The sequence below is a fragment of the Peromyscus leucopus genome, chromosome 20 (assembly GCF_004664715.2).
Source record: "Peromyscus leucopus breed LL Stock chromosome 20, UCI_PerLeu_2.1, whole genome shotgun sequence".
Classification (NCBI taxonomy): Eukaryota; Metazoa; Chordata; class Mammalia; order Rodentia; family Cricetidae; genus Peromyscus; species Peromyscus leucopus.
Window position 1 is genome coordinate 9983460 of NC_051080.1, and position 144179 is coordinate 10127638.

A 144179-nucleotide genomic window follows, 5' to 3' on the forward strand; every position below is an offset into this window, starting at 1 on the left:
CATAGACTCATGAAGGAAAAAATTATAAATCCTCAGACCTCCTAAAAAGTTGTATTTTGGTGACAAGAATACAACATACAATAATAATTAATAATTAACCTTAGGATTTTGCATGATGACAAACGCAATGGGAAAAATACCAGCAGAGAAAGGGGGAAGGAATCTGAGGCTCCTTAAGGAGAATATAACTAAGATGGGTGTGACTAGGGAAGAGTCAAAGAGAAAGATGTGAACTTGTGCCTTTCAGATGGAAGAGGGCTCCAGGAAGAGGGAGCACGTTAAAGATCCCAGTGTTTAAAGTAAGAGTAAGGAGGTTGGTGAGGCTGGAGCAGCAACTGAGATGAAGAGAAAACAGGAGATGTGGACAGAGAGGGATGAGAAGACTACTTGTGACAGACCCTTTGGTCACAAGGGATAGGATTTTTACTTGGCATGAACTAGGAAGGAACTGGGATTGATCTATCCTTACAAGGTCACCCTGCCTGAATGTCTTGAAAAGCAATTGAGGGAGGGAAATCCTGACAACATACTGCTTGAGTGCCTACCACACACCAGGGGCTATGTTGGTAATAGCCTACAAAGGACCGAACAGCTGATCACGCAGAGAAACAGAACTGACTCTGTAGAGTAGTATGTCATTCGACAGCAGACAGTCCCTTAGTTATCCTCAGGTTTTAAATCTTTGTCTCAAATCCTCTCTGCTTTGGGCTAAGGGATCTAACTCTTTCATACTTTCCAATCAGGTGCTTTGGTAGTCCTCACTATGCAGCTAAGAAAGGAAGTCATAACATATGCCCAAATCAATGAAATGAGTACAGTCCACCCCAAAGGAGAAGAATCAAGGACAAGCCTGTTACTCAAACCAGACAATGACGTCCCAACTTGACTAGATCTTTTGTCTTGGAAACACTCTCTTGTGGTGGATTGGGATCTATGGTTGCCACCGTAGGTTCACAGAGACTGAAAAGGAAACACAACAGCTTGCTGTTTGCATATAAACCTTTCTTTTTATAAATCAATTTAAAAATATTTTTCCTTTAGTTTTCAACATACGAGCAAGCTTTGAAAAATCCTTTCTTACGCTCAGATGGTGCTCGTTGCCAGATGGCATCGTGTTGAACAGAAGTAAAAACAACAAAAGACACAAAGTACTTCAAGAAATATCTCATTACAGGGATGGAAATGGGCATTGTAATAGTGGCCAGTGCTCAAAGGGACAAGAACGAGCAGAAGAATTCAAAAGGGTCAAATGAAACATCTAGAATTCAAGAAAATGGAAACTGCTGTCCAAATCATGAAGGGTTCTGACTGACAGTCATAGAGGCCCCAAAGCAGACTTTATGTCTATTCTAACTTTTGAAAATACACTTACATCAGTGAGATTGTAGACTTAAAAAACAACTGTTATGTTGAGAGTCTTGCTTGATTTCATCTTATAGGTTAAGCTATAATAATGTGTTACTTAACTCTTCATTCAATATCCCAACATCTCAGCAGCATAAGTGAGCATATCCCTGATATATTTTAGCCTTATCAACAACCATTCTAAAATTGCAAAGTAAAATTTAAATGCAAGATGCTATATTCACCTCCCATGTGTTGTTAATGAAAGAAATTTTGACAAATTATCAGAACGTATTTTATTTAAGAATAATTTGCATATGACAGGGCTCTTCCTGGTGAGCAGGTGGCCTTTATGCACAGGAAACGGAAGTGGGGGTCAGATGCAGCTTAATTGGTTACACTTTTGTATCTGCATAATTTGGGCGTGGGTTGACTAGTTGGCCGCTTGTGGGTGGCTAAAACTCTGTTGCTGTGACTGGCTGTTAAAACATGAACTCCTACACGAGGATTCAGTTTGTTTAGTCTGCAGTCCATTTTACAGGGACTCAAGGTTCTGAGACAGTTTCAGGATGTTTAGTTTAACCCATGACGCAGGATTCAGAGGTAATATTAATCACAAGCCATTTATTATGAATCTTCCAAACGGCAGATGTTTCACACGGGCTTCCTAATGACCACAACAGTCCTTTGAAATTCACATCACCAGTTTTCACTCAAGAATTAGCATTAGGAACCAGCGAGGCAAGTGAATGGCTGAATGTCAAAAAGCTGGAACTACATGATTTGAAGATATTTCCCTCTGTTAAACAGTTAAGCACTACATGTCACTTCATTGATTCTGTATAGAAACCCTTTAATGATGGGAATAGTCAATTTTTTTTTTTTTCTAAATGATCTCTGACTTTCCACTTGGGAACACTTCTAAAGTTTCAATGGGCACATTCTGACTTACCATTTGTTCTGAGAATGCCACATAAATTAATATGTAGGGACCAGTGAGCATGTGATGAGTACTACGCATTGGCTAACAAGATCATCATTGTAATAGTGCGGATCAACCTGAGATGGCCCCTGTCCCTATAGGGCCCAGTTTCCAGGGCAGAATTGATATTTGAGTGACGGTTGTGTTTCAGATACTATAGTAACCATTTGTGTTTATTACAGCAATTAATTCTCATAACTGAATCAGGGAAAAATTGACTCTCTGTCATTTGAAGATGAGGAAATCGAAGATTCTGTTGCTAACATTCAAGGAGTTAGTTGTAATGAAATCAGGGTCTAAACTAGAGCTCTGTTTACTTCAGCCCACCAGTCTCCAAATCATCTACTTTTCCCAGCCCAGTCTGGACTCGTGAGTAAATGGTATTCACCAGGGCCAAGTGCGGTCTTCAAGGGGGCTCTTTGGAGGCGAGGCTTCCCAGCAAGAGCATGCTAGGGAGGCAGTAGCAAGCGAGGTGGGGAAGGGAGGCCATCTCCCAATAGATCCCTCTATTGTGAGGAGGGATCAATCCTGAGAAGATGCTTAGCCAGATAGTTCTAGATAGCACTTTCCTTAGCAAGCAACTGTTCTGGCCGCAGAAAGGCATTCAGTCAGAAAAGCAAGAACTGTTTGAGAACACAGTCTGTCGAATGACAGGAAGCTCTAGCCTTCTCTGGGTAAACACGACTTAGAATTTTTTTTTCATTTTTCTTTATTAAGAAATTTTCTACTCACTCCACATACCATCCACAGATCCCCCTTCCTCCCTCCTCCCACCCCCCAGCCCTCTTTCGCAAGCCACCCTGCATTCCCACATCCCCCAAATCAAGGTCTCCCATGGGGAGTCAACAGAGCCCAGCATACTGAGCCTAGGCAGGTCCAAGCCCCTTCCCACTGCACCAAGGCTGTGCAAGACGTCACACCACAGGCACCGGGTTCTAGAAGCCTGCTCATAGACCAGGGACAGATCCCGATCCCCCTGCCTGGGTGCCCCAAACAGTTCAAGCCAAACAACTGTCTTCTGTATCCAGAGGGCCTTGTCCAGTCCCATGGGGGCTCCACAGCCACCAGTCCACAGTTCATGGGCCTCCAATAGTGTAGCCAGTCATCTCTGCACATCCTCCCATCATGATCTCGACATCCCTCTCCTGCAGAATTTCTTCTCTTTCTCATCAATTGGATTCCCAGAGCTCAGCCTGGTGCCTGGCCATGGATCTCTGCATCTGCTGCCATCAGTCACTGGACAAAAGCTCTATGATGACAGCTAGGTTATTTGCTAGACCAGTCACCAGAGTAGACCAGACCAAGCACCCTCTGGACCACTGCCAGCAGACCAAGGCGGGGTCATCCTTGTGGATTCCTGAGAGCCTTCCCAGCACCCTGCCTCTTACCACAAGGAAACATGCTCAACTATGTTCATATCAGCATTATTTGTAATAGCTAGAATCTGGAAACAACCTAGATGCCCCTCAACTGAAGAATGGATAAAGAAAATATAGCACATATACACAATGGAGTACTACTCAGCAGTTAAAAAAAAAACAATGATATCATGAAATTTGCAGGCAAATGGATGGAACTAGAAAATATCATCTTGAGTGAGGTAACCCAGACTCAGAAGGACAAATATAGTATGTACTCACTCATAAGTAGATACTAGATGTGAGGGAAGGGATGGCCAGACCTCAACCCACAACCCCAGAGAGGCTAGCTAACCGGGAAAGACCCTAGGAGGGACACATGGATGACCCTGTGAAGGAGAAGTGGATGAGATCTACATGAGTGGACTGGGTGTGGGGGGTGGTGGAGGGGAGGAGTCGGGGATGAGAACATAGAGAAATGGGAGGGTGGGAGGGTCAAGCTGGAACAGGGACAGAGTGGGAGGGCAGGGAGGAAGACACCATGATAGATGAGGACATCATGGGAATAGATAGAATTTTTATTTGTAAGCTTTGACAAGGAGCTTAACCCCGTAGGCAATGCAGCCTCGGATGAAGGAAGAACTTCTCTATGAGAGGCAGGAAAGTTACTTTGTCCTGTCATTTGTTGATCAAAAGGCAAATTGTGCTCACTGGTAGAACCAGCCTTCTTCAAGTGCCCTGGGTTAGCACTGAAGCCACCTCAGTAGGCTTCTCCTGGGGATAGGCATCCTCAGAGGAAGGTATTCCTTAAGTGAGATGAAACGGATGCATGTATTAGAAACTTCTGAAAGATGCAGGCAGCCTTCATTTCCTCTCACAATGGGAGGCTTGGGGCCCCAAGGACTAGGCTGTAGCCACAACAAAACAAAGTCCCTCTGTGTGGGTTTTTTAAATAAACTGATTTGTACATACGAATAGCATCCCAGGGAAGAGAGTGTAGAACAGCCAAGTTGAAAAAAGGAAACAAACAGTACTTGAATTCTTTCTCAGAGCTGTTGTCTGGAGAACCCATTCATTTATTCCTATTCAGCACACTGAACAGATCACGCCACCCCTGCTCAGGGTTTTGTTGGGATCCTAATGGTGTTGCATAGATGAAACAGATAGAATATGGACGGGCTGTGATCTGGACTGCTGCAAGCAAGCATGACTGAAAGCCTACAGGCTTTCTAAATCTAAATGCAGAACATGGGCATTCCGCCATCTTGCCTATGTGATTGGCAACAGAACTGATACTTCAGAGGCTGGAAATGTGAGGTCAGCCATGCTGCCTGCCTGTTCAGAGAGCTGTCAATTCTTTTGGGGGAGGCTGCAGGGGTGCCATTTGTGTAGTTTATCTTACTAGTGGGAGGTCTTTCTTGCTGTCTGCCTACTTGACTGATTTCACAATGAACATAAAAAGGAGATAATCAAATGCTGTAAGCCATGTCTACCTGCAACCAAATGTAGGAGGAACATTAGATTTTATCTAAATATCATTAACAACAACAACAAAAGTACTAAAATCAGTAGACAGCAGAAAATTTGCAAGTTAAATCAGATTTGGTCTTGCAAATATTCAGATTCTATAAATGTCTTTAAATAAAATATCAGTAGCCCCAGGAACTTGTAGGGAATACATCAAGGAGTACCTTATGATATTCTTATGTTCCAATTAAAGAACATGAAAGGATACAACGAACATGCTGAAATGATACATTTGAATGGACTAAGGCTTCAAACACAAGAGTATCTTATTGAAGGATTTTAACCTCGGTCTATTGCTCAATGTGTCTGTCACTGTTCTCCACACTGTGACTCAATGCCAGATGGAAGCAAGCTGAGGGGAAGGGTTTGCTTGGCTCCTGGTTTCGTGGCTGCAGCCTCATGGGAAGGAAGGCTTGCTGGCCAGCATGCAACTCAAGACACCAGGTTCTGATGGTCTGGCCAATCACAGAGGGTGGGAAGCTGAACTGGGGCGTAGCCTGAAAGGCAAGCTTCCAGAACTTTACTTCTACCATCTAGGACTTGTCTTTTAAAGGTTCTGGAACCTCCTGGAGCAGTGCTCTCAGCCCGGCTCAGGTGTTCAAACACACGGGACTGTGGGATACATTCACTTTCGAACCGTGTCATGTGGCACCCTGTCTGGAGCATCTCAGCAGTATTTTGCATTGGCTTGGCTGCCCCCTAACACTTCTAACACAGGACCGCGAACGGAGAAGTGGCTTTTCAGGCATTTGGAAGCAATGCCTTTCTATTTTGGATCAGTTGAAACTAACCAACTCTCAACTGGTCTGCACAGGTATCCAGCAGGAGACCTCTGGACGTCAGAAGGCTGAAAACACTCTCAGGCCTCTCTACCACCACCACTTCCGAAACACGCTGCTGCAGTGATTTAATGGTGTTTGTGCCCCCCCACACTACTTTTCTTTTGCTCACCTCCAATCACCTTTCCCCATAGCTCAGATTGCCCTGTTTTCTTCACCCCATGAATAACCCTAAACCCTACCCTCCTAGGAATGGGGTTGAGGTTCTGAGGCTCCACTCATTACTGGTGCTTCATGTGTAAACTCTTGGTGTCAAGGTCATTTTAGAGACTGGCGTTCTGTGAGGTAGGAAAAGCAAACAATGTTTTCCCTGCAGGGTTTGCTTCCTCCAAAGCCTCCGGTTTCTGTGCACTGTTGATGCCCTACAAAGCTTAAGTGATGTCCACCCATGGCTACTATGCTATTCACTTAGTAAGAGGCTCTCTCAGTGTCCACTCATCTGACAGATCATGGTGGATGCGTGAGTAGGTGGCATTTAGCTAATCTTCTATGTAGTTGGTTTTTTACTCCCTGGGGGCTCTCCACCCAGCTAAATACATACATGGAGACCTCTCTGAATCCTCCAACCAAAAAAGTCAAGATCCTGTTTCTGCCCCGCCTTATCACGTCCTATCTCCTGTCTGTACAGACCACCAGACCTCTATGGTTAACTGGTGGCTAGCTCTACCCTCTCATCTCCAGGCAAGCTTTATTTGTCAGAACACAAACAGAATCTCACACAACAGAGGTGGGAAAGCCACTTCTATCCTTTCACTAGACGGATGGGATGCACCTCTCAAACTGTCTTTTAAACATTTGTGCTTATGCCTGTAGATTGCTGCTGTTGTCAGCCTCGAATCATAACCACTGGTCATGCTGTTAAGTGTTCCTGTGGCACAGTGGCCTACTCTCAGCCGTAGATAGACATCTATAGTCACCCCCTTCCAAGACTCAGGGATCATGGAAGAAGAGGAACTGGAAAGAATGTAAGAACTACAGAAGGGATGGAGTGCTGTGTGGCAAGTTCCTTTGAGATTGAAACATTCCATGCTTCAGGTAAACTTCTTAAGACAGAATGTAAAAAACTCAAAATAGCTCCAGGAAGTCCCTAAAACTGACCAGATTCACTAAGTCCTTCTCTCCCTAGATTATATAATAAAGATGGGCAAGTCAAGTCCAAATAAGCCAAATTACAAAGATCAAGTCAAGACAAGCTGCCTGGAAGGAACAGAAAACTGCTAAGCATCCTGGAAAGAACACTTTGTGGTGCTTTGAATAAGAATGGCCTCCGTGGGTTCATTTATTTGAGTGTTTGGCTCCCTGTTTGGTGGACTGTTTAGGAAGGATTAGGAGTTGGGGACTTATTGGATGACTGGAAGAGGTATGTCATTGGGATTGGCTGTGAGGTATCAAAAGCCCATACTAGGCCCAGCAGTCTCTCAGTCTCATTCTCTCTCTCTCTCTCTCTCTCTCTCTCTCTCTCTCTCTCTCTCTCTCTCCCTCTCTCCCTCTCCCTCTCTCCCTCTCTCCCTCTCTCCCTCTCTCCCTCTCTCCCTCTCTCCTGCCTACAGATCATGGTGTAAAGCTCTCAGGTACTACCCCAGCACCATGCCTGTCTGATCTTTGCCACGATGATCATGATCATGGACTAATCCTCTAAACAGTAAGCAAACCCCAATTGCATGCTTTCTTTTATTTTTTTTTAAAGATTTATTTATTATATATACAGTGTTCTGCCTGCCTGCATGCCTGTCTGCCAGAAGAGGGCACCAGATCTCATTATAGATGGTTGTGAGCCACCATGTGGTTGCTGGGAATTGAACTCAGGACCTCTGGAAGAGCAGTCAGTGCTCTTAACCTCTGAGCCATCTCTCCAGCCCCGCATGCTTTCTTTTCTAAGGGTTGCCTTGCTCATGTTGTCTCTTCACAGCAATAGAACAGTAACCAAGACAACATTCTCACCTAGTTGAGCTGCCTGTAGGCTGTGCATTGTGCTCTAGGATCCCAGCTGTTGGGAGCTGTTAACAATTCTGGCTATATTTGAGCCATTTCTGCTTCTGTAGGCAACCTCAATAAAACTCGTTGGCTCCCCAAGTTGGACTTCGTTGGTATCCACACTTTGGTCTGCTGTAGGTTCCCTATCTGTGATGAGTAGACGTGTATGTGCTGTGTCTCCCCAGGAAAAGTCTTGTCACACAATACCTGACCATCAGTGCTACATTGTCCCTTCTCAGTCTTATCAGAGCACGGGGTCACTCACAAAGCCCTGCCTTTTGCACAGTCCTTAGTGCCAGTGGGAATTATTCTCTCCATTGTTCTGTTTATTTCACTGCCTTCCCCATGTGAGTATCATCCTACAGAGGGAGAGACCCTTTTTTTTTCTGTTTGATGTTTAAAGGCCCACTACAATATCTCCACATGATAATTGCATAAAATATGTCTCAAATGAATATTTTGAGAGGGATGAAAACATCCTTTCATTCAACAAATATCCCAGTTGTGCCTGGAATGGTGATTGGTAAAGTAGGGATGAATTTAGAAAAAGACATTATATGAATTTCTCCTAACTCAATGAAGGTGGAAGCCTTGGTATTCTTGGGCTTCCCCTGTCTTCATTTCTAATTCTTTCCTTCCAGGGACATTACTCACAGGAAGACTGCCCGGCCAACAGGTTTGGAACTGACAATGTGAACTTAGGCAAGTTGTTATACCCTACAGATGTTGCTTTTTCACCTGAACACAGGAAATGTTTTTAAAGATTTTTATTGGTTATTGTGAAAACTGACTATGTCAAAGACTGTGTCCAGTGAATAATCTGCTCACCAGATTATTGGCTTCCAATAATGGAAGCTTTATTACAGCTATCTCATGAGATGATCTGATGTTGGTCATATCACAAGCCAATTTTCTTTGAATAGTGTGTTCATAAGACCCATTTTCAATAAAGAACTTCATTGGCACTTAGTGAGCATTCCAAAATATGACCTGTGTTATATCATTAGAGGTCTACTTCCTTTCCTTAAGGGTAAAGCAAAATATTCATGACGCCATTTCCTGTGGCTTCCTGATGAGGCAGTCAGGTCTGTCCATGGGCCTGGAGGCAGAAGTCTGTCAATAATGCCTGAGTAATAGGTGCAGTTATGCGTCAGCAGTGCTGTGTGTCAGCTCACAGCCATGGAGGAGGTCCAGGAGCTGGCCAGGAAGGCAGCCACCAGCAGACCTGAAGAGGAGCAATGTAGAACATCCTTCCCCTCGTCCTAGCCTTAGCATTCTCAGGGGAGCCTTTTCTACTAGTCTTAACTGAGAATTCTCTCCCCTCCTTACACTTTCGTAGTTCTCGCTCCCCATATTAAAGGAACTGCAGTATTGATGTCCCTAGAACTGACTTTATAAAAACCTTACATTTCCATTGGCTTTTGTGTTCTTCTGGGAGGAAATTTGAACTACACCCATTTTACTTGAAAAATAACCTTGTAGAGCCGGAAAGGGTATCTCTAAGGCCAACGGACTCACCGAAAACATGAGCTCAAGGCAGTGACAATTTAGTACATTATCATGGAATAATTTAGTATCTGGCAGGAGTAGTTTAATTTATCGCTTGACAGCATTTCCTTATTTCAAACAAGCTCAGATAATGAATTTGATACTGTGATAAGGGACCCAAAGAAGTGTCCATTTGTCAGCTTCATTTCCTGTAGGTTTAAACTAGTCAATTTACTTAATTCTTTGGTTAACATTCCTAACAAAGCAACTATCAGGCATGTGTGGTCACTGGGTCTGAGACACACAACACTTAAACACACAGGTGTGCCTGTGCCTCTGTGTGTGTGTGTGTGTGTGTGTGTGTGTGTGTGTGTGTGTGTGTGTGTATGAGTGTGATGTTTCTGTAATTACTACTTTCCATCTTTCAAACAGAAAACTGCAGTAATTATTCATCTGCCCTTTCATTTCTTGCAGGGTGGGAGCCACTGTCTTTGAGGAGTTAGAGCGGAGTCTATGGTTCTACTTTGTCTGAAAAGGCTTGATGCTGATTCTCTCCAGATTCATTAACACGTGTACCAATTGGAGAATTTGCTTTAAAATGCACCCAGGTCTTTGTGGTTGAATATAATTAGAGTCTAGAGTGGACCCTGGAGCCAGCCCCCATCTGCAAGACTCCTGCCCACCAGGGGAGCCTCAAGCTGTGGCTCTGTCAGAAACATTCTGACAGGCTTCCTAGCCTGTGGGTTTGGGGTCCGTGAAGGTGCGGTGGAGGAAGCCAACTTCATAGTACCCCATTGTCCACAGAAATTGTCTTTTAAAATGCTGTCAGCTATCATGGCTACTAACCACATATTGCTGTTAAATTCTGAGTTAATTAAAATTGAATTAAATTAAAATTTGCGTTTGCCAACCACATGGAGAGACTTTTCATGTGCTCCTAACCCCATGTCTGTGAATAGCATAGACACAGAACATTCCCACTAGCATGGGAAGTTCTACTAGATAGTTTTAGTCTGTAATCAAAGATACCCATTTTCCTACCGATTTCTAGCTTAATTCTACCAATGTGCACACACTTGTTTGTGGCATTACTAACAATATCATCTTCTACTCATGCTTCTCATGAGTAAGTAATGTGATAGGTAAGCATGGATCCAAGGGATAAGACTGCGGAATTGTTGAGTCAATGACTAGTCTCTCTACTCCTCACCTACTTAGCAACTCACACTCCCTCTCCTATGATGTGCCCATGCTTATGAATCAACAAGGCCTATGATTAAGTCGTGAGACCTATGAAGGCAATCGGTGCACCTCTCCCTTTATCAACTGCAGCCTCAGCGTATGTCACCACGCCTGGTTATTGGATAATAAACTGTTAAGTGAATTCATAAATTTTAACATTGTATGCATCATCCCCAGATGAAAATGCAAACTCCCTGCAGCTCACGCCAAGACACAATTTAATAATGCAAATGAGGAACCCGAAAGGTGCCTGCGAGATGTTCCAACACTCCTGAGAGGTGCTCCAGCACTCCTTCCTGCCCATCCTGTGCTCACTAGAAGCCTGGGGTGCTTGGACCCACAGGTCATAGAGACTCCTGTCATGCTGACAATTTCCCAAGGTCTTAGCAGTTGTGCCTTCCCTCCCTTTGATCAAAGCTTGGCGTAAGTTGTTAACTACAAGGCAAAAACAGTTAAGAGTTGAGCTCTGTGATTTGGCACTCAGGCAGCTGTTCTCCAGGGAAACAAAGTACTAGCTCAGAGTCAGCCTCATAATTCATGCTAGAAATCTCTTCAAGACTAAAAGTCTGGCCTTTTACCAACCATCTGGCTCATTCAGCCGCCTCTTCTGTTATCAGAATTCTGAATGCACAACTCTGCCAACAATTAAGTGTTGAGACCATTTCTAGAGGTTCTTAGACATGAGTTAGGACTGTGGGACCAGTTCCAGGGAGGCATTTGAAATGAATGAGACTTTGGGATGGACGTTTGCAGTCAGCCTTTGCAAACTTTAGAGATGAGGAGGATGAGAAATTTTCTTTTAGCTTAGAGCCAACTAATTAAAAGGCCTATTCTAAGATGTCCAAAACAAACATAGGAAAAGAAGAGATATTAGGTGTTTTTGAGCATGATTCCAAACAACACAGATCATGTTGGGGAAGCATCCTTAGGCATCTGGGGATGGATATTAGTAAAAATGGCAACTGTGTCAAAAACGTGAGTGTCAGGTCAACCTTTGCTGGAAATTAATAAACAGGAGGAAGTGAAAGGTTGCTCATTATTTTTAATGACCTCCCTTCCCAGAAGAGTGCCTGCATCTCCCTGCCTTTGCACTCTGCCTTCTTCCAGGTCATTACAGCAAACTAAACTCCGGAGAATGATGGCTTTGTCTGAAAAGGTTCATGCCAGGGCTTGAAATCTCCGGCTAACGGGTTGTTAATCACTGTCCTGGTGCCAAGGCGGCGATGCAAAGATGTGGACACCGTCCACAGAGCATTCACTAGACCCGGCTGCCCTGGGCTTCCTTCTCAGCATGACCACAGTGACCACAGCATCATGGCTGTCCATCCTCCAAATGCCTCATTGTTCCTGGTGGGTGATGTAAGTTTCATCCATTCATAATAGTTCCTCTTACTTTGGTAAACCAGAGCCATTGTAGTGTGTGGTTATAAGTAGCCTGCAGCCTTGAAAATTTTCCTCTGTGTGTGTGTAATATATATTTATATAAATTTTAATATATATATATAAATAAGTTAATTTCTATATAATTAAATATATAAATTTATATGTATAAATATATGCTATATATTGCATATATGAAAAATATATAGTTTTCTATTTTTATTATATTTCCTATTTCTATTATATTATATACATAATATATATACATGTATATATATTATATACATAAATATAATATAATATAATAAATAATGTATATAATAGAAATATACATAGTTTCTAGGCTTTCTAGTTTTATTAGTTCAGTATACACTATTGGTATTACAAGTTATGTTCCTCATTTAGTGCAGGCAGCTTTCTGTGCTATAAGGCCTTAAATCTCGGGGTTAAATTTAGCAGGCATGGAATAAACTCATTAGTAGTCAAACAAAAAAGTCATAACCTATCCTTTATTTTACCATGTTGTTAACAGAAAATAAGTCCTCAGTTTAGGCATGGAAATGTTTTATAAATCAGTACAGCAAGCTTATAAATATGAAAAAAAAAGTGTGCACACGAGCACCCCCCCCCCACACACACACACATTCACACTGGGCATTTCAGCTACAAATTCCATATTGGGTATACCTACTGTCATGTTTTCTTCCCAAAAAAGGGCTAAACTGCTTGTGCTTAAGGAAGCCCTTTGAACTTTTCTGTTCACAAGTCCATGTGTTTTGAAAAGGCGATAAGAACTTGGGAGAAGGGCCTGGAATGGGTAACTGACACCCACACTTAAGTTGAAGTTAAGTGGGGTGGAGTTGAAGGAGAAAATGGCATTTCTTTTTCATTTCCTTTTTTTCCCCCTGAAGTGAATGGAACTGAGTCTTTGGACATGCTTCAGGCAAAACCATCAGAGGCACACCTATTTATAAACTCAATAAACACTCTGTCCGGTGTATGTGTGTTTCCATATGAGCATATGTGTTTTTTAAACAAAACAAATGGTTCTTTTTGCCAGAAGTACTGGAGCAGCATACCCTTGGGGGGGGGGGAAGCACTGGTGGAAATACAGTATATGTTTATTCATTAGCTGTCAGGCACTTCTGGGCTCAGTACCCACACACACAGGCTGTTTAGCGTGGAGTTTAATAACATTTATGGAGAACCGTGCTGGGGACTATCTTGGTAGAGAAATATCTGTCTTGACAAAACATACTGTTTTGCTTGTCTTTATTCAAGAGAAGAAAATAGGATTGCCCTTGCCTTATCTAAACACTGCCACATGGTTGATAAAAAAAAAATGCAGTTTACTGTCATGCTAGAAGGGGAAGAATGGAGCTGGAAGCCAGTTTGAAAGAAAAATGAGCATATTTCAGTTTTCCCCAAAGCCCAATCGATTTGGTTAGAGCTATTTTATTTTTATTCCTTTCACAATAATTTAGCTTTGCCTCTAGACAGCCATCTAGAGTTGTTTGATCTCTTTAGTTGGAAGAGGCAAACTTAGTAAGTTGCTGAGCAGAAAACTAGTTAGGAAAGAAAGGGATTGGTGGATTGCAGAAAAATTACAAGAGGAACCATGAAAATAAGGCAAATGTTCTGTTCTATCACCAGCTGAAAGCCACCTCTCAGGCCACTCAGCCTCTCTAATTGATGTGTTATTAAGGCTCCTTGGGCAGGTCATCAAATACAACACATATGGTTCTCAGTGTCAAGAGGAGGATGTATGTATGCAGGGTGTCCTTGATTATCTATATAGAAACGAATGCATATTGATTGCGTTTCACTATCCTGACAAGTACCTGACTAGCAGTTCCCTTCTGCAATCTATTCCCACACAAATCAAAGTGTGCTGACCTACCCACAAGAGGGTGAAGCTCTTACTGGATTAGCCGAAGAAGGGTGAGTAGGGTCAAGTCACAGAGAAATGTATATTTGTAAAATGATCTATGTCTGATTGTGTTATCTGCCTCCTTCACTCTGATTATGTTAGATGTTCTGGTGTGCACGACTGGGACATATTGCTTGTAATAAACCCTAATTTAGACTAAAAATAGGCTTTAAGCATCTCTGCCTCTTTCGTCATTTTGCTTGTCAAGACCGTTGAGTTATAAAGTGCAAGTGCACATGGGAAAATTCCTAAAAATAGCCAATATTATTAAGAGCCTCAGGGAGTATTATGCTATAATTTGCTTTCTAGATGCAATTTTAAAATCGCTTTACAAGAATCATTGCTCGATTATCATAAAATTCCTATGGAATTGCATACTCTGTGTTCATCAGTGTGAGCTCACTTTGGCCCCCATGCTATTACGATGAGTACCACAGTCTGTAAGGAAAGTCAGACAAGGCAGACAAACAAAAGATGTGGGTAACCAGGAAACTCAGGGCGATGCACTGAAAGACGACGAAGCATCTCATCTGAGGGAAAGGAGCTGGGAGCATTGTTCTTCACCTGAAGCCTCACTTTATGATACTGTGGCGATGTTACTACGTCCCTTGCCAAAACATGAAGTCCCAGGTTTGACCAGGAAGGAGTAAATGGAGATTTCAGATTGGTCATTTTCTTCCAGGAACAATATATATATAAAAAAAATTTTGGCTGCTTGCTCTGGCCAAGAAATGTTGAATTATAGTTCTTTATTGTATGATATATGTCTTTCCCGTAAAAATAAGTCTTTAGGGAAATATACCAATGTTCTTTCCCACCCTTACATGCTGTCAGATTATTTTATTATTTAATTTTATGTTTTGCAATTTGAATTTGCTTGAAATTATCCACGGAGATGGGCTAGCTCATAAAAGCAAAACTCGTATCTTAGTAAACAGGCGCTCATTGGTCCTCCCCAACCGCCATTCTCAGTAAGCAAAACAACAGAAGTTGCTTTAATTTCACCCGATTAAGTGTCAGGTCTGGACAGTATCTTGATGAGAGTTCTCGAGGAAAACAAAAACAAAACAAAAGAAAACAAAGGAAAAATACCTTAATCCAGAAAGCAATGATGCTAAATCAGACCTTTCCAGTAAACAGTAGCTTCTGGAAGATATTCCACCTACTATATGAATGAAACAGAGCTGGACTCTGGTCCATTTTTAGTCGTTATTAAGTCTGCATCTGCCAAAGACTTTGAATTTGTGACTCATTCCATTGGTTCCCCAAATTCAATAATCAGAGCATTCTCTGTTTTTCCGCTTACTGGCCCTTTGCAGTTTGTTTCCCGCTTCTGTGATGCTTCTGTTTGTACTTTTATGCTCTACAGAAGCCTCTTAGTAGGCTGTAATTATGCTCTGAATTATCCCACCAATAATGATGAGAAATAGATTGGCAAGCTACCTTTCTACTAAAAGCTGATAATTAACAACAAAGTGGAGCATTAATTGAAATTATGTCTGGAAATCTCATCATAGCCAATCAATTCTAAAACAATGCATGTAGTTGCCCCTATTTGTCTACCACTGTAACCCCAGCACCTAGGACCAGTCAATAGTCCTAGCGGAATGAATGGAAACATTGGCGATAGCTCCTGAGCCAATCCACTTAAAATGCTGTTTCATGCCTCGGCACTACATTGGTAAGTGCCCTTTCCTGCAAAAAACACACGGGTACTAGCTGATGACCTGCTTTTGGAGAGAAAAGATACAACAGGTAAGTAATAAAACAATCACTAGAAAATTAATATTAAAAAAAGCTAAGGATGGTGTTATGTTTGGAATGTACATAAATACACACACATACAAACACGAACATGCAAACACACACATGGGGGATAATTTATGAAATGATATTATTAAGGAACAGAGCTTTGAAGAGCAGATCTGAGTTTATGCAGTGAGAAGGGTTAGGACAGGATAAGCCTGACATTCAATGGATCAGTCTATGCTCAAACTCTACTTCCATCTAGTAAATCTGGATACGCAGTACAGGTGAAGCTAACCAATCTGGGTAAAGGGGAGGTGATAATAGCTTCCACCACACAGGAGGATGGTGAGAATCACTCTTATACACAATAGCAAGGGGGAGGTCCTTCTGGTAGTGAGTGATCCAGTTCTTATGCAGCTAGGCAGGGCTTCCGTGAACTCTTACCCAGATAGCAACAGCAGCAGCAGCAACAGCAGCAGCAGCAGCCCATCTCAGAAGGAAATGAACACCAGATGGCCTGTGTGCACGAGACCTTAGACTCTGCAAACAGCTCCAGCCACCTATGGAGGAGCTCATTGTGTCCTGCGTAGGTGACTCTGATCCTCAGAAGTTACTTCTGTCCCATGATGGAACTCAAACCATGGTTCGTGGCTGTAGTGCTAGGATTCGTCAGTGAACAGCACTTGACAAGAGCATTGGGCATTGGTGAGGTGTCGGGGGGAGCTGAGCAAAAGTATTCTTAGATTTAGAAAGCTGTGCTGTCCTTCTCCAAATCCCTCTCATAAATACCCTCCACTTCGAGCCTTAAGGAGACATCTTTGATTGAATGTGAAGGATTTATGGTACAACCGCCTCATCTGAGATTACAGAAACATCAACACAGAGTGTAATTGCCTTTTCTCTTTAAACTTTTGGGGAAGGCAACCAAAGCCACAGCACAGTATTCTCCATGCCTCTCTTGGAACATGGCAAGCATGCTGGTCTTTGTGAGTGCATTCTTTCTGACCCGATCCAGAATGATCTGCACCGAGTTGGTCTTTCATACCAAGCACAAAGACCTGCCTACATTTTGTTCCTTTCAATGGCTTCCCGAGGGAGACAGTTAGGGCCACAGAAATGAGGCATAAATTCTCTTTAGACCATCTGGCACAGTTTGTGCATTTCTGTATTGACAATAACATGAGACATCAACAGATAATGACACCAGACATGTTTGCGTTGCTTTTATTTCAGTTATTTTAAAAGTGAAAGTCAGCATGTTACTATTTATCAACTTATATCAAAGAAATTGGTATCCCCATACAGGGCAAATATTTCAGGTATTTTGAAAAGGAAAAGGAAACTCATTCTAACCCCTAGGTCTGTTTGAATTCAGTGTACCTACCCACTGAGAGTCCACCTACTTAATAAAAGAAGTTCTTTTTGCATTGCGATTTCTTGCAGTAAAGCCCCTTTCTCTTAATAAAATATATGGTGCATTTTCAAAAAGGGAAGACAATTATTTTACCTTCTATCCTTAGACATGGCCCTGTTTGTTTCTTGTCACTAAATAGAACATTTGACAACTCGGTTGTTGTACTCGAAATCAGTCGAGAGAGGGCACTCATGTTCTTCATGTGGAATTCAGAACGTGTTTTTTTTCCAACTGTTAAAGGATTGACTAGAGAAAAATAATTTTTTTTAAAAATGGGCTGAAAAAAATGTAAAATTAATATAAGACGTCGATACAAACATCGCTTTTACAAATAAGTCAAACATAAAAGAATTTTTGGAAGATTACCATATCAATGGCTTTAAAGGGATTTTGACAAGCGAATGTAAATGAGAGCAGACGTAAAAATCCTTCCCTACTAAGCCTGACTTAATTTAACCTGAAATAAGTAATCATTAAAATAATACAGCTTAAGAATGAGGAGAAAAGCTTTCTTAAATTCCAAATTTCACAGAAGCTGGGCTTTTGATGTGAAAAGAATGCTCTCCTCTGATCTATAACATGGGATCAAAATTACTCAATTTAAAGTAGAAAACAATGGGATGGGTTCTCCTCCGCTCCAAGAAGGGTTTTTATCATTCTAAAACACGGCCCAGTGGCCCCTGATGGTCCACTTGTGAGTAACCGAAGCTGGAGTCCCTAAGAATCTCATGCTTACTTCTGCCGTGTCCTTCGCTCCCAGGGCCACTGGATTGCACGAGTCTGTCACTCTCTTGCAGAGGATCCTAGAGCTTTGCAGTCAAATGGACACACTTACTTCTGCATTTTTTTTCCCCAGCAACCATTTGTTAAAAACAAAATCCCACTGAAAGATGCAGAATGGTCTCCTTGTGGACCTCAGAGGGGGTGGAGTCTGGAGATGGCACTTATCTAAGACCAAGATGTCAACCACACAGCCAGAAATAACCAGAGGTTTCACAACAAAGGGAGAAACCAGACCTTTCCCCATTTCTAAAGAGAGGGAATTGTTCGTTCTAATTTCCCACAAGTATTTAGTTCAGAGATATGGGATGTAGCATAACTTTGTACACTTTAAATTCCTCAAAACTTCACTTCTCACAATGTGGAGCATGCAAATCCCAGGGTATCATGTGCTGAGTGGAAGCCAGCCCAGCTGATCTGTTCTTATTGAGGACTTGGCTAAACAGATAGATTTGTGAGTTGGAGCCTGTTACTTATTGATTTTTACATGGTTCTCATGAGTTGTGATTACAGTTGTTACTCCAGACACCTTATCAATGGGAAATGAGGATTCAGGATAGAATGAAACGAGTCTTATGATTGATAACACAAAGGGACAGGCAATGTGTCATTTGGGCACATTACAAGTGGCAGCTGGAGCAAGTGGAGGAAGTGGAAGTGGAGAGACAGCTCCACATTTATGGTGAGCACTGAGTCCACCAATCACGCGGTCGAGGAAAAGGAAGCCTTCAGAGATAAGAAAGCAGGAGCCCGCTGGCACACTGTAGCATGCACCCTGACTCTATTTGTCTTAGAGCCCGTTACACTGTTGAAAATTAAAAACTCCAGAGAACTCGGATGGGTTGTATCAATCTAAGTTCATTATACTAAAAGTTAAAATTGAACAGTAAAATATTACCGAGCTTATTTTAAAATGACAATCAACATTTTCTTTTAAAAATATTTGTCTCCCAATTTCTCCTAAGAATGGAATTGCTTCCAGCTTTTGAAAAAAATCTGTTTTAAGGTACAGCATATCTGATTCTTGACTCAATCTTTTGTGATTTCTTCTTTTGAAACATGAACAAATTATAGACTCTCTTTCATGTTTATAGACACATACATACAATTAGAAAAGGGGGTGGATATTGTAATAACTATTGAGTTTAAAGTGAATAAAAATAAGCAATAGACCTTCCCGTTTCTGCTTTCAGCATCATGCCCAAGGAAAAACTTGTGGTGGTGAAGGATGAAAAAATTAAGAACAGGTTTTGAATTTTGCCCTTGACTCTGTTCCCACCCTAGAGAAGATGAAATCATGGACACTGCCAATTTCCAGCAATTCCTCCAGGAGAGACTCAACATGAATGGAAGAGCTGGGACCTTGGTGGGGGTAGGGAAGACTGTAGCCTTTAAAAGGTGGAAGAGAAGACCGAAGAGATCGCTCAGCCATGTAAGGTTAGGCTCACAACCAAAACTAAAAGGAGGAGGAGTGAGATCAGTTTAGCTTCCAGGGTCTTTTCTCAGGAGCATTTGAAATATCTCCAAATAATATGTGAAGAAGAATCCACATCATTGGTTATGTGCAGTTGCTAACAGCCAAGAGAGTTATGAATCACATGACTCTGATTAACCAGAGTCAAAGAGAGGAGGAAGGTAAGGATTCCAATGCATCGATCTGAAATGTTTTATATGACTTTATAAATGAAATTCAGGGGAAAATAGTAATAGTTTCTTAAAGATTACTTGTAATACAAAATCTAAAACTATATTTGTGAATATTTTAATTATTAAATTAATTAATTAATTGATTAATGTTTTATTTTTCAAGACAGGGTTTCTCTGTTTAACAGTCCTGGCAGCTCCAGAACTTACTTTGTAGACCAGGTTGGCCTTGAACTCACTGTCGTGAATATTTTATAGTCAGTTACACTGACCATTATCATTGTTTAGATGTGGAACCCCCCCCCCCCCCACACACACACCAGATTCACGTGCTTCAGTACTCAATCCTTAGTTGGTAATACCTTTTCTGGAGGCTGTGGGATGTTTAGAGATTAGGGTCTCAGTGAAGGAAGTGGGTCGCTGGAGGTGGGCTGCTGTGGGATGTTCCTTCTGTATGCTGTGAATCTGTGTGGTTACCTCCTGGTTCTGGTTCTGACCCAGCATCCGTTTCCTTGTCTCCTGAGGTGTGAGACATCTCAGACACATGCTCCCAGTGTCTTGAACTCTGCAGTGTCTTCCCCACGGGGATGGACTGCACTCTCTCATGTAGTGATGTATTGTGTACCCTAATAAACTTGCCTGGTGACCGGAGGACAGAGCCAGCCACTAGGTTAGACACAGAGGCCAGAAATTTCAAAGCATTAAGAGCTGTGGCATGATTATCGACCATCACCCTAATCCAGGTCTACACTGGAAACCAGCAGCGGGGCGAAAAAAGATACAGAAAGTGTGTAATTCGTTGAAGAAAAGAGCTTGAGAAATTCAAAATTGCTTCTCATGCTATAATTCCTAAAAAGATACATCATGGTCTGCACTGGAACAACAGGATGAAGGTTTGTTAAAGGAAAAAACCAACTCCGTGAAGGGTCCAACTTGTAATTCATCTGAAAGGAGGGACCCTAAATTGAGAATGCCACTGAAGGGGTTCCCTGGTCAAGGAGACCAGCCATTTAGAGAAATTCTTCCTCAGTAAGAACTGTGGCTCAAGGGGACCAGGGCTCCATCTCAGCTAGCAGCAGAAATGAGAAGTACTGTCAGGTGGCTTTAATACACTTTTCCAGGTATTAAAGAAGCAACAACAAAGCACTCACGAGTGTCTTGAACCATGGAGAGCTTGATGAAGACGTGGGCGAGAGTCCCTGTAAAGAGGCACTGAGAGAGGCCATTGCATGAGGCCGTGGTGACACCCAAGTTGAACAGTGACTACAGGATGATGAGATGCCAGAACCATGGGATTTTCAGCTAAGAAAGCTGCAGGCGTGGGTTGGAGTCAATTCAAGAGAGAGGCTGTGTGTGTGTGTTGAAATCGGCAGAGCTAGAGGGCTCTGTTACTCAAGCGCTTTGGAATCCAGATGGTTTCATTATGAGACCCAGATACCAGACACCGAGCTATAGGATTTGGTGTCTTCCTTGCTGGGCTTTGGTCTTCCTGTGGTATGATCTTTCCTTGCTGTGTTGCCATTCTCTCCTCTTGGAATGGGAGTGTTTACTCTGTGCCATTGTGTACTGGAACTGTGTGACTTGTTTGTTTTACGGTCAACTCAAGGGTGGCCTTGAGTCTCAGGTATGAACTGGATTCTCAGGTTTTGGAATTGTGTAAAAACCAGCAGCAGCAGCAACAACAGCTCCATGGACTTGTGAATTTGGACCACATGGATGTGACATTTAGTTGAGTTGGCCAAGTGTAAATGGGGACAAGGGTGGACGGTGGCAGGGGGTTTGACAGTTGATCTGAGCTGTCAGCTGGCCAAGTTTTAGAATCACCATGGAACTAAATCTCTAGACATGTTTGCCAGGGCTTATCTAGATGAGGATAATTGAGGATGGAAGACCTACCCCAAATATGAACGTTACCATTTCATGGGCTGGATGGTGGGACAGAACACATAAGTAAAAGGAGACTGGAAGCGGAGCCTAGGCATTTATCCCACCCTGCTTCTAGGCTGCAGATGCAACAGGATCACATGCTGCCAAACTCTCATTGTCATGGGGGACTGTAGTCCCTAGAACTATAAGCTAAAATCAATAATAAAAGTTACCAACACAGGCAGGGTGGTGGTGACGCACACCTTTAATCCCAGCACTGGGGAGGCAGAGGCAGGGGGATCTCTGTGAGTTTGAGGCCAGCCTGGGCTACAGAGTAACATCCAGGACAGGCACCAAAACTACACAGAGAAACCCTATCTTGAAAAAACAAAGCAAAACAAGAACAACAATGTTACCAATACATTTGTCTTCTGGCCCAGGCTCTCCCATATTTTCCTCATGGGCCCTGAGCTTTTGAGAGTAGCAATGTATCCTTCCTGCCTCTGCAGTCTCCTTATCCATGAGTACCCAATTTTAACTGGTCTCTTTGTCACTGGAATCTCTGTCTTCATTGAAGAAGTGTCAAATGACATAAACCTTTTAAATTTCAATCTGGAGAATTTGCTCAAATGAAATAGGTGAATTGCTGAAAATATCACGTACTTTGACATAGAGAAATATGTAGGACATAGAGAAATAAAGCTGAGCCGGTTGTGGTGGCACATGCTGGTAGGATTTGCTGAAGGAGGCAGAGGCAGGAGGATCACGAGTTCAAGGCCAGCATGGGCTACATATATATATATATAAAAAAAAAAAAAAAAAAAAAAAGAAGGGAGGCGGGAGAGATGGCTCAGTGGTTAAAAGCTCTGGCTGCTCTTCCAGAGGACCTGGGTTCAATTCGTAATTCCAAGATCTGACGCCCTCACACAGATATACATGCGGGCAAAACACCAATGCACATATCATAAAAATAAATAATTTTTTTTTTAAAAAAAAAAAAGCAAAAAAGCTGGAACAAAGCTAGAAGCTCCCATCCTGCTGGATAGCTTGTGCTGGAATGTGCTAAGGTGGCTTCTGAGGGAGAAATGGTCATCAACATCCCTATTCAGCTGTAGACTTTGCAAACTACGCTACCTGCCCGTCAAGATGGTCTCGCTGGTCCAATAGCAGCTTGGCTGTTATCTAGCGGACAGCTGCTTTCTGATTGGATCTGCAGCCTGTTCTATGGGAGAGAATTAATGGGTTGTAAACATGCTGTGGCAGGGCAGATCGTAAGCACGAGTGGGGGAGCTCCTGCTCTTGTTTTTATGAATGGACATGACATGCCCGTCAAATCACCTTTGACCATGCTTCCATGATGCCTCCAGTCTTGCTCAGAAAAGCTTCTCCTTTCAGTGGGCTACAGTTACAGAAGAGACTGGTAGTTAGAATAAGTAACTGTTGAACACTCGGCCCTGAATGGAGCATCTGCATGACTGTCTCCCAGGTTTAGGGAACATGGCAGAAGTGGAAAAGGGCCAGAGGAAGAGGTGGGACACTGTGGAACTGTCTTCTGGGCACGGCATTCACACTCTTGAACACTGAGCAGCTGCGGTTACCTGTTACTGTGGGTTTTTGTTCTTTTTGGGGCCTACCACCCAGCTCCCAAATGAATCACACACAGAGATTTATTCTTTTTTTTTTTAATTTCTTTTTTTGTTTTGTTTTGTTTGAGACTGAGTTTCTCTGTGTAGTTTTGCGCCTGTCCTGTATCTCACTCTGTAGACCAGGCTGGACTTGAACTCACAGAGATCCGCCTGGCTCTGCCTCCCGAGTGCTGGGATTAAAGGCATGTGCCACTGCCACCTGGCCCAGAGGCGTATTCTTAATTATAAATGCCTGGCCTTAGCTTGGCTTAGTTTCTAGCCAGCTTTCCTTAACTTATTTTATCCCATCTACCTTCTGCCTCTGGACTTTTCTCATTCTCTTACTTCTGTCAATCTTACCCTGTGGCTTGCTGGTTGTGTAGCTGGGTGGCTGGCCCCTGATGTCCTCCCCTTCTCTGCTTTCATTTCTATCCCTCCTCTGAGTTTTCTCCTTCTATTTATTCTCTCTGCCTGCCAGCCCCACCTATCCTTTCTCCTGCCTTGCTATTGGCCAGTTTTTTTTATTATTATTATTAAACCATCAGGTGTTTAACACAGGTACAGTAACCCAGCTTCACAGAGTTAAATAAATGCAATATAAACAAAAGTAATACACCTTCAAATAATATTCTACTACGGTTACCTGCATGAGATTTGGGTCTACCAACATCCCTCCACGGAAAGTGAGGGATTCGTGAGTTCCATCTGTCCCTGAAGATCTACAGGCAGTTAATCATTGTTCAGAACAGAAGAAACATTTTCCTTAGGGGTGTAGCCATTGAAGAGGTTACCTACCCATCCTCCCATGGATGACCTCTTACACATACATGTTCATGTATGTATCCTAGTCAAACTCATTGATTATAAATAAGTGACAGGAAAGTAGAAGGATAGGTTGGGACAAGGAAAGTGATCAGCAGGATGGAGAGGGGTGAGCGAGTAATGAGGAGCGAGTGTCATCAAAACACTACATACATGTAGGAAAATGGCATAATTAAACCCATTATTTAGTGTAATCAATCTATGCAAAAAAAAATAAGGTAAAGCAAAATTCACATCCTACTTATTCAGAGTAGGTCCAAGAATAAACCAGACTGAAGAGGCTGGGCCCCTAAATGATGTGTACTTTTTGGAAACATCTGAATACATAAGGGAGAGAAAGAGAAAGAAATTCAATTCAAAACAGCTTAAGTAAAAGCAAAATTTATTGGCTCATACAATTGCGGAATCTGTGGATGGAAATGTTTGCATTTAAGCTTGACTAAATCCAGACATTTAAACAATGATATCAGCTTGTTCATCTCTTGGTTTCATATTTATATCCCTCTTCCTGTTGGCCCCACTCTCTCATGCCTTAGACAGGATCCAAAGAAAAAATTATAGTCTACAAGACAGAGATACTATGTGCTTTCAGTATTAACATTTGAAACGTCCATGTAGTCATTCTGATTGGCACGGCTTAGGTCAGGCAATTCTCTTATACTAACCATTAAAAAAGAAAACATGTGAATCTCAATAGCCAGAGAATCCCTATCCTGGTTGGTTTTTGTCAGCTTGACTAGAGCTATCTGGGAACAGGGAACCTCAACTGAGAAATTGCCTGCATCAATTGGCCCATGGGAAAGTTGGTGGTACAATTTCTTGATTAACGATTGATGTGGGAAGGCCCAGGCCACTGGGAGAAGGTGCCACCTCCAGTCAGGTGATCCTGGGTGGTATAAGAAAGCAGACTGAACGAGCCACAGGAGCAAGCCAGTCAGCAATGTTCCTCCATGGCCTCTGCTTCTATGCCTTCCGCTTCTGTCTCCAAAGTTTCAGCCCTGACTTCCCTTCTTGCCTGACGACTACTGTAAGCCGAAATCAGCCCTTTCCTCCTCAAATTGCTTACAGTCATGGTGTTTATCACAGCAACAAAAAGCAAACTAAGACAAACCTCAAGTCCTACACCCACTCCCATTGTTTCTAGACTAGCCATAAGTGCACCGAGTGGGGACTGGGCAAACATCCCGACAAAAACTCTGGTGTTGGACGGGAAAAAGAGTATAAATGTCAACTATGTTAGGCATCACAGATTTCTCTGCAAAAATATTCGACTAGTATTTAGTCAACAAAAGTTCAATTTGCATGCAGAAGGAAAATGTTATGTTTGGTTTATCAGAGAAAATGTTGTTTATTTGGAGGAGACACTGTGGTTTTGATTTCTTTTCAAAGTCTGCAGATTCTAGTTTGGAAGACGTGGATTTACTGACATATTAGCTGTGGGTTACAGGCATGTCGTTTGCCTTTGCTGAGGTTCAATTTCCTGTTAGAAAAACACGAATGGTACTGTATTAATTTTGGAGTTCTAGGAAGAAGATTTGTCTCTTGGAAGTGTGTGAAAGGGGCCTGACATGTAACGGGAGCAATAAATCTCAGGGCCATCGCTCTCCACTGTCTTCTATCTCTGCTCTTCCTTCCGTCTTCCTGCAAATGAGCTGCTATTAATACACAGGGGCCAGCATTAGGGTGTCCAGCTTTCAAAAATGCCTGCCCAGACCCATCCCACTTATCCCCACGCCGTGTCAGTGGATAGTAACCTGGGATACAGTTCAGAATCACCCAGGAAGATCCTAAAACTCTTCAACCCTACACAAATGAACTCAGAACCTGAGACCCTTTGCATCCCCGGGTAACATCTACCCAAGGTTGGGAGACATCTCTGTGCATTCCCCCATTCTTTTGTCACCTGATGTGTATTACAGTGGTAAACTGTGGAATCAATTGCTATTTCTCTGTTAGCCATTTCTTTTGTTTTTCTGGGTTTTGATGCCTGGGCCTTTGCTGACTGAGGAGGGACTGACTGCCCCACCAGGGCCTAGAAATAGTAAGGACCTTTCTCTGAGTGCATCTGTCAACCTCACTGACAAAATCACACCCTACACCCAAACACGGTCTTTATCAGAATGCTAGAACCGAGTAAGTTTCGACAATAAAGAACGGCACCATACCTTAATAACCAACTCCCACATAGAGGATCCAACCCTATGTCTGCTTACTCACCTCGCATGTGGAAAGGCTTTGTTTCTTCATGGGCCTCCAATTGTTCAGGGTGTCTCCTCAGGTGGTCCCCAATGCTGTGCCCCATGTCTCCTCAGGTGGTCCCCAATGCTATACCCTGTGTCTCCTCAGGTGGTCCCCAATGCTGTGCCCCATGTCTCCTCAGGTGGTCCCCCAATGCTGTGCCCCATGTCTCCTCAGGTGGTCCCCAATGCTATACCCTGTGTCTCCTCAGGTGGTCCCCAATGCTGTGCCCCATGTCTCCTCAGGTGGTCCCCAATGCTGTGCCCCATGTCTCCTCAGGTGGTCCCCAATGCTATACCCCATGTCTCCTCAGGTGGTCTCCAGTGCTGTGCCCCATGTCTCCTCAGGAGGTCCCCAGTGCTGTGCCCCATGTCTCCTCAGGTGGTCCCCATGTGCTATGCCTTGTTCTCTTGAACTAATTCTTCTTTCAGGCGCCATCATTTTTTGGTCTGTTGCAGCATTATACTTTTGATTTTCTGTGAATTCAGTTTTTCAAAATTGTTTCCTCCAAGCCAACTACGGTTTAGGGAAGGGGCCACGGTTCACATTTTCTTACTATCTCCAAAGTATTTAACTAAACACAGTACTCGGTATTAGCTGGTTAAGCGACTGAATTTAAGACATAGTGATTTAGGATATTGTTGTATTAAATTGTTAATAATTCACCCAGAAAAAGCTCAAACCCAACTTAAACAGTGTGATGTAGCCTATAGTAGTTCTTCAGGAAAATGAACATAAGATGCGGTAGGAGATTATTATAAGGTTTCCCAACTAACCCTGGCCAGTCTTCCTGATATGTCTTTCATTCCCCAGCCTTAACCAAAGAACCTCAAGCAGGCTTATGATTTGATATTTTAATGGTCTTTTCAAAATAGGTTCTCACCTGCTTATAAAATCAACATAGACAGTGGCCAAGGCCAAGAGCAGGTTGAAACCTAGACACCTCATTATTACCTTTAGTGGGGGCCAAATGAGGTTAGAACCCAATGACCTCATTAGCTCTCTGTTTACTTGAGTCCAGTTTAGGAGCCAGTGAGCTCTTAATGAGGTGACTGAGCTCTCCTCCACTTTGGTTGGCTCTGGCAAGGGACAGCATCTAAGGCAGATTAGGACCTGTGAAGAAATCCCTGTTAGACACCAACCCTTAGCCACACAAGCCAAGTACAGAAACAGCTCAGGGTCCAGCACCAATATCTTCTACCATGCTTCAGACTTAGGCAAATACTTGGCTGGTTATGGTGTCTGTCATTTCACGTACAAAGTGTCCCTGCATGAAGACGTCATAATTGCCATCACTCAATAGATGGAGAAACTGACTGAGCTGTGGAATGGGCAGATAACTTACTCAAGGTCATACGGCCAAAAACTGACCCAAAGTGTTTATCTCTCTTTAGAGGTGGCCACTTCTGAATCCTCCCTTCTCTTCTCAGACCTGGAGTCTCGTTTTGTGAACACACTCCCAGGTGATTTTGAAGCACAGTGGGAGAGAAGTCCTAAACATTGGGAGTGGTTTACAAACTGTGGGTCATGATCTGTTTTGGTGTCATGAAGTCAGGTTGGTAAGCTGTAGTGTCCCATTGAGATTAAAGAGAACGAGAGAAGTTGGAGCTATTGGAGTTCAATGCACACAATTAGGGTATTTCTCAGAAGCCCTTACCTCAGCTGTAATAACACATCCACAAATGGCTGTTTATACTTGCTTATGCATGTGTGCATGCGGGATCTGGATGAACACGGATTCCTTGCCGTGGTTATGGGTTCGGGAGCCTTTTTAAAAGGAGTTATCTCTGCAGGAAAGAGCCTGTGCTGCTCTTGCAGAGGACCCAAGTTCTGGTCCCAGCTCCCAGGTCAGGTGACTCACAACTGCCTGTAATTCCCCCGCCAGGGAGATCCCGTGCCTCTGGCCTCCTGTGCAGGCACTGGTGCTCACATGCACACAACCTCTCCACCACCGCATACCCACAATTAAAAACAATCAGATAGATCTTCAAAAAAAATACTCGTCTGGGGGTTATGACTTGGCAGTTGGGGCCCGTGAAGAGCCGACGGCTGTCTTGGAGAGAAAGCCTGTGTTGTGGGAAGCAATGCCTAAATAGTTTCTCCTCGGAGTCCTTTGGCCTGGGACTGAGGAGGCAGGAGAAACTGTTCTATCAGGAGAATGTCCCACTCGTCCATCCTTGACCCGTGGAAATTCCCACGACTTTGGCTCTCTGTTGATCATACTGGAGGCTTCCGTGTGTGTGTGTGTGTGTGTGTGTGTGTGTGTGTGTGTGTGTGTGTGTGTAACAGTTCACGTGAAGACGCGTGGCCTTGATTCTGACACAATCAACCTGGGGTAGTTTGCATACAGCAGACTTGCTGTCAGTGAGCTCCTAATCCTCTCACGGAGACAGACTAGATGCTTCCGTGTTTTCGCAGCTGCTGCCGATTCTGGCTTGAACCAAACTGCTCTCTCTCAGCTGCGAACCTGATGCAGCTACAATTTTTTAATACTAAGGAAATGCATGTGACCAGAAGATGAGCGAAAATAAATTCCATCCAATGTTGCAGCCCATTTTTTTTTTCACGAGCTGTATTTCTTCCTACTTATTAGAAGGCAGTTCCATTTGAATTTTACTTTGCAGAGTTCTTCTTTTGAACCATCCCATTTAACAAAGGCAAAGCTGAACTAGTATCACCTGACATATGATCCCACACTGTCAAGCCAGAGGTTAACAAAACAAGGAGCAAATGGCTTTTTTTACTGCTGCTTAGAAGAAAGGAGAAAACTTACAAGGATTAGAAGTCATGTTGGCCAAATATCACCACTTTGTTTTCCTGGAGACTCCCTTGATCATACCACCAATGGCTTGTTCTATATAGGCACACACATATGTGCCCCTGTCTGTCTACACATGTCCATTTTGACTTGGTTATTAGATTAAGACTGATGACACTAATACGGTTCTCATGCTTCCAAAATGCTTTCCCTTGTGAACTAGGTATGCTTTGCGTTCAAATTTCCCGTGATGCCGCAATAGGCAATAGGTATGCATTTCTATGTTCTGAAATGGTTATTGAACTCAACATTGTCAAAGATTACAGAGATTCAAGCCCACAGATCTAGGCCCAGACCCTTCCTGACCTCTAGCAGGGAGGGTAGTGTCACAGAGTCACTGGAGTCTATGTATTTACACCACTCAAGGTCTGCTATGGTGACCCACGGGTCTGTTTGTGGACTGGTTGGAGAACCATGAGTGACAGCAGACAGGTTGACAGGGGATAATGTCTTCCACAGTATTTCTGGGTATGCCAGCATCTGACGAAATTTAGAAGCATAAGAAAACCTAATAGCTAAGACCAGTAATATTTAGTTACAAAAAGTAATTTAAAATCCTTACATGATAAAAATCCCCCAGGGTCTTTTCTACTGGTTCTTGCTTTGTTTTCCCTTAGATGTATGTAATAAAAATCCAAAATAGAATAAAAACTTTAAAGCAACAAAAATTTCTTTGTTGTTAAAACATTTTTCAAAACATACCAAAGATTTATTTTTAGTCAAAATTTAATGTGTCAAGCAATATAACAACAGACAAAATTTGTGGGGAATTCCGGGTATCAGTGCATGGGGAGGGCTGGTTCTACGGCCAGTACTCTGTGAAACAAGGTATGGTATATGAATGACAAAAGAAAATGATCTTACTTTTTTCCCTCAATGTGTATTTCACAAAGCCACATGACATTTCATTTTCCTAGGTGGAGGTCAGCCCAACCCTTGACAAGTGATCTTTATACAATGTAACAAATTGATTATTATGGTGATATTTTATTTGTGCTGAAATGTGATTTTATTTGTATGTTAATAAATAAAGTTGCCTGGAGATCAGAGGTCATAGCGAGCCATTAAGCAGAAGTCAGGTGGTGGTAGCCCACAAGTAGCCCACACCCTTAATTCCGATCACGTGGCAGGCAAGAATCTCTGTGTGGTCAAGGATACAGCCAAGCATGGTGACACAAACCTTTAATCCCAGTACCAACCATAGAGACCTGGAGGTCTATGTAGACAGGCAGTGACATGGAAGTCATGTGGTTGGGTTTAGAGCCAATGAGAAGGCAGAACAGAAAGGCAATAAAAAGACAAGTCAGACATGAAGAAACTCTCTCTTAGGGGAAGCTACTGCTGGTGGTAAGCGAAAGCTAGGTGGCCATTGCTCTGATCTCTTAGGCTTTAACTCTGTATTTGGCTCTGTGTTTCTTATTTACTAAGACTGTTTAGAATTTCGTCTACAGATCATGGTCTAAGTTTTAATTAGGTATAATTTAGTTGAATCAAAACCTCTGTACTGAAGTACAGACTTCCTGTGAGCACTGCCAATAGTATAATTCACACGTTTAAACTTTATTAAAATATTCTCATTGAGAATTGTCTATACGCTGTTCTCTACACCCAGAATAAAGACACAGGCACCAAATTAAACTGAGTGTAATTTGCTATTAGAAATAAAACTTAAGCAAAAACACAAGGCCCCAAACAAGTCTAAAGATGCCAGGAATCCAACACGAAAGAAGGTAATTGGATGGTGTGCTTCTGGTAAAATAGCTTTTGTTGAAGTTTGCTTCTAAAATTTGTCCCTGAGTCTCATCCCAAATATCTACATCCTATACATAACTTAGACATAGTGTTGACTATACAGTATTTCATTTGCCTATTTATTTCTCTTTGATCCTCAGATTTCTTGATGAGGGAGACAATATCTTATTGATAACTGTATTTAGCCCATGACACAACATAGGTTCTCAAATAATAGGTATCTTTTAGTATTAATTTGCTCAAACCAATGCAGACATATGTAATACACATTGTATACAAATATATATGCATATACATATCTGTGTATACACACTATATATATCATATCATATCATATCATATCATATCATATCATATCATATCCTGACATTTCCAAATAAGATAGTTTAATATATTTAATGATGGGGTTTCCTATAGAGGTCTTTATTCTACCAAGAATTCATATGAGCATTTATTTGCTTTACTTTCTTAAAGAGAAAAATAGTCAATAGTCTGAAAGTGTAGGACCAGAAATTGCTTTGAGGGGAGTGTCTCTTTGAGGGGAAACTCTGCCGGTTCTGAGCATGGAGTGTGGCCCTCTGGAATGCATGTGGCTACCAGGAAAGAAAGCAGTGTGTGGCTTCTAGGTTTATGAGGTCACTCCTTGACATTTGAGCTAAAAGTGATGAGTGCTTGAAGATGAGCTCTGGAAGACAGAGATGGGTGTCTTCTACCAGTTAGTGCGCAGGGGGATGGATGAGGCATCCTTCCCAGCAGTGGACATGCACTGTTTGCCAGGACTTTCAGATGAAACGGCACATGGCAAGGAGATGATGGGGTGTGGCCTCTCAGATCGGTATGTTCCTGCTGTAGCGTGGAGAAAGGGTCCTTTAGATCAGTTTCCAGAGACTTTAGCCAGTTAAGCTATGAGCAGAACACTGGACTGCTAACTGAGAAGAGCATGTAAAGACCAGGGACATTTATTTACTGCAGTAAAGGGGCTGAAGGGGTGCTTGTGACCAATGCTATAAAGCTGTCTTCTGGGAGACAGGTACGTGTGTGTGTGTGTGTGTGTGTGTGTGTGTGTGTGTGTGTGTGTTTGGTTTCTGAAAGGGGAAGCATACAGTAAGCACATGGCTTACTGCAAGTGATTAAGGCTTATTTCAAGTGAAAAAGGAAAGAATAATTTTCAAAAGTAGCTTGGTGAGGAAAGTTTTTAAAAAGTCATGTTTAGAGCCAGTGGGATGTCTCAGTGGGTAAAGGTGTGTTTGCCATGCAAGCGTGCCCACCTGAGTTTGGTCCCCAGAACCCACGCGAGATGCTGAGGTTGTTCTCTGACCACACGAGTCCAGTGGCTTGTGTGACCATACACACACCGTGTAAACACAACAATAATAAATTAATTTGAAAGAATTTTAAGTCTAACTGTGGGCCTTAAAAAGTTCAATTACTTGAAATTTTTTCTTTTTTTATTCCCACCCCGCCTCCTCTTCTTTCCCCAAACAAACAGCACTTTGGGAGGAAGTCTTCCGAGAATCCTAATTCTCTGGACAGAACGGAGGGAGGACAAGCACTCCTCAGTGCATTTGACTTTGTGAGAAAATTCATAATTAAGGAGGAAGCAATTAATCTATGAAAAAATTATATAAAGAATAAAACACTCAAACTTTCCTCAGAGAAGGAAAACATCAGACTTGACATTAACCATTCTGTGGATGGAATTCCTAAGGGAAGGAGGGAGAGGAAGCAGGAGGTGGGGGAGCGGCCGGGAGGCTGAGGCCGATGGAACACAGCTGTGCTGCGTCCCCAGTCCCCATGCACTTCCCCAAGAAAGAGTTCTAGGCGCTAAGACCAACCCATTTTATGGCTTCACTGCCATGGCTACGTGTCCGAAGCCTGGGCAAACCAAGATGGTCATACCCAGAGTTGGGCATTCTGTCTCTCTGTCTCATTTTTGCTTCCTCCTGAGTCTACCCTACCCAATGAGATAAGAGGGGGACATTTTTAGTAGCAAAGGTTCCAAATACTGTCAGAGAGAATCAAGTGCTTCACAGAGAGTGTTCCTCTAAAGGACACATGGAGGATGCCAGATTCGGTGCGTAGAGCTGGGCAAAACGTTCGCAATGAATCAACAGACCACTATATATTTTCGAAGTCCATCGCTACATTCAGATTCCAACACTGCCCACCATCTTTGTCCACGTTCGTTTACAAGTATTTCATGTGCAAAAAATGGATGCTATGATTAACTATTTATTGTATCTCAATTAGCTTGCAAAGTGCTGTTCACACATTGTAATTATTACATGACTCGCTGGTCCATTTCTTTGAAAGTAATAAATGAGTTATTTTGTGTTTATTTCCGAATGGTCCTGCCTCCATTGCTATGAGTTTTTATGAAGTTATTCAAGCCCTTCATGCCCTAACTGGAGTAATACTGACTTATTCATAGAATTGCTTTTATCTGAAAATATCTGCATTATGCCAACTTAAAATTAAAAAAAAAAAACAACTAGTCATAGTTTACATGCAATAAAATTCAACACTTTAAAAATCAACATTTTAGTAAGTGTTGACAAATGTAAATTATGTAATCACTCTCTCAATTGAGAGCATTCTTGTCACTGTATAACATTCTCTACTCATTTTGTGATTCAGGCCTTCCTGGCCTCAGGTGATCAGTCACCTGCTTGTTTCTGCCCTTAACATGTTATCCAAGTGAAAACACACAGAATGTACTATTTAGGCAGCATCATGCTTTGGAGACTTGTCCTTGTTCTTACTCATGTTGGTAATTTAGTTCCACTCTCGTTGAGTATTGCCTTGTATGGAATAGCTTAATGAGCCCATCTTCATTTGGGCTGCCATAGGTAAAGTCACCATGCACACTGCTGTGCCCTTTGTGTGCGGAAAGCTTTTCATTTTTCTTTGAAAAAGAGCTAGCAGTTGGGTTGCTGGGCCATAGGATAGGTGAGTATTAGTGGTAGGCTAGCCAGTTGGTCCATTTTCCAAGGTAGACATTCTACTTTGTGTCTTCACAATTGGTATTTTATTTTAGCCATTCAGGTGGCATGAGATGTATCTCGTTTAGGAAATTTTCATTCTCTTAGTAGTTAAGGATATTACTAATCTTATTATATGCTTATCTGTGATTCAAGTATCTTGAGAAAAAAAACTGTTTAGAACTTTTATCCACTAAGTTGTTTATCTTCCTGTTATTGATGTTCAAGATTCTGTATGCATTTACATTTTATCTTTTCTCTGGTATGCATTTTGAAGATGTTTTCTTTCAGTCAGGGAATGTGATTCATTTCAATGCTATGCTACACACTGACATGGGTGGAGACCTGGACCTCTCACACATTACTGGTGGGGATGCAGCCATTTGGGAAACAGATTGGCAATCTCTCTCAACATGGAATGTGCACTTTGTACAAGATGCAGTAACGAAGTTCCTAATTATTTATCAGAGAGAAGTGAAAACGCACATGAAGAAGTTATGCACTGTTTGTAGCCTCTTTCTAGCCTTGAAAAATGGTGAAAGTCTTAGCTGTAGTAGAATTCAATTAATCTGTTTTCCTTGTGTGTCCCCTGTGGATTTTTGTATACGGTTAAAAACATTTGTCTAACCTAAGGACAAAAGATTTTCTCCTGCATTAAACTTGGAATTTTAATGGTATTGCTTTTACAGGTAAGTCTACAACTGGCTTTAAGCTAATTTCAAAGTATGTTGTGATGTAAAGGCCAGAGTTTCTCTTCCTCCCCACTCCTCCAGCCCCATCCTGTTCATGCAGGATGTACACTATCTACAGTTTCAGTATAGTTTTGTAATTTGTTGAACCAACTATCCTTGTCGCTGAATTAGCTTGAAACATTTAAACTCAATTTGTCTCACATTTGTGGATCTATTTCCAATATCCCTATTTTGTATGACCCATGAATCTTTCCTTCTTTGGATACTTTACTGTATTGTCTAAATTAACATTTTTCTTTCTAGTAAGTGTAGAATCAGAAAGGTTACATTGTCAGACCTTGTTTTCTTTCTTTTTTAAAAATTGTTTGGGTTATTTTATGTTCTTCATATTTTTCTATGTATTTTCTATAATACCAAATATGGTGTAACTACATAATAATAAATTTCTAGGAGTTTGGTTGGAGTTGAATTAAATAAATCTATAGACTAAAATAGAGATAGCTGACAGACACCATGAGACTACGGAATCTTTCAGCCCATGTACATGTCTAATGCTTCAAGTACTTGGTTCTTCTAGAATTTGATTCAGCAATGTTCAACCACTTATAAGCAAGTTTTGCATATATTTCAATGCATTTCCTACCAATGATATTCCATATAGTATTTTAAATTTTGCTAGCACATAAAAATAAAATCTCTTGCATATACTTTATATTTTATTCACTGGCAAAATTCTCTAGTTATTTCTAGAAGCTTTTGTGAAATCTTTTAAGATTAGATGTTTTACACTAGTGTGAATAATCTTATGAATAAAGTAGTTTCATTTCAACCTTTTTAAAAGAAACCATTGCATGAGTGCGATGTTGTAGGTAAATGGCAGCCAGCCCTTCTCGAGTTGAGGAACACCTTGACATTACTTTCTGTGTGATAGGATTTTATTTAGCCTTTAAAATTTATTTTTTGAGGCAGGGTCTCACTGTATAGCCCTGGCTGGCCTGGAACTCCCTACATAGATCAGACTGGCCTTGAACTCACAGATTCACCTGCCTTTCTTTTACACAAGTGCTAAGATTAAAGGCATGTGCCACAATTCTCAGCAATTATTTCATTTTTTATTCAGTGTTTTCCATTAATATTTAAAAATTATGTTTTCCTAAATAACATTGTGAGAAATGTTTGTTACTTATTTTTAAAGCTTTTCTGTTTTACTTTGTAAATGTACGCATGTGTGTGGATACCAGTGGGGGTCAGAAGAGTGTTTTGGGTTCCCTGGAGCTGGAATTACAGGTAGTTGTGAGCCCCCAACACAGGCGATGGGAACAGAACTCAGGTCCTCTGCAAGAGCAGTAAGCACTCTTAACTGGTGAGCTGTCAATCTAGCCATTAATTGGTTTTTAAAGAACTCCACAATCACATTACTATACTCCTAAAAATGCTTATAATAATTTCTAATACTAGTTTATTATGATTTTTTATCATGAAAGAATTATGAATTTGCCAGATTTTTCTATATCTGTTGAGAATATCATATGTGATGCATTTTCCTCATAAATATGGTACTATGCTTATTTATTATCCAATGAGATAGGACCTGGTGCCTTTGGGATGAATCTCAATTAATAGTGGTGTTTTATCTCTCAATACTTATTTTTGGTTTCTCTCTGATAAGCCTTTCTTAGTAATTTAGTGTTTAAGGCAACAGCGAATGATAATTGATGGAATGAATCTCAATTAAGAATGGTATATTATCTTTCAATACTTATTTTTGGTTTCTCTCTGATAAGCCTTTCTTAATTTCATGTTTAAGGCAACAGGGAAGGATATTGATTTGGAGGACATTTACTACCATGACTGCGTCATTGGTGAAAGTGCAGATGTGTGATCTTCTGGGGCAGTGTCTGGGGATTCATATTGCACATTCGCACAGTCATGGTCATGTTGGGAGTTGCCGGCCCCCTTTATGTTTGGTGTGGCTGGACCAAGAGAGAAGGTGTATGCAGATTTCTACAGAAATTATGATTCTGTGAGAGATTTTCAAGAGATGAGGAAGGCCTGTATTGTTCAGAGTACAAAGCTCTCTCAGAATGTAAAGAATTTCTTCGGATTGAGCCCCATAGAGGAATGTCACTGCCCTATGTTCCTGAACTATGAAACATAAATATGTGGGCTAAGGGGTAGTTTCTCTGAATAAATAAACAATTAACAATTTTTAAAAAGGACTTTTTGTTTAAGTTCACAGCGTCTATTCATTGGCATCTTTCTTCCCCTTTGGTTTTGGTTTTTTGGTATTTGGCCTCACAGAGAGCAGGGAGGGATTTCCTCCTCTTACAGTTTCTCCAAAGACGACTTGAAAAAGTAAACTCTGCAAAGACCATAGTTTTAGAAGTAAACAGTATAAAGTGAAATGGGAATTTTGTGTTTTATATAAAACTATAAAACACATAATATTTTGTATAAAAGATAAATAGTCACAATGTAAAACTGCAGGTAAGCGTTTAAACCAATAGATTGTTATCTAGATGGCTTTTGTTGTGCATTTTTCAGAAATTAATTCTGAATCAAAACAGCCTGAAACAAGATCTTTTGGCATAAACAATATAAGGACAGTATTTCAAAGTCAAACCCAATATTACATCAATGATTATGATTAATGGTAAATGGGTGGGAAATGGTGTTGAATTTCTCATCATGTATGGTTGTGGTTAAGGTAATCCTTTTCATTTCTGGCTCTCACATGTATAGAAACAAACTTAAAGACTCTTTTACAGGGCTAGGGAGGTGCCCCAGTCAGTAAAATGCTTGCTAAGCAGGCATGAAGATCTAAGTTTGAATGCTAGGCACCCATGTAAAAAGCAGTACATTGTTTCTGTGGGGCAGAGACTGGCAGATTCTGGGTCTCATAGGTCCACCAGCCTAGCCAGTCAGTGAGCTCCTGGTTCTGTGAGAGACCCTGCATCAAAAATTAGGGAGAATGCACTGTATTTGTGACAGCATGCACAAGACCTATTTAAGTCATACAAAACTCCAGCATGGAGCGGGAGATGGTCCCCAACCAGCTGAGGAGCTGGTAACTCACAGCTGCTGGGAGATGGAGAGGCAATTTTCTTTAAGGGTGTGGCCTCTAGTAAGTCAAGCATGCTCTGATGGAAGGCCATATCACACAGTATATGAGCAACACAACTAAACCTGATGGTTTAAAAATAAAATAAAAATAAAAATAAAAGAAGACACAAAACTGGGTGGATAGGGAAGGGGGGGTGGGCTGGGGAAGAAAGTGGGGAGAAGAATGAATCTGATCAAAATATATTGTATGATGTTATCAAAGAACTAATAAAAATGAGAAAAAAAAGACAGCCTTTTTTAAGTTGGAGAAGAAAAAAGAAATAGGTGGTGAGTGATTAAGCAAAGACACTATTGATTTCTGGCCTCCATCTGCACAAAAACTCATATGAGCACCCACATGCACATGAGCATACGCCCATGAAAACATGTACACATACCACACACAGTAAAATAAAAAACAAAAGTAATGTTTTGCAATACTTAATTTATAGCTGAGAGCAGTTTATATAGCTACCAAATTCCCAGAATTAAAAGGAAATACGTAATGGCTGTGTTCTATGTATGTGTACCTTCCTGAATTTACTCACACATGCATATTAGCAGACTTAAAATACAAAATTAAGGTAAGAAGTGTGATTTTTGAACATAGAAGTTATTAAAAAATCACTTTACTCTTCAAAATTAATTGCAAATAAAAACCATAATTTAAAAAGCACACTATTTGTTTCTTAAGGCCACACACAAGGTCCCAAAGACTGTTAAGCAGCCATGACAACTGAGAGGTGCTCCAGAACTACCAGGGAAAAGACACGGCCGGAGTGGAAGGCATGCCAGCAACCTCGCTCCAAACAAGCGAAGGAAGAGCAGTAATGGAATAAAATCAAACATAGTTTCAAAGGCCAACCAGAACAAAAGAATAAATATTTTAGGAAACAAAATAATTGTGAGTGACGTCACACACCTGTCGAACTGACAAACATGAGTCAGAATAATATAACTTTAAATGGTATAATTATGAAATCAAACTAGGTGTTTATATGTAATCACAAGTCATAAGCTATAACTGACTTAGAATATTTGTATTAAAACACAGTGAAGTTAAAGAGACGGCAGGTAGTTAGGGATCTGGAGAGATGGCTCAATGGTTAAAAACACTGGCTGCTCTGTCAGGCACCTGGGTTTGATTTCCAGCACCCATATGGCAGGTCTCAACCATCCATAACCCCAGTTCCAGGGCTCTCTAGCCATCTCCTGGCCTCTGCAGGAAAAATTTTAAAAATTTAAATAAATGGTAGCTACAAATCAACTTCATCTTTGCTCCTTCAATCATCATTAGCTGAAAGACTGTATCCTTTCATCTTGCTCTGTATAATGTTAAACAAATCCAAGGAATCTTAGCAGTTCAATTATTAGCATTCATTTTTTTTTTCTGAAAAAGAGCTTCAATAGAATTCTTACATCCCAAACATTAAAAACTATCAACTATTGTGATCAAATTTCCACCATTGGTTCAACATTGGAAATTTTTCTATGTTCAAATCAAAATGATTGAAAATGAAAATGCATGAACTAAAATTGGACCACCAACCACACCCTCAAATTCAATGAGAAAAATTTAGAAGGAAATGCATTAAACTAAAAGGTGTGGTATAATTTCAAGCTTTTAAAATTATCTTTGCAATTAATGTGCCACCTACACAGTTTTTAAATTTTATAATGAAATGTAGGAGACCACTCATTATCATCAAACCCATAATGTCTTTCTTAAATCTGATAAACTTCATCTAGTTAAAAGAGAGACCAGTTTTTGTTGTTGTTGTTGTTGTTTTTAAAATCTATGTTGCTTGCTTTTCCTACTGGATTAATTTGTGAAGGATTTGGGTAAAATACATCTAAGGGCTCATCAATAAAAATCACCATCTCTTAGAAAAACTATTTCTTGCCTAGCCTGAATTGTAACCCATCGTACCAGTAGCCATAACACCCAGGAGGTCTCAAAAAGAAGTCTGAACCAGGCACATTGCACTGTCAGTCACTGAGAAGCAGAGTCCAGAAACAAATCAAGGCTTTGGTCAAAGGTATGCATATTTGTATTTTGCTGGAATTTTTATCTATGAAGCTCGTTTTGGGGGGCAGTCTACATACTCACTGGTCCCTTTGAGCCTGGGGTCTGTTTCTTGTCTCTTGTCCCTGCTGAGCTGGTGTTTCTCCAAGGGACCAACTGCACTTTGAATTCTTTATTTATTTTTCCTGCCCCAGGGCCCTGTCTGAGGCATCCTGAGATACTGTTACAAAGCTCTTCTGTGTGGACTATCTGGCAGTGCCTCTTATATTTCTGGCAGTAAGCAGCCAAGTGATTCGGTGGACAGCAGAAATTCAAATGTGTGGTTTTATGGGACAGACACTGTTGCGTCTCCTCTTCATCCTTGCATGTCCATGACGCACACAGCTGCCTTTGTTCTCCAGGGTCTCTGATCACTCCGGGGATCTATGGCCCTTTCATTTCACATTGACTCAAAGTGATGGGCAGGAGAAATACTTCAGGCCAGGAAATGGTGATATATCCTGGACCACATCATTTCATCATTTTGTCTGTGCATATTCCATATTCCAAATCTATGTTGGGCTCCCGTTCCACTCACAGTACAGTAATTGAATGTGTTGTCCTCTACAATTACTTACACACTTAAAAATCTGGATTTGAATCTTCATTTGAAGTTCAGGCAACTTCATGGGTAGAATTTAAGGGTCTATCGTAACAAGTTGAGAAAGAAGGTAGGGTGGGGACAGTTCTATTTGAAGCACCAGAAGGTTCTACAGTTTATAGTTTCCATTAAATTATGCTATGGCAGGAGCAGTTAATTCTTCTGTACCTGGGAGAAAAATGCTATGGCTTTTCTGGTCCTCTAGAACATTCCTTTTTCCTTTCATAGATTCACTTGCTCAAGGTTACATTCCTCATATAGGACAGAGGTTTGCACAAAGGTCTCAGTGGCTTCCCATAACCCACTATGTAACTGCTTACGAATCATGACTTAGGGATCTCAGGAAGACTGATCTGCTTTGTTCTGACATCATTAGAGGAACTTCACTGAGTTACGGCAGTACAGTCCCTGTGGGAAGAATAGTATATTCCATTTAACCAGTCAACGAATTTATATTATTAATTTGAAATTTTAGCTGACAATAATCTAAAATAAATGGGGCACAAACAAAAATATTTAGACAGAGAAGGAGTGAGATTGGGGAATTTGTATAAACCAGATTTTGTCTCATCCAACCCCAGCTGGAGCTGAGGACCAAACCCAGGGCCTTGTGCTTGCTAGGCAAGCACTCTACCACTGAGCTAAATCTCCAACCCAGTGTAAAACAGATTTTACATGAAACTCTACATGACCCAGAGTGTGTGGGTATGTTTGATCCTTTTCATTAAAGGGGGATATCTAATTAATGAATTAATAAAGTTGACGTTTTTCTAGCATGTTGAATTCAATTTAGTGTTGTATTTAAAGTTTGATTAAATGATCCCCCTGGCCTTTGCCTCTGTCACCTGTCTTTGTCTTCTTGGGTTCCCATCTCTAGTGCAGTTTATCATTATGTCCTGGTGATGTTAAACCAGAAAAGAGTTTGAGCACAGAACAAAGTAAATGTCTTTGGATGTAAACATTTCCACATAAAGAACTAGAGGATTTCATGATTTAAGTTCAAGTTAGATGTAAGCTGCATAATAAAATAGACTAACCCGAATGTATAACATTGGTGTTTATATAACTCAGCTCTGAAGTTTAATGTACACACATGCATGCAGCCAGGTCTTAGATGAGCAAAGCCTTCATGTTGCTTTGTTTCTGGAAAATGACTCCCTCTAGTCTGCATACCCTGAGGGTCTGAAAATAAAAGGAAGATAACACAAAGTTGACTATTACCTTGGATATTTTCACAGGCTTACAGAAAGACCTCTCTCTACTGTTGGCCCTTAAAACCAGAGAGAACTTCTCCTCTAAAACATATCCAAATCAATTGTGCAGCTGTCTTGCTTTGACCATCCAGTGAAGATGTGCACAGAGTTGCACAACAAGCCCAAGGCAGCATCAGCCCAATACAAAAAGATATGCAAAAACTGATGTCTCTAAAGCCAGGTAATGGTGCTGGGAGTGCTGATGCAAGTCTGTAAGCCTGAATCTGAGGACACTGAGGCAGAATTCCAAGTTCAAGGTCAACCTGTGCTATATAGCAATACCCTGGGCCAAAAAGACATAGATAGATAGATAGATAGATAGATAGATAGATAGATAGATAAATATAAATGAGACAAATATCCATTGTGTGGATTTTCGGCCCACTAATGTGTCCAAACTTCATGATTGCAAAGAAGGATGTTAGTGCCAAATAATCTGGTATGCAACCACCTTTGCCTGACTTTGAAGAATGCCAGGGCCCAGGCCACACAGGCCTGGGGGCCTTTATATCGGTCTCAGTCTTTATCTGAGATGTGGTACTTGGCAATGGAAGACTTTTAAGAAAAGAAAATGCTCAGGTTAACAACCTTCATGGCAGTAGGGAGCAGTCTATAACGGCAGATAGGTGTCAAAGACCAACAATTGACTGGGGGTGAGGGGGATGGGCAAGAACAAACAGGCAGGGTGGGACAATCACGGAGGTCAGTCTGTCCACTGTGGGTGGAGGCAGAAGTGAAACAAAGGAATAAGACAGAATCTATCGTCTAAAACCGGCAAGAAAACTACCCCGTCCATCCCAACCCCTCTTCCTGTTTAAGCAATAAACAAAAGCTCCATTAATTGGGGAACAGAATAAGAAGCTATAGAAAAATGTTGATTTTTAAGCAACATCCTACTTCATATTCTACAACAGCATTTTAATTCTACAGAGTCCATGCTTCATGGTTTGTCATCCAGTCACTGTAAAACTCTATCTCCCTGCCTTCAGGCAGAAGACTATGACAAATGTGTGAGGAAATTTCCTTCTCCGGCTAAGAAAGATTAAGTTCCTTGTCAAAAGTTAAATGTTCTTCAGTGTATGCTCATCGCTCCCCATCATAGACTCTCTTCCGTTTAGTGAAGTCAGATTTAGAGCCCTAATTTCCCCCTTATTAATTATATCAACTTGATCAGATAATTAGCCTACCAGAACTTCAGTTTCATGGTCTAAAAATAGGGTTGGGCGAAACCAACACAGAGTAGTGTTTTGGTGCTTAAAGGCCGAGTATCTGACGTTCTAACTCATACATAAAACTTGCGTCATTTATCATTATAAGTGGTGGCTATTATTTTGCCACCATCCCCTCCACTGAGATGTGCTGCAAGGGTGGTGGTGGCGGGGTGTTGTGAAACTGTATTAAAATCATGTCCCTGTGCTGCACCTCTACACATCCTGTCATTCTATCCCCTCAACATTTTCCCAGGGACAATGGCATTTTCTGATTGACTAATTCTAACGTAAGCACTATGTGGAATTTTTCTATCATCCTTTGATCCCTGCTAGTCTATTTTTATTAGCTCCTTTACCACCAGTAACTTTAAATGAACTGCAGCAGCCACCTAATGGGTTCTTCACATCAATCGTCTCATCGTCCCCTGCTGACATCTGTCCTTCCCCCCATGGCCAATGTTGCCAGTAGAGCTTGGCAAAGCCTCCAGAGGATGCCTAATGAATCATCAAGCTTACCATCTATATCCTTTCTTTTCTGGTTGCCATCAGCCCCAAGAGCCTGCAATCCCAATTCCCAGCATCCTCCACCAGGCCTTCATCACTCAGTGAGTGCCAGTCACCTCACTAATTCCTTCAATTTTCTTCTCCTTGAGTCTTAGCCTATATTTTCTTTCTGCCGGTGCACCCCCTCTCATTAAAGACAACTGAGTTCCTATTTCTTAAGGTTATCTGAAATGCAGGATCTGATTTTTTTTTCTTTGTTCTTGGAACCAACTTGATTGACTGCATAAAATAAATCCTTTGAGACTCACGTCACTTAAGGCTCCCAGATCCTCTTCAGCATCCCTGTCTTCAGAGAGATGTATGCTTTCCATGGAATGTAGGGAGGGCATCTCTCACACAAGTATCTCAACTTTAGAGAAAAGTCGAAGGATTCTTTTATTCACTGCTTTGGAACAGAAGGATAAGAGGAAGGTGAGAGATACCTTTCTGTGCCAGGAGCTTCTCAATAGAGGAGATTAATTTTAGATTCTGATTCCCTATCATGCTCCGATCTTTTTATCAAAATATTCCCTTCCATCACTTCCCATTTAGAAGGATTGCTGGCAAACACCTTTGATTATTTTTATCACATTTTCTGTGTTCTTCTTGTGTACTAATATTTCAGTACCCTGCCTAGTTGTAGCTTCTGGTGAAGGGTCCAGGTGTCTTAATCCTGCTGTGTTCTAATTTTGAGAGAGTGGAAATAATCATTGCCAAAGAAATCCCTAATCTTCAAGGCAAAATAAGTCACATGAACAATAACCGAGTGTTTGAGCTTGTGCTGACTCACTGAATAGCGGTTGAAGGGAAATGATGTCTGTTTAGTGGTCATCTGTAGAAGATATTTGGTGATGATGATCATGGGATGCAGCTGCAGGACCATAGGAGGAAGAAGACACTGTGGTTTGCTGTTGTGGAGTTGGGTAGAGGTAATGGTGTGTTGCCATCTCCAGCTGGAAGAGAGGATTTCAATGTTTCATTATAAACAAAGGATGAATGTTTCAGGAGACAGGTATTTCTGCCCTGATTTAAAGATTGCATAATGCATCTACATAAAGCATCATTGGGTGCCTTACTTATATGTATGAGTTTGCATGTCTTTACATATTTAAGAAAAGTAAATTTGATTTAAATTTTAAAGCAATGATGGATTAAAACGTATCTATTAAATTCTGCGGGGTGCTGTCTTGTCACTGTTTTTGAGCTGTCCACCAATCTTCCTAGCCTTTCCTCTCACTGTTTAATTTTATGATCTTACTTTGATATTTCAGTTCTCCACATGCTTTGTGGATAACACCATTACACCTATAAATATAAAGAAACAATACTGTAAAAATTGGCATGCTGAAACCCACTAATACTGATAAATAATACTAATTCTGATGGGTGAATTCCAGGTTTCATAGCAGGACACAGGGCGAAACAGCGTGGATTAATGACGCACCTCCTACTTTGGCAGACTTCTTTGCAGAGCACCAGGATTACCCATTTAGAAAATGGACTGATGCCAGCGCTCAGAGCACCACTTCATTCAGCATACCAGCTGTAACCAGAAATTCAAAATATTTCCTACAACAGCTGTATCTTTGACAACAAAATTAACGCCAGCCAAAATAGTGAGGCTACTTGAAGGGCATAATGATCGGCCCCCGCAGCCTCACGTAAATGGCCATGTTCTAGATACATTAAAGACAGATGTCAACAGCCAACACAAGGCTAAATCAAGCAAAGCAAAAATCATGGTCTGCTCAACTCCGGTGATGTGTCGTTAGATGTCCCATCTGGTACTGGAAGACAGTAGCAGAACCGGAAGTGCTTCTACCACCCAGCAGCTGATCCCCTCAAAATGCGAAGTACATATTCCCATGGGTGCAGCTACTATCCACTCATACATTTGCACAAGTGAGCGTTCCCAAAGAGCACCATATTTTTATTTTAAGCTCTGTCTTTCTTTGATTGAGGAAATAAATCCTTTAAGCTGACTTGACTAGAAGGTAGTCTTAAAAGTTCTTTCGTTTCAAACAATGCAATTTTTCTTATAAGATATGAAAGACCTTTGTAGAAAGATAAAGAGGTTGAGTCTGGCTTAAGGCAGCCCTTGAAATGTCTAACATGAACCCACGGGTCTGACACAGCTCAGACACTGGACACCCACACAAGCATTAGACAGTTTCTGAAAGCCAGAGGACCGGAAGCACACATGAGTGACTCAGGCTGCATAGAGAAGTCACTTAGAGTGCTCCCCAGTCTCGGGAAGCTCTACGTAATTCCTTCCCTCACTGACATGAGTAAGACAGCACACCAGGAAGGGAAGGATAGAAAATAAATAGTTCTGAGTTTTAGTAACTTGGCCGGACAGTGCTTGTTCTTCAAGGAAAGGGTTGTTGACAGAATGAGCAGTTTTTGAGTTATGTTAATCATTTGATCTTCCCCTTACATCTCTGAAATGCATTTTCCTGACCCAAAGGCAGAGCATATTATGTTGACATAAATTACTTTTAAAGTCATTTTTATCTAACAGAATTTAGAGTGGTAGTTTGCTGAGGAATTAGCATAAGGTATATATTAAGGAAATGCCTTCATTCTCATTTTTTAATATTAAGAATCAGAGAACTCAAGCTATACATGGTGGGGCATACTTTTAGTCCCAATACTTGGGGAGTAGAAGCAGGCAGATCTCTGAGTTCCAGGCCAGCCTTGTCTACCTAGGAAGTTACTGTAGGCCAGCCAGAATGAAACAGTATAACATTGTCTTAAAAAAAAAAAAAAGAATTAGAGAAATTAGGCTTTCTCAAACTGTCTGTATGTCTTAGTTAGGGTTTCTATTGCTGTGATGAAACACCATGACCAAAAAGCAAGTTTTGGAGGAAAGGGTTTGTTAGGCTTACACTTCATCATTACTGTTCATCATTGAAGGAAGTCAGGACAGGAACTCAAAGCTGATGCAGAGGTCATGGAGGGGTGCTGCTTACTGGTTTGCTTCCCCCGGCCCTCTCAGCCCACCTTATTATAGAACCTATGACCAAAGGCCCAGGGATGGCACCACCCACTGTGGGTTGGGTCCTTCCTCAATGATCACTAAATGAGAAAATGCTTTACAGCTGGATCTCATGGAGGCATTTCCTCAGCTGAGGCTCCTTCCTCTCTGATGACTCTAACTTGTGTCAAGTTGACACAGAACCAGCCAGTACAGTGTATATGTGTATGTGCTTTTATGCTGGCTGCCATAGCAAAGAACAGTATATCTTCATCATTTTGCTTAAAGTTTTTTTTGTGTTTTGTTAATTTTTATTTTATTTTTACTTTTATTCTTCTTTCATATATTACATATATCCTGACTTCATTTTCCCCTCCTCCTCCTCCCCCCAATCTCTCTCCCTCATCTCCCCTCTTCCCCAGATCTACACTTCCTATGTCTCCTCTCAGACAAGATCAGGCCTCCCAGGGACATCAACCAAACATGGGATAACAAGCTACAATAAGACCTGGCACATACCATCACATCATAGCTGGACAAGGCAACCCAGTAAGAAGAAAAGGGTCCCACATCAGGCAAGAGTCAGACAGTCCCATCCCCACCATTAGGAATCTCATAAGAACACCAAGGTACTTAGCTATAACATATACACAGAGGACCTAGAGCAGACCCTTATGGGCTCTTGGATCTCTGCAAGCTCCTATGAGTCCCTGTCAGTTGATTCTGTGGGCTGTGTTCTTTTAGTGTCCATGACACCTCTGGTTCCTCAGGACCTTCCTCCCCCCTCCTCCTAGTCCTCCTCGTCCTCGTCCTTGTCCTCCTCCTCCTCCTCCATAGGACTCCCTGAGCTCTGTCTAGTGTTTGGTTTTGGGACTCTGCATCTGCTCCCATCAGTTGCTGGATGAAGTCTCGCTGGTATCTCTGATGACTATGCTGCTAGGCTCTTGTCCCAGAATAGTCTGCAGGCAGGACAAACTGTAGGCCAAAGGTTTTGTTGCTTGTTCAATGATGTTCATAGCATCTTTGTTCATGATAGCCAGAAACTGGAAACAACCTAGATGTCCCTCAATTGAAGAATGAGTAAAGAAAATGTGGTACATTTGCACAATGGAGCATTACTCAGCTGTTAAAATTAATGACATCATGAAATTTGCAGACAAATGGATGGAACTAGAAAAAAAAAATCATACTGAGTGAGGTAACCCAGACCCAGAAAGACAAACATGGTATTTACTCACTTATAAGTGAATGTTAGTTGTAAAGTAAAAAATAATCATGCTATAGTCCACAGACCCAGAGGTCAAGCAAGTAACAAGGAGAACTTAAGCAGGGATGCAAGGATCTCCCTGAGAAAGGGAAATAGAATAGATTTTGCAGGTGGACTGGGGGAAGGTGGGGAGGAGAACAGGAGAGTTCAGGTGGTGAGGGTGGGAGGGGCAAAATACTGGGAAAACAGCTGGAATTTTGGGCCATTGCTGGGGTGAGGTGGAAACCTAGTGCAATGGAAACTCCATGGAATTGATGAGAGTAACCCTATCAAAGACTCCTAGTAATGTAAGACATGCAGCCTGCGCCAGACATCTTCTGTGACCAGGCAAGACCTCGACATTGGGACACCGACCCAGCCACAAAACCTTTGGCCTACCACTTGCTTCAAGTTTTATCTGCAGCAAATTTTAGTCTTCAGGATGCCACTCTAGTTCATCATTCTTCAGAGTGCCATCAAAAGTGGGCCGTGAAGGCAGATGTTTAGAGGAGGATTTGAAATGTTGATAGGAAATAGACATCAATCCAGTTTCTTGGAAAGATTTAAAAATCTTGGAATCAAAAAGCAAAATTATGATTATTGTGTATGCTCCCACATCTTACAGTGAGCCCCTCAAGCAAGGGTTGTGAGGCTAAAACACAGGCACCATCTAGTTTTGAGGTAAAGGTTGTTGTCAACCACGGATCAATAAGACTTACATATGAGGATGCTAGCTTCAGAGTTAAGAAGCTGTTCCTGGGATTTACATTACTGTGGGCCTGTGAGTTTCTTTTCATTTCAGAGTCAAGGTATATTTCATGAGTTGTAAATAAAGCATTTGACCTTTGGCCTCCAAGGCTGCCAGATTTGTGCTCCCATTGGTTTAAGTAGCAATGAATACACCTGTTATGGCCAACTTAAAAACTGAGTCTTTCTAGCAAGTTAGATGACTACGAGACACATATAGCTTGAAGCAGCAGAAAAATGGTAATGGAGGGACTTGGGATTTCAGAGAACAGCCTGGAATTCCTTGGTGATCAGTTACTTTTGAAAACCTTTTATGTCTTGACATAGAAAACTAAGCAACCATTCAAGGGAGGGCACCCAAGATGAACTTAGTGTTCTTTAATCTATGTATGGGTGTGGCTTATGCTACAGAAATGGAATCACTTGAAGGAAGGAGATGTGTCTATGCCTTGCTTCCTGTGTCTGTCTGCTGCTAGCCAATCCTGTTCAAAGCCAGCTGTGGTTTCACAGGACACTCTTAAGTGACTGGTTAGTATATAAAATTAATTTATATTTGTGTTAGAAATATATTTTATAGTATTCTGGCGCCACCATCTGTGGCTGCCCTTGATGATCCCCAGTAAAAGGCAATTGTAGTAGAGAAAGAAGTATTTAAAATGCCATGAAATCTCATTTCCCTGTTAGAGTAGAAGCAGAGATGGTCTTCCCGACCAAAGACATGTGGAATTTTTAGAACTGTGACTCCTGAAACTTTGGGAAAAGATGGAGATAAAACCCTTTGAATGGCCTTAGACTGTGTCGCATGAATGTGACTGGGAAAATCCCACACTTGTGTGGAGAAGCATTTCAGACACTCAGCCCCTCTTCTCATCCATGGCCAGTGTATCTGATGGGCCCAGAGTGGGGTGGCAGTCCAGTGTCATCGCTGTCTGGACTGAATGGAGCTCCTTCTCTTATTCAGAATTCAGCAAAAAAAGGTTCTCAGGTCAAGAGTAAAGAGCTGTATTTCGCCTCCATATAATATATACTGCTTTCCACACGGGAAGAAGCTCGTCTGTTCTTGTAGCAGAAGGCCCAGTGAAAATGGTTGTATCCTCAAGGGTAAATGATTTTCATTAATGAATAAAGCAGACTCAAGACTCACTCAGCCAAGTTTTCAGTTTGCCATTAGTATGGACTTAACCAAGCTCCCATTATCTAGGATAACTGTTATCTACCTGATGGCTGAGTTGTTTTTTTTTTTTTTTGTTTGTTTGTTTTTTTTCTGATGGATGGAATTGCAGATTGAGGGGATGATGAGCTGGCACTGTCAGAAAGGTACTTGCTGCATAAGCAAGCGGACCCAAATGTGATCCTTAGCACCTGCCTAAGAAAGCCAGGCATGGTGATGCTCTCATGCAATCTCAATGCTGAGGAGGCAGAAACAGGCAGGTCCCGCAGCTCACTGACCAGGCAGCCTTGCCTAATCCATAAGCCCCAGGTTCCAGGGAGGGGCCTTGTCTCAGATAGAACAAAACAATGAACAGAACAAAGGTCAAATGCTCTTTAGGAACAACACCTAATGTTACTCTGACCTCTACATGCACATTCATATATGTGCACACATACCTGCACACACACACACACACACACACACACACACACACACACACACACACATAACTGTGTACTGGTAGGTTGCTGTTTTATAACAGTTTTCTTGAAGATTGAAACCTTCAGTCTTGGAAGGAAGATTGTTAGGACACAGGATGTTAGGAAGGAAGTGAAATAAGAGGATGTCCTAAGTGGAGAGGAAACCCTTCATCCTTCAGGGAAGCTCCTTAAGCGCAGGAAGTAAACACCACAAATGCTTCAGGAAATCCCTGAATCTGACCATATTAACCAAGTCCCTTCTTCTTTCTTCCCCAGCATATAAAGGCAGTAGGGACTGATGAGAGATACTTGCAGACAAGCTGAGCTGCCTAGAAGAGGCTGAGATCAGCTGAGCAGCCTGGAAGAAGCAGAGACCAGCAAAATGGTCTAGGAGGAACAGAGGCCAGCTGAGCTGCCTGGAAGAGACTCAGAAGAATTGGAATACTTAGAAGGAAAACTGCAACTTCTTGGGCACCCTCGAGTTCCATGTGGGATGTACAGTGTGCTCCAGGCTTTTGGCTTTTGTGAGCTGTTACCTATGAGGAGGTTAGGTTTGGTGATGGCAGCTGTCTTTGAGTCATAAGTAACTTGGCATAAGTAACCCCCGCCCCATATTCCTGTCACTAACCCCAATCAAGCTCATTAGCTCCTTCAGCTTGTCTTTTGGTGGTACCCTTACTTTAGTCTGCCATCAGATCCCTAGCTGATAGGTTTGCTCACATCTCTTCAGGAATAGTGTTACACAACAGCAGTATGTAGAAACAGTATAATAAAATGTAAGTGAAATTTCTGTTTAGACTCTGGTTTCATCTTCAAAATGTTTCATTATTTATATGGAAGTATTTCTAAAGGGAAAAAGAAAAAAAATGGCTCACAGCACTCTGGTTCAAGAATTCTATTGAAGGGATATTTAACCTGCACCATCTCTTCCTATTGGAAGATTCTTATTCTAAGTAGGACCTTGCCTTTCTTGCCTCCTGTACTTCTTGCCAGAACATTGTCAGTGGATTCACTGATGCTTTTTGTGTCATCATATCTCACACCACATCTTGGTTACAAAGATACAAGCTCCAGAGACGATGCTCATAAATTTGCTGCCCCTCTGAAGAAACCATTTCCCACAAGCAGCTGGTCTTACAGAATGGTTGGGTACTCTGGAAAAGATTCATTTATCGCACCATCTGGGGACAATGCCTTGGAAAGGTAGCATTCTGTCCTTCAGGAAATGGTCAATGTTCTGAACCGTGAACAGCATGGTACTATTTCTTTTGTAGATAGCCCACAGGAGTCAGAATCAAAGATCAGTGTGGGGGATTTCTCACTAGTGCATCCAACAACCCGTTAAAACGTGTTTTGTTTTATGTTTTTGAGATTCTTGTTTTTAAATTCCATCCAATGAAATAATAATCCCATGTAATTGTAAGAAAAAGTTCCAATCTATATTTGGAGGATTTTCATTCCATTGGATGAACATGCAAACACATATGTAAGTTTCTTGAGGTTGTTGATTCTTAGTACCAATAGACATGGGGTTGATGCTATACAGTGAGTTAGGAGGACTGTGGGCATGGCATGGTTAACATTTGTGGATATGCCCTTTACTGTCTCATGTCTGGTTCTAAAGCTAAAGAATGCTCTAAGAGGGTTAGAGTCCCCAGTCAACTGAAATTTATGTCAAGTTTAAGGTATGCGTGAAGTAGAAAAGGATCATGTGGGTCAGATCTGTGACTAACCAAGGGAATGATGCCTCGTACATATGTGTGTATATGTAAATATATACATACGTGTTCATATGCATATATGTACATACCTAAGTTTATATATAGGATATGTTTGTGCATAGTGTGTACCAACTTATCTTCAAAGTTGTTTCCTTAAATGTTCTATGTAATATTTATTAGAATGGTCATTTACATTATAATTTTGCTAATAGAAGGTGCCAAGTTGAATAAGTATTATGACTAAAACAGAAGATGACTAGACATCATTCTCAAATTCTGAACATGAGATTAAGCACACCCATTAATGGGAAGTTAATATTTGTTGGAGGATGAGAGTGTTTGGTTGATAAATGAATGTGTTTTGTTAAGGAGTTATGTTTGAAATCTTATCTATGAAGACAAGAGTAATCCTACTATTGTACAATGATGGACAGAAATGGATATCTGTTAGCTTTTTATAGGGTGGGAGGTGGTCATTGTATTCTCTACATATTCCAAGAAATAATAAGTTCTTCCTTGGGTTCCACTGCAGAGGCAATGGAGTCCTTTCACAGCAATGATAGTGAATGCAGAATTCATGTTCTAGGAATGAGGTGTCAGGCATGTCCAGGACTAGGAGGTGATGTCATAGGACCTCCTCAACAGAACTTGTGAGGCAAGCTGGACATCCAGCGCTCAGTAGCCATCCTCTATGCCCAGCCCTGTGGTGTGGTCTACCTGAGGTTCTAACAACCCAGGCTCCCTTGGAGTTTAGGGCATAATTCTGAGAGAATCCAGATGTCATTCAGAATCTTACTTTATTTTCTGCTTTAAAAATATCAGAATCAGTATCTGATGGTTGTCCTCAGACTTTGTTGATTGTAATGATTCTTTATTTGAAAGATTTTCCTGAACATTAAAGAATGAGATCACATACAAAATTTAACATGATGAAGGCATGTCACTTGCATCAAACAAAACAGAAAAAAATATAAATAAACAAAATACGGGGAGTTGAAGAGATGGCAAAGAACATTGGTTGCTCTTCTAGAGGATTAAGAGTCAATTCCTAGCACTCACATGTCTAACTACAGTTCCAGGAGATTAGATGCCCTCTTCTGGCCTCCAAGGGCACCAGGTACAGAAGTGGCACACAGTCACACCTGCAGGCAAAATACCCATACAAATGCCAGGCAGTGGTGGTGCATGCCTTTAATCCCAGCACTCAGGAGGCAGAGCCAGGTGGATCTCTGTGAGTTCGAGGCCAGCCTGGACTACCAAGTGAGTTCCAGGAAAGGTGCAAAGCTACACAGAGAAACCCTTTCTCAAAAAACCAAAAAACAAAACAAAAAAAAAAAAAAAAAAAAAAAAAAGAACCCATACAAACAAATTAATATAAATAATTTAAGGACGTAACTGCAACTAATCATATTAACCAAATTCAGTTTACAGAAGAATACATATTTTCTCTCATATGTGATATTACATAGAAACATAAAATTCTGTAGGGATATCCTGTATGATAGGAAAGTAGATGTTAAACTTCTTAAGAGAACTAGGAAGACTAACAGCAGGAGAGGAGTAAGAATGATGGAGTGGAGACATCAAAGGAACGTTCTCAGGGTACAGCGTATGCTTGTGTGGGAATGCCATTATGTGCTGCAGTACCATGTACAATGAACTTGCACAGTGAAAAGACAATTTTAATTTTTAAGAGGATGTATTTGCATTGTTTTCTAATATACATTTTAATTTCCTGTTCCACTATACAAACATACTTGATGTAATTTTTAAAAAAATCAAGCTCCATCTAAATTTAAAATGTATTTTTCAAAGATGATGAGAATTACATGGTTCATAGTAGCTTGGCTGTATAATAAAGAATGAAAATTTCGAAGGCAATTATATACGGTAGAGCGCAAATACACTTGAAAAACAGTAGTTAATATGTATGGAAGGATTTTATCTTTCATCAGTTTTTCTGGTTTCTGGAAGTCTTAGATTCTTAATTATAAACAAACATTGAAGAGTATAAAGTATTCGTCAATTTAGCAAATAGAGAAACTACATTGTGTTGGTAGGTGGTCTGAGATACAGAGGAACAAGCCACTCTCTTCTTAAAGCTCCAGTCAGTGTTTCTTTATTTCCTATTAAAAAATAAATGATAACTCTTCCTGCCATCCACTTTAAAGTCCTTGTTTCCCATCACTTTGCTCTTGTTAACTGAGATTCTTCCTAATTTGTTGTCATTGTAGGGGAGGAAGCTGTCAACATAAACTTTGCTGCTAATGACTATCAACTTGGTGAAGATCCCTAAACTGATCCCACCAAGGTTGGTATCCAGCCCACTGTCGTGCTGGTATCTAGACCTAACTGCATGGTCTGATTCATTCTCCACGTGTAGGTGAGGACTTCCACTTTCAAGTTTTATGGGCTTACACCAGCGACAGGAGAACAGATCAAGCTTTCTTTCAGCTGGAGAGTAAAATGCCCATGAGAATAACACTTGCACACCTGTTCTCTATCCATCCAGAGACAACTGGCACTCTTTACATGCTCTTTGGACATTTAAGTCAGAGTCATGAAGTCAAAGTTAGGTATGAAGACATTATTGTCTCCCCACACTGGTACAAGATCAGCAGAAAGATGAAACCAATATATGCGCACACACACACACACACACACACACACACACACACACACAGAGTTCTTACAGCTTAACGCTAATTCAATGCTTCCTCTATATTAAATAGTTTTAGTTAGAAAACCTAAAGTTATGTTGGCCCCATGAGGATGTGACTCTAAGTGAGCAGACGAGATCCATGTGTGTTATGGCTCAAAAGGTTTTGCTTCATTTTAACAAGAGGAAAAATTTTACACCATCACCTTGCATTTGCAGGATTTTTACTATGCTTTCTTCTGATTTAATGAGTTTATCAGTTTTCTTGACATCTTGTCTTGATATAAGGGATTATGTAAGGTTTTCAACCGATATGTTAGAAAACAAACCCCCAAATATGGGTACCTCTACTTAGATGCTCATTCACTAGCTCTCCTAGATTTAGTCATTTTTTTGAATTTAAAGGGGGGAAAAGCACAGTAATACTAAATATTAAAAATGAGAGAAAATTATTGATTGGTAAGGGTAGGCACATGTATTTGACAGATTGTTGCCTGATTAAATGTCAAAAAGTATTATAGTTGGTGACTGCACTGCCTAGTTTCATGTCAACTTGATAGAAGCTAGAATCACCCAAGAGGAGGGAACCCCAATTGAGAAAATGCCTTCATAAGACTGGGCTGTAGAAAAGCCTGCAGTGAATTTTCTTAATTGGTAATTGATAGGTGAGGGTATAGCCCATTATGGGTAGTGAAGCCCCGGGCAGTTGGGCCTGAGTTCCACAAGAAAGCAGGCTGAACAAGGCAGTAAACAGCACTCCTCTGTGGCCTCTGCTTCAGTTCCTGCCTCCAGGTTCCTGCCCTGCTTGAGTTCCTGTCTTGGCTTCCATCAAGGGACTGTGACATGTGGAGTAAATAAACCCTACTCTCCCCAAATTGCTTTTTGTCACGGTGTTTCATCACAGTGGTAGAAACTCTAAGATAATGATCATTTATTATTACATTATTTTATAGATGAGGAATCTGACCCTGAAATTGAGAATTTGTTCCTTTTGTATAACTATATTGCTAACAGGGAGGAGAATCATAAATTGGGCCTCATAGACATAAAATTTAGAAAGATAGTTCTTTATAATAAATGGCCATGCTTTCATTAATTTTCCAAAATTAAGATGGAAACTTACATTTCCACAGGAAATTAATTTCTCCTTCTATTATAAATAGATCATTGTCTCACACAATATGTCTTAATTATGGTTTTTCCCACCCTCTACTCCTTTTAGTTCCTCCCACACTCTCTCCCATTTGGATCTACTCCCTTTTGATCCTATTAGAAAAGAACATTCTAAGGGATGATAATAAAAATACAACAAAAGAAAATATAGTAAGGTAGTACAAAAACTATCATAATAGATGAAGTTGGACAGTGTAGCTAGAGTTTTCCTGCCTTGCCCACAGTCAGGACAAATCTTTGTCACCCGCCAGTCCCATAGCCGCTCAGACCCAACCAAGTAAACACAGAGACTTATATTGCTTACAAACTGTATGGCCGTGGCAGGCTTCTTGCTAACTGTTCTTATAGCTTAAATTAATCCATTTCCACAAATCTATACCCTGCCATGCGGCTCGTGGCTTACTGGCATCTTTACATGCTGCTTGTCAGGGTGGCAGCTGAGAGTGACTCCTTCTGCCTTCCTGTTCTTTTATTTCTCCTCTCTGTTAGTCCCGCCTATACTTCCTGCCTAGCCACTGGCCAATCAGTGTTTTATTTATTGACCAATCAGAGCAACACATTTGCCATACAGACCATCCCCCAGCACAGCCAAGTGCAGACCATCTCAGACACCTGCACTCAGGCCCGTGGCCCTAATCACCCTCTATGTGGACCTGTTGGGTAAAGCCATGAGGAACCCAAGAACGGGCTCCCACAGGACATACAGAACATCCCACAGCAGGACAGGACAAGTGAACAGAAGGAAAGGATCCCAACAGAGGGAACAAAAATCGGAGACCCACTTGTTTGTACATTCAGGAGTCCCATAAATACATTAAAATAGAAGCCATAATATATATGCAGAGGACCTGGTGCAGATCTGTGCAGACCTTGTCTTGTTGCCTCAGTCTCTGTGAGTTCATATGAGTGTTGGTCATGTGTTTTGGAGGGCTTTGTTTTCTTGGTGTCCTCCATCCTCTCTGGCTCTAGCACTCTTTTCTCTCCTCTTCTCCAGGGATCCCTGAGCCCTGAGGAGAGGGATTGGATGGAGACATCCCATTTAGGACGGAGAGTTACAAGGTCACTCACTCTCTATATGACATTTCACCATGGGTCTCTGTATTTGAGATGCAGAGATTTTTTATGAGGATCAAAACAAGTTCATAAAGGATATGGCAGAGTCTCATGAGGCCAGACTTGCTATGTTCTGGTGTTCCAAGTAGAATTAGAGTGAAGCTCAGTAATACTATGTCAAAGGTGATAAGTAAGAATACTTACTAAAGCTGGTCGTGGTGGTACATACACCTTTTAATCCCTATACTCAGGAGGCAGAGGAAGGTGGAACATTGTTAATTTGTGGTCAATCTGGTCTACATAGCAAGAACCCATCTTAAACCAAAGTCAAAAATCCAGTATAAGTATAATTGGAAGAAATAATATAAAAATTTCTAACCAGAGCTAGAGAGATGGTTAAGAGCATTTGCCACTCTTGCAAAGGAGCTGGGTTCAATTCCCAGCACCCAAATGGCATCTCATAACTAGCTGTAATTTTAGTTCCAGGAGACCCAATGCCCTTTTTTGGACTCACTGGACACTGCACCATATGATACACATGCAGACATACAGGCAAACACTCATTCACAGAAATTTTAAAAAATTAAAATTTAAAGATATGTAAGTATAGAATTGCTATCAATATAAATTATTGACTATCTACTTTCTCATGTCACTACATTCATCCTTATAACCACCTGAAGCAATTATAATCAATAATATTTAAAGATATAATGGAAAGAAAAAAGACTAATGTTGAATATTAGACTTGTGACCTAGGCCAATAGAATATATGTATTTTGAAGTTATGTTTTTAAAGGATTGTACACTTGGCTCATATTTCAGACTAGCAATTCATTTATTGCCTAAAAGATGACTAGTCATTAATTCAGTGATTTTACTCTAGAAAATGCCTCTAAGAAGTTTACCATCCGAGGCCCAAAACAAAATTATCAGTATCAAAAATTTTTAAACCAAAATACATAGGAATGTTGGAATTAATATCCTCTAAGGATAGGAATGTCTGATAGAGAATATCATAATTAACATAAGTTGGTGAGGTTCCAAGCAACAGGGCAAGGTTACAATGCAAGAACAATCTTCTGGCTGCATGTTGAAGAATCGAAATAGATCCATACATAGCACCCTGAACAAAACACAACTCCAAATGGATCAAAGACTTGAACATTAGACCAGATACACTGAGTCTGATAGGAGAGAAAGTGTGGAATATCCTTGAACTCATTGGCACAGGAAAACTTTCTGAACAGAATACCATTAGCACGGGCACTAAGATAAACAACAAATGAGACCTCACGAAATTGAAAAGCTTCTGCATAGCAGAGGACTCCACCATTCTGACAAAGTGGCAGCCTACAGAATGGGAAAAGATTTTTATGAACTGTACAGCTTATAGAGGGCTAATATCCAAAATATATAAAGAACTAAAAAAGGCTGGATATCAAGAAATAAAATAACTCAATGAAAAAAATTGAGTAGACAGAGAATTCTCAAATGGCCATGAAGCACTTAAAGAAATGTTCAACATCCTTAGGGATCAGGAAGATGCAAATCAAAACCACTTTGAGATTTCGTCTTACATAAGTCAGAATGGCCAATCAAACCAATCTTAGCTCATGCTGGTGAGGATTTGGAGTAAGGAGAACAATCATCCATTGCTGGTGGGAGTGCAAACTTGTACAGCCACTATGGAAGTCACTATGGTGGTTCCTCAGAAAAATGGAAATTAATCAACAATATGATTCAGCTATAGCACTCTTGGGCTTATACCTGAAAGATTCTTTATTCGACAACAAGACACCTACTTGCTCATCCACATTCACTGCTACTTTATCCATAATAGCCAGAAATTGGAAACAGCCCACATATCAGTCAATGAATTAATAATGGATGAAGAGAATATGGTACATTGACACAGGGGAATATTATTCTTCATCTAAAAAACTGAAATTTGCAGGTGAATGGGTGGAAAGAGAAAAAAGTCATCCCGAGTGAGGTAACCCACACCCAGAAAGACAAACATGGTGTGTATTTGCTTATATGTGGATGTTAGTTGTTAAGTCAGAGATAAGCAAACTATAATCCACAGAGCCCTGGATGTTAGATAAAGAGTAAGAGACTAGTAGGGGTGGATAGATCTCCTTGGGAGGGGGAAACAGAAAAAATAGTTATGGATAGACAAGGTGGGGAATTGGAATTGGAGGATCAAATGGGGAGGGAGAGAAAAGAGGGACTATGGGGAGAGACAGCTAGAAACCTAACAGAGTAGAAACTTCCTAAAATATACATACATGAAGGCAGTCTAAATGAAATTGCCAAATGGGGAAGGTATAGCTCCAGCTGAACATTTCTCATCATCAAATGAAACTTCAGTGCAAGGAATGGGTTACATCTGAGTTGTTGGCCAAAGAGGTCCCATGGGAACCCCCAAACAACGCAAGCTATTGTCAAAGCTATTGGTTGCTCTCTACAAACTGATAGCAAGGCCCTGTTATGGAAATAACATCTACACAACTCACTGAACACAGAGAAATTGAGCTGGTACTTACCCAGAGCCTTCATCCCTACAGGCTAGTGTTCTTGATACCACAAGGTACTCCTGTACACTACCAAAGGAGAAAGGTAAACATCAGAAGCATAAAACAGATTTAACAAATATGTAAATGTTTCCTCCAACATGTACCTTTTAGACTTATTTTTAAAAAGGAACATTTGAAATAATATTATATGCACACTTTCAAGAAGGTCCTATAAAAACATCCCTCAGCCCTATTCCATTAATCTACCAAGTCAAAGATAAATAAAATTAAGGCAGCAGATAAGAGATCAAAATATTGTTTTCATTACCAATAAAATGTTCCATGATGGAACCTAATGTAAGGTTGCATAGTCCAACCAACTTTCCATCCCTCCTGAAGGCATATCCGACTTCACAGCATACTCAGAACTGAGGCCTCTGACTTGCACCACTTTGGAAGTCTGCTGGAAAGGCCTTATGTTCCATTAGCTTCATCCAGGTAAGCAATGATCACCCATGGTCATCATCAACCATCCAAGTCACAAGTGTGAAGAATAAAGACAGGGTGAGAGGTCGTGGAATGCTACTGATACCCTTTGTTGATCAGGAGTTCTAAATTTTGGGTAAACCTAACTTTTATTTTCAGTTTCACGGGTTTCTCATATATCCTAAGACGGTGGTTTTCAACCTTCCTAATGCTGTGACCCTTTAACACAGTTCCTTATGTTGTGGTGACCCCAACCATAAAATTATTTCCATTGCCACTTTATAACTGTAATTTTGATACTGTTATGAATTGTATTGTAAATATCTGATATGTGACCCCCATGAAAGGGTTGTTCTACCCCGAAAAGCGGTCATGATAGCACACAGGTTGAGAACCACTGTCCTAAGATAGCCTTAACATTTTGTGAGTACCTCAGAAAGAACAAACTGTAATAGTGCCTTCAGATTCTAGTTAAGACAAAGTATGTTCTATGAGTAAGCTTCTCAGTAGTACATTGTGCTGGGTACAATATCTTTGAAATGTTTTACATTATATGCATTATTGGCTGTGATCATCGATTGTGCTTTAGACCATCAGAATAGTTCCCCTCCAGCTGTGCCTTGCTTTCATGATCTATCTTCTTAGTTTCCTCTCTATCTTGGACACTTCCTGCACTATAGTGGCCTTTGTCCCACTCTCTGCTTCTATGGTCACTTATGTTAGCTTCCACAAGTGAGTTAGAACAAGTAATATTTGTCATCTCTGAGTGGATAATTTCACATACAAGAAGAGAGTTCTAAGTTCCCCCAAAATAAAAGTGATGATAATTAAGGGGGGAAATACTGGTTCCATTGATTATTAAATATTATTTTCATTTAATAAATAATAGACCCAATAAGCAAGTACAAGTATCATATGCCAACTAAAAAGTAAAAAAACAAGCAAACAAAAAACCCCCAGATCTTTCTAAAAGCATCGTTGAATGAGAAGCTATGGAACTGCCAGAAGTAAATACGTCAAAGTAGGTGTTATGTAAGGTACTTACACACCAAAGGTTGCTCTTGCCTCCAAGAATTGCAACAGAGCTAAGAAATCTGCAGCTCCTACCTGGTGGCTGGAAGGGAAAGAGGACACATAAGAAGGACTTTGGCCCTCTAGGGTAGGACTCTAGTTGGAGACCTCAACACAGAGCTGGGCCCCAAGGTGCAATGCAGTTCACATCAGAAATAAAACAACTGTCCAGAAGACAGAGTGAGGAAAATCACACTATTAGATGTAAAAGCTGCCAAGAGAATAATAAAAGCTCTCTTAGAATTCACAGCCAGAAGGCAGCCTTCAAATGGGTTTATGACCTGCATTAATTAATACCACCTGTGTGGTCTGTGCGCTCAGGTTTGAAATTCACTTCAGAGTCATTTTGGTTTGGGTTAGAGCCAATTTCCAGAAGCAAAAGTAAATGCTCTACAGAAAAATGGAGCCTCTAAGGTTTAAACAGTTCTAAGAAGTGACTCATTTATACCCCAAATCTCAAAACACACAAGAAAGTGAGAGCAGAACAATGGGAATGGGGAGAAGAAGGGCTGGAGAGATGGCTCAATGTGTAACCACTGGACCTGAGTTCAGATCCTAGCACCTACATAATGAGCCGGGCATAGAGGCTGCCATCTGTAACTCCAGTACTGGAGTGGTAGATAGAAGATAGACACAGGAAGATCCCCAGGGCTCCTTGACTGGTTGGTCTTGCTTAAAAGGCAGGCCTCAGGGTTCACTGAGAGATCATGTCTCAGAAAATTAGGGGGAGAACCATAGAGGAAGACATCACAAGTCTACCTTTGACCTCTACGTGTACATGCATGGTATCTTACTTAGGGTTTCTATCGCTGGGAAGAGATATCATGACCATGGTCACTCTTATAAGGAAAACATTAAATTGAGGTGGCTCACTTACAGTTTTAGATATTCAATCCATTATCACCATGGCGGGGAGCATGGCAGTGTATAGGCAGACATGGTGCTGGCTAAATCTTGATTAGAAGGCAACACAAAGGTAGACTGTGACACTGAGCAAAACCTAAGCAAAAGAGACCTCAAAGCCCACCCCCACAGTGACAACAAGTCAACAAGGCCACACCTATTTCAACAAGGCCATACTTGGCAATAGTGCCAACCCCATGAGCTTATGAGGGCCAATTACATTCAAGCTACTTACAGGAGTGAGTGAAGCATTTGTCTAATTATTCTTTATCAATAAAAACTTGGGAGTCAGGTATGGGGTAAGAACCCAAATGATCAGAGAAGTAGCCTGTGACCTCCTCTCTCTGTCTCTGTCTCTGTCTCTGTCTCTCTCTCTCTCTCTCTCTCTCTCTCTCTCTCTCTCTCTCTCTCTCTTATTCCTCAATCCAAAAGAGGTGAGTGTAGTCAGAAAGTTTCTCTGGTCCTGCCAGGTCCCTGCAGTCCCATGACCTGCTTATAAAATAATCACAGAGAAGCTTATATTAATTATAACTGCTTGGCATTAGCTCGGGTGTAATACTGACTAGTTCTTACATTTAAATTAACCCACAATTCTTATCTATATTTAGCCACTTGGCTCAGTACCTTTTCTCAGTTCTGCCTTGTCATCTTGCTTCCTCTATCTGGCTGATGACCCCTGATTCGGTCCTTCCTCTTTCCAGAATTCTCCTTGTCTGCTTGCCCCACCTATACTTCCTGTCTGGCTACTGGCCAATCAGCATTTTATTTATCAACCAATCAGAGCTACACATATTCACAGTGTACAGAAAGATATCCCACGGCAGGTGAGACCCTTTCTAAGCTCTGTCCTACTACTTCCTGTGTCTCTCTATCTGTCTTCAGCCCATCAAAATCTCTATGACTAATTTTTGTCAGCTAATAGGTAGCTCTGCCCTCTGATTCAAAGCCAACTTTTTTTTGGCAGTCTTAGGAGCGTTAGTGTTGTAGAATACTATTTTAAGGTGTGTTACTTTTGTTTATGTAGCATTTGTTTAACTCTGTGAAGTTGTGTTACTGTGCCTGTCTAAAACACCTGATGTTCTAATAAAAAGCTAAACAGCCAATAGCAAGGCAGGAGAAAGGATACCTGGGGCTGGCAGGCAGAGAGAATATATAGAGGGAGAAATCTGGGAGGAGAGATCTAGGAGCCAGAGAAGGAGGAGGACTCCAGGGGGCAGCCACCCAGCTACACAACCAGCAATGGACTAACAGTAAGATTTACAGAAGTAAGAGAACGGGAAAAGCCCAGAGGCAAAGGGTAGACAGGATAAGTTAAAGATCAGAAAAGCTGGCAAGAAATTAAGTCAAGCTAAGGCCAGGCATACATAAGTAAGAATATGTCTCCATGTGAATTTACTTGGGAGCTGGGTGGCGGGCCCTCCACAAGAGCAACAACAACACATTAGAATATGATTGAAAAATATCACATAATAGGTAAGTGCACTCCAAAACATGCGTGCATATGTGCATACACCACACTCACAAAAAGAAAGAAAAGATAAAAGAGTGTCTGGCATAATGCTCAAATAACAGATATTGAAGATTTGAGATAAATTTACTCAATATGCTGAAAGAAACTGTGATGGTTTGAAGGAGATGTTCCCCATAAGTCTCAGGGATGTGAATACATGGTTTCCCAGCAGGTGACTGTTCAGGGAAGTTTAGGAAGTGAGGTCTTGCTGGACTTGGCATGCCACTGGGATGTGCTTTGAGGTCTCAAAAGACTCCTGCCATTTTGAGTGAGTTATTGCTTTGCTTGCTGTTTGAGATATGAGCTTTGAGCAGGTATAGCAGATGCCTGCCGTCTGCTACCTCTACTCAGCCATCTTGGGCTCTAACCCCCTGGAACTGTAAGCTCAAAATAGACCCTTCTTTGGTCATGGTGTCTTTCCCATGGCGATAGAAAAGTAATTAGTTGCAGGATCTAGCAGGAACTTTGCAGAGATGGGCAAAAAGAAGGAAATAAAGGAAAGAAATTTTGAGAAAGAGCAAAAATATTTTAGAAATTTAAGAAAATACAGTGGTAAAATAATTTAACTGATAAGGAGCCGGTAAGTTTGTTAAATCCAGAAATAGAGATAGAAGGTATGCATGATGAAAATGTTCATAATGCAAAGTAGAAATGAAGAAAAAGTTATCTGAGGTTAAAATTTGAAGATAACAAACTACCCACTTCGATCACACATTGAAATGGAAGCCAAAAAGCAGCTACTTCACCATGCCCTTCCTGTGTTCCCTCTTTTGTTTGTTTTATTCCTGTGTCATCTCTTCTATGATGGTTAAAGATTTTCCAGAACTGTTGAAAGTCATCAACCCCCAAGACATGGGAAGTCCAATGAAAGAAATAATGAAAACTGAAAACAAAATGTATCTAGAAAAATTGTGATAAAACATCTATCTGTCTGTCTGTCTATCTGTCTATAAATGAAGGGGGTTTATTAGAGTGGCCTTCAGGCTGTGGTTCAGCTAGCCCAACAATGGTTGTCTACCAACAGAGTCCATGAATCCAGTAGTTCTTCAGTCCATGAGGCTGGATGTTTCAGCTAGTCTTTAGTATATGCCGGAATTCTGAATAAGCAGGCTATAATGCCAGTGAAGGAACTGACTTTCTAACAAGAGCAAGACCAAGGAGGCAAGGACTAAAAGCTTCCTTCCTTTATGACATTAATATAGGCTGCCATCGCATTACAGGTGTATCTTCCTACTTTAAAAGATCTAGATCTAGAGTGGGTCTTCCCATTTCAAATGATTTAATTAAGAAAAACCTCTCACAGATGTGTTCAGATACATGGGTTTTAGTCAATTCTAGATGTAATCAAGTTGATAACCAAGAATAGCCATCACAATAGTAATGCTTGTGTTGAGGGTAACAAACAGGACAAATAAAAAGGTACATTGTGAGATAGTGGCAGAGCAAACAACTGAATCTCTCACATTATCCCAGGGCTAGTGGAGCTTGGTGAATGTTAAACCATTGAGCTACCTCACTAAATTACAACTAATTACTTATAACTCTTCATTCTTCATAGAGATGGGTTTCATAAAGACATCTTCACTCAAGAGTATCATGTACTTGGACCAATTCACTCCCTTGTGTCTTCAGTTTTCCCCCTCCCCCTACTAGTAGACACCTTCTTATCCACAATAACACTTCTAATTTCATGTCATATATAGGATACATTCATGATGTATATGTATTAATATTTATATAGTTATATATTACACAAATGTATGAATGCATGTAACTTGGGCTCCACATATGGAAGCTGATGCTTGGGTTTTTTCTTTTCTTTTTCTTTTTCTTTTGGCCTGAGTTAAATAATTTAGTTGGATAGTCTCCATTTCATCCACTTTCTTGCAAAAGATGCAAATTCATTTTTCTTTATGGCTAAATAAAACCCCATAGTATATACTCCATCTTTATAAGTTAATGTGATAACAGGCACATAGATAAAGCTTCCAACTTCCCAATGTTCTCACCAGCTTTGCTGGGTTTTCTTTTCTTAGTGAAACTCATTCTGACTAGAGTGAGACAGAATCTCAATGTAGTTTTAATTTGCATTTATCTGGTGCCTAAGGATACCAAACATTTTTCCATATATGTGTGTGTATATATATGTATGTGTATGTGTATATGTATACGATGTATATGTATATAAAATTACATGATATATTATATTAATCAGTATATGATATAATAATATATAATATATAAAATTGGTTTCACTTATGTTTGATACACATGTGCTCAAAATTGTAATAGCCTCTTTATGGGTTGTTTCTTTAACCAGTATGAAGTTTAAAAACCTCTTCTAATTTTGCTATAAAATCAATTTTGTCTGTGACATCTGTTTACCTAATTCCATTTGCTTAGAATGCCCATCCCACCCTTTCACTCAAAGTTTCATTTGTCTTTGATGATGAAGGGTGTTTACTGGACTCTTGTTTTTAAATCCAATCTTGTTTTTAAATCAAGTCTTTTGACTGGAGATTCAAACCACTAATATTCAGAGGTATTGTCAAAAGGTGTGTGTTAGTTCTTATCATTTTACAGATTTTGTGATGATTTTTTTATTCCTTACTGATGTTCTAATATGGTTTACTCTTGTCTGTGGCCTCATGGAAAAGTTTATCTTCATCTTTGATCTGAAGCATTCTTCAAATACCCTCTCTAGAGCTGGGTTAGTAAATTGTTTTGCCCTGTTTTTAATCATGAGAAGCTTTTCTATCTCCTTCAGTCATGACAGTTTTACTGGATATAGCAGACTAGGTTTGTAGTTGTCTGTTAAAATACACCATCAAAACTTTTTAGAGTTCCCTTTGAGAAGTCTGTTGCTATTCTGATGGACTTTCCTTTAAGTGTGATTACACATTTCAATATCATTTGTTTTCTCAGTATACTTATATTTTTGACAATGATTGGTTGTGGAGAGGTTCCTTTCTGGTCTTGCCCAGTGTTCTGCCACCTGTGCCTGGCTTGGTTTTAATCTGTATCCAGAAAGAATATGTTGCAGGATATTTGATCAGACTGTGAACCGCAAGTTTCTAGTTATGGTTTGGTTCAGCCCTAGCACACACCTTTATTCCAAGAGCTTTCTGCTTATTGTAAACAAGATGAAATAAAATCAACCACAGGTCAAGAGGCAGAGCAAGCAATCAGTTGAGAGAAAATGAACAAGAAAAAAAAAACATAGAAAGTAAGAGGCAGTCAGGATGGAGAGAGAGACACACAGGAAGCAGAAGGGAGGAACATTCCATTGGAGCCATCTTGTTCTAAGATGGCATAGGAGAAAAAGGGTGACATCTGAAACATCAGCAAAGTAGGAAGGTCAGCTAGATGCTCTGCCTCTCTAAGCTAGCAGGCCTTTACCCTAGCAATTGGCTTGTGAGTCTTTATTGGCAAAATTGAATGATTGAGATTTTGTTAATAACATTTGGTGCCCAACATGGGGCTGTAACATTGCTTGTGGAAGAACTTTCCACTGATACCTTTTAACAGATTGAGCATTATTATAAGTAGGTACTATGAAGGCAAAAATTTCTTTATCCTGTTCTTGCAAAGGTATAGTTAAAAAAAAAAGCAACGTTTTAAATCAATTGCTATAATAGATCATCCTTTAGGTAATAAAGAAGGCAAGGGATTTCCAGGCTGTAAAGAGCCTATTGGCTGAATCACCATATTTATGGCTCTTAAATCTGTTAACATTCTCCATTTTCCAGATTTTTTTTAATGACAAATATAGGAGAATTCCAAGGACTAGTTGATTCTTCAACATATTGAGCATTTAGTGGTTCCTGTACCAGCTGTCCTAGTGTCTGATGTCAAAGGCCATTGTTCCACTGATACAGGTTTGTTGTTAACATTTTAAAGGTAGGACTGTTGGTAACTTTGAAAGACCAACAGCTATTGTGCCCTGCTTATGTTCAACCTGAATGGTCTGTGACTGTTCTTGATAATAACTTTTAATATTTTTCTCAGAAGCATTCTTTATTTTATCATTGGTTTCTGAGATGGAGGAATGTTAATCTGTGTTTTCCATTCCTGCTACAAATCATGTCCCCATAAATGTCCCACAAAAGGCTTTAATTTTCCTATTTGTCCTTTTGGCCATATACATTTGACCCATCTTGTACTTTGTTTTACCTGAGATAAAGTTCCAATTCCTAGAAGATGAATTGAAGAGGCCAATCTGGATGCCAAGATTTTGGTGAAATTATTATTATATTTGCTCCTGTGTCTACTAAACCTTCAATTTCAGTGGCATTAATTTGTATTTTTAGCTTTGGTTTCTGATCATTTATAGCAGTTTACCAAAACACTTGTTTGTTGATCTCTCCTGAAATTTTTGTTTTATCTACTGAAGTAGTTCTATCCTTGATTACATCCAGAGCGGTGTTATTTTTAACAACAGACATTAAATCTTTCAATTTCTCTGTGGATGAGTTTCTCTGAAATTGACAGGGAATGATTGAATCATATTTGATACTGGGGCCTGTGGGAGGCCCCTTAGGACATTTCCCAACAACAAAGGGTTACCTTGCCTCTCTCTTGTTGATCTGCATTCACTAGTCCAATGTCAGACTTTGCCACACCATCTTCATACTCCAGAAGGCCTGGGCCTTCTGTTTGGATTATCTCTAGGAAAAAAAAAATTGTTTCTAGGAATGCCTTGCCTGTAGTCCCATTTTAGATTACCACAATTAAAATATATGACATTTTGATTTTTCTTAAAATTTTCAGAAACTACTTCTATTAGAGGAGCATCATAAATGTGAGATCCAATATCAGCTGTATTTCCAATCCATTCATCTATTGGTGCTGATCTTGCCTTTGAAGGTCTAGTCACCTTTTTACATTCTGAATTAGCATTTTCAAAAGCCAAAGATTTGATTAATTCAAAAATATTGATTAATATGACTTCTGAATCTGATATTATTCTATTTATAGCTAAGTCAATCTTTGCAAAAAATAAGTGAAGGCTTCTTTTGGGCCTTGTCTAATTTTAGTAAATGACTCAGACCTCTTTCCTGATTCTTCAGGAAACCTTGGTCCAAGTATTTAAAACTGATAAACATAGCACCAAGGTGTGATAATCAAATTCAAGCTGCCTTTGTAACTCAGAATATTAACCTTTACCTAGCAACTACTCTCAGGAAATATAAATACCTCTAGCCCTATTTCATTGTTCTATGGCCCTAGCTTCATCTTTCTATCATGTTTTCCATTGTAACTGAGGACTAGCTTCCAATATTACTGTTGCTAAATCTTTCCAGTCTTGGGGGCTAATTCTCTTCTGAGTTGCTCATGGATTTAATATCTGCTTCACATAGGGTGATGCGTACCATATAAAATGACCACTCCCTTAAATCTCCTCAAATCTAATATTTCTATAGGATGTCATTTAACTTCTGCATAACCTTGGGGGTGCCTATCATGTCTGGTTGTTCTTGTATAGTAGCTATATACACTATGGTTGGTTTTCTAACACTCTTGGGCCACCCCTCTTCAGTTTCATCATGCAGTGACACAGTAGGTCCTTGTCTAAATTCCTCTGTCTGTGTCTGACTATTTTTGTTATTTTCATTTATAAGTCTTTCTAAGGTTTGTATTTTATCAGTCCATTTTTCATATTTAACACAAACACACACACACAAAAAAAAAAAAAACAAAAAAAAAGAAAAAAAAAACCCGCTATGGCTATTAAGGATAAAGAGGAATGAACAGACTGATAGCTGTTATAGTCAATATTGTGTCAATCTAAGTTAAATCATTTGTCTTTTCATTTTCTACTTCTATTTTCAAGCCATCTAAAGCAGCACTCTACAGGGTCCTGATGCCTATTTTATGATATTTCCTGTCCTTAATGTGGGAAAGATTTTTCCTTTTAATATTACTTAACGCTCTCCTTGAGGATTTTCCAGCTATCTTACCAAATCCAATGGCTTCTCAGTTTGTCTGCAGCTGGTGTGATTGCTCTATCCATGTGGTTGTACCACAGGATAGAGTGCCAAATGTTGTTTTTAGCAAAATCTCAATCATTTGACTTTACCAGTAAAGACTTCTGGGATGTTGACCGAGGAGAAAGGTCAGCTAGGTGCTTTTTCTGCCTCTCTGAGATAGTGGACTTTCACCTCAGCATCTGCTCCTGAGTATTTATTGGTAAAATCAGAAGACCGAGATTTTGTTGAAAACAACAGTGAAGTGTTATCTTGACTAGAGGACACCAGGCTCAGTCCCCACCACTCCTCTAACTTCTGGTTGCAACCTTGACTCTGGCCCCAGTTGCTGGTCACACCTTTGGGTGGCCCTTTAAGGGTCTGCTTGTGAATGTTAGTCTTGTCCCTGGGCTGTTCTTCCCAATGATGGATGCACTGCATGGAACCTGTGTCTATGTTGCCCTGTGGATTCTGTCTCTGACCAGGTTTCTACCTCACTGGACACTATGTAGTTTTGATTCAAAATTCCTTCCCCACAGTATACAGCTACTTTACTGGCCAGGCTTCAGCATGTAGTTCCATGGTACCCGCTCTGAGTTTTTCAAGAGTTTGGTTCATAAAGTGTCAGAGGCAACCAAACTGCTAACTCAAGAGGGGAGTTCCTAAAATGCCATCTTACCATCATTCTGCTCAAGTCCAAAGAGTGGAGGGTTTTTCACACCATCTTCCTCTGCTCTTTCTGTCATGAGCTACTTTTCTCTTCCTATTTCTCTGTGGGATGGTCTGTATGTCAAATCTGTTGCTCTGATTGGTCAATAAATAAAACACTGATTGGTCTGTGGCTAGGCAGGAAGTATAGGCGGGACTAACAGAGAGGAGAAAAGAAAGAACAGGAAGGCAGAAGGAGTCACTGCCAGCCTCCGCCAGGACAAGCAGCATGTGAACATGCCGGTAAGCCACAAGCCACGTGGCAAGGTATAGATTTGTAGAAATGGGTTAATTTAAGATATAGGAACAGTTAGCAAAAAGCCTGCCATGGCCATACAGTTTGTAAGCAAGATAAGTCTCTGTGTTTACTTGGTTGGGTCTGAGTGGCTGTGGGACTGGCAGGTGACTAAGATTTGTCCTGACTGTGGGCAAGGCAGGAAAACTCTAGCTACATTTCTCTCTCGTTTTAATATCTGATACTGAGAGTATAGGCTCTGTTTTTCCAAGGCTACCTGAAGTGTGGCTCTAGCTACTCTCTCTGGGAGTGGGGGTGGCCTCCCCAACTCTGTCAGTGTCTCCAGGACAGACTATCTTTCATGTTGTCTTTAGAGTTTGTCTTTTACTTTGATAGAGAATTCGGTCACCATCTACCTCTTCTGATAGCTGCCCTGAGTTCATTCCTTGGAGTTTTTAGCAGACTCTGCATGTGTGTTATCTGCTGTCTTGGCTCAACCTCCTGATAATTACAATGAGTCATATGTGGAAATGATCCCTACTTATGGCCATTAAGTAAATATGTAAACTGCTATAGCACCAGACTTCACTTCATAAAAAAAAAAATCAGTCTTTGCAATGGGAAAAGAAAAAAAAAAGACTAGTTTCTGTAGTCGAGGAAAGAATAGTGCATGTACTAAAACCTTTTTTCATCGGGACTGAGAGTTAGATTCTCAGGGACCTGAAATCTAAACAAGTTCTTGTCAACCTAGACTTGGTATGAAATTCAATCTCTGCCCTCATTTATTCCATTCTGTTTTATTCTCTTGGAAATGATTCCTCCAATTCCCACCCAACAAGACAGGACTCATAATAAATGTCCTTTTAAAATCTGTTCTTATTTTTAATGATATGTTTGAATGAGCTTTAAAATCTAAAGCTGTTATCATCATAATGATCTATCCATGTTAATCATTTAGATTTTTAGATGGAGCTTAGATTTCACCTGGCTAAAATCCAGTGAATGTTCTTGTTGGGAACATAATCATTCTAACATAAATATTCACTTCTTTACATGGGTTCATAAAAGCTCTTGAGTTTCTCTAGGAAAGAATTTACTGAAAGAAGCCATGTATGGAATGAATTCATTCCTCAGATGTAACTCCACAGCTGCAAGATCTCAGGGCCCAACCAGGAAAAACATATGGAAAAGTCCTGAGAAAAAAAGGGTAGGAGGAAGCCTAAGAATGCACCTAAAGAGTCTAGCTCCAGGGGAGATACTTCAAAGGACAACTCTATTGAGAGAAATGTCTGAAATTACTCTATATTGCATTAAAAAAATTCCAGAGGTGCTAAAACAGAGCTCAATAATATGTTAGTAGCTTTGGAGAATGAGTGTGAAAACTCTTGTATGCTTTAAGATTGTCAGAAAAGTGTTGAGAATTTATTGCTATGTAGAAATATAAAAAGCCTTAGGTTGTAGAATATTATTTTAAGGTGTGTTGCTTTTGTTTATGCTGCATTTATTCATCTTTGCCTGTCTAAAACACCTGATTGGTCTAATAAAGAACTGAATGCCCAGTGTAAGGCAGGAGAAAGGTTAGGCACGGCTGACAGGGAGAGAACATATAGAAGGAGAAATCTGGGAGGAGGAAAAAAGATAGAGGAGTGAAAGGAAGAAGGAGCCAGAAAAGGAGGAGGACTCCAAAAGCCAGCCACCCGGTTACACAGCCAGCTATGGAGTAAGAGTAAGATTTACAGAAGTAAGAGAATGGGAAAAGCCCAGAGGAAAAGGTAGTAGACAGGAAAGTTTAAAGTTAAGGAAAGCTGGCTAGCAACTAAGCCAAGCTATGACTGGGCATTTATAATTAAGATTAAGCCTCCATGTGTGATTTGGGAGCTGGGTGGTGGGCCCCCCAAAAGAGCCAAAAAAAAAAACCAACAAAAAAACCCCCAAACAACAGCCTTATAAAAACAAAACCAGTTTAATTACTGAATTAAATTCAAAGGCAGATTCAGCAAGCACAGGTTTGCATGAGTGTCTTAATTGATTTGCTATTGCCCTTAGTTCTAAAGATTGACCCCAGGGCCTCACGCATGTCAATCCAGTGCCTAAGTCTTCAACCCTCTTTGTATTGTTTTAATTTGAGATAATGTTTCTTTGAGAGGCCCAGACTAGCCATGAACTCACTCTGTGACCCAAGCAAAACTTGATGTTCCTTTCCTCCTGCCTCACTTAGCTTTCTGGGTAGCTAGGATTACAAGTGGCATTCTGCTATTTTAAGAGAGTTATATCCCTCAGGTTTTTCCTTAGTAAACTAACTTGTAAAAAACACTAGGAAGAAGAAAACAAAAAATATTTTACTCTTCCTATGTACAAACTATCATGTGTTTTTGAGTTTTTGCCCCATGTTGTCAACATAAAATTAATTGAACTTAACAATTTCCTTACAACTTCATTTTTTGAGTTTTGTATTTACTTGTATCAGTAAAGTTACCAATGATAATTGATTACATCATACTCATGGACTCTGTTGATTCTTCAAGCCCTTCGGATTTGTTAGTCCCTTTGACTTGGTTATAAAGATTATAAAGGAGTTTGGCAGACAATTGAACCATACATAAAAATATCTCTGGATCTGGGAAGGTGGCTCAGCATAATGACCTGAGCCTGAGTTCAGTTCCCAGCAGCCATGTAAAATCCAGTGGTGGCCCCACACATCTGTAACCCCAATGTTGGGGGAGTGGGGACAGACAGATCCTAGGGACTCACTGACTACTCAATCCAGCCAAAATGAGTACCCCAATTTAGTAAGAGATCCTGTCTTAAAAATAAGTTTAAAAATGATAGAAGACTACTGACATACTTGCACACATGTATTCACCATGCACATACATACAGCAACACACACACACACACACACACACACACACACACACACACACTTCAAAACAAAACAAAACAAAAGCCACAACCTATAGTACCTAACCTGTTATCTATTGTTACCAATGCAAGTAAGTCAGGCATTAGAAAGCCAATTACTACCTGTAGTTACAAATCCAATAAACGAAATAATCCTTATAACCATGGGCAAAAGTGGCCAGGCCACAATAACTGAAAGAATCCCCGATTTTGTCCACAGATCCAACTTAGAACCAACTAGAGAAAGCCCCCAGTCAACCACAGAGAACCTCAACCATCAGATGCACTCACCCACTGTCAGACTCTCAGGTTCAAAACCAGCTAGTCATATTAGACACAAGACTGTCCCTTCCTTTAGAGATGAAGGTTTCTTCTGTCTCTCTTTGCATCTTCATCTGAGCTAAATAGCAAGTGCTGACAGCTGCTCCTTGAGACAGTGAGGCTGGAATAAACAGCCCTTGATTATTCCCACTTATGTCCATATACAATCTGTCATAATTTTCCCTTTGACTAGATCTGACACTGCTCTCTTTCCTTGACAGGGCCTTGATTCTCCCCATGTAGAAGGCTCTCTTCCATGCTTACTTAAACACTTGTCACCCTTTGGATTTCAGTTCCCTAAACCCCGCCACAGGGATCCAAATAGGTCAGATTGATTTAATGGGGTCAAATCCTTCAAACATCTACTTCTTCTTTGAAGGTGTTGAGATGGCTTGAATCTAATTTCTAATCATCTCTATTCTCACTAGAAGGTTCTCAGAGACAGGGGTGTGCATATTTTCACTCTAGTTTGCAAAATCAAATCTGAGTCTGACACAGTGAGCGGGTATCTGCCGATGTGACAAAGGAACTCTGCTGATTCCTTGAGTTATTGTGCAGGGGATGTACCATTTTCTTACAGCATCCAAGAATGATCAGTCCATGTGGAACCATCAGCCTAAGGCCCCTCACTTACTGCTTCATGGCCATCTTCCCTACCCTCGGCTTACCTACCACGAGTATGTCTTTTATTAGACTGGGAAAACTCCTAGTTAACTTGAAGTCATTAGTACAAACAGTCCCTTTTTGAGCAGCTTTATTGTCCCAAGGCCAGGAAGTGAGGCTTCTGGAGCCTTTGTGTTTTTTCCATACATCTTGTTACAATTATTTATTTGCATCTTCTCACTGAGCCTTTCCAAATAAAAACCCTAGTATTTTCCTCATCTTGCACCAAGGAAGCATCAAGCACTTATTTGTTGAACAAATTACTGAACCACAACAACCAATTTTTTTTTAATCACATACAGACATGGTATCAGTACAGATCATAGCTGTACTTTAGCAGTCACCTTAACTTTGTAGATTAAATAGTATTTTCCTCCTTGTCTGGATGAGAATGATAGTTCTAAAACAGGTTAAGAAAGTTGCTGATGATCACATGTTAAGCAAACAGCAAGTCAGCCTTTGAATCCAGACTTGTCATACTCTGTATTCCATAATCAAAAGCCTACGCTTAGTTAAACATGGACCCCATTTAAATGCTGTTCATGGCTAGTCTTGTCTAGTGATCTCTCTGCTGTACCATATATCAGTCTTATCCCCCAAACATTTTATTTCATGGTCTATAGATCCATATTTAAGGAAAATATATAAATTATAAGCTGATAAAATAAACTGGAAACATATATACCAAACTATATTTTTAAAGATTAACTTTGTTATTAGTTTATTTTATGTGTGTGTCAATTGTGAGTATATGCCACATATGTGTAGGTGCCCATGGATGGTAGAATAGTACACTAGACACCCTAGAGCTAGACTTATAGGTAGTTATGGGTTACCTAGTGTGGGTTCTAGGAACAGGACTCAGTTTTTGTGCAAGAGTAGGATGTGTTCTTAATCACTGAGCCATGTCTCCAGCTCCACCAAACTACATTTTAATCCTTGATTTTTGCATGCTGTATTTAAAAATGTATTTTATTCTTTAACAATGTCCGAGACCTATGCAGTGTATCTAGATCATCTCCTCCTTCCAACTCTTCTCCCCTCCTCCTCTCTCGGATACCGTCAGCACTTGCCCAAACCTTCCACTTTCACATCTTCCTTTTTAAGAGTGACTCGCTCAATTCTATGAGCTTCTGGCATACACATGGACAACCCACCAGCTGCTGTACTGCTGAAGAAAAATGACTCTTCCTTCCCTTACAGCCATCAACAGTCAACAGCACCTCCCCTGAGCCCCACCCACATCTCTGTTGGATTTTCTGTTCTCTTGATCTTGTGCAGGTCTGGTATGGGTCGTAAGAGCTGTGAGTTCATGAATGCCAAGGTCACGCCATGCCCAGGAGTTAGCATTTTGCAGGCCTCGTCCTTATCCTCTGGCTCCTTGGTTCTCTCTATCTTTATTCTTTCATGTTACCCAAGCCTCATGGGTATTGGTATAAATGGTTCATTTAGGGCCAAGCATTCAACAGTCAGTTAGTCTCTGAACATTGGCCAGTTATGAGTCTTTGCATCGACTGTTACCCACTACAAAAAGAAGCTTATTATGCCAAGTTGAGGGCAGCATTAATCTACCAAAACAAACACAAATACTTATAAGGCAGTTTTGGCAGCATGCCTGTTTATTAAAAGAACGGTAGTATTACCTCCACTAGTACCCTTGACCTCCCTGGCCATAGGCTTTTGACCAGGTTTACAACACTGTGTATGAATTTTTTCTTGTGGGGCCTCATATCAAATAAGAAAAGAGCTGTTTATTCCTATGAGAGTCATGCCACTATTTCATCCAGGACACATCTTGCCTAGAAGGTCAGTGTTATAACTTGCAGGGTCCACAACTGGGTAGGTGAGTTGATACCTTTTCTCACCCAGCAGCCTGCACTGCATCTTCTGTATTAGGAAAGCTAGCCAGCAACCCTCTCCCTCCCTCTGCGGGGTATTCCAGGTTAGTTTCAGCTTGATTTCTCTATGCATTGCAGCCAAAGTACACTGTGTCTTCATCAACAGGGCTTTACCATATCGTTATAGTGGGTAATCAAATGAAGACCACTGGTCTGCATTCTTTTGGGCTCTCTGGGGCCTCTCTGATCATGGGCATTTATCCTACACTGAGCACTGAAAATTTCATTTAACAACCCACGTCTTCCAGAGGAACCATTGTCTACCCATGCAGAGTACCCTCATTAAACACATTCCCATTTTTTTTTTAAAAAAAATCTTTTTAAATTAGCTCACAGAGTAGTGGATTTCCACTAGGCTTTCTTATGCATCCTTAGCTTTGTCTAACTTATCTTGTACCCCTCCTCTCCTTCATCTCTTTGCTCTCATCCTTACTTAAGCCTTTCCCACTCAATACACCACCGTCAGGATGTGGGTGAAATAGTAGTATGGCTGTTATGGCTATAAACAGTTGTTTTCTATTGGATATGAGGCCCCACAGGAAAAAATTAGTGTCAATGTTTTCTATGATCCCCTATATTCTTTTCTTTCTTCCTTTTTTTAAATATAGGAGCTGATAATCAATAAATCATTCTAAGATTTATTTGCCCAACTTCCACATATAAATAGGTTTCCAGATTGTTCCCTGATAAATTAAGGCCTAAAGGTAATTTAACATCATAGAACATCAAAGCTCATGAAGGTGATGAAATAAAAGCTGAAATGTTTGAACTGTTCCCTTTATTTTATTTGGAAATATGAAATACTTATGAAATATAACCTGGAGTTTATATACTGATTTATGTCAACACATAACTAAATGCTATCATTTGCTGCTAGGAGCTATTTATCAAACACACCATGAGATCAAAATGGCAGGCAGAGAACTTTACTCTTTCATTTGAAGTGAAACAGCAGTCTGTATTTAAGAGGTAACAACAGGCACTTGGCAGGGTGCACCAGCTAACATGTAACCAGGTATTCCTCCTGCAAACAGATCCAAGACGATCAGCAAAGATGCCAACATGATCTCTCTCCTCATTAAAGATCTGCATTTCTTCAGAGTGGGGGCAGGCAGAGCAAGTGGCAAAGCTCTGGTTCAGTGCCCAGTATCGGTAGGTGGCGAGTTCAGAAATAGTACTCTTGAAGGTCATAGAGGACAGACGGAAGGTAGATAGATTCCTTCTTCATAGTTAGCGCCCCGCCCACTTCCTGTGTCCTTGGTAAGGCGGAAGTGTTAAAGGCGGGAAAGCCATCACAGCTGCCACCCCTTGGAATTTGCGATGACGCATGAAAAGGAGGGAGGTAGGTGGAGCCAGACCATTGTTGAAGTTCCTGGTAACACATGATGGTTGTGAAGATTTTGGTCGGGGGGGGGGGTGCTTTCATTTTAATGTACTCTGCTATATGATTTTTGGTCAAAAAATGGGACCTGACAACCATTGGAATGGGTCAGTAGATAAAGGCTTTTATTGTCAAGCCTGGAAACCTGAGTTTAATTCTTGAACTCACATAATAAAAGAGAGAACCAACTCCTGCAAGCTGTCCTCTGACTTCCATTTACATTCTATGGCACACACACACACACTGCATATATAGATGATAGATAGATAGATAGATACATGCATACATACATACATACATACATACATACATACATAGGTAGATGCAAAGAATGGGCTCTGAGCTATATCTCTAACCCTGGATGGAAACATTAGTTTCTCTCAAAGGACGAAGACATTCTATGTCTGCTTCCATAGGAATTCATCCAAATGGGCCTGTAAATCACCTGAACAAAAACCTGACCATCAGGACAGCGATCTGTGCTAGAAAATTAGAGACTACTATAACATCTACTTTAGCATGTAGCTTGGCGCTGTGGTCGCTCTGCCGTGGTCCACTGTCATTCTGCAACAGTGTTCTCCTCTGTATGGCCCCGTGGCCATTGTCCACTCTTATCCCATAGGGATGCCTTGCTTTATGATAAGCTCTGCATATCTTATGCATTATACTCTGTATGTCTCCTCTGAATTCTTTTGATGAAGAACCTAACAACTGAGCAGCTGAAGGGAGGGTACAGTGAGATTCTGGTAACAGTACTGTGTGAAAAAAAAATTATATATATATATATAAAGTTTATATATATATAGTGGACTTCTCTGTGTTGAACTTAGGGTTTTCATTCTTCCCCTAAGATCCTGGAACACTAAAACACACTCCACAACTTCATCTTAATTACTCAGTTTCTTTGCATAAAGCAATGTTCTTATATCTAGCTTCATTTATGTAATTTCTTAACATCTGGTAGAGGCTATAAAGAGATAGTTTACATAAGCCTTAAAGGAAAAAGAAAATGGACCAAGAATGATCTAGACTGCATTCACCAGTCAATGTCAGACAAAGTCACCGTGGCCACAAACACCCCCTTCTCTTGTTTTCTTGGCCTTTCCCATCTGTTGTGAAATGAAAGCTAGAGACACATCTTCTGTATATGTGTAATATGTAGTACTTGGTTCACTCAGTGCTGTCCAATGGTTAGGAACAAGGACATCCTTGAAGACTGGTTCTCAGCCTTCCTAATGCTGTGATCCTTTAATACAGTTCCTCATGTTGTGGTGTTCCCCCAACCATAAAATTATTTTTGTGGCTACTTCATAACTGTAATTTTGCTACTGTGATGAATTGTAATATAAATATCTCATATGCAGGATGGTCTCAGATAACCCCTGGGAAAGGGTCGTTTGACCCTCCTCCCAAGGTCATGACCCACAGGTTGAGAACTGCTGCTATGTGCTTTAATTTCTATTTCCATAATAGTACCTGTAAGCAAGGTATGATAATGACTGGGCAGGCCTGCCTTGCATTTATAATTAACATTTTTTTTTCTTTGCTGGGTGGGAAGAAGAGGAATACAAAGAAGCTATAAGAGACTTCTAGGTCAAAGGTCTCAGTTGAGAACATATCCAGAAAATACAATGTGGGGTGGACAAGATGGTTCAGCAGGTAAGAAGGCTTGTTGTTCAAGCTTGGACTCCTAGGTTGGATCCCTGGAGCCCATGTAAAGATGGAAGGGGGGAGCTGATTTCACAGAATTGTCCTCTGACTTCAGCAATGCCCCCCCACACACACACACCATGCACACACACAATAAAATAAGAATTTTAAGAAAAAAGAAAATATGGCTAACTAGGCATCAGTGATATTTTGTGATGATAAATTAGAAAATCTCAAATCCCTTGCTTCATTTACTCTAAGACGCCACCTTATATGGTACACCTGAATTCTGAAATTGTCAAAATGTGAAAAAATGTACAAAGTACGGTGACTATTCGAATTCCCGGCCTCTGTAATATTCTGAAAGATTCGTTCACACTGGAGCTGTGTGGACACATGACAGAAAGAGCTTGCTCCCCGCCAACCCCCATGGGCCTTGGTTCTTCTCTGCCCTCCCTTCTGTTCCTCCCCCATCCTCAGTTTCCTTTCTTTCCAAGAAGAAAATAAAACCAGAGGATGCCACAGTTAGTGACTTGATGTATGTGTGTACTGTTTATCTTGATGCTTGAGGAGGTATGGGCCCAAGCCTGCTGGGGAGTGTGTGTGTGTGTGTGTGTGTGTGTGTGTGTGTGTGTGTGTGTATGTGTGTGTGTGTGTGTGTGTATGTGTGTGTGTGTGCGTGCATGTATGTAACCAGAAAATTTGTGACTGAGAAAGTTTTTGAAAAATTTCTAGGTCTTATGAAAACAATCTCTTTTGTATCTTAAGAAGATAATTAGGTAAATACTTTGATGGTTCAATCACACTTTAAGCTTTCAGATCCTATATCCATCTCTATATAACGTATCTCTTTTTTAATATATCTCTGTGAATCTTCTATTTTTTTAATTTAATTGTACTTAATTAACATTTTTTACTTATTTTACATATTGCCCACAGTTTCCCTTCCCTCCTCTCCTCCCCCAACTCCCATCTACCCACCTCTCCACCCACTCCTCCTCTGTCTCCATTCAGAAAGGGGCAGGCCTCCCATGGGCTTGAACAAAGCATGGCAAATCAAGTTGAGGCAGGACTGAGCTCCTCCCCTTGCATCAAGGCTAGGTGAGGTACTCCAGCATGGGAAACAGGTCCCCAAAAGCCAACTAATCGCCAGGGACAGGTCCTGATCTCACTGCTAGGAGCCTTACAAACAGACCAAGCTACCCAACTGACACACACATATAGATGGCTTAGGTTGGTCCTATGCAGGCTTCCTAACTGTTGGTGCAGAGTCCATGTGATTCCATGAGCTCGGTCAGCTGTCTCTGTGGGTTTCCCCATCATGACCTTGATCTCCCCTTTTGATGGGGGATGCCATTTTGTGGTTAGAAGAAACATGGTGCCAGGGAAATTCCAAGGAATCCACAATGATGACCCCAACTAAGACTCCTAGCAATAGTAGAGAGGGTGCTTGAACTGGCCACCTACTATAATTAGATTGGTGACTACCCTAATTGTCATAGAGAGCCTTTATCCAGTAACTGATGGAAGCAGTGGCAGAGATTCACAGCCAAGCACTGGGCCAAGCTCCTGGAGTCCTCTTGAAGAAAGGGAGGAGGGATTATAACATATCTCTTACATGTGAGTAAATAATTAAATATCTCAGTGATATAGTTTGACATTAGCATATAGATGATAACATAAATCAATGGTTCCACTGCCAAATTAAACTGACTTGCACTTTTAATATCAAAGTGGCTTACTTAGGTTTTTATATTGCTGTGAAGAGACACCATGACCATGGCAACTCTTTTTTTTTTGGTTTTTCGAGACAGGGTTTCTCTGTGTAGCTTTGCGCCTTTCCTGGGACTCACTTGGTAGTCCAGGCTGGCCTCGAACTCACAGAGATCCACCTGGCTCTGCCTCCCGAGTGCTGGGATTAAAGGCGTGCGCCGCCGCCGCCGCCGCCGCCGCCGCCGCCGCCGCCGCCGCCGCCACCCGGCTGGCAACTCTTATAAAGAAAATCATGCTGGGCGGTGGTGGAGCACGCCTTTAATCCCAGCACTTGAGAGGCAGAGCTAGGAGGATCTCTGTGAGTTCAAGGCCAGCCTGGTCTACAGAGCGAGATACAGGAAAGACGCAAAGCTACACAGAGAAACCCTGTCTTGAAAAACAAAACAAAACAAAACAATACCCCCCCAAAAACAAACAAACAACAAAAAACAAGAAAATCATTTAATAGGGGCTAACTTACAGTTCAGAGGTTTAGTTCATTGTCAGCATGTGTAGAAGCATGGTGGTACACAGGTAGACATGATGCTTGAGATTTGCTGAGAGTTCTACCTCTGGAAGCAGGCAGCAGGAAGAAAGAATGAGCCTCAGGGCCTGGCTTGAGCTTCTGAAACCTCAAAGCCCAACCCCAGTGACATACTTCCTTCAATAAAGCCACACCTACTCCAACAAGGCTACATGTCCTAATCCTTTCAAATTATACCACTCCCTGTGAGCCTATGGGGGCCATTTTCATTCAAACTACCACACAAAGCTAACCTAAATAGCTCTTGTGATTGGATGTGAGCCCTAACATTTAATCAATTCTCCCAAGAGATTGAATTGTAGGCTAGGAAACACTATCTTAGTTTTTGAGCCATTTTTATGAGCATGAGATCACAGAACGGAAACACACATGCCAACGAAGGAAGCCTTAACCCTTGGGGCTATTTCTTTTTTTTTTTTTTTTTTTTTTTTTTTTTTTTTGGTTTTTTTGGTTTTTCGAGACAGGGTTTCTCTATGTAGCTTTGCGCCTTTCCTGGAACTCACTTGGTAGCCCAGGCTGGCCTCGAACTCACAGAGATCCGCCTGGCTCTGCCTCCCAAGTGCTGGGATTAAAGGCGTGCGCCACCACCGCCCGGCTTGGGGCTATTTCAGAAACAAAGAAACTCCCAAGGTAAGCTAGAAAACAAGTTCCCCACAGCAACAAAAAAAACTGAATGAGTATGTTGTCACCAGAGTGAGTGAGCAAGCTAGTTATGATAAGAAGACACAGAAATCTGACAGTTGCCCCTGATTTGTCAAGTAGGAGATGACTTGCTGATATTTTTGTAGTTAGGTGGAGAAGAGGACTGATGAATAAATAAAAAAAAAATGGAACTTAGGAGAAATCAAGTGTTGATTTTTTTTCTCGAGATAAAGAAGAGAAAGAGCCTTCAGTAGAGAGATTATAGACAGATGCATCTATTATTTGTGTGAATCTAATCCACATATTCAAAATGTTGTTTCAATACACAATCAGTATGTAGCAACCCACAAGCAACCCTGGGGCACTTTCACCCATGTTTCTTTCTAAGTGCCTGTAATCATGTTTACATTGAGATGTTTGCTTAACACATCTCAATGAGTCAGCAAAGTCTCTAATATGACTAGAACTCGTGATGTTGAACAAAGCCATCGAGAGCTAAGGTCAGGGCTAGGGTTGAGAAGAAGGGTTGACTATGTCATTGTCAAAATTTCCCAGGACTTCAAAGACTGTTGAGTATCCTCCAAGAAGACTGCCAATCAGATATCAAAGAATATGGTCATCCTCAGAAGAGAAGAGAAGAACAATTAGATACATCCCATGGTCATCAATGACTTTAATCAGTCTTACGTATTACAAAATGTTCATAAAAGATGATACCTTTGGGAAATTTATATCAGTGTTCTCAAGGTATTGTATTAGACGCTGAAACACCAATTGTCATTTAATCCAATTGCAAACATTTCAAAGTTATGAATTTACCTTCCTTTATAAAGAACACACCATACAAAACCCACATTTTTAACTTAGGAAGGTGTGCTAAGCATCCACACACATCCTGCTGCCAGCACGAAGGATTCACACACGTGTGTGGCTATGAACACACCTGTCCCGTGAATTGGACACAGCAGCTTGCTGTCCTGTGCTGTCCAACATTCATCAGTGTATCACCACTACTTCATTGGGAAATACATGCTAAGTTGGCAGCTGGATTGAATAGTAGTTTCCACCCTATGTTTCTACACATCCAGAATACCCCATATAAAACAGCCATGTGAGCTTCGCCATTACAGAGTCTAATAGAATTAAAAGCCAGATTGTCCAAACTTCAGTGAAACTGTCTTGGATGTGCTATCATTAGAATACTTCCCCCAAAGCCTTCACAGTATTTGGATGAAGCATACATGAGCTTGCATGTCCACCTTACTTATCAATGTCTCTCAGAGCCACTCCCAGGTCTTAGCTAGCTGAATCAAAAGTAAACTCAAGGTTTTCAAAGACAGTTTTAGACTACATGGAGCCCACTCACAGGGTTGCTCATTCACAGGGTTGCTCATTCACAGGGTTGTGCATACCATTCCTCTTGACTTTTGCCATTGTTTTCTCCTCGAAAATATAGTCACTGATGAAATACCATATGGTCCACAATAGCCAAAGGAAGATAAGAAAAAACACAACAAAAATAATAAAAATGAAGACCCATCTCTGGGTTATCTTACATTTACTGGTACTTGTTCATGATCAATATTCTGCAGACTATTTTAGGTTTTATATATTCAAGATAATGTACACATTTGTTTTCAGCCAGTGGGAAGAACTACAAAGAAACCAGCTGTCTGGTTTCCTTTCAGATGTTGATAACAGCTTCCCAATAGTCCATATTTTTTTTCTTAAATAGAAAATTGCTAAGTAATGTCTCTTAGATCAAAATTAGTTTTGATGAATTGTGGCCTTTGGGGTGAAAAGTCAATTTAGTGGGGATTTGGCCTTTAATGCTGTAAGATGTCTCAGGAGTCCACGTAATCATGGGCTTTAGCAGAAAGCTGATGCTGACATATAGTGTCTGCAGAAATATATCACAAGGGAGTGTGAACTGATACACAGGGGTGGAGGAGAGGAGAGAAGATGGGTGAGGGAAGGACGGACAGAAAAACTGAAGGTCTGGAGCAGTTACCTTGCCGTCTAGAAATTAGAAGTCAGGGCAGAGGGAAAATCTGGCTTCAGTAGGGAACACACAGAAAACTAGGCTGGTAATATTATTTTGAATGTATCTATACTTCAATTTGCTGATGAAATTTAGTAACTTTGTCCAGAGAAAACACATCCTTTTGAGTAAACAGTCACAGCCAGGGAGGACAGTTTTTTGTTTGGGTTCGGTTTGATTTGTTTATTTGTTTGAGATGTGGCAGCTGTATTTGTAATCATTAGGAATGAATTAGGAAAGTGGCCACATCTGGAACAGAAGGCTACGTCCCTGTCAGATGAGGTTCTGGGCTATGTTTCAGTGACGATGAATAGGGTAGAACCTACAATGTTTTCTATCATCTCAGCTTTCACATTTGAACCTTCCAGGTTACTGACTGAACACTGGGAGACACATTCTCAACTTCTATGAGGAATAAACTCTATCATAGAAGAAATACGTGTATAAAGCTGTGTCATGTTTTCCAAGCGAGAAAACCTTGAAAGTTAATCATGGGTCAATATCTAGGATATTTTTACATGGAACTTTTCATTCTGCATTTTAAAAGTTATGAACTATATCTCAACCATGAAGGAGTGAGTAAAGCCTAAGAATTGCTTTTCCTCCAGGACATTTATAAAAAAAGTTCGGTGGAGCCAGGCGGTGGTGGCGCACGCCTTTAATCCCAGCACTCGGGAGGCAGAGGCAGGTGGATCTTTGTGAGTTTGAGGCCAGCCTGGTCTACAGAGCGAGATCCAGGCGCAAAGCCACACAGAGAAACCCTGTCTTGGAAAAAAAAAAGTCCGATAGATAACTGTGGGATATGAGAAATGCAGGGAAGAGCATAGTGTCTTTGGAGATGAGCATTTTACCTTCGGCACTGAAGGGTGACACAGCTAAGGTGGAATGGAACAGTATGAGTCACAGATCACGGCATCAGGGCTCTAGCTACGTTCCTGACTTCTGTCATTGCTGTTTCTGTTTTTGTTGTTCTTGGTACTTTTTGCTCGTGTCCAGGACACAGATGATGTATATGTAGACATTCGACTACATTTCTGGCTTATTTGATCAGATCCATATTTAACATACAGGAGATCATGGCTTGGGGGCTTGCCAAGGTCAATGTTAAGGTCAATGGTGATGTTCTTTCTTGTGATTTGCTTTCCTTAGTTTATTCAGGAAATAAGAACAAAGCACTGTATGATTCAAATCATATAGTTTGGTATTGATAGTGTTTAAGTAGTACTGAGTAATTTGTATTTCCCAAGAATCCAGACATACTTTGTAGATTGTAGAAAAAAATTGACCTTCATAGTTTTTTTTATTACATAAAATTCATGGTTTGTACCAAATAGTCATCTCTCTTAGCCATACTGCACACACACACACACACACACACACACACACACACACACACACACACATATATATATATAAAACCTTGTTAATATAACAAACAAGACAATTACATTCAAAATGGCAACACCAGATGATATCCCAAAGTGGATTGGGAAATCTCATAAGGCCCCACCCCTAGATGAAGAGCTACAGGCTTCTAAGAGAAAGAGAGAATCATTCTTCTGTAGAGATGAGTCCCCCTCCCCCCAATAGGCTATCTAAACCCACGCTGTCATCCCTAAACACACATACATATATATATAAGGTCTTCATGAATGTTAGGCAAATGCTCTACCACTGAGCTACAGTTGCGGGTACCCTAAGAAGTTATGATAAATCAGGTCTGACATCCTTTCAGGTTGACTGTGCTATGGAAGATAGAAGGGCAGTACCTCAGGGTGAGCTGCTTGAGAAATTATCATAGTACAATATCAAGTTGGTGGAATGCTGACCTAGCATGAAAGAGACCCAGGTTTGATCCCAAGCATGACACAAAGCTGGCCTGGTGGCTCATAATTCTAATCTCACCAAGAGAAGTCAAGGCAAACAAATCAAAAGGTTAAGGTCATCCTTGTCTACATGTGACCATGTTTAAAAATACCAAAAGGAAATGCCATAGGAAGAGGTGTCTGGGAAGAAGAGAAACTGGCTTTGGGATAACCTGGACACTGGATAAAATGGCATCATGTTGAGTCAAATGCAAAAGTCTGAGCCAGATTCTAACTTTTTAATGAGATTCACAGGTTATTTATAGTCATATTGAAATATGAAATGGCTGACCTGTAAAATTGATAGTGCAGATGGATATTAATGAAAACTATAACTGGGCAGTGACAGAGGGAGAAGTATAATTAAAGGAAAGATGCTAACAGGAGATGGGATATATTAAGAGATTCAGGCCAAGAAGGATCTCCCTCTCATATGCCCACTGGACCAGGCTCTGCTCACTGTCACAGGTGGTTTTCTGTGACACCTGTGGGACTCATCCCATTCTCCCTCAGGTGGAATTCAGTGCATCGATCAAAAGGAATAAATGTATATCTTGCATCTCATTCCTGCTTTCTCTGTACAGGACCGATAAGACGTTCTTTCCTTAGAATCTAGGGAAAAATTTCAGAACAAGTGTAATATAGACTGAGTCACTTTCCAATAGCCATCTGGCCATCGTTCCCACACTGGTAGGGTAGACATGGAGATGAAGGCAAAGGGGTGACCATCAAATTCAAACTGAGAACGCCAAGTCCGGAGATGTGAGGGTAAATGTGAATTTGGCATGAGTCCCTTGACTTCCAGAGTGTGACAGAGGCAATCACTCTTCCTTTGATTCCTAGAGCATGTCACACACCTCATTCTCCACACTGACGGAAGTAGCTGAAGTGACGGGGATTCTGGGATATGCTTCTATGATGACGACATATCCGATTGCCCACTGAGTTGAGCCTAGAGGTCGGTGGCTGCACAGCTGCCCCTTTAATGATGCTCCTAAGGAGACACTGGGAAATGTGCACTGGAATTTTTATGTACAGTAGTCTCATGAATGTAGAGCTTCAGGTGTGCCTGTGTTAGAGCCCAGAGTGAGGCTAGGTTAAATACTGAGTAACCATCCAGCTAGAAGAGGTTTTCTGCGAGCTGAATGGCAGAGCATGCAATTTCAAAGCTGGAAGAAGCTCTTGGTTTCCTCTCAATAGCAATGTCTAAACAATTAATCAGCTGCCTCTCACAGTAAGTCACACTAATTAGCTGTACAATAATTGCCATGTGTGGAGTAATGTTACTCCAGTCGAAGTACTCCGTGGCGTTGTGAGATCTTTAATAGGTGATCATAGATTTCTGTGTAATTAAAATCCCTTTCAATGGACCAAAAGGACAATATTTTAGGTTATTTCACCAGGAATCAATAAGCAGTTTACATTTGCTGCTGTCATGAACAGCATCTCTTATGGGAATAGACGTGTGTACCCCAAGTGCCAGGACTGGGACCTTTGCTATAGCTGTGAGGATGTAGCTTTTCTTTCCCAGAGGAAATTATTCCAATTTGTTCTAAATTTTATTAATTTTCTGGAATAAGATAAATAGAATCAACTTGATCCGACAGGTTAATGAAAAGGAAGCCTTAATTTCCAAAAGGCCATAGTTTCCTCTTGTATAGAATTTTAGCTATTCTTTTTTCTTTTTGACATTGTTCTTTATTCTTTAGTATGTGAGTATGTGTCATTCTAGAAGATTATTCCAATCATCAGTGATCATCAAAAATTATTTTTAAAGTGTTTTTTAGATTTTTTTAAAACTTTAAAAATTTTATGTGTATGAGTGTTTTGCCTGCATTGTGTGAACATGTACCATATATGTGAGAATTCAGAAGAGGATGTCAGATCTCCTGCAACTGGAGTTACAGACAGCTGTGTGTCACTCTGTGGATGCTGGGAACTGAACCTGGGCCCTCTGAAATAGCAGTAAGTGCTCTTAACCACTGAGTCATCTCTCCAGTCCCTTGAAAAGTTCTTTTAAAGTGGCTTTAGAACATAGCTGAAAAAGAGAACATATTCTTTGTCCTCCTTCAGCTGAGACCAGATAAAGCATATGACGTGGATGTAAGACGGGAAGAAGTTCAGTTGCTCTGTACAGAGGCACCTGAAGGAAGGGAAGGACAGTGGGGCGGGGAGCTGTGGAGCCAGCAGAAGCCACGCCCTCTTCTCTATCTGCCCTGCTCCTACACAGTTTCATTCTCCTGGTTTTGTGAGGATCCTAGCTTCTCTTTCTCTTGAACCAGTGTCTTCCTCATTGGACAGTGTGTGTTGGCACATTCCTTGCTTCTCCTGAGAGTATGCACGTCCTTTGAATCCCTGTTGTCCTCATTGCTCTCGTGGTGATTTTGGTTCTGATGTGTTACAGCTTCTTCTTTGAGGTAACTGTGTCTCTGCCTGGGTTTTCTAGGTCATGTTTTAGGTTTGAGAGCTTTTCTTAAATTCTGAGGTATGCACCATGGAAAACTTTACATTTCCTTAAAAAAATTAGAATAGGAGTAATTGAGGACTAGTAATATGCAAGAATATTTCCCTATAAGAATTTCCTAAGATTTTTAAGTTTGATTATTGGACATACTTGACTGCTTTCATCAGAAGTGTGTATCACTGAGGAAAAAAAAAAGCTTGCATGTTAAATTATATTTTCTGAAATGTTTTTTAGAAGAAGACAAAGCATTGAAAACCTAGGGTGGAAAGCACGGTGTCTGGCTGTTCATATTGTACTTACCAGAGGTATAATTTGTGCACGAAGCCTACTGTCTTTAGAGTAAGGGAATGATACATGCTTGCATCAACTGCGTAGTAATACTGACTGAACAAAGAAGAAAATAATAGCAATAGTTGCCGCAAAGCCTTGTGTGGATGCTCATGCTTGTAACCCAGCATGTGGGAGCCTGAAGCAGGAGAATTGCCACAACTCAAGGCCAGCCTAGACTACACAGTGCTCTCCAGAACATCTTGGGCTAAAAAAACCCAACCAACCAACCAAACAAACAAAAAACCCCTAACAAACAATAAACAAAAACCAATGAAGCAAAACCCAAACAACACTTACTTTGTGGGGCAATGGTAAGGAGGTGGAGTTTGATAAGAACTACAGAACTCTAAGCAACCTGCTGTTGCATTCTGAGATCCTCCATCTACGCCATCAAACTGGGAACTGTCCTAGTTTTAATTTTGAACTTCAAAGAGCCAAGAGTCATCTTTGAAGGGAGTCTCGATTGAGGGACTACCCATGTCAGATTGGGCTGTGGGATATTTATAGGGGACTCTCTTGATTGTTAACTGATATAGGAGGGTCTAGCCCACTGTGGGCAGTACCATTCCCTGGGCAGATAGATCATCCTGCATTGTGTAAGAAAGCTAGCTAAAGCTAAGGCTGTGAACAAGCCAGAAAGCAGCATCCTCTGCCGTTCCTGTCCAGGAGAAAGTGAGGAGTTTTATTGCACATTTAATGTCTTTGTGTTTGAAACATGTTGTCTTAGTTAAGCTTACTATTGCTGTGATAAAACACCTGACCAAAAGCAACTTAGTGGTGGTGAGGGTTTATTTCTCTCATAGTTCCATATCACATTTCATCCCCCCAAAGGAGTGAGGGCAGGAACTCATGCAGGCCGGGAACCTGGAGGCAGGAGCTAATGCAGAGGCCATAAAGGGGTGCTGCTTGCTGGCTTGCATTTACTGGCTTTTTCCTCATGGCTTGCTCAACTGACTTTCTTATAGAACTCAGGACTACCAGCCCAGGATGGCACCACCCATGATGGCATGGGATGGACCCTCCCCCATCAATCACTGATTAAGAAAATTCCCTACAGCCTGATCTTATGGAGGCATCATCTTACTTCAGGTCCCCTCCTCTCAAATGATTTTAGCTTGTGTCAGGTTGACTTAAAACTAGCCAGCACACATGTGTATCAACCTTTTAAAAAATCGAGGATTAATACTAAAAAAAAAAAAAAACACAACACAAAGGAAAAAGTCTGATCAAGAAAGAACATTTCAGCTTGGTCATACAAAATGAGAATCCATAGACCCTTCAGCTGGCTTCAAATATGTATTGGGGAGCTTGCCTTTGCTCTTGTTATTGTTGTACCCCAAAACATGGCTCCTGTTCAAGGTTGATCTCTGTTGTTGTGATGAAACGCTTTAAAGCAACTTGGGGGAGAAAGGAGTTCCATACAGTTTACATCTCCAAGTCAATGTCTGTTGTGGAAAGAAACCAGGGCAAAACCTAGAAGCAGAAACAGCAGAGGATGCTGCTTTCTGGCTTGCTCACAGCCTTAGCTTTAGCTAGCTTTCTTACACAACGCAGGATGATCTATCTGCCCGGGGAATGGTACTGCCCACAGTGGGCTAGACCCTCCTATATCAGTTAACAATCAAGAGAGTCCCCTATCAATATCCCACAGCCCAATCTGACATGGGTAGTCCCTCAATCGAGACTCCCTTCAAAGATGACTCTAGGCTGTTTCAAGTTCAAAATTAAAACTAGGACAGTTCCCAGTTTGATGGCGTAGATGGAGGATCTCAGAATGCGGCACCAGGTTGCTTAGGTTTAGAAGCAAGTGTCACAGGATTGCGAGAGCAGGGCAATTAAGACTCTGTCCTTCAAGAAATAGCATGGAGAAAGTCCTTGTATGTCTTTGTTTTGCTATAGGAAGATCCGTCATACCACCTAGTAATTCTAAACAACTTGCTTTGGGGTAGTACTGGATGAAACCTTCTCATTGGAAATTATGAAGATGCTGTTTGGAATCTTATGTGAAAGCCCATGATGAACCCAAGTTACCAAGTCCTAACATGGTCCAAGAGGGCAGAGAATAAATTGATCTGAATTGATAGAACCAAGGATCAGAAAAGCCTAAGGTGATTATAAAGATAATCAGTGCAACTTTAACCTGGGGGGGGGGTGAGCAAGGGGCTTCCTTTCTTTTGTTTCCTTCAAAGGCTCTTGTTTGCTCCTTTCTAGGAAACATGCATCTAAACTTGGTCATCTGCCTCTCACTGAAAGTCTTACCTTAGTAATAATTTTTGAAACATCTCAATTTGGACGCCATCTCCTTATTGTGGATATATGCTTACTCACCGAGGTGTGCAGCCACACTCTCCCAGAAGAACAGCAGCAGCCTCATCATCATCAAGCTTGAAAAGAAGAGCAATTGCATATATGCACTCTCATATCTTCAGGGAGTATTACTGGCTCTTGATGAAAGGCAAGCAGTAACGATAAACCTTGAAATATGCTTGTGGAAGACAGCAGAGGTCAAATGGTAGAGCCATTTTGGAATCAAATCCAAAGGATGAAGTCTTCTCTTGACCCTTCATTTCCTGTCTATGGGTTTCTTTGAAGTGGGAGTTAACCCTGACTTGAAACAGCTCCAGACACTGATCCAGCCCCAGTTGTTTTTGGCCTGATGATCTGAACCCCCACCCTCCAACAGTGATGGCTCCTACACACAACTGGGTGTCTTTGATGACTCTTCAGAGAGACAGGCCTCCAGACTGTTGTACATTTCCTGCCCCGCAAGCTTCTAGAAGATGAGCTGGATTTCTCACACATAAAATCAAATGAATTGTCTACTCTTCTGGAGAGCCTTTGAAAACAGAACCTTCTGTTCATTTTTGCCATGGAGCTGTGCTAATTAGCAGCCTGCCATTAAAGGAAAATAGAGAGCTCATCTCCCTTGGCAGGAGGGCAAGAGAGCTTGCTGGGAACACCCAGGGAAAGCAACAAAGCTGGTTTCCATTTTTTACTGAGGGCAAGAGAAGAAAAAAAAAAAGTTTTGTGTGTAAAAACCCATGGAATTTGGTAAAATCACTTTAACATGAAGACTGAAAGCTACTTCTGTGCCTCTCTGCTGAGGACTGAGGTCAGGGTGGGACACAGTGCTGATTTGAAAGGAATCTCAAAGCTGTGCCCCCCAACACACACTTTTTTTTTTTTTTTTGCCACAAACACTAGTCTCTAAAACTTCTAATTACCTCCTGCTTGGAAGAGACTAATCCTCCAAAAGCAAACATGATCCTTATAGAGAACTCATGTTCTTTAAATTATTCTAAATCAGGGTCAAAGTGATTGCCTCCCAGAGAACTAACTTACTCCCTTTTGAAATCAGTTTTTATTGTTCCTCTGCTGTTATTAAAGAGTGAATTTTTACTACAAAAAAGCCAATAAACATGAAGCTCAGATATTGAAGTTATATTTCTAGTGTGCATACCAGGAGATCCATCTTCTTGTATCAGTCTGGAGTGCGTAAATGAGATCCATTTTTAAAAATATACTTATTTTTTCTTGTTTGTATGGTCATGCTTGATTTCTGGAGCTTGTCTTTTTTTTCATGTGCACTCTTTATTCTACTTAATATCAGACATGGAAAAATTATATTTTTGTAAGTGAGGACATTGCCAAGATACAGATCCAAGGTGCTCAGATAAAATCTGTGTTCGTCTAGGAACTGCACAAATACTGGGCTTCTCTCTCTCTCTGACTGTTGAGACTAAATATTTCAAGGACTCTTTCCTCAAATGGAATGTTAGCTTGAAGATGGCAGGTGGTTACACAACTTTATGTGTGAACAAATGGGTATTTGTGTGCTAGTATTAGGCTTCGAATGCATACTGACTTGCATCATCGGAGGTATTTATACTGGTTTACCTGCTGACGAGATAGGGCCTTGAAGTCAAAGGTCATGACTTATGTATTTTTCTCTTAGAAAACTTAATGCAATGCCAAATAGCAAAAAGTTACATAGATGGAGAATAAAAAGAACCACATTCTACTTGTGACCCCCTCCCCCTTACTCCTGTTTAGTTTATTTGAGTCTAAAATAAGATGTCTATCACATGGCTTGGTAAGTCAACGTATGTGAATGGCTGCAGGAACTTACAGTTGTACGAATGTATTTGTTTATCCCTAGCATGGTGGTAAGTATCAATCGGCTGGACAAAGCTTTAAAAAAAAGAGGCCTGTGGGCATCAGGTGAAGGACAGCTGTCCTCCCAAACACTTGTGTTTCTGGGTCAGGCCTTTGAGATCCTGGTTGCTAATGTTTGTGCTGTTTTTCCTGCTTTATCTTGAGCTCCTGTTTTTGTCTCCGGATTGTCGGCAGGGAATGCCACTCAGTTTTCCACAAACAGGAAGTGGTCAGGCTCTCTACTCTGCTCTACCCTGCAATGCCTGTGCCGCTCACTGGAGTGTGGCCCAAAGCCATTCCTTTCTTTTTTTCGAGACAGGGTTTCTCTGTGTAGTTTTGGTGCCTGTCCTGGATCTCGCTCTGTAGACCAGGCTGGTCTCGAACTCACAGAGATCTCCCTGGTTCTGCCTCTGGAGTGCTGGTACTAAAGGCGTACACCACCACTGCCTGGCACTCTTTTCTTTTTTTAAATCTCACTTACATTTTAGTCCAACCTTCAGCTCTTTCATAAAGAGATGGGAGAAAGTCCCAGGAACAGAAAGAGCTAAATGGTCTGTTCATAAATAGGTCATTGAAATGATTATTTTAATGTCGTTTCTAGAACTTACAATTAAAATGTTAGATAGTAACTACCTACTGGAACTGCTGGCAATGTGAGAAAACTGTTGGCCAGATGTGTAAACTCAGTATTCAGTAGAATGTATTCCTCATTCTCTCAAATCACAGGAATCCACCCCCCACTGCATATTTTATATGTATAAATGTTTTATGATTAGTAGGCTCACAGTCTAATAAAGATGCAGGCGGCTCCATAATGAGAAATCTAGTACAGCTGACTAGAACAGGATGCAATACTACAGTCTCTGGGAGACATTTTCTGATAGAGAAGATGCCTATGGTAGTTTAAATGTAATTGCTCCCCCTCCCCCATAATCTCATAGGTAATGGCACTATTAGGAGGTGTGGCTTTGTTGGAATGGATATGGCCTTGTTTGGAAGAAATGTGTCACTGTGGGGATGGGCTTTGAGGTTTCCTATGCTCAAGATATCACCCAGAGTCTCAGTTGACTTCCTGTTGCCTGCAAGATGTAGGACTCTCAGCTATTACCCCAGCACCAAGTCTGCCTGCATGCCGCCATGCCCCTCACTATGATGATAATGGACTGAACCTCTGAAACTGTAAACAAGCTACCCCAATTAAATATTTTCTTTATAAGAGTTGTCATGGTCATGATGTCTCTTCACAGCAATAGAAATCCTAACTAAGACAATGTCTGGAGAGAAGTGTAGGTTTGTCAGAAAAGAACGGTTCTTGATAAGAAAAGGGCAGTCCAGTTGGGGCAGAGAGATGGCGGAAAGCAAGGAGGTGGTGTGAGTACAGGAAATACACACAACTCAGGACTAGCAGACTGTGCAGTCCCCAGAGCGTGTGTCTGGAGAACAGAGAGGGCTTGTTTCTTTCATCTGTTCTGAAATCAAAATGAAAATGTACTTGCTTCAAGAGCAAAAAATAGTAGGATGGGATGGGAAAAGTTAGGAAAATATAAAAAGAGTTTGATTGCTCGAGAGGAGAAGAAAAACATCTGGGGATATGCTTTTGGACTCTGTTAACCTCTAAGCTGAATTAATATTTATTTACTAAGTAGCCAACATGTACTGGACCAGTGGTTCTCAACCTGTGAGTTGTGGCCCTTTTGGGAGGTCACACAACCCTATCACAGAGGTCGCCTAAGGCCATCAGAAAACACAGATATTTACATTATGATTCATGACAGTAGCAAAATGACAGTTATGAAGTAGGAGTAAAAATAATTTTATGGTTGGGGGAGTCACCTCAACATGAGGAACTGTATTGAAGGGTCACAGTGTTAGGAAGAAGGTTGAGAACTACTGGACTAGACTGAGGTTCGCATGGTATTACAGTATGAGTCTCTCCCGTAAGGATGTCCAGTTTATTGAGATTATGTTCAATAAAGTCTGGTGCTGATTTAAATTGAACTAAAAAATTCATATAAGATACAACTTGAAGAAGTGGTTTGTGTCACGGAAAAGGCCTGGTATCCCTAAGTGCCCAGGTGGGCTGCATTTAATTGGATACCAAATGGCTGAAAGTGTTAGCTGCTTCTGACCACTAGCTTTCTGATTTCAACATACAAGGATTGTTTCTACAAAAGTCTCAGGGCCTAGGTGGCTCCTTGTCATAGCAAGAGGCACACACAGGAGAGCGATCGTACAGCCCAAATGGAAGAGCAACCAAAAGCTGGGGCCAATAAGAAGACAGACCATTCTATTATTAATTCATACAAGTTCACCTATGTTTATTAGCTGTATTTACACCTGTCATCTTATTAACCTTAGTATCAACATACACACCTTATGTTACAGTACACAAATGTCACCTCTTCTCTACCCTGGAAAATTCAGCATGGCTTTCAGTTTAGCAGGGCAGACAGAATTGAATTGTTAGTCCTCAGAAAACACAGCTAAATAATAAGGAAACTGTAATCCCAAGAAGGGAGATCAGGGTGTGTGTGGGGGAATTGCTCTTTTCTTTTTCAGCCCCCCAAGAACCAAATGATGTTTAAATTATGTACATGATATTAAAGTAAAAGCAAAGTCACACACACACACACACACACACACACACACACACACACACACACACACACAAACCCATAGAAGAATATGGCCAATTCCATTACAATCCTTATTCCTGCATTTCCTCTATTCTTGTAGCTGATAATAAGAGGTGAATTCTTTTCAGAAGCTGATAGGGAATGTTAAGTGGATGGACAGGCTAAAAGAAGGCTGCTTTTCTCACATTTTAATGAGTAAGATATAATTGCTAATACTTAATATCAACTGGATGTAATAATTAATACTAAAATATAGTCACCGAATACTAAATTATTAAAATTGATTTACTTATATCAGTACCTAAGTGCCTGTGCCTATGCATATGATCATGCATATTTCATGTGATGGTGTTTTATGGTGATGTGTGTAAGTGCTATAGTCTCACATTTAGCACAGCTCCCGATTTGTTTCTCTGCATGGTCTGTATTATTCATCGGGAGGAGCATCATTCAGAAGCTGTGCCCTAGAGGTGAAACTGTTTCAGAAATATCAATAATGTGAGGTTTAATTATTCATTCACTTATTTATTATTTAAGCGTTTTATATATATGTGTGTGTATATATACACATACATATATAACATATATCTACACACACACACACACAACGCACAACCTTAACCTTCAGCTCAGTTGGTTTCAGTAGTCACACAGCCCCACAAAACCACCTTTAAATAAGGATACATTGTATTTCCCATCACCTAAAAAGCCTCTCTTATTATTCCTTTCCTATCTGTTTATATTGTCATTGCTGCCACATTCTGATTTTTATCAGCACAGGTTAGTTCGGCCTGCTCTAGTGTAAATAAAATCTTCGTTTGTATTCTTTTCTCTCTGTCTTATAAGTACTTTTGTGATCCATCCCCGTGTGGCAAGTCGCCATGGTTGTCTTAATTCTCCTTTTCGTCACTGAGCTGTATACCACACCGTTTGCTTATGTAGTCCCCAGGCTGCTTCCAGCGTTTAGTCATTCTAAATGAAGATACCGAGACCATTCTTGACTGACCTGGGTAAATACCCCAGTGTGGAATATTGAGTCAGGATAAGTAAATGTTTAATGTGAGAGGAAGGTGTTAAACAAATGTCCAGATGATCTAGACCCCGGCAGAACCAACACTACTCTCTGTTGTCAGTTGTCTCGGTCTGCTGCTGCTGCTGCTGCTAAAAAAATACAATGTTGGTGTGACTTCAATGGCGTTTACTTACTTGTCCTACCTCAGGAGCGCACAAGTACAGGATCCGGTTTCCCGGAAGGTGGAGTACTTGGTGCGGGCTCTCTGCCTAGCTTACGGATGGCTGGCCTCTCACGTAGCTGAGAGAGGGCAAGCTCTAGTCAGTTCTTTTCTTTCCAAGGGCACGACACCATGAGGAGCTCGCCCTCATGGTCTGCTCTACGTCTAATTATCTCTCTGAGGACTCACATCCAAACACTAGCACATGGGACCTTAAGTGCCTCCGCGTAGGAAGACCAAGGGGAGGGGCCCCTCAGCAGCCATCTGGGCTGATTTCAGCAGTTTGGTTAGATGTGACAGAGATCTTAGGTTGTTTTCCTAGTGACAGGGATGTTAGGTGCCTCTTAATATGCTTTCTGGCCTTTAAAAAAATATTTTTAAGGGTTTTCATCATTTTTTTAAAAAAATTTTTAAATGAATTTATTTACTTATTTATAGTGTGTGCATGGTAGGTTGTAGGGGCACGTGGAGGTCAAAGGACACGGAGGTCAAAGCACAACTTCACTTGTCAGAGGTGGTTCTCTCCTTCACATGGGTTCTGGGTCTTGAACTCAGATCGTCAGGCTGGGCAGCAAGCGCCTTTTGCCCGCTGAGCCCTCTAGCCAGCTCTTCGTCACTTGTTCTGTCTGTGTGGATATGTATACATAGGCCTTACCGAATAAGGCATCTTAATTGTTTTGGACCAAACCAAAGTTGTACCAATTCCTCGTATTTCTTTTAGAAGATTTGAGGTTGTGAGTCTGTTAGCTTTCTCAACGCTTTCTGTATGAGGTGAGGTCAGGATTGGGGTTCGCTCTTTCCTCCTGTGCCACAAGAACAGCAAATTTACACCATTTACAGAAAAGGAAAAAAAAAAAAGAGAATTGGTTCTCTGTTGAACTACTGTGGTGTTGTAGATGAAAAAGAAGACAGCATATATGTGTGGTTCTGTTCCTAGGTGGCTCCTGTGCGGCACTGAGCTATTTTTCTGTCCTTACGATGAACTCTACTGCTTTGGTGTGATGGCTGCCCTTGGCTGTCAACCTGACTACATCTTAAGTTAACTAAAATGCAAGCAGCTGGGTGTACCCATGAGGGTTTTTTCTTAACTGGATCATTGACAGTGGGAAGACTCACCCGAACTCAGGATCTTTTGAGATGGGAAGACTCGCCCAAAATCTGGGCCACACCTTTTGCTGACAGCCTATGGAAAGGACTTGGAAGAAGGAAGCTTGCTCTTGGTCTGCTTGCTCTCACTCTCACTGGCAAGTCCATTCCTTCACTGGCATTACAGCCTTCTTCGTCAGGATTCTGTCATATACGGAGGACCAGCTGGCACATCCAGATGTTTGGAATTTCTGTCAGGAGGTAGTTATTGTTGGAGTAACTGGAGAGTAAGCTGTAAGCCACTCTAGTTAATCTCTCTCTCCATATATAGACATACGTTTTCTTTCAGTTCTGTTCCTCTAGAGAGCCCTGACTAACACACCTGATTAAGTGGCTTTCAGTAATTGCTGAAGTAATGTGCTGTGCATGTCTCCCAGTGTGCTCCTTCTGCAGATGACCTTGGCTAACTTTGATCCTGTATCTCCGTATCAATTTTAGAATAGGTTTTTTTTCAAACCAATTTTACAAAGTACTTGTGTGAACTTATTAAGACTCCATTAAATCCGTAGCTGAATATTTGACACAATGTCCCCGAGTCCCCTCTGAGTGTCCCTATTAGTTGTCCATTTTTTTTTTCATAACTACTCGAACAGTACAAGGACATTTAGTTTTCTTAGTTTGGGCTATGAATGAGTGTTAAATCTGAATGCTTTCCTTTATCTTTTGGTAGCTATTGTAATGACCACATCTTATTTCTTTATTATTATTTCTTTATTTCTTATTTCTTTAATCTGTTTATGGGATGTATCAGAGAGGTCCATTTCCCATCATCCCCCAGAACCTCTGCTGGATCACTATTCAGTCTTCTAAAATGTTGGGTTTTTACATTCCAAAAGGGATTCTATGTTTCTGAGGCATGTTTATCAGCGATTTCTGTCTCCTATAGTATCCTTATCTGTCTTTTCTAAGTACCCTGGCCTCATAGAGTGAATTCAAAATGTTTTTTCCTCTCCTACTTACTAAAAGAAGGTGTACAAGATAGGCATGATGCTTTCTTTAACTGTAATTGAGATCATTAGTGAAGGTTCTGAACATACAAGTTTCTTGTAGACAATTTTCATAGTGAATTCAGTCTTTTAAAAATAAAAATAGGTTGATCTGGATTTTTAAATCATTTTTTGTTTCTGTATTGTTGTATAATAGTTTTCAGGCAGCTTGTGGTCTAAATTGTTGAGTTCATTGCCGTGACATTTTTAGTATGATCTAGCCGTCCTGTTGGTGGGGAACAGTCCTGCTGTATTTGCTTCAGTTCTGATGTGGCCTTGTGAGTTTTCCTTGATCAGGCTCTACATGGGCTTAGATTTGATTAACATTTCTACAAAAGCAAATTTGAGCTTTGTTGGTTTTGTCTGTTTTTCATTTCATCAATGCCCATTATTTTTGTCCTTTTGGGTCTGTATTCTGAGTTAATTTACTCTTCTCCCCCCCCCTTCCCACCCACTGTCTTCAGGCATTTGCATTGTTCACAAACTTTCTTTAAATTGAAACTTAGAAGGAAATTTTCCTCCACTCACTAGTGAGGTCACTTTGTAAATTCTAACATATCCTTCAGCTCCAAATATGTCCCAATTTTCTCCCAATTTCTTTAGTGACCCAAGACTATTGAAAAAGGTATTACTGATTTTTTTTGTTGCTATTTTATTGTTTTGGCTTCTAATTAAATCCCACTGAAAAAAAACACACCCCATATGATTCTACTCCCATGCAATGTATTATGACTTGCTTATTGAGCATATGGGCTGTCTTGGAAAATGATCCTTGTGTACTTGAAGGAAGTATATCCTGTGATTTTTGGATGCAGCAATCTGTAAGTGCCAGGCAGGTCATTGGTGTTGTCCAAGTACCCCATTTCCTTCCTTCTTGTCGGCTTTCTCTGTCAATCATTGAAACTGGTGCTAGATTGTAAGATTTATTTATCTACATCTCCTTTAACTTTGCTTCATTTTTTTATCCAATAATTTGGCTTGTTCTTTAGGTGCATACATGTTTAAACAGGGTAAAATAAGAGTCCTAAGTTATCAACAGTCCATAATCATGAGGCATTCCTACGTAATACTTTGATAATACTTTGAGTTTTATGTCATTGGATATTAGAAAACAATACCATCTACCCTATGCTCATTGTTTACGTTGTATGTCTTTCCCTGTTTTAATTTCATAACGTGTAGGTCTAAATAGTTAAAGTAGGTTTCTTCCAGTTGGATATATAAACAAATATATACATACACACATATATATGTATATATTTGTTTTGTTTTGTTTTTCAAGACTGGGTTCCTTTGTGTAGCCCTAGCTGTCCTGGAACATGCTCTGTAGAGAAGGCTGGCCTTGAACTCACAGATCTACCTGCCTCTCAAGTGCTAGGATTAAAGGCATGTGCCACCACCACCCAGCTCATTTTTTTAATGTAGTATAACATTCTCTTGTTTAAAAAGGAGGTTAAGGCTGCATTTAAGTCTACATGTTTTTTTATTTGTGTGCAGTTTGTCATATTGGTTACTTACTTCTGCTTCTCTTTTTCTGATCAATTAAATATTTTTATCATACTTTATTTATCTATTGACTTTTTAGATGTATTTATTTGCACCTTAGTAGTGCTTTAGAGAGCACAGACTATGTAGGGACGAACATTTTATTTTGAGTACCCAGCACCCACATATAAAGCTAGGCAGAGCTGTACCTGCCTGTCACCCCAGCATGTGGGGGGACAGTGTATCATTGTACATCTTCTAATAACCCCTCACTTTGTGAACAATGTAAGAGGCTCATAGTGGTATTAATCCAGACACCTTTTGCTCTGCCCCTTTGTTCTTTTTGTTATTTATCTGCATATATTATAAACCTCATAGCGTTTTTTCTTTGAAGTTTTAATAATTTTTTTAGAATTTATTCATCTATTTATTTTATTTTTATTTACATATTTATTTGCACACGCATATGTGTTGTGTGTGTGCACGCGCGCACGTGTGTGTGTGTGTGTGTGTGTGTGTGTGTGTATACACACACAAAGGCCAGAAGAGGACATCTGATGACCTGCTCTATCACCTTATTCCTTTGAGACAGGGTCTTTTACTGACTCTAGAGCTAGGCTGACAGCCAATAGGCCCAGTGGTCCTCAGGTCTCTGTTCCCTCATAGTGCTGGGGTTGCAGGCAGACACAGCTGTCCCTGGCTTTTTGCATGTGTACTGGGGATTCAAACTCAGGCCCTCATGTCTGCACAGCCTGTGCTCTTACCTAAGCCTGAGCCATCTCTCCGGGGTAAAAGGTTCAATGGTGTTTAAAGCAATGGAGTGTGTGTTCACACATATAATAAAGACACTGTAGACTGTCTCCCAGGTTAGCTCACACTCCTTGGTGCTCATCCTGAGGCTCATTCCTCTGCCTACCCTCACCTGCCTTCTGCTGAAAGTCCCTTCAGTGTGAACCCACTAGAATCACACTCAGAGTCCAGGCGACTGAAATGTCTTTCATTTTGAAGGATTTTTCACATGCTGTAAAATTCTGCGGTAACAGTTCTGTTCACCATTATAAGGATTTCATTTCATCACTCTCTGAAATCATTTCTTATTGAAACAGCAACCTTTTGAAAAATTATTATTTCCTTAAAAGTAAGGCACATTTCTGCTGATATCATTGTCAGCAGTTCAGAGAACAACAAGAAGGATTTTTCTCTGTATTTAGACTGCTCCGGATTGGACTGAGATGGATGGATCTCTAGGTTGATGTGTTTCGTCTGCTCAGAAAACCAAAGCTTTTGCTTTTCTAAGATTCTTTTTTTCTTCTGGTTTCTGGCTGTGGAATGTTAAGACTAGTTGGCAACAACTCAGAGGACTAGGAGAGATTTTTCCATGTCACCCTCTTTTTTTTTTTTTCTTAATCTTTTAATTTCAAATTGGATACCTCACATTGGCTTCTTTTCAAGGGTTGAGTCAGTGTGCCCATGGAGGCTTCAGTCCAGTGCTGCATGGTCTTCAGTGCTAGTGTGTCTATTTCTAGTGGGTTAAATAAGAATGCCACATATTTGAATGCTTAGTCACTAGGGAGTGGAACTGTTTGGAAGGATTAGAAGGATTAGGAGGTGTGGTCTTGTTGAAGGAAGTGTGTCACTAAAGGTAGGCTTTGAGATTTAAAAAACCCACGGCAGGCCCAGTCTCTCTCTCCTCTCTGCCTGCTGTCTGAAGATCAGTATGTAATAATCAGCTACTCTTCAGCACTGTGCCTGCCTGCCTGCCTGCTGCCATGCTCCCCACCATGATAATAACTCTGAAACTGCAATCAAGTACCAATTAAATGCTCTCTTTCCTAGGAATTGCCTTGGTCATGGTGTCTCTTCACAGCAACAGAACAGTGACTAAGACACCAATTCTTTGGTGCTTAGAGACTCCCTTTATCTGCTAAGACTCCTAATCTTTCTCAACTGCACTCACATTTCCCAGCAGTCCCTTTCCATATGTTCTGTTCAGTCATACTAAATGTGCCATTTGTTAACTTTGACATCTGGGACACCAGTGGTTCAACATCTGAGCCATCTGTGGTTCAACATCTGGGTCATTCCCAGTTTGTTTCTCTTTTTTTTTTTTTCCACTGAATCGTAGTTTCTTCTTGTCAAATTTTCTTTGTGTCCATTTTTTTGCATGTAAAAAAGTACTGGAGAGTGAGTTGCATAGTATTACCTCTATGAAACACTATTCTATCATCTTCCAGGTGGTTATAGAATAGGAAGGAGACAATTAAGAATCTCCAGTCATTAGTTCCACAGCACTATTTTTTTTTATTGATTTAGTTACATGCAGCTTATTTGTGAATTCCTGGTTCTATGGGTGAGGTCTGCAGGTCATGAGACCTGTGCTCTAGGGAGACTATGGAGCCTATCCTGGCTGCTATGGACAGGTGTGATCATCCTGAGTGTGGTGGCCCTTTCTTGTGTGGCCCTGTCTTTGTTAGGGTTTTATTGCTGTGATAAAACATCATGACCACAGCAACTCTTATAAAGGAAAACATTTAATTGAGGCTGGCTTATAGTTCAGAGATTTAGTCCATTATCATCATGGTGAAGCATGGTGGCACACAGATAGACATGGTGCTGGAAAGGTAGCTGAGAATTCTACATCTGGATCAGCATGCAGCAAGAAGAGAGAGTGACACTGGTCCTGGCTTCAGCATTTCAAGCCTGAAAGCCCACCCCCAGTGACATACTTCCTCCAACAAAGCCACAGCTACTCCAACAAGGTCATACCTCCTAATAGTGCCACTCCCTGTGAGTCAATGGGGTCATTTTCATTCAAACCACCACACAGCTATACCCTCCTTTCTACCACCTATGTTTTGTAACTTAAGAGCTGTCTTTATACACATCTTAGCTTGTTATGTCTCACTCAAAGGCCTCATCTGCCTCAGTGATAAAAATGTGTTGTGTGACTTCCTAGGGAGACATGAAAAACATCTATTTATTCCAGATAAGGCACCGACAACAGACCAATAGGAAAAGAAAAAAGTTCAGTTAAAGTTTAGTGAGTAAGTGAGTTTATTGATGCTATTTACAGGCAATAGATAAGTGTGTTAGTTGGGGGGAAAATGGCCCCCAAAGGGAATGGCACTATTAGAAGGTGCGACTTTATTGGAGTAGGTATGGCCTTTTTGAAGGAAGATTATCACAATGGGAGTGGGATTTAAGGTCTGTGGGAATCCACAATGGCTTAATTCCATCTTGACTCAAGGTCATAGAGTTCAAGCTTGTCTTTGCTCTTCAAGGCTGGATAACAGGATGTTTGGCCAGAGGCATGGTTGCCAGATGTCTTGGGAATTAAAGAGGTATTTATGCTTGCTGGTGCCTTGAACCATGGTGTTCTTGAGAATGGGAGGTCTTTTGCCCCTCCTTGCTTTGGGTATAAAAAGGCTGTGAGAAGTAAATTCTGGGCTGCATTCACTGAGAGCCCTCCTGACTCTATTTTTCTGTCTCTGTCTATTCTTCTGTCTCTTATTTCTCAATACTCACTCACCTGTTCAGGAATGTTCCACAGGCCAGGCAGGACCCAACAGAGGTCTCTTATACTCAAGCTGTGCTCAGTGTGGCACACAGTTGCTCCTGTTGCCTACTGATCAAGATGTAGAACTCTCAGCTCCTTTTCCAGCACCATGTAGGTCTGCATGCCGCCATGTCATACCATGATGATAATGGACTAAACCTCTGAAACGATTAAATAGCCCCAGTTAAATGTTTTCCTTCTTAACAGTTGCTGTGGTCATGATGTCTCTTTATAGCACTAGAAACCCTAACTAAGACAGTAAGGAGTTGTCTAAGGAAGCATGAATGGCTCAAAAAGCAGATCCATTAACAAAAAGCCCACCCAAACATGGGTGATATCTCAAGAACGACGCCTCTCTGGAACACCCTGCGTGACATGTAGGCAGTTAGACATGTTGGGTGAGTTTCCTCTTCTCAGAAGTCTTTGCTGATTATATAACCTTGGAGAGGCCTTTGTGGGTACTTTGTTATAGGAGCTTTCTAAGACTTGAGAGCTGACTACTTCCTGAGTCTTAATGAATGCTTTTCATGGTGGAATGTGTCTATCAGAAAAAAAGAAAAAAAAAACTGTTACACAAAAGGTACCACCTGTTACAGTTCTTCCCTCCCTTATCTTTGGGGGTCCCTGCCATGTATTCAGTGTGACGGTACCTTCAGGTATCTCTGAGGGTATGTGTCTTAGCTTTCCTGCCAAACAAGAAATAAAAGTTTTATGTATTTAGGGATATTTCTCTATGTTCTGCTTCCCTGATTCTAACCTTCTAGAATACTGTCTCTCTTGGGAAAACTTGGAGTTATTTTCTCAGCCCTATTATGCCAACCCAAGACTTTTACCTTCAACCAACACACATTATATGAAAGCAGGTGGCTAAGTAGCAACATGGCAGCTGTTGTTCTTCTGCATTCTGGCTATCATATGCATATACATACACATACATATACAAAATATGCATATATGCATATACCATACATATACAATAATATACATAATCACATACATACATATATATGACCTTCTCTCCTCTCTTCTCTTTTCTCCTCTCCTCTGCTTTTCTACAAAGACTCATTGTTTTTCTCAGCTCTCTGATCAATTTCCTAAACCTATGGTGTAAATGAAAGCTCAGTGAAGCCACCCAACTAGACCACTCTATGGGCAGAAAGACAGTTTACTGGGGATGCAAACTGCCTGCTGTCTCTCAGAGGTGTAGACAACAGCAGCTGGCAGGAAAAGCCTTAACAGTTTTAAGAAGCCAGGGAGTGATGGGAGGAGGGGTGTGGGCCAGAACCGTCTGGGAGCTTGAGGACTCTGATCTCCTGCAGGCTGTTTGGGTCAATCAGAAACCCTTTGCAGGATGTAGTTGACCACTGGGGCAGATAAGGGAAATATTGACTTTCCTGACAAACAGAAACCTGCCTCATGAGATTCCTGAGGGATGCTGAATTTACATATCTGTTTATTTGATAACAAGCCTCTGTTTACCAGGTCAGAATCATGCCTAGGCTGGCCCAGGACATCATGTAGGAATTGTTAGTGGCACTGTCCTTTTGAGCGCTTGCTTTGGGCCTAACATTGGGTCCTATAACTATCTAACTTTTTTTTATTTTCATAAAATAGGACAAAGTTGCTTGTGACTTTCCATGTTAACCACTTGAAGAGAAAATTAGCAGCATGAATTGAAGGATGGTCCCTGAGACGCAACTTCAAGCATAGCTGGAAACCTAAAGCAATTTCTGGTTTCTGTTATTTCTGTGGAGTCAGATGTTGTTTCTGACACTTGGATGAGTAAACCACCTACCAAAATTCCTCCATTTCCAACTGTCACATATAATGTTGACCTGTGTGTTCACAAAAGTCTGTAACTATGTCAAAAACTCAGAAAGTCTCAAAGTTAGAGTAAAGATTCTGTGACTACTCAAGGCTACAGATTGGCAGTTAACGTATCCATGAGGCCAACGCTCAAGGATTAGAAGCCTCCTTTCTCCACCAACAACTTCCTAAGTACAGGAATGGAAACAATATTGCCTACTGCTCATGCTGCTGCTGCTGCTGCTGCTGCTGCTGCTGCTGCTGCTGCTGCTGCTGCTCATGGGCCAGTTCAGTTAAGGAGATCTGAAAATCAGATTGGAGATCTCTTGGTTCTGTCTTCTTCTTGTTGTTCTTCTTGTTCTTGTTCTTGTTCTTCTTGTTCTTGTTCTTCTTGTTCTTGTTCTTCTTCTTGTTCTTGTTCTTCTTGTTCTTGTTCTTCTTGTTCTTCTTGTTCTTGTTCTTCTTCTTCTTGTTCTTCTTCTTCTTGTTCTTCTTCTTCTCCTTCTCCTTCTCCTCCTCCTCCTTCTCCTTCTACTCCTTCTCCTTCTCCTTCTTCTTCAAGTGGAGAAATAGTAATACCTGTTTTATGGGGTTAAGTCTTACTTAAAGACAACAGTGTAACTTGAAACCAATGTTAATTGGAGATAATTATTGATTTACTCAGGTTAGGAGTGTTAGGTAAGAGTTGAGATCCAGTTCCATCTTAATCTTTTTAAATTAAAAATACTTATTTTTATTTATGTGCATGTATATGTGCTTATTTATCTGCAAGTACATCAAATGCTTGTAGGGGCATGTTACAGAAGAGGACATCTGTAACTGATGTAAGGTGAGCAGCCATGTAGGTGCTGGGAACTAAGCTGCAAGTACTTTTAACCACTGGTTCATCTTTCCAGCTGCCTCATTCTTATTCCTTATTCTTAAAGTTTCACAATAACGTTATGAATGAATAAATGGAACTACAGAGGATTCTAGCAGAAGACATGTGCCAGAGGCAAAAGGCAAAAGTCAAATCTAGTGCTTGTAATCTCTATGGTATAATGATCCCTAGCCTATGGCCAGTAAGAAGAAATGCGATGTTAGGTTAGAGAAGCAATTGAAAATTAGCCACATTCTAGATACTAACCCTCTCTCAGATCTATAGCTGATAAAGTTTTTTTTCCCCATCCTGTAGGCTGCCTCTTCATTTGAATAAAGGTGTCATTTCCTTTACAGAAGCATTTTAGCCTCACGAATTCTCACTTATTAATTGTTGATCTCAATGTCTGTGCTCCCGGGGTCCTGTTCGGAGAGTCTTTTCATGTGCCTTCTGAGTTGAAGCATAACTACTGACAGTTGCTAGCTGCTGGGAGAGGAACATGAAATATTCTTTAAGGATGTGCTTCCTGGTAGGTTAACTGTACTCCAGCATAGGATTCTATTCCCAGAGTGTATAGACAGCACAAATTAGACATCTAAAAACAAACCAAAAAGGAGGATCAGGGCCTGAAATTGGAGGGTGTGTAGGGAGGTGGGAGGAACCTAGAGAAACTGGGAGAGGAGTGGGGCATCGCATATGATCAAGATTTATTGTGTGAAATTCTCCAAGAATTAGTAACAATGTTTTTAAAATTAGCTACAATGTGGAAACATGATCAGAACTGGGGCAGTGAACACAAGGAAGGAGGTCAGTCCCAGGACTTGCTGATATGCTGTGTAGAAACCTGTTGCTGGTTATAGCTTGTTTTAATCATATGCCATGCTGTAAGCTGGAGACAGCCTCATAGCATTAAATCAAACAGTCATATTCCCAAGGACCGTATTGTTGGGCAGGAGGCACAGACTATTCACCTGGCTTTTGTAAGTTGGTTACATTAACAGGATCAGTATGGTTATGATTTGAATTTTTAATAGATTTTTGAGTATGATTGATTTAAACAGAGGGGCTGCCTCTGACGGCTGTATAAACGTGGTCTCAGCAAAGCCACCTGTCCATGAGACGCAATGTAGAGGCATCAATTTCTCAATGGCAGGAGCATTAAGTTTCACTCCGTTCTCCTCCCAACTCTAATAAACACTGTTAAAAGGTGACTTTGCATTTTGATCCCATCTCCCCATCTCCTTTTGTTTTGTTCCTCTGGGGCCTAGTAATCAGCACCCATGAGCTCAGAAGGGCAAAGGCAGCAGGAGGAGGGATCTGAACGGCCATATTGGTGTAATTAGCAGTCATCACTTAGTGCCATGCACAGCACGGGTCACCATACACTTGTTTCTTGTCCACTCTCAGCATCGCTCATTTTTGGTAGAGCTCCCAAACCCTCTTTGATCCCATTTTGCATTTGCTACAGACCTGACCTTTTTATTACTCTTTCCAAATAACCAAGTGTAGTTGTTGATCTACATAGTATGTTTTTTCTGTTTACTAATTCTCTCTCTCTCTCTCTCTCTCTCTCTCTCTCTCTCTCTCTCTCTCTCTCTCTCTCTCTCTCTCTCTCTCCTCCACTGCTTCCTCTGCTTTTACTCTATTTTTTCTTTTATTTTTGTTTAAACTTTCAAATGTGAAATACTTAAGCCATCAATAGTCAGCCTTTTAGAAAAGACCAAACATGTTACTGGGTGGTTGTTTCTTGTCATTAAAAGTAGGAATAGCCAAATGGGACCCATACGACATATCAGAATAAGGCCTTGCCCATCAGAGAGCATGGTCAACAGAGGGAAAACAACTTCTCTGGAACAGAGTGGGAGGTTGGAAAAGTTTATCTCTGGGGAGGAGTTAATATCATAAATATATAAAGAACTTTTACAAATCAACAACAAAACAGTTAGACTAGTTTTAAAATGAACAAAAGATCTGAGTAAATGTTTACTCCAAAATGATAAGCAAATGGCTAACAAGTATAAACGTCCAATATCCTCAAATAAATGCAAATCCAAACCCCAATGATATATCACCTCATACTCATCGAAGGAGCTACTACCAACAAACAGGTGTTGGCCAGGAAGAGGGCAAACTGGAGCACTTGTGCAAATCTTATAGGCTTATAAAATAGTGCAATCGTTAACATTCCAGTATGGATGCCTCAAAAAATGAAAGGGCAGCTACTAGACAATCTAACCATGTCATTTCCCTATATGTGAAGCAAGGTGTCCCTGGGATACGCATATATCTATGTTCACAGCAGCCAAGAGTTTCAACCCAGTGAAAATATCCATCTATGGATGAATGGGTCTACAGAATGTGGCACAGCCTCATCCAGCCTTGGAAAAGTAAGCACCTCTCATCGTGTGCTGCAGCTCAGATGGACTCTGAGATAAGCCAGTGACCAAAATGTAAGTGCTGAAGGGTTCCACTCGTGTACGGTATTTTAAAGTAGACATGGAAAATAGAATGTTTGCTACCAGGATGCCGAGGGGAGGGAAAAGGAGTAATTGTTCCTTGGACGGAGATTTTCAGCTCTGAAAGAAGATAAAAACTCTGGGCATCCATTTCACAATAGTACGAACATACTCAACTCCACTAAACTGTAAACCTCAAGAAGTTCAGATAGTAAATTCATACTTCATTTTTGTGCCTCCCAAACTATGAACTTAATGATATGATATATGCATTTTTCTTGTATGTACTTTAGTTGAATTTTTAAAAAGTGGTATTTTATTATTATTCATATTCCCAATTATAGGCTATAAAAGAAGAGTAATGCTTTCCATTAAACAAATAAATCAGCAAGAGATGAGTTGGACAGTACAGATACAGCATCCATAATGTGAAAATCTGAAATCACAGATATTCAACTCCCCAGTTATTAAATACCATCATGATGCCTCAAGTGGAAAATTTCACACCTGCCAATGTGAAACATTCTTTCATAAACAACAGAAATGTTTGAAAATATTATATGAGGTTATAGTCAGGCCATATGAATGAAACATAAGTGAGTTTGTGTTTAGAGTTGAGTCCTATCCCTGAAGTGTTTCATTATGCATATGCAAATGTTAAGAGTCCCAAGTCTGAAACTCTTCCAGCCCTAAGTATTTCAGGCAAGAAATGCTCAGCTGAGTATGTGTACATTAACTTCTGAGTGCGTTCACTTAAATGTGTCTTTGTTCCCTCTTTTCTTTCCCTCCTTCTCTCCTCCCTTTATTCTTTTTCTGCTCCTCTCAGTCCTCCACTTCCTCTGGGTCTTACCTCTCTCTCCTTCTACATCCCCCCAATCAGCTGCCACTTATTGAAAGCTCTCTTGCCTTCCTTTTCTCTTTCCTTAATTTCCACAATGGGAACACAGACAGGCATCCTTGAAAAAGAGCAACTTTATTCTATTTGCTCTCCATCTAAGCAATATCAGATCTTTAAATACTGGAGTAAGCAATCAATTACATTGTGCATTATAGATGATTATTTTCTTATACTTTGCTCAATTTTAATGCCACAATTAAGTGTTTTTATTTCTTTATATTTTGATTGTTGTTATTGACCAAATTTTCCCATGCTTGGCATTTTCTTTATGTTATCAGACTTTTTCTGATATAAAGTAGTTTCTGTGTACAGTTATCTCACAGGAATCTCCTATTTTTCATATACCTAAAATGTCATGGCAAAAAAAATAGGCAAGATAATTTAAGTTAAGGAAAACTGGCTAGAAACAAGCTAAGCTAAGGCCTGGCATTTATAAGTAATAATAAGCCTCTGTATGTGATTTATTTGGGAGCTGGGTGGCAGACCCCAGAAGAGCAAAAACAGACAACAACAACTTGCTGAAATATCTTGCTGTGAAAATATTTAAAATTTTCTTTTTTCATTTAGACCTCTGTTCCAATTGGAGAGGATCTCTATGCGTGAAATGAGGTTACAATGCTGTTTTCCATAGAACTAATTAGTCGTCAGGCTCCACTTGCCCAGTAATCCATTGCTTCCTTATTCTTGCATAATTTTCCAATACACAAAATCTATAGAGACCTATTTTATGACTAAATATATTTAATGGCAATCCTCCCAAGCTTGTATTCCTTTTGTATTAACATTATACCTTACAATGTTATTGGAAAACTTGTCTTTGAAGTTGAATTAGCACAGCTCTTATGAAATCTTACAATGATTTAAACCTTCTTTGTTTGTAGAGTTACCTGAATTTACAATATCTTTGAGCTCTGATGTGTCTGATGTTTCTCTTATCATGCTCAGTTCAGCACTGTTCTGGGCATGGGGCAAATCAGGAGGCTTTGAGCCTAACATTGATGGGATGGTTGGAGCTTTCTGAGTTCTTGAAAAGCCATTTGCTTCTTTATCTGTGCTGGGGAAATGACTTCAACACGCTTTCCTCTGCGCTCATTTGATTATTCATGAGGGTACATATTACCTTTCATATGTATATTAGTGATTTATAATTACTTTTGACTGATTGTCTATTCAAGTTTGTTGTTCCCTCCCTTGTATTTATATCTGCAGCTTAATCTCTGTATTAATTACATAAACTATTTCTATGTTAACAGTCAATCATACTTGAGGTGATAATTTTCTCTAGATATTTGCTCTGGGATATATGTTTCCACTTGTACTTTGTTCTTTTAAATTTGTTTTTAATCTTTCCTTACAGCACATCTTCCATTTCTAGGCTTGTAAAACTTTCATCTTATCTTTGAATATATTGCATCTACAAAAGGTATGGTAATGTATGTGTATGTGTGTGTACATGTTTCTTCATGTTTGTATTCATGTGTGTGTGTGTGTGTGTGTGTGTGTGTGTGTGTGTGTGTGTGTGTATTGTAGCCTGAGCACAAAATGTCTCCAACAGGTTCAGGTGTTACATATTTGGTCTTAAACTGGTTTTGGAAACTTTAGGAGTTGAGGGGTCTAGCTGGAAAAAGTAGGTCAGCAGAGGTGAGGCCTACAATGCTAGTCCTGGTTCCAACTCTCTGGCAATCTCTCACTGCTTCCTGTCCATCCTTAGGTGAGCAGTCTCTACCACATGTACCCATTCCCATGATGCTTTGCTTTTCCATGAGTCCAGAATCAATAGAGCCCAGAACAACAGACTGCAGCGTCTGATGATTTGAACCAAAGTAATCCTTCCTTCATTTGTCAGTATCAGGTGATTATGAACTAAATCCACTGGAACGGTGATAAAACTAAGTAGTTTGTTTTAAAAGATTGTAGGTTTTTTTATAAACCGAATGTCAATTTTTTTTTAAGCTTTTCTTTTTGTTGTTTTGGTATTACTTGTTTGAGAGAAGGCTCATTATATAGCTCTGTTTGGCCTGGAACTCATTAGGAAACTAGACTGGCTTTGAACTAGTGAGGATCCTCCTGCTTCCACCTCCCCAGCGCCCCACCACCACCAATATCACACACACACACACACACACACACACACACACACACACACACACATACCCCACATAAGCTGTGGCTACAGGTATGTGTCTTCAGACTCAGCTAAAGACTTTTGTTTGAAATTGCTCAGAGAAGGCAGATATTAAAGGAGCATGGTAACATGGAGACTTTGTGTGAAGAGGAAGGTTGTGGAGATGGTTCAGGAATGAAGAGTGCCTAGTTCTCTCACAGAAGACTCAGGTTCAATTCCGAGCATCACATGGCAGCTCACAACTCACAGCTATCCGTAACTCCAGTTCCAGGGGAGTCAATGTCCTATTCTATCCTCCATGGGCTCCTGCATGCATGCACGTGGTACAGTTAGATACACTAAATAAATAGGTAAATATTTTTGAAAAAAAAATTATATAAAGGTGGCTAAAGATGGAACTCAATGATAAAGTACTTTTCCAGCATGCGCTGGCCTGGCTGTCTCCAGCACTGGGAAAAAAAGTTTATGTAAAGACATATATTATATAACATATAATTTATATCAATTCAATATGCCAATTTATTTTGCCCAAATTGCTACTGTAATAATTGAGAGTATTTTAACATATAAATGAAAGTTCGTGAACAAAGGTACCCACTTCCTCATTATTGTCTTTTGAAAAGGAATTACAAGTGTAAGATAAACTGACTTTAATTGCAAAGAAAAATGTCAGGAGTGACATTTCAACACTTCAGCATAATAATGAGCTCAGCTAAAAGAAATGTAAAATCAGCTAGGCAACTGTCATTAGTTCCTTCAGGACCTCACTGCCAGAGGAATAAACAATTAATATGTTAAAATGATTCACTTCTAACATATCATTATGTTCCATAAATATCAGCCTGACCAGGTTGATTGGACCTTGACAGGGATGGGCACGCATGCCATTTACTTAGCAGTATGACAAGCTAATGAAAACACTCCGGAATGTTCTGTGAGTGGGAGCGAGGGTGTGCATGTGAGAAGACAGCACAGTTGAGAGTGGAGTCAGCCAATCAGTCACTAGACGTTCGGACCAGGCTCTGTGCTTCATGCTTCTGACACATCTCACTATGACCCTTGGCTTGGCAAGCAGCCTCTCAGCAGGGCTGTCTCAGAGAATGTTGCTCAGGCTATGTGAGACTTGGTACAGAGAATATATAGAGGCTGCTCTTCTCTTTTGTTGCAGTTAATTGAACCACCACAGGAGCACTGATCTTGAACCCTTGCTCTATGCATATTACCTTCTACAATCAATCATACCAATAGAGTTAATTCAACACTTTCGAAAATAGTTTAGTGAATTCAAACTCGATGAGTTTTCCATATGAAAGTTCAAAGAAAAAAATATACAGGGTGCCTTTTAAGTTGTTATTGACTTCCACTTCATACTCTTAGGTATCAGGTTAGAAATTTTCATGCAAGTACAATGAACAACTATTAGCAACGGAAAGGAATGGGAGTGTGCATGCTTTCAGAATGCTACCTGACACAGACAGGGGCAAATATAAACAAGCTATAAACAACCTTCTCCATTAGACAACAATGAAGCCCAACTAACACCTTGTCTGCATTGGAAACTGTCCTCAGCACTGTAGTCTTAAATAATTCATCCGTTCATTTATTTAAGTGCATGCTGTGAGCTTTGTGCCTCACAGAATGCTGAAGATAATCGGAAATAGAAAGCATCGCCCATTGCCACTCTCATGAAACTTACAGGCAGTTACAAATCAAATAATAAAAATCATGAGTGTGCTCTTAACAGCTGAGCCATCTCTCCAGCCCCCCCCCCTTTTTTTTTTTCACTGAGGACACTTTATGCTGGAGAGGATGTGGAACTCAGGGAACTCTCCTCCACTGCTGGTGGGAATGCAAGCTTGTACAACCACTTTGGAAATCAATATGGCGCTTTCTTAGAAAATTGGGAATCAATCTTCCCCAAGATCCAGCTATACCACTCTTGGGCATATACCCAAGAAATGCTCAATCATACCACAAGAGCACTTGCTCAGCTATGTTTATATCAGTATTGTTTGTAATAGCCAAAACCTGGAAACAACCTAGATGCCCTTCAACTGAAGAATGGATAAATAAATTGTGGCACATATACACAATGGAATACTACTCAGCAGAGAAAAACAATGACATCTTGAGGTTTGCAGGCAAATGGATGGATCTAGAAAAAATCATCCTGAGTGAGGTAACCCAGACTTAGAAAGACAAATATGGTATATACTCACTCATAGGAGGATACTAGAGGTGGAGCAATGTTGACTGGACTGCTACTCACATCACCAGTGAGGCTACCTGTAAAACAGGACCCCAAGAAAGACACGGGGATCACCCAATGACGGAGAAATGGATGAGATCTACATGAACAGCCTGGACATGAGTGGGAGCAATGAATGGCGAAGGTCGAGGGAAAGAGAGCGGGAGATCCCACCTGGATCAAGAACAGAGAGGTAGAACAAGGAATAGGAGACCATGGTAAATGAAGACCACATGAGAAAAGGAAGAAACAAAGTGCTAAAGAGGCTCACAGAAATCCACAAAGATACCCCCACAAAAGACTGCTGGCAATGGTCGAGAGACAGCCGGGACTGACCTACTCTGGTAACGGGATGGCCAAACACCCTAATAGTTGGGCCAGAAACCCCATCCAAGGACTGAGGAATCTGGATGCAGACATCCACAGCTAGGCCCTGGGTGGAGCACTGGGAGTCTAATTAGCGAGAAAGAGGAGGGTTTATATGAGCAAGAATTGTTGAAACCAAGGTTGGATAAAGCACAGGGACAAATAGCCAAACGAATGGAAACACATGAACTATGAACCAAAGGCTGAGGGGCCCCCAACTGGATCAGGCCCTCTGAGTAGGTGAGACAGTTGATTGGCTTGATCTGTTTGGGAGGCATCTAGGCAGTGGTACCAGGTCCTGGGCTCACTGCATGAGATAGCTGTTTGAAACCTGGAACTTATACAGGGACGCTTGGCTCAATCTGCGAGGAGGGGACTGGACCTGCCTGAACTGAGTCTATCAGGTCGATTTCAGTCCTTGGGGGTGGCCTTGATCTGGAGGTGGTGGGAACGGGGGGTGAGCTGGGGGGAAGGGGAGGGGCAGGAAGGGGGAGAACAAGGGAATCTGTGGTTGTTATGTAGAACTGAATAGTATTGTAAAATAAAAGAAAAAAATCATGAGTATGCAATTACAGTGCAGACCAATGCCTTAAAGCAAAGAACAAGTTCATAAGAACAGAGCATATAATCCAGGGGGGCTGGGGCTTGGGGACCAAGGGAGAATTCCCCAGTGTAATAACCCTTGAGCTGAAGTGGTAACAGAGATGGGTGAGAACAAATATTCCAGCTATTCCAGTGGGGCAGACAGTGAGTGCAAAGGACCTTTGACCAGATAGAGCCTGAGGGCATTAGTCCCCACTCCCATTGACCAGAGGGAGTCTGAGGACATTAGTCCCCACTCCCATTGACCAGAGGGAGCCTGAGGACATTAGTCCCCACTCCCATTGACCAGAGGGAGCCTGAGGACACTAATTCCCACTCCCATTGACCAGAGGGAGCCTGAGGACACTAATTCCCACACCCTTAACCTTTAGCATACTTTCACTTCCGGACTTCCACTAAACTCCTTATGTCCCCTTAAGACATTGCTTCCCAAAGTCTCCTAAAGTGATGGCAACTTTCTCTCAAGCTTCGTTGATTCCGAAACCTGGATTTTGTCATTGTCTGTCCAGCATTGCACATTACCTCAGTCCAGTCCTGTCCTCATCACTGAACATCTCTAGCTTTGCTTTACAGCTCAACCCCCTATTTTTCTTGCAGGGGTCAGCGGCCCACACTGTCATGCCTTGAAGATCAGGTCCTATCATTCTCCCCAACTTCCCTGCCATCAGTCTAGGTGATTTCAGTGTCTTGTGGGGAGTGCTTATGATATTCGGCCTCCCGATGTTATGACCTGCTCATTCAAATATGGAGGGAGGCATCACTCCACCTTGGCACTCACTGCTGGAGATTGGCCCCAGCCTTGTCATTACGGATAACTGAAACTACTCCATACTCTCAGTGATATATATATATATCGTCGTCGGCAGGCCACCAGTTCGCTCCTTCCAGCACATTCTGAATCCAAATGTCCACCATGCTTCAATCCTGAATAGAGCTATGGTCGCTTCTTCTTGTCCTGTTGTCCATTCTTTATGCATGCATCACAGCTTATGCTGAATTTGTAATGACGAATGAAGGGACAGTGAGGTGGCTTGGTGGGCATAGGAGCTTGCTGCTAAGGTTGATGACCTGAGTTCAATTCCCAGGACCTATAGAGTGGAAGGGAAAAGCAAGGTCTGGCAAGTAGTCATGTGACCCTCCCCTCCATGCATGCTGTGGCACATTGCCTGCTCCCCACAACACAATAAATCAATGTGATAAGCTTTTCTGAAAAATAAATGGACACTATGAAGCCACAGAGTATGTAGAACTATTTTTACCTGAATTCAAAAAAGACAACACAACAATAATTATAAGATATGTAAAATAAAAATGGCAATGTCTATAATTATAAGTGGACCGCACACAAATTAAACTTCCACCTACATCAAAATCCATTTAAATATGTTTATTTGGAAATAAATGTTAAAAGGAAGTAAGTAAATCATTCAACACAAGTTGAAAGAATAAAGGCAGTAGGAATTTAAAGAAAAAAAGAAAGAAAAGAAAATATGAACCAAAAGAAATAAAGGTAGAAAGCAAAATAAATAGAATGAAAGGCAAATTGAAAGAAGAGAGTGATAAAACCAAGTGCTGATTCAATGAGAAGTTTAATGAGCTAGACTTCCAACAAAACTAATAAATAGTTAAGATAAATGACACCAAATATTCAATGGTAGTCTTTACTTCAGTAGTGAATATGAAATACAATGACATTTCACATATATGAAAAACAGAATGGAACTCTTATGACAAAGCTAGTATCCTTATAAGAAAAAACACAAAACCTCTCCCTTCCTCCTCACCCCCTCCTGTGCAAGGAAGACATAGTTCTCTGAAACTCAGGAGGAGAAAGGCTCTCACCAGACCCTAACAACATTAGTACCCTTATCTCACTCAGATTCTTCTATCTCTGTCTCCGGAATCCTGAAAAAAGTAACTTGTATTGATTGTCACCAAATCTAGGCCCGTTTGTCCCAGTACACAAAGAAAAACAAGGGTTGGAATTGGTAGTGTAAGACCCAGGGTAGGGACTGGCAGCAGGGTACGACATACCACAGCTACTCTGTGCAGGAAATAGCAGCCGGAGTCAGAAAGACGGGGGGTCTGCAGTGACATGAGACATGTCCCTACTCACCTGTGTGGTGGAAGCAGAAGCTCCCATTTTGTGAGGATTAAAGAGAACAAGCATGGTGATGGGCACTGTGCCAGACACAGTAAGCCCTTAATTAATGATGACTGTAATCTTATTAATAACAATGCACCCTGATTTCCTTGTGCGGAATGTGGCAGCTGGAGTCAGGGAGGTGGAGAGGTTGGTAGTGATGCCTGAAGGATGGAGAAGCCATATGGGGTGAGAAATGAGAAGCAGAATTGTGTCTGATCCCTAAAAAGTAATGTTAAAGATGTGTCTATAAGAACGCTTAAAAACCGCATAGCTACGCTCTGAAATGAGTCTACTATCTCAATTCAGAACTTCTTAAGCAAAGGGGAGTGTGGCTATATCCATCATCCTGGAGACAGTGAGCCTCAGTGACCATCTTTTATAAGATTCTGTTCCACGCTTCCTTTCAGTGACCTGGAAAATGTTATTTGGAGCAGTTTCCCAATCCAATCACCTCTAAGCTGTTTAAATTCTGGTCCTTACAGAAAGCCAGATGCTCCTCTAACCTGAATTGCCTCTGTGCACCAGGCCTTCCCCCTGCTACCAGGGAAATAGCAGCTGATATCTTAATTGCTGTTGTATGGCAGAAGAGGCACACACCTGTTGACCAACAGTCTTGATGCAATTCTAAAACAGAAATGTCAAAGATAAGACATGATTCTTCTTAATGTGGCACTAATTAAAAGAAGTAACTGAAAGAAAGGAATAGACCCCAACTTTATGGGGGTTGCTTTGTTTTGTTGGTGGTGCAGGGATTTCAACCCAAGGCATCATGGGTAGTAAGCAAGTGCTCCATGGCTGAGTTATAACCCCAGCCTCAACAGGACACTTTTTGAGCAAGCACAGGTACACACAGTCATTCTTCCTGACTGACATGTGGTTATCACCTACTCACAAGGTTTTGAGAAAGAAAATCCCACAGAAACATGTCCGAAGTCATCAGAACAAATCCCAGCTTTTGATAATACTCAAATCATGCATGTTTAAGGGAGATGCTGGACTTCATCAATCCTGACAAATGAGAAATGTTGATAAATCTATTCTTAAGTGGACACACATTGTAAACAGGCAGGTCAGCTTAACGGGGATATCCTGTAAAATGTCTTAATAAATACACAATTCGAGAGTAAGATTTGAAGGCTGTTCTAGGTGAGGTTGAGTTCTGACTGCCTTCAAGTCCTTGAGCTTGTAGGGAACAAACAGCTTCTGAATCGGGAGAGTTAGAGAACTCCCTGAGCTCAGCCCAAGCATTTCTCTCTTCCTGCTCTTACTTGGTTTTCCCATAGGCCGGCTTGGCCAGATCTACCTACAAGTGCTCGGCCTTTGCAGTGATTTATCTCAGATGTTTCTCCTGCACATTTCAATTGGCAGTTGTTCTTATCACTACCACATGTTAACAGGTTCCTTTGAATTCTACTGCCTTTTACCGGCCCCACGATAGCCAGATTTTCATCCTGGGAAAAGTGACCTCAGAGTGACCGTGAGCTCGTCAATACCGACTATGCTTTTTTCCGTGTGGACTCTTGACTCTTGCACAAAAGACCTCTGTGAAACTCCTCAGAGAGGAGAGCCTCATGCCGTTGAATCTTCTGTTTCTCAGACAAACCTGTCTGTTCTTTTCTTGTTAAGACCAACCAACCGCTCTTCTGAAGTGTGAACATGCCAAGCACTTCACAAACACCATCATCCCGAAGTGATAGTTTATATATCAGTCAGAAACCCTCGTCACCACATTATAGAGGTGGGCGCCTGGAAGCAGCCTTTGTGCCTTTGTGATACCAAGTCAGTCTTACTTGTTTACCTTCCTCTTACTTAAGCACCACTGTCCTACACTGCTTGAGAAAACTAAGGAGCGCTTTGAAGTATCTCTTCCTTGCAACATGATATACTGTTGTTTAGAAGAAAAGGCACATTACTTATACGTGAATATATAGTTTTTAACCAAAGTTCCATGGAGAAACGATGAATGATCCTCAAAAGATTAAGCACCTATTAAAATGGGAGGCAAGTGACTGTTTAGTACAAAGTACCCAAGGCTGTGTCAACACATGGTAAGAACAGCTGGTTGAAAACTGAGAAAGATAAATATGAAACTTTAGTGACTCTGAGTGGTCACATTTCAGATAGATGTGTCTCGTTTTTAACCAACCCTTTTGTTAAACCACCTTCCTTATAGGTAGGTTAACGTGGCACTTTCTGACATAAAGTTCTTTGTCACCCGGTAAAGGTCCTGTAATGCTGCTCGCATGTATGTGACAGATGCAACCAAGGACCATAGACATGGGTGGGTCTTGTTTCCCCATGCCCAAGACCAAAGACTAGTGAAGCTCTAGCCAAGTTGTAGCTTTCATCCTAACTGTGGATGATAAACGCTTGATCTTAGCCAAAAGGCCGAGAAGCGATGCGGATGATAAACGATTGTTTGATGCAACTGTTGGGGTTGACCTTTTGAGAACAGAGCTCTTCAAACTGGCTTCCACTTCTCTGTGACCAGGGAAGGTTTGCCACCATTTTATTTCAACAGTAGCTGGACAACAGCAGACAGACAACAGCGCTTGTGGTTCTCTGTTGCTGTGAAACAATGGCTCCAGTTTGAAGGCAAGCACAGCAAACAGGACTGTGGGAAATCCGATCTCGCCCTCGCTGGCTTGCTGAATGCGCTTTCCCACTGGGCGGCTATCAGGCCGGGTGCTGTTGAAGAATGTATTGGAGGATTTTCACTTTTCAACTTTGTTAAAATCACATACCAAATCAAATGTAATTAGTTACATTCAGGCGGCAGATGGTATAGTATTCGAAAATAAAGTATAAATTCCTCTCCTTAATTGAGTAATGCATTTCACATGACCTCTTTCGCAAATTTCAAAACTGATTTTTCTCCAACAGGTCTGTACGTTATTTGGATGCAGGCCCAAACAGGTTAAAATTGATTTAATACTTTCCTCTCAGAGAACATTATGTAAATGAAAGCAAGTCAGCACTGATCAGCTTATGTTAATGCCTGCTTCTATACAAATTAGATCCGCATCTGGGATAAAGAGGTGGCAAAAAACTGTTTGAACTACTTCTCCAAATGCAACATTTTATAGTTATATTCAAATAAATTATTTCAAACTGGGTGTCCATTATTATTTTGTTGAAAGTGAGTCTTTGATAACATTAATTAGAGTCCTTTCAGGAAAGCCTGTTAGCCTGAATGTTAGAATGAGGAAGAATGAATGTGTGTGTGTGTGTGTGTGTGTGTGTGTGTGTGTGTGTGTGTGTGTGTGTGTGTATTCAAATTGGGCAAGTATTTCTGGAGCACCAAAACAAAACTTTTGGAAAACAAAAGATGAAATAGAATATCACGCCTATATTAATCATATTAAGTTCTTGTCACAAAGTCACAAAGTATCTGAGAAGACAATTTGAAAGAAGAAAAGGCTCGTTTTTGGTTCTTGGCTTTGGAGGTTTCAATCTATGGGCTCTATTATTTTGGCCTAAGATCAGGCAGACCATCATGATGGTGGGAGCATACGTCAGAGAAGCCTGGTTACTTCACGTCAGACAAGAAGCAGGAGGTGGGTGTGGGCAAGAAATACTCTTTAAACTTCATCCCCAGTGACCTATTTCCTCCAAACAGGCCCATCTCCTGATAGCCCATTTAGCAAGGGATTTCTCAAAGGATTAGCCCTTGACGTGGTTAGTGTTTCCACACTCCGGTCACTCATCAATGGCACCACCAGTCTGGGACCAAGCTTTCAGCATGTGAATAAACTGTGGCAGCAGCACCCTTGGTAGACCTGGGGTTACTACACCTTTTCCTAACCACAACTCAAAAGGGATTTTGTTTCTGTTTTAGGGATTTTGGTCACTTTTTCCTGTGGTGGAATTTAGAATATGTTGAGTTTTCCTAGCCTATATCAATAATGCCATTACAGGCTCCATACGATTCACTAAATGCCAGGAGTGGAAGAAATTCCATCCGTCTTCAGTTCCATGGGTGATGCCTGCTGTGCATGCATTGGGATGACTGTGCCCAGCTGTAGTATACATGGTAGCAACTGAGTCGTGGCTTCTCAGCCTTCTTTGATAAAGCCTCTTGTCGTGACGTGAGACCTGCCTGTTTATAATCCTTCTTTGGCATGAATCTTTCAGTACGCTAATAAGAAAGTAAAGACCCTAAGATTTTCAGAAGACTCATTTAACTCACAGGGACAGTGAATTGTCCATACAAAGGCCTGTGCTACACGGTAAGGCAGATGTTTTCTTCAGTGTATGCCACCTATTGTGTTAGGAAAGTCTAGGGTATATAATGTGCTAGAGAGAAAAACAAACAAACAAACAAACAAACCTGTCCCCTGCTGTTTTAAATTCAGTGCCTGGAGGCTGTGAATTAAGCTGACAAGATGTCAACATGGAAAGGGGGATAATTTCTAAAGACAGTGGCATTTTTATGTGCACCTGGAGCTATGCAGCCAAAGATGTAAACTCAAAGGAGCAGTTAGACTCCAGGCCATAAGAACCATTTCTGAACAAAGGCAATAACTTATGAAGGGACTGGACCAATGGACTTGGGCTTCTAGGGATGATAAACTTGTAGAAAGTGACTAGGATGTACACAAAAGAAGATACAGCCCGTTGTAAGGTTTGTGAAGGTTCTTGATGTGACTTCCATTCTGGTTCTAGAGTTCTTCCCTTTTTGCTGGATGAAGGATCCCTCCTTCCTAGGAAACTTATGTCCTTTTTTTAGGCACATACAAGAATAGCAAAGGACTTTTTTTTCTGAATCTGTTGTTTCTCAATTGGCTTTTAAAATTATTTTATATTTTATTTCTCAGAATAATTTTATGCAAAACCTACATATTTGGGGTGGCAAATTCAAATTGTTTTCAACCTCCTGGGGGAGAAAGTATGTCCAACTATAGCTTCAAATTGGTAATGCAGTGAATGGAAGGCAAACCCTCCAGACATGATCAGTGGCCTCCATGCCCAATTTCAGCTCCAAGTATTCTTTCTGTATTAACTGCCACAGCCTTTACATTATCTAATATTTACGGTCTGTTTAGTTTCTAGATAGCAGCCACCCTGTTGGTCAAAGCCTTGGGCATATGTATCCCTTGTGGACCCATGGGATCAATTTGTGTTTTCAGATGGGTGCTTTATTTCCACTTTTCTGGATTAGTCCATACCATCTACATATGTCTCTTGAAATGTCAGTGAAGTAGAGAAACCATACCCTTGTGAAGATGGACATTTTGAATCCCATCCTTGCTCTGCAAGTCACTAGGAGCAATAACTTCTTCAACTGCACCATTCTGAGGACAAAGTTTTAGATTCTATTGTCACCAGGGCAGAGTTGACATAGTAAACGGCAGTTTAGTGATGACAATATGATTGTGATTAGCAGTGAAGTATTCCTTGCTTTTATACAGTCTTTTCTTGAAAGACCTTACTATTTCCTATAGATTTCTTCCTTTTTCTATCTTCTTCCCTCTTTTACAGTCAGAGTAAGCACAGTCATACTTGATCAGGAGTATTAATTTATCTGGAAAGGACAGTCATGCCTTAGACCAGTGGCTCTTGACCTTCCTAATGCTCTGACCTGTTAGTATAGTTCTTTATGTTGTGGTGACCCCCAACCACAGAATTATTTTCATTGCTACTTCATAACTGTGATTTTGCTACTGTTATGAATCATAAGGTATACCTGTGTTTTCTGATGGTCTTAGGTGACCCCTGTTAAAGGGTCGTTCATCCTCCAGAAGGGGTTGTAACCCACAGGTTGAGAACCACTGCCTAAAAGTGATTCACTGACACCATGATGTGCCAATATGTAGCATTTTAAAGTTTCATTCAGTATTTCCACTTTGATGCCTCACCCCCCAGGCATCAGACTGTAACAGGTAGCCCCCTGGGACCCCTGTTGAAAGGCTCTACTGATCTTCAGTACAGTATAAAGTTGCTTATTTACTCACATGATTAATTTCTTTGGCTGAGCAACTATGTGGTATAGTGTGTGTTGGGCTCAGAGCCAGCAAATAATTTGGAGTGGGTGAATGAATGCATATTGTCTAGGGTGTAGGTTAGGTAAAACAAAGGGGTTAGTTCTCCAGTGATTTTAATCTAGGGTCAGGGACTACCTGGAACTGATATAGACAAAGAAGTGGAAGTTAACTAATTTGGAATTGAATTTGAAGACAATTAATCTTCTCCCCTTTGGAATACAAATAACCAATAAAATATCTCCCACTGGATGCACTTAGACAAAAAAGATTCATTTTTTTTTTAAATGAAAAGTCAAAGTGCTAGATGATTCATATTTCTAGGAAAGTACTCCTGTGGGAACTTCCATCTCTGAATAAAGCATTCTTCTTCAAGAGTATGTTTTTTATAATAAGGAAAAGGGATAAATTTATGATGTTTACGGTGAGTGATCTCCAGGGATTTTTTTCTTTTATGATACCTATATGGCCCACTCTGGGCAAACATATTCCATAGGTAAAGCCAATCTCTACTTTTCCATACCTAGGATCCATCAATCCCATCTGCAAGCAGGGTAGATTATTATGCTATTATTGAGATTCCAGGTAGGGTGGCTGTGAACTTCCTTACCTTGGGCACTGGAAACTAAAGCACACCAGCAGATCTTCATCTTCCTGACAGCTTTAATTTGCCTGTTGCTGTGCAGCAAACCATGTTCTGGGAAAGAAATATTTATTATGTTGTTTTTTAGGAAGGGAGATTTGGGAGAATAAAAAAGCATGCCACACATTAGCAGAACAGATTTCTAATACATACACACACACACACACACACACACACACACACACACACACGCATTTAAGAAATGACTATTTACTAAAATATGGTCAAATCATTAAAAATGAGATGGGCAATCTAATACAAAATAGACAAATGACTGGAACAGAGATTTGTGACACAGCATAATAGGAAATCCTCCAAAGGATTAAGTTTGTTTCTAAGTAAATAATGGGTCTCAAAACAAGTCCCAGTAATGATTCTGAAACTACAAAATATCCAGGGTATGACAAATTAAAATTCACAGGACCACTCTATTCAAAACCATTCAGTTTGCAGAGACAGAAAAAGATGATAAATAATGAAGAGAAATTCAAATCAATAGAGACAAACCCAAAAATTATCTAGGTGATAACACAACAATATTCAAACAAGTGTTAGAACTGTGTCTGTATGTTTAGGGTTAAATGAAAACATGAGCATGTTAATGGCCTTAATGTAAGACCTGAAACCTAGAAACTTCTAGGGGAAAACACAGATAAAACACCTCAAGATTTAGGCAAGGTTTCTCTGAAGATAGAAAACAATAGAATAGAAAATAATCCCAAAAATTGACAATGTGCTTATTTTAAATTAAAAAGCTTGTGCACAGTAGAGTGTGGAATATTCCTTTACACTGTGTGCATATATGTTGCAGTAATTGGTTTAATAAAAAAGCTGACTGGTCAATAGCTGGACAGGATAAGGTTAGGGGGAGAGCCAAACAGAGGATGCTGGGAAGAAGGGTGGAGTAGTCAGAGAAATAGGGAGGAGATACAGAGAGAAGCAAGATGGACATGAATTGAGAAAAGGTACTAAGCCATATGGTAAAGCATAGATAAAAATATGGGTTAATTTAAAATGTAAGAGTTAGTTAGTAACAAGCCTGAGCTGTTGGCTGAGCATTTATAACTAATATTAAGTCTCTGAGTGGTTATTTGGGAGCAGCTGTCAGGACAGGAAAACTCCACCTACAGTGGAGGGAACAATTAGCAGAGTGAAGACACAGTCTACAGGATGAAAAAAAAATATTTGTCAATTATACATGAGACAGGATTAATATGTAGAATATATAAATAACTATGAAAATGAAATACCAGAAAGCTCATTGAACTAATAAGTGGGCTAGAACACTAAGTAGGTAGCTCACAAATGAAAACACATATATAGCCAGTAAATACTTGATCTGCCAGTTTTAGATTTATCTGTAGAGCACTGAGGTTCACATAACACAGAGATACTTGCTGTTCATTGCTTCTCTGTTCTAAGACATGGGACCAGCTTAGACGCCCACTGGCAGATGAATTGTTAAAGACTATGTGACATCTATACACAGTGTAATTTTATTCCACTAGAAAAGAGACATTTCCAGGAAAAATGATGCAGCCATAGATTTATGTTAAATGACATATAAGAAAAATACTGCATATTTTCTTTTATGGAGGGAAAGAGGTGGTGATATTGTGTTCCCCAAAATACTGTGCACCCTAATAAACTTATCTGGGGTCAGAGAACAGAGCAGCCATTAGACAGACATAGAGGCCAAAAAATGGTGGCACTCACACCTTTAATCCTATCACTTGGGAGGCAGAGATCCACCTGGATCTCTGTGAGTTCAAAGCCACACTGGAAACAGCCAGGCATGGTGTCTCACGCCTTTCATCCCAGGAAGTAATGGCAGAAAGCAGAAAGGTATATAAGGTGTGAGGACTAAAAACTAGAAGCTTTTGGCTGGTTAAGCTTTTAGGCTTTTGAGCAGCACAGTTCAGCTGAGAGCCATTCGGATGAGGACTCAGAGGCTTCCAGTCTGAGGAAACAAGATCAGCTGAGGAACTGTTGAGGTGAGGAAGCTGTGGCTTGTTCTGCTTCTTTGATCTTCCAGCGTTCACCCCCAATACCTGGCTCCAGTTTATTTTTATTAATAAGACCTTTTGAGATTCATGCTACAGAGGGATATGTGGGAATGGGTGGGGGGAGAAAGGGCATGGAGCTGGAAAGATCGCTCCGCAGTGAAAGCATATACTTCTCTTGCAGAACTGAGTTCAGTCCTCACACCCATATCAAGAAGTTCACAACTGCCCATCACTCTTAGCTCCAGGGCATCCAACACCCTATTCTGGCCTCTTTGGGCACCAGCAGCACTCATGTGCATATACCTGCACACAGATACACATGCATACACATAATTAAAAAATAAAGAAAAATGTTAAAGGAAAATAGAAAGGGGACTCTGAGTTAGGAGAGGAAGGGAGAAGGAGAGAGAGAGAGAGAGAGAGAGAGAGAGAGAGAGAGAGAGAGAGAGAGAGGAAGGAAGGGAGAGGGAGGGAGGGAGGGAGGGAGAGAGAGAGAGAGAGAGAGAGAGAGAGAGAGAGAGAGAGAGAGAGAGAGAGAGAGAGAGAAGGGAATATTAGATGATGTAACCCATCAAAGTAGAGGAAGGGCTTTTTTTTTAATGAGAGTTTGGGAGCCAGCAAGATACTCTTGTTAGGGGAGATTCAGAAGGCAGTACAGAAGGAAGATAAATAAAATCAAAGTAAGATGACAGGTCATTATGAAGCTGCCATAGTGAAACCAATTACTTTGTGTGTCAATATAAAAATAAAAAATAATTACCTACTCTAATTTGACAAAAATAGCAAAATTCACAGGCCCCAAGAGTCTAACAAACTCCAACCCAAGTAATACAAGGAGGTTGCCAGTAATAACACAATAGTGTCCTGAAACTTGTGGCACATCAAAAGCTCTCAAAAGCAGCTGGGAACACGATGTACACAGGAACAGAGGTATCATTGGCTGGCCTGGTGAGGTGGGTGGGAGCAGCAAAACAGAGGTGGAGGGTATAAGAGTTACTGAAGGCGTGAAGAAACTTTTAGGACCTGTGGTATATTTTCATTATTTGGTAGTGATGATTTCACAAGGGTTTTCATTATCAAAACTCATCAAATTGTATATTGGGAATACACACAGCTCTCTTCTCCCCCTCCTCCTCCTCCCCCGCCTCCTCTCCCTCTTCCTCTTCCAGTTCCACCTCTTTCCCAGATGCTTGAGGTGAACAGATTTCCTCAATCACCTGTTCCACCTCTTTCCCAGATGCTTGAGGTGAACAGATTTCCTCAATCACCTGCTCCCTGCTGTGTGCTTAGCTTTACCACAGGCCCCAAAGCATCTGGGCCAACCATCCATGAGTTGAAACCTCTACACATAAATCACATATAGACACAGGAGCACGCATGTTCCCATAACAACACAAAACTGGAAGCTATAAGTGTACAAAGGACCTGCAAGATTTAAAAAAGTGCCATGACAAAACATTATGCAACAAAGAACCTGGATGTCATTGAATGTTTTGTGTTGGCCATCTACTGATGGTCATGGGGCCTGCCATTAAGAGTAATTTGTTGCTGGGCAGTGGTGGCGCATGCCTTTAATCCCAGCACTCGGGAGGCAGAGGCAGGCAGATCTCTGTGAGTTCGAGGCCAGCCTGGGCTACCAAGTGAGTCCCAGGAAAGGCGCAAAGCTACACAGAGAAAACCTGTCTCAAAAAAAAAAAAAAAAAAAAAAAAAGAAAGAAAGAAAGAAAGAGAGAAAGAAAGAAAAAGAAAAGAAAGAAAAAGAAAAAAAGAGTGATTTATTTACCCACTGAGACTCCCTTGAAGAAAACTAATTTTACATTTGTAATTATAAACTGGAGAAAGCTTCTGGGTTAAGGATGGGAGCTTGTGTCCACTTCTTCTTTCATTGTAGGACCCCACCTAGTACAGACCTATGCAGGTCCTGTGCATGTTGCCATAGTTTCTGTGAGTTCATACATGCATCTGTCTTGCTGTGTTTAGAGGGCCTAGTTTTCTTGGAATCCTCCATCCCCTCTGGCTCTTACAATCTTCTAGCCTCCTCATCTTCAGAGTTCCCTGATCCCTGAAGGGAGAGATCTAATGGAGATGTTTGGTTTCCCCTAGGTCCCTGGCCTATCTGCCTATCTAGTATCAATTTCTTGGTCGCCTGAGCAGTGTCAGGTATGGGTTCCATCTCATGGAGTGGGCCTTAAATCCAATCAGATGGTGATTAGTTATTTCTACAAGTTTTAGGTTAGACTAGTGTACCTTACAGGCAGGCCATTGTCATAGATCAAAGGGTTTACTGCCCAGTTAGTGTTTACATTTCTCCTTTAGTAGAGCGCAGAGTTCCTTCCAGTACTGTAAACACAAGTCTGTAGGGCTGAAGGCTCTAGGAGGTACCCCCTTAACTTCGTGGTTAAGAGTTGTACGGGTGCTGTCTTCAGCAATAGTGCCTCACCATTAGTTTCTGGAAAGCAACCAGTAGCCTGGGTTGCTTGGGGATTCCCCAAAGGTCCATTTGACCAACAACGTGATTAAATGTAACCTATTCTCAGTACTGGAAGCTTCATTAGGTGATGACCCCCTCAAATGGCCCTTAGTTTTAGCTGTCTTTCCCTGTATTCCCTCCCTTACCCCTCTCTTTTCTCCCCATCACTGTTCAATTTTCCCATTCCAATTACCACCCTCCCCTGTCTATCCATGACTATCTATTCTATTTACCTTTCCTAGGGAGATCCATCCCTCTTACCTGGCCCCTTATTCTATACTTAACCTCTGTGGTTATATGGATTGTTGTTTGTTTATCAAAGACTTAACAGGTAACAAAGGAATACATGTTATATTTGTCTTCCTGGGCCTGAGTTCCTTACTAAGAATGACTTTTCTTTTTCTAGCTTCATCCATTTACCTGGAAGTCCCATGATTTCATTTTTTTTTTTTTTTTTTGAACAGCCGAGTAGCATTCCCCTGTGAATATGTGCATTTTCTTTACCCATTCCTCTGTTCATGGACATCTAGACTGTTTTCAATTTCTTGTTATTATGAATGGAGCAGCAATGTGTATGGTTGAGCAAGTGTCTCCATGACAGGATGAAGCATCCTTTGGGGGTATATGCCCAAAAGTAGTACAGTTATCTTAAGATACCTCAATTCCCAACTTCCTGAGGAACCAACACACTGATTTCCACAGTGGCTGTGCAAATTTTTACTCCCACTAACAATGGATAAGTATTCCCTTTATCCTGATTCTCAGCTGCACGACCCATATTTTGCTTTATTGATCTTGGCTGTTCTAACTGGCATAAGATGAAATCTCTAAGTAGGTTTTTTTTTAAGTTTTATTTATTTTTATGTGCATTAATTTTTTTTTGCCTGCATGTATGTCTCAGCCAAGGTGCCAGATCCTCTGGAATTGGAAGTACAGACAATTGTGAGCTGCCATGTGGGTGCTGGGAATTGAACCCGGATCCCCTGAAAGAGCAGTTGGTACTCTTAACCACTGAGCCATCTCTCCAGGACCTCAAAGTAGTTTTGATTTGCATTTCCTTGATGAGCAGGGTTATTGAACATCTTTTTTAGTGCTTCTCAGTCATCTTGCAGCAAAGTAGAAGGATACAAAATTAATTAAAAAAAATAGTAGCACTGCTATATACAAATGGCAAGTGGACTGAGAAAGAATTCAGGAAACAGTATCTTAGCCTCAAAAAAATATCTTGGGGTAACTGTAGCCAAGCAAGTAAAACTCTTATATGATGATAACTATAGGACATTGAAGAAATCAATAGAAGAAAATCAGGAGATGGAAAGATCTCCCATGCTCATGAATCAGTAGGATTAATATAGTAAAACTAGTCATCCTATCAAAAGCAATACACAGATTCAATGCAATCCTCATCACACTTCCAACAAAATTCTTCACAGAACTTGAAATGACAATTTTCAGCTTCATATAGAAACACAAACACCCAGGAGAGTTAAAAGAATCCTGAAAAATAAAAGAACTGCTGGATCTTTAATCCCTATCCCAGTTCTCAATTTGTACTACAGAGCTATAGTAATAAAAAAACAGCATGATATTGGCACAAAAACAGACACATCGATCCATGGAACAGAATTGAAGACCCAGAAATAAGTCTATATGCCTATTGGACCTGATTTTTGTTAAAGAATCCAGAAACACACATCTTCAACAAATGGTGCTGGTCAAACTGGATGGCTGCATGCAGAAGAATGGAGATAAATCCACACTTGTCACCCTGAACAAGACTTCATTATTCTAGTTAGTGTCATAGAAGAATGCTGCTTACTGACTTGTTCTTCCTAGCCTGCTCAGCCTGCTTTCTTGTAGATTCCAGAACCAACCATCCAGGGGTAGGTAGCCCTTTCACAATGCGATGGGACCTCCCACATCAATCGTTAATTAAGAAAATGCTCCAAAGGCTTGCCTACAGTCCAATATGATGGAGGCATCTTCTCAATTGAGGCTTCCCCCTCTCTAGTGACTCTGACCTGTGTCAACTGACATAAAACTAGCCAGTAAAACTGACACTTGTCAACTTGGTACACAAATTCATAACTGTTAAGCCATAACCTAAGATGGCACATTCATAAAGAATCACAATATAAAACACTTTATGAACTTAAGAAGTCCCCTAACCGTACAAATTCAAACACTTTAAAAGTCATCTCTTTAAAAACAGCCATTCTCTTTTAAAAGCCAAAGCTCTCTGTAAAACTCCAAAATCTGTCTTTTAAAAGTTTAAAGTCTCTCAATGGTGGGTTCCTATAAAGTCAAAAATAAATTAAACATTTTCTTACTTTAAGAAGGAAGATCCAGGGCAAAGCCACATTTACAAACAGTGTAAATTACTCAATGTCCAATGCCTGGGATTCACTCATGATCTTCTGGGTTCTTCCAAAGGGCCTTAGTCACTTCTCGGGCTCTGCCCTCTTGCAAGACACATGCTTTATCTTCTAGGCTCAGGCTGGCTCCACTCCATGGCTGCTGACCTCAAAATAAGGCAGATACACTAAATCTGGTAAGATACAAAATGGGAAATAGTTTTGATCTCACTGGCCCGGGGAGACTTTCTGAACCATTAGCACAGGCAATAAGGACAACAATTAATAGATGAGACCTCCTGAAACTGAAAATCTTCTGCATGGCAAATGACATCAGCAGCAGGCTACAGAATGAGAAAAGATTTCACCAACTACACATCTAATAGAGGACTAATATCTAAACTATATAAAGAACTCAAAAGCCAGGACATCAAGAAAACAAACAACTCAATGAAAAAGTGAGGTACAGATGTAAACAGAGAATTCTCAAAAGAGAAAACAAATAGCTAAGAAACACTTCTTTGTCACTTGCAATTAAAACTGAGATGATCCCTTAAGTATAAGTCCTTAATAATGACTCCTTGCACTTAGATGCCATACGCATCAGTTTAGCTTGGGATACTACCTGTGTATGACTCTATGTCCTAGCAGGTATGGGTACGCAAGCATACATACTCATGTTTCACACAGTGTTCAGTAAACCATGAATTGTTCTCTCTTTCACATTGGTTTCCTACCTTACATACATGCTAACCCTTGACGGGCACACGGACAATGTCAGCAAGTTCTCTGAAATGAATCGTGTCTTCCCATTTGAACCCACAGAACAAATCTCTGTTGGTCTGAGTCACTGTTGAAATTCTAGACTTCAAAAATGTCCTTAAGTAAATATTAAACTTCTAGAAACACAAGACAAAAATTAAAAATTCAACTTTGGTGGGAACAGCTTTCTTTTAGTAAGAGATGTTTCCTGGAAGAACTCCTTTGAGCCAGGGAGCCTACCCACCATGGTTGCCGACTTTGGTTTGACCTTTTTGTGGGAGTCAGACAGTGAATCAAGGCATGAAGGCCTCTCGAGGTAAGGCAGTGAGAAGGCACACAAAGTTCACATTGGTCCTCTTCTGTGAAGACGCTGAGAAAGAAAGCTGGAAATACAAACAGCACCTAACCGGTCCACTTTTCCATTGCACACACAGGTGGATAAGGACAGCAAAACTAAGGAGCGTGCATCCTTTCATAATTCTGGCTTAGAGGGCAGTTTGCTTCTGAGCTGTTGTGTAAAATTGAGTGATGGTTCAGTCTCAATCTGAAGAACCTAATTTCCATCATGGTTAGTTGTTATAAGCTAAAGATAGACAATTGCCCCACCCCGTCCCTCCCCCACCATCGCCCCCCCTCCCCCGAGCGCATGCACGCCTTGATTTGGGTTTTAATGCCTTTTCTAGAACTAGGATGATTGCCATTTTAAAAGTAGATTCTAGGATGTTATCTGTTCCGTTTGGAAGTCTGAGAGTATAAAATATACAATGCTAATCCGGATTTATTTCTTGCTATTAGGATTCTTAGAGCATTTTGTTTTTCATCATTATGGTGGTTGTATGTGTGTGGTGCCTTTGTGAGTGGGAGTACATGTGCTAGGGTGCGTGTGTGGCTATCAGAAAATGACCACCGTAGAGTTGGTTTTTCTCCTACTGTGGGTTCTGAAGATGGAACTCAGGTCACGAGGCTTGCACAAATGGACATTTCCTACTGAGCCATTATTAGGATTTATAGCCTTGTTTTGTATGTACCTGACCTTCATAAATTCTGTCACCATTTATTGCCACTGAACAGAAACCATCTTAGGCTAATGATAGGTGTCTTCTCCCTGGTACAGAAGAATGTAGACACACACATGCATGCACACACACACACACACACACACACACACACACACACACACACACCATTGAAAAGTTAATCATAATTGTGTGAAGTAGCTTTCCAGAATCAATTTCAATTCTATGAAATTTTGAATTACCTATTCAATGCTTTTCCTTTGCAAGCTAGTAATTAGAGGAAAGAAAAAATGTATACACAATGTGTCATACTTTCTATTTTTAACAGTCATTAAAAAACATGGCCAAACTAATTAATTTAAATGAAAGGAAAATGTCCATGCCATTGTTTATTTTCAGGAGAACTCAAAATTTCCATTTGAATTTAAGACGTTAATGACATAAATGCAGTTTCATCTATCACAGTCATATTTCTTATTAAAATTTTCTTGCCTTTTTTACCTGTGGGTTTTTTTCCCCTGTGTTGTAACATATTGCCATTTTCCCCTTGGAATTGTATCTGCTATATGTAAAATCTTGTGAGCTGTAGCAGGGTCAATATTCAAGTGGCTTTGGAACATTATGTTGTAATGTTAAGAGCATGCATTTTGGAATGAAATGTTAGGTTTTAATCATGCTCCCAATACATTTTATGTAATTTTGACAATGTATTTAAATCCTTGTTGTTGACTTGTGGATTAAATGGATAAAATATTGACTAAATAAAATACCTGAATTAAGAGAATTAAGTGAGTTCATGTGTGTAAATGGTATAGAAAATGCTTAAATTATAGTAAATTCTCAATACACATTAGTTATATTGTTGTTGTCTATATAATATTCATTATATTTTCATAAAACAAAATATCCATATATAAGCATATTGACAGTTTTTAGAAAATTAACTATGTCTCAGAAACTATCTGGCTGAACAGGGGATAACATACAGGAAATAGTGTGGACTCATAGACAACAAAACGATCAGAAATCGCTAAACAAAATCTGAAGAAGCGCAGGATGAAAACAGAAAGGCCGTGGGAAAGAGCAGGTATGGAGAGCTGGGGACTGAAGGTGGGCGAGGCGCCGGACTGGCTTCAAGATGGCAGAAACAACAGAGAAAGGGGGCAGAACAGTCGTTACTTGTTGCTACTAAGTTGCACTAGGGTAAGCAGACACAGTTCTTCTGTTCTCTCATCCTAAGCAGAAACTGCCTGGAAGCCACAGCCAGGCTTCCTTCTCTGTCACCTGAGTTTTTCATTGGCTTTCAGTGGTGCCTGTGCCCTGTTAAAAGACCAGGTTACAAGACCCCCAAAGGTGAGTGTCTTCCCCGAAGGAAGGACTAGTTTATGAACAAAAGTGAGCCTAAAATTGGAAACATAGTCTCCTAACTGAAGATATTTTTAATTATACTTATTCGTGTGTTTGCTTGTGTATGTGCCTGGTTCATGTGGGGAGGGAAGAGGGCAACTTACAGGGAAGAGCTCATTCTTGTCTTCCAGCATGCGGGTCATGGGGCTCAAATTCAGGTAGTAAGTCTTGGTGATAAGTTCCTTTACCCATTGAGCCATTCTGCTAAGTCTTAGCTGGGCTCCCGTTTCTTCTTCCAGTTTCTATGCCAGAGTAAATACATGAAAGACGGTATGTGCAACGTGCTTTGCGTGCAATGACATTCCAGATTTTTGCTCCATGCACTATCCTCAACATCAGTCAGCTATTTATAGCTACCAAATAACCAAGATGAAGCAACTTAAAAAGGGGAACGGTTGATTTGGTTCACAGTTTCAGAGGCTTGAACCTGAGACCACTTGATCCCTTCCCCTACGTGCTGTGGCGGAATGGTACCTAACTGGGGAAGGAGTGGTGAAGGGCCCAGTCCTTTCCCTGGCATCCAAGGAACAGTGACAGAAAGAAAGAGGAAGGAGACAGGTCCCCAAATCACCTTCAAGAGCCAGCTTCCAATGACCTAACTCCCTCTGGGTCCCATGTCCCACAGGTTATTGCCTCTCAAAGCACCATGTACTGGCAACCGTATCCCCATACATGAGCCGTTGGGGTACCATTCAAACTGCAGCGTGACCCATCATGGAAACGAACCCAAAAGCATGCTGGGAGGCATCAACAGGGAGGGGTAGTGACCCCCAGGGGTTACCAGGTCATCCTTACCTACCAAAGAGCTGTGAAGAAAGTACCAGGTGGATATGTGTGGATATCAGATAGATGTCAGGTATGGGGCAGAGGTCACGCTGCTTTGATGTGTGGCAAGAAGGTCACATTCCTTCTCAGGAGAAGCATGCTTAAGAAGAGCAGCGCACGGGCTTAAAAATGACTTAAGCAAGTGAGTGCATGAATTATTTAGATACGAAAAAAGCGTGAAAGTGTCGTTCTAATGACTACAATTAGAAAGCACCGATCTGTTCTGTAATGCTGTCTATTCACTGCTTCAACTCTCCCGTGCTTATAAATCGCTCCAGAGCTAAGTGCTACGGTGTGTCATCCTATTCCAGGCAGTCTATTTGATGATTAATTTAACATTCATGTTACACTTGGGGATAAACATGTCCATCGCCCACTTCATGGTAAATCCTAGTGAGGCTGAGGGTCAGGAGTAGGGGTGAAATAGGATCATCTCTCCATGTTTATATCCACTTCCAGCCTAGAATTCATTCTATTCCCACAGCCTCAGATTTCTGAGCCATTTTATGATACCATCACATTTTAATCTTTGTAATTCATGGAAAGATGTGCAGAGTAAAAGAATTAGTAATCATGCCTGCTTACCTCTTATTCCTTCTTGCTGTTCATACGTCTTACCGTTCATTTCTTTTTTTCTACTACTCATACATGCTCATACAGTTTTACAGGTGGTTTTGCCTGCATGGTACACTTGATCAAACAAAGAACTCAGAGCTCCTTAGGTAATGCATTCATGGCCTTCTGCCCATTTTTTTTTTTTTATAAAGAAAGTATAGCATCACTTCAGGTGACCCTAGCACCCAAATCTTATACGAATAGCTCTAGCATTTCTCAAAATACGCTTCCTCTAGGCTAGCATTCTTGGCAATGTCAATGGTTCCTTCGAGCTCATGTGTATTTTGAGGGAGAAGCAATTAATGAAATCTACCATGGGGCTTGTACCATGGCACAATATAATCCAGGTTCTGATTTGATTATGATTTGAGGCAATCTTTTTACTGTGGAGTCTGTTGTTCATTCATTTACACACCCTTGAGATCTTTACAAGAAAGTAATTGTAGAAAAAGATACATAAAGACTGTATTCCGACAAAGAGGAAGGTGGGGGAGGGGAAGAAGAGGAAAAAGAGGCAAAGGAGTGGAAGAGAAGAACGATGAGGAGGAGGAAGAAAAAGACGGGGAAGGAGACAAGGAGGAGGAGGGAGATGACGAGGAGGAGGGAGAAGTATTTAAAGAGGCTGGTGGAGCAGGAAATCTCAAGAAGTTTCGCTGTTCCTGCACAGAGAATCTGACTCCTGGGCTCTGGATTCAAAGGCACAGCTCTCATTACATAACATCTATTCAGAGGAGAGGGCTTCTGAACAGACCAAAGCAAGAGCTTTGGAATAGAAACCCCGAACAGCTCAGCACGCAACTTCACTGGAACACTTATTTCTGTGAGGATCCTTGTTTTCTCTTTGTATGAAAACATTCTTAACAGGAAGCGTGTCTTGTGGCTCACCTACTCATAGCGCTGCTCACTCACTGTCAGGAATGGAAATACTCTGCATGGCTCTGGGTATTCATTCTACCTCCACGTGCTGGGAGAGGCATCTCCTGTGTCCTCATAAATAAGAAACCATGATCCAAGTCGCATCTCCTGGAAGGTGCCCAAATGCACCTGTGTCCTTCCAGGTCCCCTTCCTCTGCTGGCTGAGAATTTTATATTTCTTCCCTTTGAGCTAAACCATGTCATTAAAACACTTTTAGCTGAAGTGTTTTCTCCTTTTTGTCCACTCATTTGTGCGTGCGTGTGTGTGTGTGTGTGTGTGTGTGTGTGTGTGTGTGTGTGTGTAGGATCAAATATCTTCAGGTATCTCGTATTAAAATTTTGAGCTCTGGACCCAGTGCTACATCTCTACTTTAAAAATATTGCTGCTGTCTATTTTGTGGTAACACCCAAAATATCCAATTTCCTGGTGACTGGATGCAAATAGTTAGAATCTTTCTGGTGTTAAGCAAATGAGTCCAACTGGTAAGGAGAGAAATTAAGGTGCTAATTGGCCCAGTTGCTTTTAACAAATCACTTAATTGTATTGCACACATTCCACAGAACAATGAGCCAGGGAATTTGTTGTAGAATATCAATGTGAGAGTAACATGTTCCTAAAATAATTGTCTTCTGGAAAAAAAAAATAATTCAAAGACTAAACCCTGAAATTGAGTTTTTTTTTTTTTTTTTTTTTTTTTTTTTTTTTTGTCTACACAGAACAATCCTGTTAGGAAGATAAAATAATTTATTTTATAACAGGAAACATGAACTAGAAAATTCAAATATTTTAGTAGTATTGAAGTAATTTGGGGATTATTAATAGTCTGTTGAAATTGTTAAAGAATTTTTTCTGGACAATTCTTTTTAATCTTATAAAAAATACTGTTAGGTTCCTAGAAATTCAAGAGTAGCCTTGTGGCTTTCTTTCCTATATATTTTTTTTATTTTTCTCTGGAGTGATTCCCTCTTGTCTGCTGGGTGCCTGTGAGTAACATCTGGCTGCACACGAACGCTAACCCTTTTCTTTGTAACTGGATCTGTGAGGCTGATTTATTAATGGCCTTGATAACTGGCAGCAGAGAACCAACTGCTGCTGGATGGTGATGATGTTGGGTATAAACTAGCTGTGAGACTAAGCTCTAATTTTGTTAGTAACAGAACCTAGTGAAATCTTAATGCCCTCTGCTCTCCTCTGACATACACATTTTAACAGCTTTTCTGTTCAGAACCACTGGATCACAATGACATTGACTGCACATGTAGGACACAGGTTTAGGGAAGTGGTTTCGTATACTGTCCACAGATACCACCAAATATGCCAAGCTGTAGTTATGTTCCAGATGTGGGACGTGTGGGAGATGTGTCAGGGGCTTTTCAATCTGTGCTGATGTTGCTCTGCTCCAGGTAAACTGTATGTACTGACTAAATGACTTAAAAGTATTTTCAAATACCTATGACAATTTACCATACTATCATAAAGGCTTGACCCGTCATAAAAAATCCCATGGTTATGACATACCCATCATTTTGTGCTTATCACCTTTGTGGGGTGAACACTGCTGTTGTAGCGGTTGGAATATACCATGCCTTAGCATTATCTAAGTCACCCTGTCACCACGGGTACCGTAGATCACTAACACTTGTTCTTCCTGTCATTTGAAACTTTGTACCAAATCCTGCTCCTTCCCCACTCCAGAGTCCACCCGCTTCTGGTAACCACCATGTAGTGATGCCTCTCTCGATGTGATTGTTTCAGGTCCCACATGGAAATGAGCTCGTCATTCTATACCTTATAAATAAATGCATTAAAACATTTCTTTGTACCCCAAACTATGTTACTCTCTATTAAAAATAACACGCTAATTGTGACTAGCATGATACACATTAGCAACATTTAAGTTCAAGTTCATGAAGTTCATGGGGTATGTGAGATATGTTCATATATATATATATATATATATATATATATATATATATATATGGTATGGTGGTATGGGTAGAGCTGCTGTCCTTCCTGGAACAGGTATGTCCTTTCTGGCCACAGCTTTGCCTGTCTTTACATCTTTTCTCATATATATATATATATTCCCACAGGGTCTGCACAGGTCCAACCCAGACAGAGTCCCAGTACTGAGAGGAGGATGAGAACACAAGCTCCCATTCCTAAATAAGAAGCTATCTCCAACTGACAACCACTTGCAAAGGAACAATCAGTCTTTCTAATGGAGGCTCACTGGGTATACACACCATACTTAAGGGCAGGCCCCCATGCCAGACAGTAAACAACCAACACACAAAATAAATGTCCAACACAAAATGAACTCTAAGGTATTTTTGGAGGTTTTTTTTTTCTCATATTGCTTCCTTTGGAGATTTTTTTTTAACCTAGTGGTCTTTTGCTTGTATATTATGATTTCCAGTTTTATGTTTTTACAGGTTGTGTGTGTTTCTTATGTTATTTTATTTTTCATTTTTTTAGTCTTTTTTTTTAAGTTGCCTGTTTTGTTTTCTAAAGAAGGAGAAGAAAGAAGACATGGAGTCGGGAAGGAGGAGCAGTGGGGAGGACTTAAAAGGAGATGTGGGGAGAAACTGATAAAAATATGTTGTAGGAAGAAGATTATTTTCAATAAAGACATAATGAAAATAAAATACTGTTTTAAAATGACCTCCTTTATCAGTATCTATCATTCTAAAAAATTAAATAATATCTAGACTGCTTTAATAACATGAAAATGAACAGAGATTACATCACCAGTCCATAATAGTGTTCAGTGAAGCATTTATCATGTTTTATATCTCAGATCGTCGCATATTATATATACATGACCACAGTAAGGGTATTTAGCATAGATATTGCTTTCATCCACTATTGAAGCAATGGTGTCCTGAGACAAGATCAAAATGTGGTTAAATCTCAACTGTATTGATTTTTCCATAATTGTAGCCCTGAGCTTCTGAGAGTGGTTTTTAACCATGATGAATTGTAGAATTATAAGGTGATGTTTAAAAATAAAATCTATGGTCAGGTGCGATCTGCAACAGTGAATTCCAGATGTGGTGATAAAACGTGGGCATCAGTATTTTCCCCATATTCCCCCAGCTGTTTTCAATGTACAATCAGAGCTATTAACTGAGTTAGGAAATAAAGCCATTAACAGAGTTGAAAAACCTCCTTGTTGCTGCTGGGCAGATTCACCGCACTCACATGTCTCACCAAATGACTGACTCTCAAAAGCTATCGATATCCTGAAGGAGGAAAATCGGGATATAAAAGGCTACCACCCTTTGAAAGGCACTTTGGAAAATGTGATACCAACTCCATGCTGCCAACCTTGGCACATTCTTCCTGTAGAAACTGAAACTGCATTCCTTTCTTTTTCTTGGAAAAAAAAAAAGCAGCTTGGAAAGTACCCATGTAGTTTATAGTCTACCACAAAACCCCAGCAAGAATTCAACCAATCTATGCAAAGAAAAGCTCTTCATCTACACTCAATTTTCCATGGACATATCATATTTTCAGAGTATTCTTCTGGCAAACACAAATAAGGCCACCTCATACTTTCCACTCCATACACAGACTCTCTTATCTTTCTTTGAGTTTTTTTATATGGTGTATTACATCAATGGACTTTTGTATGTTGAACCACCCTTGCATCCCTGGGATGAAGCCTACTTATCTTTTAAGGCAGGCCAGCCCTCCATGGCGTGAAGGACTGGGTGGCCTATAAATTAGGAGGCTAGTGCGCATGCGCCTGTTGCTAGCCCTTCAGGATCATTCCTACCCTTGGATTCCAGCTGAGGCTGACCAATGGGTAAAGCCCCAGACGACAGGAGACAATTCAACCCTGTGCATGACGCATCATAAGGTGAGCATAGGTACCACTGATGAAAAAGGGAAAGAACTGGAAATGTGTTTGAATGTGTCAGCTCACAACTGTGTTTTGGTACGAGATGAGGTGGGAAAACTGATATCGTCTCCATACGAAACCTTCTTTGGTAGGATGCTGTTGCTCCGAGGGTCCTCATCCATGGGAGGTGGTCCAGGAATCATCTGAGATAAGTGCAGAGGTGGAAGGTAATCATTTAGAAACTTTACAGCAATTTGACAAAGTAATTTTGTAACTGTAAAATCTAATAAAAAAAAAAAGTTGGCTTGTATTTTAGACGCTTTTTTCCACTTCATTTTTCATGTAATCTTATTACATTTTAGTTTATATTTTTTGGGGGGGGACTCAGCCAGCGACACTGAAAACAACAAATAAAATGGCCCCTTCACCACAAGCAGACTTGGCTCTCTCTCCTTCCAAAAGCATTTTTTTTGTAAATCCTAGTGTTCCTGGTGTTCAAAAAGAGAGATTAAAAGAGGCTGAAAGGAAAGAAATGAAAATTGTGCAGCTATCGTTCAGTTGTGCTGGTCCTGAACTTCAAAATCAAAAAAAAAAAAAATTCATTTTCATTATTTTCTTTATAGACTCGCGATGTTAATTCGGACACCACAGCATGCACAGGAAACTGAGGTGAAGTGGACGGCGCTGTCGTCCTTCCCGGAACAGGTATGTCCTTTCTGGCCGTGCCATCGCCTGTCTTTACATCTTTTCTCTTTGACCCTTTGTGCACACCACCCTCCCATCAAAATCATCTGCAACAGAGTTTAGTTTTCCATTCACTATAAGCCTGCTTTTAAAAATATCCCATGTGTTGCCGGGTGGTGGCGCACACCTTTAATCCCAGCACTTGGGAGGCAGAGCCAGGTGGATCTCTGTGAGTTCAAGGCCAGCCTGGGCTACAGAGTGAGTTCCAGGAAAGGTACAAAGCTACACAGAGAAACCTGTCTCAAAAACCAAAAAAAAAAAAAAAAAAAAAAAAAAAAATCCCGTGTAAATATATACACCAGGAGATCAAGATTTCGGGAGAAATACTCATGGAGTGGAGGCTTGGCCCAGCCCAGGTGCTAGAGGGAGGCAGTGGAATTATAAAGGTGGAGCCTAGTGAGGCATCTTCATGTAATGGCCTTCGAGGGAGCCATTATGGCCTCGGCCCTTTCCTCCCCGCCCCCCTTCTCTTTCTGAGAACCAGTGGACCGACTCTGCTGGCTCGGCCACATTGCCTCGCTCTTCCCCACCACCAGAGGCCTGGAGCAATGGATCCAGTGGTGGCCGACTCTTCAAAATTGTGACCCCCCCATAAACCACTTCTCTTCATAAGCTGATTTATCTCAGATATTTGCCACAACAACGGATACTGACTAACACAAAAAATAGTCAGTATTCTGACTCAGGTGAACACAGTGTTCTCACGACGGTGCAAAGAAGCCACCATTTTATCCCACCTTTACACTGCAAAAGAAAAAGAAAGGCTCCCACTACCATCTACTGATGGACTATAGCATATCTACTGCTGCTCTTTAATGTGGCCGAAGCGGAGATTTAAATTAGTGGCTACAGATGTTTGAGACTCTTGTTATGGAGTGATAGGGCTTATGATTTTTTCCATCAACCAAAGGATAAGGGGAAAGTGACATTCTGTGACTTTTATGGGGGAGCTCAGGAAAGGCTATGTGGCTTCCATCCAGTTCTCTTGAAACTGCTGCACTTGGAACATCACCCCTGAGATTCTCCATCTAAAACAACAGCCTCCGTGCTGAAAGAAGCCCAGGGAGACTACAGGTGTCATACTGCACTCAGCTTGTAAACCTCTTTGGCCTAAATGCAGGTGAGGGAGTGACAGAGCCTCCCGATGATTCCAGAGCCCGACTGTGTAAGTCACTTACAACTGGTCAATTCTTTGAAGCCATCGCAGCCTTGCCAGGAGAGCACTCAGATACCACAGAGCTGAGGCCACACATGCCTGCTTTCCATTGTTCACGTTCCTGACGCACACTATTCATGAGCATAATCACATGATTGCTTATGCTGTCGATTTTACAATTGATTGGTTTGCAATAAGATAGCCCAAGCTAGGGAAGGATTTCCACAGCATTGTGTCTTCACCTTTCTGCCATGAAACAAAGCACAAGTCTATTGGTTAAAGCTGACAAATGGAGAAGCTCTACTGTTGGAAGGAAAGGCCTCTTTTTCATGACTCTGATTTTAATAACACATTTGTCCTTCAATATCCACAGGGGACTGGCTGTAAGACACACACACACACACACACACACACACACACACACACACATACACACACACACACATACACACACACACATACACACACACATACACACACACACATACACACACATACACACACACACACACCATACACACACACACACACACACACACACACACACACACACACACACTGATCCTTATACCCCAAAACACATAAATAAGTGCAAGGGTTGACATTTTGACATTACAGTTTTAAGAAAAGCATACATTTCCCCCCACCAGCTTTTAGTAATAAATTCCTTTTTTTCCCCTCCTGAGACAAGGTCTCACCATGTAGTTCCGACTGTCCTGGAACACTCTGTAGCCCAGGCTGGCCTCGAACTCACAGAGATCCGCCTGCCTCTGCCTCCCAAGTGCTGGGATTAAAGACATTCACCACTGGGCCTGGCTTAGTAATCAATTCTTCACCATCAAATGTCAAAACAAATTTGAACTGGGGGCTACATTTGAATAAACTAAAAATATTTTATTTGCCTAAGCACAGTTAGTGACAAAAGGTGACTTTTTTTGTAACTTTTTATTCTCTGTGCAGTGAGATTTTTATGTCTATCCCATGCCCTTCTGCTTAGCTATTATTTGGATTTACATTGACTCTCTGCTAGCCTTGCCAGTTTTAAGTGCAGCCTGAGGGCAAGTTAACCATCATCCTCCAGTGACTGAAAACATCGTTCAGTATGTGAGAACTGATACAGAAAGCAGACTATACCTTACAAACAACTGTCTTCCATATTCCTTCACTGACCGGCACCGCCACTAGTCTTTCTGCCATCTTTTCAGGACCATAAACCTTCATTTCACTACATCTTATACAAAAAAACTGTTTTACCTTTAATTTGGTATTACTTATACAGTATAATGAAAATTGAAGAGTGTTCAATTAAAGCATTTTCTAACTGTAAAATTTATTTAACTATTTTAGGTTGGAATGAAATAGATCACTTTTCCCCCCATCAAAATTGACAAGAAATAGGGTGAGGAGTATGTTTCAGTTAGTAGAGTGTTTACATAGCATACATGAAGCCCTTGGTCCAATTCCCAAAGCTGCATAAACTCCAGAATGATGACACACATACCTGAGATCTCAACACTCAGGAGGTGGAGGCAGGGGGACCAGAGAAGTTCAAAGTCATCTTGTTGGGCTATAGAGAGAGTTCAAGGCTTGCCTTGGCTATGTGAGACTGTTTCAAGCATGAATGAATAAATAAATAAAGTGTTTTTATATAGCTGCTTTTTAATTTAGTGGCAGGCATTCTAGGAATGAATTAAGGCTTCCAAATAAGGGCCAGTTTCATTATGGAAGCATAGCTAACATGCTCTGAGACTATGTAAAGAAAGGGAAAAGCAGTAACTGGGTTATTCACAAGATGTTGCCGGTCAGTTTTGAAGTGGTGTAACTAAAGAACTGAAGTAGACTAACCTTGTAAGGAAAATAGGTGAACTTATAATGAATGGAAGCTCAAAGCTACAAAATTGGGTAGTCCATTGTTTTTGCTTTTGGTGAGGTCACAATGATAGAGGGTAGGGGGGTTACAACTGCAAAGGAAGAAAGAGATAACTGTAGTTGAAAGTTTCTCCATCCTGCCCGGCCCCAAGGTCCCTCAGCCACTTATAAAGTAATCATTTGGAGGCTTAATATTAATGACCAATTGCATGGCCTATGGCAGATTTCTTGCTAGCTAACTCTTATAACTTAACCCATTTCTATTAATCTATAAGTTGCCACATGACCGTGGCGTGACCGTAGCGTGACTGTGGCATTACCGGTCTGCTGGCATTTTGCTGTTCCTTCCAAGGTGGTAGGCTGGTGTCTCCCCTTACTCTCCTTTCTTCTTCCTCTATCTCTCTTGGATTTTCTTGCCTGGCTCCATCCTGCCCTGCCATACGCCAATGCAGCTTTATTTATCAACCAATCAGAGCAACACATATTCGCAGCAAGTAACATCTCAAAACAAGAAGCCAGAGAGATCAGATCAGAGACCCCACAATCCCTTCTTAAGGTACAGCCCCAACAAGCCAAGTACCTCCCAG